Source organism: Diceros bicornis, chromosome 17 (assembly GCF_020826845.1).
Source record: "Diceros bicornis minor isolate mBicDic1 chromosome 17, mDicBic1.mat.cur, whole genome shotgun sequence".
NCBI lineage: Eukaryota > Metazoa > Chordata > Mammalia > Perissodactyla > Rhinocerotidae > Diceros > Diceros bicornis.
Genome location: NC_080756.1, coordinates 2,313,780 through 2,457,958, shown reverse-complemented (window position 1 = coordinate 2,457,958; position 144,179 = coordinate 2,313,780). Strand labels below are relative to the sequence as shown.

Below are 144,179 nucleotides of genomic sequence, written 5' to 3'. Positions count from 1 at the left end.
AGTCTGCAGGTCCTGCAGAGACCTTCAGCAGGAAGAGAGCTGAGGGGAGTCCTTTGGATGTGGCCATTGGAGGTGACCGTGCCCTTTGGGGAGCAGTTGCATTAGAGAGGTGGTGGGCAGAGGCCAGGCTGCACTGCAGGAAGGGACGGGCGAGGCCCGGAGAGCTGCCACCATTCCAGGCAGGTCTGAGGCAGAGATGCCCAGCTGCCTAGCAGGGCTGCGGGAAAGGAGGGGCGTGCATACACCCTCTGCGGTGCCCCAAGGAGCGGGCAGCAGCAGAATCAATGCTTTGTCCTTTGTGTTCACAGAAGGCTCTCAGCTGAGGCTGGCAGGAGTATGCTTCAGATTTCCTGCCCTTCTGTTTTTGTCTTGGTGAATTTCTATAGACTTAGAGTTTATGTAACAGGATACCAGACCTACGGGAAGAGGAATTGTGTAGGACAGTTATTCAAAAGCATGGCGCCTCTTGCCAGATCTTAATTCGGACAGTCCTATCAAGCTTCTGTTAAAGCCTCCTTTCCATTTCTGAAGCATTTTGGGCACTGATGGGATTTGCGGCTTTGAGGGGCTGGCTCTGCTGAATGATACAGTCTTCTAGGATTTGCGAATGTCTGCTTTACTGAGGTGTGCTGGTGAGGGATTACCCACAGAAACGTTCTCCATCAGGAGGAAAATTCCTTCTGTTATTGATTGGGTTTTCTGAAGTGAATGAAGGACCTCACACACCTTCTCAGCCACACACGTGGCAGGCCACTTGGAATAACTGAAATTCTCGTCCGTCTCTCATTAGCCTGCCCTGCCCCCGGTCTTCTTTTGGAAGACCATTGTTAGAGAGAAATGAAGTCTGCCCCTGCGTCTGTATTCCTACTTATTACCCACATTTCCATTCCTGCCTCGTTTCCCAACCTCTCTGGTGCTTGGGACCCCTGTGGGCAGTCACTTTCCCCATTTCCTAGGATCAGGAGAGAAGAGAGTGTTTTTTTTCTCCTTCTTTGTAAGTGAGAAGAAAATAAATTTTCAGACATTGAATTTATAAAGCTCCTTTCATCCAAGGTGCTTGAAGGATATTCGTATATATTATTGATCTTTGACATCTTGTAGAATAATTAGGCATTTCTTCTCCCCTAGTCCTGCCCCACGTTCCCATCTTTGTGGCTAGAGTTGCATCTTTCAATTATTAAGTGATGCTATTTTTTCTGCCTAACTTGTTCTGTCTCCTGACTCTCAGTGGGTGGGAGCCAAACAGCACGAGTTGCAGGTGAACTCGATGCAGCTGCTCTACTACCAGGCTCCCATGTCGTCTGCCATGCTGCTGGTGGCGGTGCCCTTCTTTGAGCCAGTGTTTGGAGAGGGAGGCATCTTTGGTCCCTGGTCGGTCTCTGCTTTGGTAAGTTCTCATTGTTTTAGTGCCTGAGAAACAAGGTAATAATCCCTCCATTATTAATGCCCTTTTTAGTCTTCAGAGCACTATCTTGGATCCATTCTCACATTTAGTCTTCATAATCACCCTTTAAGGGCGGCAAGGTAAGGATTATGTTTTAGATGAAGAAACTGAAGCGCAGAAAGACCAATGGACTTGCCTAGAGTTGGACAGCTTGTCGGTGGCAAAACCCGGGCTAGAATTCAGGTCTTCTGGTACCTGATTACTGTTCTGACCACACCAAGCTATTGCCAGAAATAATTTGGGCATTTGATTTTTATTTTATTTTTTTAAAATGAAAATACAGCTTTATTGATTTTGTTTTAATAATATAAATAGAACATGTTCATTGTATAGATTTTGAACACACATAAAGATATAAAGAAAGTGAAGGTACCCTTCAGTCCTACCACGCTAAGATAATCGCCTTTACCATTTTGATAATGATCGTGTCGTGGGTCTCTTTTTCATATACACATAGACGCATGCGTGCCTGTGCGTGGTTTTATACACATGGAACATCATATAGATGCTGCTGTTATCATGGATTCCTTTTACCCAGCCCTCCTACCCGTCCACACGTCAGCATCCCATTCTTCTATCCCTGCCCCTCGACGTGAGTCATGTTAACTTTCCAGTGTTTGTTCTTCTGCACTTCTCTCTGTGCTATACCTGCCCATATAAATAAACAGCACACACGTGTATTTATACATAAATCGAGCACTAGTTTCCTTTACAAAAGTGGGATCGTATCACACATGATTTTCTGTGTCTTGCTTTTCTCACTTAATATCTCATGAGAATTTCTCCAGCTACTATACAGATTCTTGTCAGTGTCTGTGTGGTGGTTCCAGTTCTTGACCACGGTGAACTGTGTTGCAGTAAACGTCCTTGTACCTGTGTCTGCCTGAACTGGCACTTTTTCCCTGTGGGATAGAGTCCTCAGAGTGGACTTGCCACATAAAGGGATGTGTGCTTTGGGGACATTTTAAGTTAGAGAGTGTAACCCCCCTACTTAGAGAAAGAACTTCTGCTTCCCCTAACTTTAACCTTTGGAGCAAAGTCGGTGGGAATGTCCTCTTTGTTGGTGGCGTTCACTTGTCAAATATCCATGCATGGCCCTTAGTCTGTCCCAGGCACTGTTCTAAGCCCTTTGCAAATATTAACTTATTGAATCCTCATAGCCACTTGGTTAGGTGGATACTATTATTATCACTATATTTACTAAGAGACAGAGAGTTAGTACCTGATTCAAGATCCTACAGCTAATAAGCAGAGCCAGAGTTTGAATCCATGCGTTCTGGGTCCAAAGTCCGTATTCTTTTTTTTTTTTTTTTTTTGTGAGGAGATCAGCCCTGAGCTAACATCCGCCAATCCTCCTCTTTTTTTGCTGAGGAAGACGGCCCTGGGCTAACATCTGTGCCTATCTTCCTCCACTTTATATGGGACGCCGCCACAGCATGGCTTACCAAGCAGTGCGTCGGTGCGCGCCCGGGATCCGAACCAGCGAACCCCGGGCTGCCGCAGCGGAGCGCGCGCACTTAACCGCTTGCGCCACCCGGCCGGCCCCCCAAAGTCCGTATTCTTAACCACCCTGCGGTGCTGCCTGTAAGCGGATCGACAGTTGTTCCATGTTCATATCCTTGGGTATACACCGTTTACCCCAAGTCACTGGTACCAAACTGTTTATGTACAGCAGCTCCACAGAGTAGATTCAAGTGTAATCTACTCTATGATTTATAAAAGAGAAAAAAACCTATATTAACCTAAACACTGCCTTAATTTACATAACATCTTAAAAAAAAAAAAGAAATCACTGGATCGTCTCAGATCCTTCCTCTTAATTTTACAAAAGTTCTAGCCATCTTGGTTATCTGGTCTTCAGACCATTGCAGCTTAGACACTTTAAATAGATGGAGAGAGGCGTTTTGCGACGGGCCTTCTAACAGATTTGAAAAAGAGGGAAGCAACAGAAAGGCTATAAAAAAAGTCAAAGAAACCAAAAGCACAGCAGGATGAGGCCATGTAGTAAAGGAAGGTCCCCTCCACTCCTTGCTGTCCCTGGAGGACATCCCTGCCTCAGAGTGGACCCTGTTTGTTGTGTTTTAATGACGTGCCAGGTCAGCGAGAAATAGGGAGGTAACGTTCTGTGAACTCAGTAAAGTTAACACTGACATATTTCTAGAAACAGTTTTAAAATCTTTAAGGATCAAGTTGCTCTTAGTTGGAAATTTAACCTCACTGTTATGAAACCAGTGAGATGTTCCTCTTTTTACCTAGTAGGACACAGGTCCCCTCCTCTAGTCCTCTGACTGCGTCTCAAATCCGATAAGCCCCGAGGGGACAGAAGGAATCTTCCAATATGACGTGAGAACTTCTTAATAATTCACACGGTAGCTGGTGTTTGGTCTCAGTTCTCTTATTTTAGAAACGGTAAGTGGTTGGTAACATTTTGAGTCAAATCGTGGGCAGGTGTGCCGCCCTTGGCCAGGCGGGCGTGCACACACCTTGGTTCACGCCTCCGTGCGCGTGCGCGTCAGTGCGCTGCTCCCACTGCTGGGGGTCTACTGCCCCATCTTTCCTTAATCTATACACACATTTGAGAGCCAAGGATTTTCCTCGCTACCCCAGCCCAAAATGACGTCTCCGCCCAGAGGTTCATGTGGAGCCTCTTGTCCGTCTGCCTGTGGAGCAGGTAGAGCTCAAGACTCATTTTCTGTTATTGCCTGAGCTGTAAATCTGGTATTGCCCTCTCTCGCAAGTGGTTAGGAGGTGACACAGCACAGTGCGTTCACAGCAGGGACTCCAGGAACAGATCGCCCTGGCTTTAGATCTCACCCTTCCACTTACTAGCTGTGTGTCTCAGGCAAATTGCTTTCCGTCTCTGTGCTCCATTTTCTGTAAAAAGGGATGATACTTTCCTGCCTGGTGGCTGTTGGTGAGGATTAAATGAGTTAACATGTGGCGACATTTAGAGCAGTTCTTGGCACATAGGAGCACTATGTAAGTGTAAACTACAGTTGTCATGGATTTCATTATGTCCCCAGGCAGTTTCTCAGATCTTTGAGGGCAAGAACCTATTGTGTTCCTCACAAGGCCTCACGTACGTTTGTAGATATCCAGTGAATGCTTATTGATTTAATTTAAATAACCAATGTGAGCAGTTCAGTGGAAAAAAGATCTGGAAGGATATGTGCCAAGGAATTAACAGTGGTGAGTGGTTGGGAGTATAAGAATTCCTTACAGGGGCCGACCCAGTGGCGTGGCAGTTAAGTTCTTGTGCTCTGCTTCGGCGGCCCAGGGTTTGTGGGTTTGGATCTCGGACACGGACCTACACACAGCACTTCAAGCTGTGCTGTGGCGGCGTCCTACGTATGAAGTAGAGGAAGATGGGCACAGATGTTAGCTCAGGGCCAATCTTGCTCACCAAAAAGAAAAATTCCTTACATCCATTTTACTTTACTTTCTGATTTTTCTGTAACTAACATGTATCACTTTTATAATAAGGAATTAGGGCCGGCCCCGTGGCTTAGCGGTTAAGTGCGTGCGCTCCGCTGCTGGCGGCGGGGGTCGGATCCCAGGCTCGCACCGACGCACCGCTTCTCTGGCCACGCTGAGGCCGCGTCCCACATACAACAACTAGAAGGATGTGCAACTATGACATACAACTATCTACTGGGGCTTTGGGGGGAAAATAAATAAATAAATAAATTTATAATAAGGAATTATTACAAAATAATTTTTCTTCAGATTGATAAGAAAAATGAAGCCTGAAATTCACATTCAGAGGCAGGATATTGTTTGAGAATTTTCCATTGAATTTTGTAGACAAAATTACATTTCAGAATATTAATGGTTCTTCTGTACCCTCAATTCTTGCTGTCTCCCAAATTGATTTACTTTTCTTTTAAATCTTGTTCTTAATGGTTGATATTTGAGTTTTTAGAAATGCCTAATGAAATGTGTTTTTACGTGATGATTGTAATGATTACAGCTGCTTTGCATTAATGTTTTTGGTTTATTTGTAGCTTATGGTGCTGCTGTCTGGAGTAATAGCTTTCATGGTGAACTTATCAATTTATTGGATCATTGGGAACACCTCACCAGTCACGTATCCTTTGCTGATAACTGACAAATGCATGGTCTTTTATATTTTCCCAAACTCTGTCACCTACATTTCCTTATTTGAATCTCACGCTTATATTGCATGGCCTGAATTGAGTAGGGAGAGAGTTATTTTTAACCTTTTACTGTCTCATTTCACATTAGAGTCTTTAGAAATTTAAAGAAACATGAACTGGGGAATGAGTTAGCTTCTGTATCATGAATGTTTTTGAATTTTCCTAAGTAATAGGTGGCCTTTTCCCTTATCAAAATTAACACAAAGTGCCATTGTTTGCACATGATGGGGTTAAATAAATATTTGTTGAGTGAATAATGGGGTAGACACTTGGGTTTTCTGTCAGTTTTTAGTTATCTATAGTAATAAAGTAGAGCTGTGGTTAATCCAGTTAACCAAAGATAATTTCAGACCATCAACATCTGACTTTAGAATATGTTTTTGTACTTATTTGGTTATGGGTGTGCCTGTGTTTCTCAATATTCCTTCAAATCAAGAAATGAAGTCATACCTTGGAGGTCTGATCAAACTCAACTGCCCATTTTTAATGTCCTGCTCATCATTCTGTTTCTCTGCTCCACTTTTAAGCAGATGCAAAGAATGGGTTTCCCCAGATCAGAGAGGTGGTTTGGTAATGGTGCATCTGAGTGTGCTGATTAATACATATGAGTGAGCGCTGAGATGTCACAACGTAAATCAGCAGTGCGTTTGCCGATAAATAACAACGGTGACAACAGTTTGTTAAAATGCCAACGCTGTTGGAAACACTGTGTGTATTGGGCCATTTAATTCTCATGGCAGCTCTGTGAGGCACGTTCTCTCGTTTTATGCTGTGGAGGAGGAAATGGGGTGCAGAGAGGGTAAATAACTCCCCTGAGATCATGTAGCTGCTCAGTGTGGCGTCCAGAGTTGAACCCACACGGTCCAGTCCCAGGACCTGCGTACCGGGCGCCCGACCACGGCATCCACGTCTGGGCCCTGATGAAGAGCACTCATTCGGTCACAAATTTCATCTCATTCAGTCAAAAAATATTGATCAAAAATATTGACTATAAACCATTCATTGACTCAATAAATATTTATATACTGAACGTCTGTCATACGTCAGGCAGTGGGGACACGTAGTGAACCAGACAGAAATCTTTGATCTCACAGGCTTAGATTCTGGTGAGGAAGACAGAAGTAAACAAGAAAAATAACAAGTATACAGTGTTAGATAGTGTTAAGTGCCAGGGAGAAAGGCGATGTGAAATGTTGGGGACGGGGTCGATGTTTTAGGGAGGGAGCCAGGAAGGCCTCTACAAGAAGGGGCTTTTGAGTAAAGACCTGAGGGAAGTGAGGTTGCTCCACGCAGGTTGGGATGAAGAACATTCCAGGCAGAGGGACAGCAGGTGGAGCCCCGGGATCAAGGGGTCCTGTGTGGTTGGAGCCGGAAGCGCAGGGGGTGGCGTGTGGCTGGGCTGCGAGAGGTGGCGGGAGGAGGAGAGGTTACGTAAGGCCTGTTACTCCGAGGAAGACGGGGGGGCCTCTGGAGTTTTGAGCAGAGAGGTGACGTGGTTTTGCTTGTGTCCTAAGAGGCTCGCCCTGGGCCGCCGTGTTGAGCATAGCCTAACTCCGGGTTGCCCGGCCCCAGTGCCATTGACCTTGTGGGCCAGATGGTGCTTGGTTGCAGAGGCCTGTCCTGTCCCCTGTGGGAAGTGTGGCGGCGTCCCTGGCGTCTGCCCACTAGATGCTAGTAGCACCCCTTTCCCCAATTAGGACAACGGAAAATGTGTCCAGACTTGGTGCGGTGGCACAGTCACCCCTGATTGAGAACTGCCGACTAAGAGAGGCAGAGGGAGAAGGGAAACCGCCAGGCGGCGCTGCAGGGTTCCCGTTTGGAGCAGCGCTGCTGCGTCCCAGCGTGGTAGCTGGCTATAGTGGGAAGTGATTGGATTCTGGGCACGTTTTCAAGTGGAGCCAACAGGTTTTGCTGCCGAATTGGACGTGGAGATGAAGAGGGGAAGCGAGCTTGCCTCGCGTGGTTTGGCCTGAGCGCCCGGTAGAGTGGAGGTGCCGTCGCCTGGGATCGCACGGCCCCTTGAAGGAATTTGGGGCGACGAGGAAGAGCAGGTGCTCGGGTTTGGTAAACGGGTCCGAGAGCAAGGGTCAGGGTCTCGGCTGGAGAGGGTCCAGGGTCAGTGGTGTGTGGACGTGGTTTAGAGCAGAGAGGCTGGTTGAGATGCCCAAGCCAACACGTGGAAGAAGTAAGGACGCCCAGAGGTGGAGTCCAGGGTCACTTCAGTGTTGAGAGTGCGGGGGGACGAGAGGAGCGGGCCGAGGAGGCGGAGGAGGAGCCATCGGGGCGGGTGGAAGGGGACATGCTGAGGAGGCAGGGACCCTGTGTGCAGTGCCGCTGACGGGCGGGTGACTGATGGAGGGGTGGGAGGGGGAGGGCCCTGATGCTCCTGACAGGGGCTTTCAGAGAGGTGGGGTGAAAACCTGACGGGCAGAGTGGAGAATTAGAGGAATCAGGAATATCCAGTGTACACTGCTCCTTTTTTTTTAATTGACAAAAGGATTCACTGAAGAATTTCTTTGAATTCGCCTTCTGTGGGGTATAAACATCTTCAACAGATCATGAACTACTTAGAAGAGAGGCTGAGGAGTGAAGAAGTGCTGAGGGTTAGAGCCAGTGTCCTTGAAGACGGCTCATAACTGAGAACAGCATGTTCTGTGAGGTTGTAGTGGACATCCTGGGAAGGCCCTCTCTCTCGGGATGTCCCGTCGGTTGGGTCAGGCAGGCCCAGCTCCCGGTGACGTGGCCATGCTCTCCTGCCCAGAAGGACCTTCCAGGCACTTAGTTGGGCCTAGAACAGACAGAGGAAGGAGCCTGGGATTGAGGTCAGACGGACCCGGTGTGCATGCCGGGCTCCGCCTCTCCTGTGGGCCTGAGCTAGTTGTGGGGCTCTCGGGTCGCACCCTCATCACTTAGGACGTGGGAGAAATAACATCTACGAGGCTGGGTTGTTGTGAGGGTTTGAGGGAATACGTGTCAAGCGCCTGGCAGAGGTTTATTACGCATAAATACTGCCATTGATGACTGTTGTTACAGCTAACACATACGTGCTTACAGTGTGCTAGAAGCTTTGCGTGTGTTGTTAGTTAGTCCTCACAGTAGCCCTGGGGGTAGCTTTCGTCTATCCCCATTTTATAGATGAGAACACTGAGGCACAGAGCAGTAGCTTCTTCTGGTGTTGTTCTTAGGAAGAGTAGATGGACACACATCAAACATCTGAAAAATAATAAAGTACTAATTTATATAGAAAAAACGTTTAAAATGTGGTAAGATAATTTTTAAAGAAACGGTGTGTGTGTGTTAGTTCTTTAAATGAGCAGTGATTTGGAAACCCCTCGATCAAGCAGCGAGTTAGTGGCAGTGTACGAGACCAAACCTGGAGTTGAGAGTTACACAGACCCGTCTGTGTTTGGACCCCAGCCCTGCTGCTTACTGACTCTGTGACCCAAGTTCCTTCAAGTCCTTGAGCCTCTGCAGTTGTAGAACGAGAAGGTGGCACCGCAGAGAAGGTAAACGTGGTGCTTCAGTAAAATGGTGTATGCGTGCCCCGCATGTGTGTCCCCGGCGTGTACGTGCCCGGTGTTGTATGCACGCCTGGCACAGTGCCTTGAGCATCATTAGTGACCAGTGTCACTCCCTCCCCTGCCCATTTCCCCCTAAACCTAACATAGTGGGTGTGTTTACCTTGAGTCAGCTCTCTGACACCTTACTCCTCTCACCTCAGTGGCCAAGGGGCGTTCGTTAGAAATGGCACTATAAAACATGACAATAAACTGCTGTACATACTGTCTCCTCTGCACCTTGTTCTGAATTCCTCTCCCAGCTTTGTAGTGTGGCCTTTTCCCTTCTTTGAGAGGTCGGTGGGGTAGCTGGGACAGTCTCCCGTCACCGATTAACTGCTGAAACCTGCCTGAAGAGACGAGGATTGACCCAGCACTTCCCTGAAGTTCCTGTGTTCTTCAGATGGGGCTGCTGTGCAGTCTGCTGCGTGCAGCTGTTCCAGCCACAGGAAGCCTTTGCTGCACGTGCGTGTGTGTGTCTGTGTGAGTGTGAGTGTAACGTCTAGCTTGTCACTGCTTTTTCTCCTTATCTGAAGCCTCAGCTATAACATGTTTGGACACTTCAAGTTCTGCATCACTCTCTTTGGAGGGTACGTCTTATTTAAGGACCCGTTGTCAGTTAATCAGGGTCTCGGCATGTTATGTACGTTATTTGGCATTCTCGCCTACACCCATTTTAAACTCAGTGAACAGGAAGTAAGTAAGAGTAAATTGATACAACGTCCTTAATCGTGTTTTTGTGGAGAAAAGAAAGTCGTCCAAGAAGATAAAAATGTTACCTGCACAAGTTACTTTCAAAGAAGGAAAAAAGTGCTGCAGAATCATTGAATGATGGTTTGCAAGAAGGAACACAAAGGAAACTATATTCATAAATATGACGTTCTCCTTTACAGTACCTTTTTAAAAAAAATTCTCTAAAACAGTGGCTCATGCTTCTTTTCAAAGATGCTTGTGTGAAGAATAGAGGACGGTGCGGTTGCACCAGTGTAGTCGTGGAGTTAAACTCAGTAGCAGTGACGGGGGAGTCCGGGTCACTGTCCTGCAGGCGTGTGGGGGTTGTCAGTGTTCACAGGCCTCTGAGGAAGGACACGTGGGGCCACTCCCCCTGCCGCTAGGTGGGCCCCAGCATGAGCTCGATTATCATTTCGGCCAGTGTTCAAGTCAGAATTTAAATCTAGCATTTCTGTTTTTGTTGGTTTAGTATAACTCCCTGCTTATTTACAGAAATGAAGTATCATTTATAGAAAGCGAAGTGTAGTAAAGAAGACCGTACGACAAAATCCAATTATAAAAGTTTCATTTTCTAGTAGAAAATTGATGTAAGAAGTTATACATTATCAAAAAGCTGCAGTTTCTGAAGGTATTCTTTGTTTTTGAGCTCTCAGTGAACTCTAGGAACTGTACGTGGAGTTAAAAACGACATGGCTCCCTGGAATGACCAGAAGAAGAGACTGTGGATGGAGGTGAACAGGTTTCTGCCTGTTCTGGGGGCTCTTCTCTGCCTCTGAGCAGTTCATGGTAGTGGTTTCTCAATACCCTCTCCCTGCCGGCGCTCCCCACCCCTGCATCGGAGGCGTCCTCGGAGCTGTGTCCTGCCCTGAAGGATCTGGAGTGCCTGTCCAGCCTTCCCAGGGTGGCTGAGTAGCACGCGGCAGATCAGGGCAGATGCTCTCCAGACACCGAGCAGAAGCCTGGTGAAAATATGAGGAAAGACGTGCAAGAGAAGTAGGAGAACAGCCAATATTTAACTAGTTTCATGAGTTTTTAAAGGGATAATTTTAAAAAATCAGGGTACAGGGGGAATCCATAATTTCCACTTAAAGATATATAGTGCCACGTATTTAACTGCAGAACGTATTTTCTGCCTTCCACCTTCTTGATATATGAGCATTAAAAGCGGTTGTTGATAACCTCTCAGGATAAATTGTGGCAGATAATCCTCTTGTAATAAATAATTCTTTTTCTAAATATTATTTATAAGCTTTAAATGAGAAAACAACTCTTAAGAGGACATGGAGCCATGTGTATAAAATAGACCTTTTAGGATTTTTTTCCTGGACTGTTTGAAATGAAAAGCCACTGAAAACCTATTTTGATGGAATTTCAGTGTTATCAGTCAGTCTGTTGTATGATTGGTACGCGTGATTTCTATTTTTGTTTTAAATATTCTTTGGTTCTTCTCAGTTTCCAAAGATGTATTTTATGGTGTTAAGAAGTACAAAGCAGTTTATCTCACCAGATGAGCCTCAGGCCTTACGTTTGTCTGAGAAACGTTCTCTCTGTATGTTTAACGTATAATTATTTCCCCAAAGCTGGAGAAAGTATGTCACACAGCAAGGGTTATATGACTTCTGTGCGCTAACAGCTGCGTTGATTTGTGCCATGTGCAAATTCTTCTTGACTGTAAATACAACAGGGGGCGTTATAATAAATGACTGATGTCAATAGGAATGCGGTAAGGGGTTAGAGCAAGGTAGGGTGGGAGTACGTCCATATAAGGGAATAAAATATGTGCTGTTGGAACTAGAGCCTGATAAACATTTTTTCCCTGAAGACGATCTTCCCTTTGAAAAGGAAATTCCTGGGGGAAAAATGCACCAGTTGACCGGGACCAACCACAGAGACAGACCGGAAGACAGTGCTGTGGAGGGACACTCTGTCCTTCTGGTACAGGTGGAACTGCTCTTGTTTTTTATCCTCTGTTAAGTGATCAAACTTCAGTTTTTACCTGTTCAAATAAAGAGGATCTGATGTTTTTACTTTCGTGTTTCCTTTTAGAACCAGCGGAAGAGGGATTGCGTCTATGTGTATGTGCAATGGTAACGCTGGCCTGTTCCAGCTCCCACATATGCAGAACCTAATGAACAAAATCCTCATTTCTCTTTTAAAATAACATAAAGGAGAAATCTTTCTCTGGGAAATGAAGCAGGCTTTCTCATGTTTCACTTTTAAAAATACTTTTTAGGGGCTGGCCTAGTGGTGTAGTGGTTAAGTTCGCGCTCTGCACTTCAGCGGCCCAGGGTTCGGAGGTTCGGATACCTGGCACAGACCTATGCACGGCTTATCAAGCCATGCTGTGGTGGCGTCCCATATAAAGTAGAGGAAGATGGGCACAGATATTAGCCCAGGGCCAATCTTCCTCAGGAAAAAAAGAGGAGGATTGGCAATAGATGTTAGCTCAGGGCTAATCTTCCTCACCAAAAAAAAAAAAAAGAAACGCTTTTTAAACCTTGCTATTTTTAAATTGTTAAACAATTATTAAGAGCAACAGCATTAATCAAACACTCCGCAGTGACTCCATCAGTAAATAGTTGTTGAGTGAATGAATATGCAGAATCGCCAATGGAGAAAGTCTGATTAAAAGAATGGAGACCAGATTTATTAGATGTATTCTGTTTTGCATTTCTGTTTCCAAACTTGAACTGGATTATACTTGCTAATGTCCAGGTTACACTGTTACTTGCATTCACTCAACAAATTGAGTTTATTGCTCGTATATTATGTGTCAGGGACTGTACAAAGATGGTCCTTTTTTTGCACAGAGTGTCCTATGTTCCTTATGATCTTAAGAAACATCTGTGTACCAGAAAAGATAGACGTTAATTAAATAAAGAGTTTATTATTACAAATCCAAATAAAGGCTAAAAGGTACACGGTTCTTTGAGAGCTCATAACAGAAGACCCTGGCCCAGGATTGGCTGTCAGTGAAGGTGTCCATGAGGAGACAATGACTGGGCTGAAATCTGATGGCTATTTAGAAGTTAGCTAAGCAAAGGGAGGGGATTGCATTCTGGAAAGAGGGAATAGCACATACAAAGGCCCATTGGTTGGAGGAATTATAATGAATTTAAAGAACTGCGAAAAGGATGGAGTATAGAGACTGCATGTAGGGGTGGGGAGAGAGTCTGATATGAGAGTGGAAAGGTGGGCAGGTCTCAGACCATACCCCTGCTGTGGGCTATGTTAAGAAGCTAGCAAGAGCGAGAGGGAGTGTTCTGAGCATTGTCACAGTCAAGAGACGAGGAGAACCTGAGTGATGCTAGGAGACCAGTCGGGACTCAACTAATGAGGTGCGATGGCAGCTTGGAGGGGTGGCGGTGGGGAGATGACAGTGGATAGATTCAAGAGAATTTAGTGGATGGAATCAACTGGACTTGAGGTGGATTGGAAATGGAGGGCCAGGGAGGGGGTGAAGTCAATCACACGTGTCTGATTTGCGCAGCTTGACGGAGAGTGGTGCCGTTCTCTGAGATAAGAGACACAGGAAGAGAGGTGGGGTGGGGAGGGGGAGATCAGGAGCTCATACATAGCCATCTGGATTTGAGGCATCCAATTAGAGGTGTTAATCCAATAATCAGATACACAGGTCTAGAAGTGGGAATTTTTTGAGGTGGAATGGAGATAAAACTTGAGTTATTGGACTGCCAGGATGAAAACAGACCAGGGTGAGCTTGCCTAGGAAGAGAGAACAAAGCAAAAACCCAGCCTACAACTGAGCCTTGAGGAACTCCAGCACATACTGGTAGAGGGAGATAATTCTGCAAAGGAAACAAAAGGAAGAGGTAGGAGGAAAACAAGGATGGTGATATAATGGGAGAGAGGGTGGACAAATGAGAGGTCAGGTTAGACGTAGAAAAATAACCGTTGTGTTTATTGACAGGCTTATTGTTGGCCTCAGGCTGTTTCTGTGGAGCGATGGAGGCAGAAAGCAGGTTGGAGTAGGCTGAGGAGTCCGTGTGAGAGGGAAGCATCTGGAATCAATACTGAATATTGCCTGACGCGGACTGGGGGCTCTTGTTGTGAGTCAAAGAATTTTTTTGTGTGTGAGGAAGATCGGCCCTGAGCTAACATCCAATGCCAGTCCTCCTTTTTTTTTTTTTTTTGCTGAGGAAGATTGGCCCTGAGCTAACATCCGTGCCCATCTTCCTCTACTTTATATGGGATGCCGCCACAGCATGGCTTGACAAGCAGTGCATTGGTGGGCACCTGGGATCGGAACGTGCGAACCCCGGGCTGCTGCCGTAGCGGAGCAAGCAAACTTAACTGCTGTGCCACCAGGCTGGCCCCTAAAGAGTTTTATTGTAATAGTAGTTGACTATTACAGAAATAAAATTATAAAGCACCAAATATCCTGTGTTTTCCTGGAAGAAGTGCACATAACTTGTGTAATTGGTAATCTTTTGCTCCGAAAAGGAGTTTGGTTTTTGCCTCCTGAAAATATTTTTGAAATAAGTGTTGCTATTAATAAAATCTACAGTGACTTTTGCCACCTGCCAGCCTACTTTGAAAAAACAATTTTGCGAGCCCACTAAGGGATGATCAGTTGGTTAAGCGTTTTCTTGTTCTATTACTGCTAAGGTTAAGAAGGAAAAACGTGCCGAGAAGAAGGCCCGCCTCAGCCTTCGAGCTCGCGTGGCACAGGGGGACAGGGCCGACCGGGACGTCAGGGTCCCGGCTTTCAGTCCAGACTGCATTAACTGGTGGTCCAGCCTCTAACTTTGGTCAAGTCTCTTGACTCTTAGTTTTCAGTTTCTTCATCTATAAAATGAGGGCGTGCATCCAGCTGATTTTCAAGGGACCCTCTGTCTCCAAAATCCCCTGATTCTGCTTTTTCAGACTAAAATTATAACTTTTCATTTGCTTATTTTGAGAGCAGACTTGAGTGAAGTAATGAGAAACATTTTGTTTGGCCCTTATAAGGACTGTGTTCTTGTTTGTGTGCATCTCTTTACTCAGATTCTGTTTTTAGAAAGTATATGCAAACCATTAAGCGTGATTTATTTTCATATTTGTTGCATTAGAACACATGAGCTGCTTTATACTTCATATGAAATCATTGGGAGGTGAATTCTTGCCATTTCAACTATTTATGGCTATTTGGGGGATATTTTTTGCTAAGCTGTTTGTAATTTGGAAAACAGCACATCACCCAAACCATAGAATTCACATTTTTTCTATTTAACTAAAAATATTTCATAAATACTGTGTGTGTCACAAGAATAAGCCTGCATATTTTTGTGTGTGTGTGAGATCAGCCCTGTGCTAACATCTGCCAATCCTTTTTTTTTTTTTTTTGCTGAGGAAGATTGGCCCTGGGTTAACATCCGTGCCCATCTTCCTCCACTTTATATGGGACGCCGCCACAGCATGGCTCGCCAAGCAGTGCATCAGTGCGCGCCCAGGATCCGAGCTGGCGAACCCTGGGCCACTGCAGCGGAGCGCGCGCACTTAACCGCTTGCGCCACCGGGCCGGCCCCAGCCTGCATATTTATATAACCATCCAGGATTATTGATTTTTTTTAAGGACTTTATTTTTTTATTTTTATTTATTTTTTATTTTTTAATTAATTAATTAATTTTTCCCCCCAAAGCCCCAGTAGACAGTTGTATGTCATAGCTGCACATCCTTCTAGTTGCTGTATGTGGGACACGGCCTCAGCATGGCCAGAGAAGCAGTGCGTCGGTGCGCGCCCGGGATCCGAACCCGGGCCGCCAGCAGCGGAGCGCGCGCACTTAACCGCTAAGCCATGGGGCCGGCCTAGGACTTTATTTTTTTAGAGCACTTTCAGGTTCATATGCATTCTAAATTTTGAATTTTTTTTTGTTACCTATAAGAGATTATTTTTTCTTTTGAAATCAAATGATCTGTATCAACCAAATGTCTTCATTTTGCTTTTCCTGTTTATTCTTAAACTCCCAAAAAAGTCAGTTTCCTGTTTTCTCAATTTAAAATTAGAACTGGCAGTGTGGTGCAAAAGAGGTATGGATGGGCCTTAACCCAGGAGTGGGCGGCTCAGAATCAGTTAGTCTGTTGAGGAGATCTGGGGTCTCCAGAACTGCAGTTTACTACAGGAACGAGCAAACTCTCCAGGTCTTTCCCTGCCTGGAGTTTAGAATCAAGACTAACCCCTTTGGACTGGAGTTCTTAGGAAATTATGGAGGAGTGACTCATTGACCATATTTGTCAGAATCAGAATGTTTTATACAGTTCAACAAAAAGTTATACAGGAAAAAAGGCAAAAATGCTATGGAAAACACGATTTCCTAACCAAACACCCATTCCTCTTTGTTCACCTCCACTCAGGCTAGGAATGCTAAACTCTCTTTACCATGTTGCCTGTAGCTAGGGTGGTCATATGAGATCTCACCAGTGAAAACACCATTGGAAGCCTGCTGAGGATTTCTGGAGAAGCCTTTGCTCTCCTGGTAAAGGGATGGCTGTGGCTGGTACTGCCCATTCCTGCCTTCCTCCACCTCGACTCTGGCTGTGGATGTCTGGAATTATGCTAACTGGGAAAGGAGAGGTGAAGAGAACCTATTCCAGAAGCTCTGAGTTGCTGAAACAATGCCATCAGCTGCCTGTCTCCAGGCTTGTTGTGGATGAAAAGTAAACCCTGATTTGTTTAAGTAGCTTTTAATTGCTCCTTCAGCTGAAAGCATGCCAGTGAGCACTTGAAGGTAAAAAGGGGCAAGAATAGAGGGCTTGACCTATCTGATAGACTTTAAAACCCAGGAAGCAGCAGGTAAATTTAAACAAACTAGACTAGTGGCAGCCTGACCCCAGCCATCCTTGCATTCCATGGAGCACCAAACCCCAGAGGGAGAGGTCGATGGACATGAGGACTCACAGATGGGGTCTGAACCTGGAGCTGTTGCTGGCTCGGGGTGAGTGAACCAGCTCCAACCAGGAGCTAACTTTCCAGTCAAGCGGGGGACGGCCTGCCTGGCCCTCCACCATCGTCTTTGTGCTCTCTGACTTTGGTCGTCCCCAGTTACCCTATACACCCTTGCCCCAGCCACAGTCTTGCACCTATTCAGCGGCTACCTCATCCCCAGTACCTCTCCCAGTTCTTCATGTGGAGTCAGTAGATGAAGAAAGCACTGTCACCAGTGCCTGCAAGGTCATGCCTAGGTCCTGGAACCGGGCATCGGTGTGAAGGTTCTACAGATATTCATTAAGGAGACCTAGGAAAAACACAGCAATAATGCTCCAGGACCTCCATAAAACCGTAGGAGGATAGAGCTTCACTAGAGGGCCTCCCAGTGCCCCCACACACATGACTGGACACTGGTGAGAACCTGTGTGCTGGGAGGAAATGTCTGCTTATTGCCATGGAATTGTTGCCATGGAGAATTCAGCCAAATACAGGACTGTCCTCCTGAAATCAACATCATGAGGACGTCCAGTGTTTGTACTCAAATAGCGCTTCTCACAGTTGTCCAGCCTGTGAATCTCTTACATCCCCAGAAAGCTTGAATGCTGTTATGAAACTCAGGGATTTTGGCCAGGAAACTATGAGCTACAACTTCTGTCCACTCCTCCCCTGACAGCCCTTCCCGGGAGAAGTGTGGCCTGTCTTCATGGGTTCTTGAATGTTGTCATGTTTATCTCCATTCTAACCCAAGCTTGGTCTCACCTTCTCTACCGGTGTGAAGATGTGCTTCCAAGTGGGACAGTCTGAATTTCCCTGTGCTAAGGGGCCAGAGAAATCAGGACGTCAAGATGAGCACTTGGAACCTGCTAGAGATGCTATTCCCTCAGAATGACAATTGCAGGGTTTACGAACCACCCCTGGATCATGCAGCTGATGAAAGTTCTCTACAGTGCCCTCAAGGTGTGGTCTGTGGACCAGTGCCAGTCCCCCAACAGTGTGTTATCTGTTCAAACAAAGTAAGTACAGAAACTGAGGGTAAGTGTTGCGAAACTTCTAGGCAGTTTGTTATTGCTATGACAACCAGGCGTTTGATTTTGTATTTGACGAAAGTATCACTGCAGTGGGTTGAAAGTAAAAACCTGGTCTCAAAGAGTTGGAGAAGGCCTGTCACCACCCCTGTGGGGAGAATATGAAGGAGTGGCCAGAGTCTGGACCATGAGGTGAGTTGATTATGAGGAGGTTTGTGGTTGACTTAGCCTGGCCTCTTGGTTTCTTGGCTCAAGGCAGGTCTTGTGTGAGGGGCTTTGAATTCCCAGACCTCCCCAGCCCACTAGAGCCTTGGAGTTTAGTGGAGGGACAAGAGTGCTTGGTGCAGTAACATTGGGCATCTCATGTACAACCCATTAATCCGATGGCCTACTCAACGTCTAATAGATATTTCAAACTGAACACGCCCCAGACCGAACTGATCTTCCCCCAACCCCCAAACCCACTCCTCAACATTATCGTATCATTTGCTCAGGTGAAAAATCCTTGAGTCATTATTGACATTTCTTTTTCTCACCTTCTTATCCTACCTGGCAGGCTGGTTGGCCCCACCTTCCACGCATACCCAGAATGCAGACTCCATACCATTTCTGCTGCTATTGCAAAGGCCTCCTCAAGGATCGCCCCACTTTTACCCTTGCTCCCCACAGTCTGTTCTCAATGCAGCAGCCAGAGTGGTCCTGTCGTGTTACCCCTCTGCCTTGGAACCCTGCAGTGGCACCTCCATTTTACTTAAAAAGCCAAACCTCATGGCGGCCTCGGGGCCATGTAGTATGTGACCCTCGTCTCCTCTCACCCTCTACCTCCTCCTCTGCCCCTGCCCCTGGCCTTCATGCTGCCTGTCCCCGAACATCCAGGCATGACCCCCCCCCCCCCCGGGGCGTCTGCTCAGCTCTGCCTGGAAAGCCCTTCCCGCATTGTCTGTCTCTCACTTCCTGCTAGTCTTTCCTCAGAACCTCACATTTTCAGTGAGGCCCGGCCTGATCTTACCAGCACAGCCTGCCTCACCCTCTCTCCTGGCACTCTGCAATCTCCTCACCCTGCCCTACTTTTTCTTCTCTCCGTAGAACTTGTAACTTGTTGGTACCGTTCTAATGTACTCGTCTGTTCATCGTTTACTGCCCGTCTCCCCCACCGGAACGTAAGCTTCACAAAGGCAGGGTCTCTTTCGTTCGTGGGTATGTACAAAGCCGGCGCTTAGTAAAGACTTGACAGGTGAGGGAGTGCGTCTCCCCACGGCAGTGAGTTCCCTTAAAGAATCACCCTGGCGCTCGCTGTCGCCTGAGGAAGGAGGCAGAGGGAGACAAGGAGGAATGGAAGAGCCAGCAGGAAAGCCCAGGGCCGGCTTACCCACTGACAACTGCACGAGCGCCTCCCGGTCGCCCTGTCTTTCCGTCCTCCTGTCTTTCATCCTTCCGTCCTGGATGGGCCAGAAACACAGAGGTGAGAGATGAAGGGTCAGAGCTCATATGCTGACAAACTTCTGGACTTCTCGCGGGCAAAGCAGGACGGTGCGTGAGTGGCTGAATCTATTTCTCCACTTTTAAAACGTGCATTGTGCCTGGAGTTCCTGGTGCTTTTCCATCAGAGCAGATGTTCGGAGCACAGCATCCAGATCCTCTCTCCAATCTCTTCAACGGAAGGTTGGAAAGGAGGAAAAAATAAGCAAAGAAAAAGTTTAGCAGAGAGAAAACACAAAATAAGATGGTATAATTACATTCACATATGTCAGTAATCATGCCGGCATTCATATTATGTTCATGTTAAGTTAACCTATTTAAAGACAAGGACTTTAGATAAACAAAGTCTAACTCTATGCTTTTTGTAAGACACTTTCCTAAAAGAAGTAAAAAGAAATCTAGGGTAATAATATCAATATCAAACACATTGGAATTTAAGGCAAAAAGTATTAACAGGATCAAAGAGAGTTTTTTTTAAAAGGACAGTACACCAAGAACATAACCAATCATGAACAACGTAAGAAACAGTAATAAAATGAAAATTGAGATTGGTTTTTTTTGTGTGTGTGAGGAAGATCGGCCCTGATCTTCTCACATCTGCCAATCCTCCTCTTTTTGCTGAGGAAGACTGGCCCTGGGCTAACATCCGTGCCCGTCTTCCTCCACTTTATGTGGGACGCCGCCACAGTGCGTCGGTGTGCGCCGGGGATCCGAACCTGCGTCGCTAGCAGCAGAGTGTGAGCACTTAACCGCTACGCCACGGGGCCGGCCCCCGAAAATTGAGATATTTAACACACCTCTGTCAGAAATTGCTAGAGCAAGCCCCGGAAGTTAGTAAACTTGCCTAGTAGGTTTCTTGAGGACCCTGCCCTCGCCAAGCAGGGAGCACACATTCTTTTTAAGTATTTGTGGAACCTTTTCAGCAGTAAAGATTAGCAGAGATGATATTGTAAATAATTGGTAGGCTTAAGTGAGGAGTTTTTTTCTGTACATTTATTAAAACATAAAAACTTCTGTAAACCATGTTTTATTATTTTAAGATACTTAATGCTGAGGATGTACTAGAATATGGAATGATTAGATTTCAGGATACAGGTATTGGACCAGGTGATCTTGTGGCTTGAAGGAAACTTCAGAAGTTGCTACAGGTGAGATTAGAAGTATTAGGACCAGGGGCCGGCCCCGTGGCCTAGTTGTTAAGTTCAGCGCGCTCTGCTTCAGTGGCTGGGGTTCTGTTCCCGGGTGCGGTCCTACGTCACTTGTAGGCGGCCATGCTGTGGCGGCGACCCACATATAAAGTAGAGGAAGATTGGCACAGATGCTAGCTCAGGGCGAATCTTCCTCAGGAAAAAAAAAAGTATTAGAACTGGACTCTGACCTGGGCGTGGGGCTGGCACCAGAAAGGACATAAGCACAGTATGAGGAGAACTGTGCAGGAGGAGGGAATTTATTTATTTATTCCCCCCCCCAAAGCCCCAGTAGATAGTTGTATGTCACAGCTGCACATCCTTCTAGTTGCTGTATGTGGGACGCGGCCTCAGCATGGCCAGAGAAGCGATGCGTCAGTGCGCGCCCGGGATCCGAACCTGGGCCGCCAGGTGCGGAGCACGCACACTTAACCGCTAAGCCACAGAGCCGGCCCTGGGAGGAGGGAATTGATGAAGCCATTTGCAAAACTTCCCAGGGAAGTTAAAAGAATAAATCAATAGACGTGATTAATGAATAAATATGGGTTGCTGCTAGGCATAGAGGGAGTGACCACGAGGGACGTTTTGGGCCACTTCTGTGGTCCTGATTTCTAATTTCTAATACTGTTCCTAATGCAGGCTATCTGGTTATCCTAGATCAGTTACTCTTTTTATTTAAATTAGTTCTAGAATTTTCTTTTAAAATCTCAATGCATAATTTCTTTTTTTTTTTTTGAGGAAGATTTGCCCTCAGCTAACATCTGTTGCCAATCTTCCTCCTTTTTTCTCCCCAAAGCCCCAGCACATAGTTGCATGTCCTAGTTGTACATCCTTCTAGTTGCTGTATGTGGGACACAGCCTCAGCATGGCTTGATGAGCGTTGAGTAGGTCCGCGCGTGGGATCCGAATCGGCGAACCCGGAGCTGCTGGGGCAGAGCACGAGAACTTAACCGCTACGCCACCAGGCCAGCCCCTCTCAATGCATAATTTCTAAAGTCACACTTTTTATTAACATTTTAAAGATTTCTTGTAGCGGCTCACATAGAAAAAGAGGAAGGTGGGCAGCAGATATTAGCTCAGGACAAATCTTCCTCAGCAGAAAGAGAATTAAAGATTTCTGTATGCTATTCTGAGAGCCTTGCTTCTTCTCTAATTTGGAGAACTTGCTCCATCAGACCTAAGGCTGAAGGAATGCAGTTTGCTGCCCTCAGCCTATGAAAAGGAGGCTTGTCTCGTCCAGCCTCTCCTCAGACAGACCGCTGATTCAGAAGGAACAGACTTGGACTCTGGGCCAAGCTGGCGTGAACGCGCAGGCTCGACCCGGAGGGGGAGAGCAGGGAAGGCTGGCGAAGCTGTGGTTGCAGTGAATGTCTTTGGGGGAAGAAAAATTCAGGTTGAGTTTCTTACGAGCATTATTTTTGAAAGTATAAGATTTGTGGTTGCAATAGAAACCCAAGTCACTCTGGGAATGAACACAACACTGTATGTGACACAGGGATGAAAAATTAATCGTCATTCTCATTGTAAATTTGGCAGAGTCTTTGTAATCGGGGATATTGGTGATATAGCCACTGCCAATTCATTCTGAATGTTCTCATGCTGAAAATTCTCTGGGTGAGCGAGGATGTTCTGTAAAAGGAAACAAGATCCTTTAAAGTATTCGTGTGAGTAGCATCTCGTTTTGCTAGATAAAACCATCACAGTACAGTTGTAAGAGGATTACATTTTGGCTCATAGCCCATAACCCACTCTGCTTTACTAATAAGAAACAATACTGCTTTGAAGAGTGATTTCTTTAATTAATGCGTTTCCTGAGTGGTTTCCTTGTGACCTTTTCTCCTGGCTTCTGGCTTCGGATATTCGGCAAACCTCCATCCCGACCTCTGCTCTTTCTTGATTTTCTTAGAGGCTCCTCGAGAGCAGAAAACGTGTCTGTTGCTGGTGGGTCATACAATGTCAGGCACATACTAGGGATCATCTTTCACTGTCAGCTCTACGCTGGTAATTCTCTCAGCCACATTTTTAGTTCTGTGCTCCTGTCCATAGTTTATCGTCGTTCCTCTGAGTAAGAAGAGTGCCCTGTGAAACAAGCAGCCTCCTGCAGCCCCCTCGGGCAGCCTTCCCTGAGATAACCAGTGTGTGGACTCCGTGCAGCACGAGAGCTTTCCGACTGTCCCCGCAGTGAAAAGTCGTGTACTCAATGGCCAGGACTAAATGAAATGAGTAATTTGCTTCTTCAGGGACGTCCTTAAGCGGCTTTTAAGTGAAACGGGCATTTTTTTCCTGTGAGTACCTGGTGGTGTATAATAATGCAGTGACCGCTAGTACAGCCGGTGCCATGGCCTCAGTTCACGCCCAGGTGTCGACAGTTCTACCCACCATCACCTTTGATCAGTGCAAAAGTCAGCACGGTGAAAAAAGCAAATAAAGTCTTAGTATTACTATGAAAAGAGTTTTGACCTTACGAGACCCTTGCAGGGTTCCGGGGACCACACTTTGAGGACCCACACTCTGGGGGCCGCTGCCCTAAGCTTTCAGGATGTCCTGGGAAACAAGACGGCACAGTTGCTGCCCCTGTGGAGCTCAAGTTCGGGGAAGGAAGACAGTCAGCAAACACAGAAGTAAACAAGGTGATTTCAGAGCGGGCACAATTCCGGGGAGGGAATAAACAAGGGATGTGAACAGTAACTAGGGAGGGGGGAGAGGCTGCTTTTGAGAAGGCCCCTCTGAGGAGGTGACAACTGAGCCGAGAGCTCAAGGGAGCAAGGGGGTCTCCATGCACAAGACTGGGGAAGAGGTTTCTAGAAAGATGGTACAGCAAGGCTAGAGCCCCGAGGAAGAGAGGAGCTTGGCATTCAAGAGAGACGAGGAGGAGGGCAGTCAGGTCTAGTGACAGCGGCTTTGTTATGGTCTTTAAAATTCCTTTAGGTGGGATTCCATGTATTATCATTAAAAATGGTAGCAGTATATGTATTGACTTGTTTAATCCTTGCAACAATCGTGTTATCCCCACTTTACAGATGAGGAAATTAAGGTAAGTGGCAAGTAGGAAAGTTGGTGTCAGAGCTAGAACACCAAGGCAGCTTGGCCACAGAACCTACGCTCATCATCTGTAGACCACCTTTTTTTTTTAATTCATGTCACGTTGGTTTATAACATTATGTAAATTTCAGGTGTACATCATATTTCAACTTCTGTACAGACTGCATCGTGTTCACCACCAAGAGTCTAGTTTCCATCCATCACCATACACATGTGCCCCTTTATCCCTTTCAGCCTGTGCGCTCCCTTCTCCTTTGGTAACCTGCAATCTGTTCTGTTTGTTATGTTCCACATATGAGTGAAATCATTTTATAGCTGAGTAGGACCTGTTATATATATACCACATCTTCTTTACCCACTCATCCATTGATGGGCACTTAGGTTGTTGCCGAGTCTTGGCTATTGTATATAAGGCTGCAATGAACATGGGGGTGCAGATATCTTTTTGAATTAGTGTTTTCATGTTCTTTGGATAAATACCCAAAAGTGGAATAGCTGGATCATACGGTAGTTCTATTTTTAATTTTTTGAGGAATTAGAGCCTCTTTTTGAGGAAACAGTCACTGAATAGATAAAAACTTCCTTGTTAGGGGTTGGCCCGGTGGCGTATCAGTTAGGTTCCAGTGCTCTGCTTCAGTGGCCTGGGGTTCGCTGGTTCGGCTCCTGGACGTGGACCTACATGCCACTCATCAAGCCATGCTGAGGCGGCTTCCCACATAGAAGAGCTACAACTCTACAACTATGATACACAACTGTGTACTGGGGTTTTGGAGAAAAAAAAGGAAGATTGGCAACAGATGTTAACGTAGGGCCAATCTTCCTCAAAAAAAACAAAGGTGTTCTTTATAAAAAAGAAACAGACTTCCTTGTTGGTGTGTATAAAAGCATTTATTCTTTTTGGTGTGTAATATATCTAATTTATCCTCTACTTTGGGTCTGGAGAACTGGAAGCTATGAAAGCCACTGACTTGAGGAGGGAACTGTAGCCACAAGCTCGGTGGCAAGGAGTTCTGAATATTCCTCTGAAAAGTTGCTCTCTCACCTGAGCAGTCACAGCTGCACTGACTGTTTATGAAGCTTTTGTCTCATTCTAAGTGAGAGAAACAGAGAGCAATGAGCTGTGAGGCTGAACAGTCTGCTCTGACATGTTCCTCGGTGCAGGTTGGTCGTTGAGTGACTTGTCTGACTTCCCTGGTGGTCCCATAAGGAGGTTACAGAGGTACAGTGCCCCACTGCCAAATCTATGCAGAGAGGCGGGAAGGTTGTAATTGGCTCTCCAGGAACAAACCTCACCCGAGACCCCATTGGTCAGGGGACCTAACTGTCAGCTCGGGTAGGATAGGGCAACCTTCCCCAGACAGAGCAGAGAGACCACCCATGTCACATTCTTGAGATGTTTGTGTGGACCCAGCAGCGTCTCTTTCATCTTCTCTTTGTGGAATCTTCTCTGCTTTGCTTCCTCTCAGCCCACCCCACCCCCACCCACAGACACCCCGTGAAGGATTGACCCGGCTCAGAAAGATGCCATCGCTTGAGGTCACCCTTACTGCCGGCTGTGGGCATTCTGTCATCTGGGTCGCAGGAGAGCCCTGGTCCTTACTGAGAGACTCACTCCAGCCCAGGGATTTGCCATCTGGACCTTAGCCCTGATCGTGGACTCTGGCTTCTGCTCAGCAAGGAGCCCTGCTCTGAGCTTCCGGAAATTATGTGGTTGGATCAAGGCATGGACCTGTGCCCTTTCTCTCCTGACAGTAAAGAACATACAGTATATGCTTGATGGATTTTCTACTCCACCTTTAGTAATACTTAATAGACTGTCAGCACCACAGGGCAGGCTCTTGTCTGTTTCTGCCCCCCTTTGTACCCCAGCACTGGCACAGTGCCCAGCACACCACATGTGTTCAACCATTATCTGTTGAATGACTGAACGATTAAATGAGTGGTTTGACAGGACACATGGACATAGACATACGACTGTAGTGAAAATTTTATTCATTCACTTGGTCTCTTATTGACTTTTCCACAAATATTCTACAAATAGTGCTCAAATATGAGCACTGACTATGGCAGACACTGTTAGATGCTAGGAATACAAAATACCTGGGTAAAGCAATATAACCAAGCAATATAACTACGTGGCCTCAAGGAAGGGTCCTTTATTCAGTTGGTGGCATGAGTTACATCCTCTGCATGCAGCAGCCTGTATAAACCCAGAAAAGTGGGAAGGAGTGAGAGGCATTGTCTTCATCTCAGAGCCCTCGATCTAAAGGCCAAAGGACACGGCCGTGTGTAAAACACTGAACTGTCGTGCAGTGACACATCTATGAACAAGGAAGTAGGAACATACTGCTAACTGTACCAGAGGCCACAGCTGTCTGAGTCACTGAGCGGTCATTAGTCACGGCATCTGTCAGAGTTTCCATGGGCCTCTCCGTCCCCACCCTCTGCCTCGGTCACTGCCCACATGCAGACCTCGGCAGTCTGTGTCTGCCTCTATGTCTAGATGCCCCTGGTAGTCTCTCTTTCAAGAACCCAGTTCTTTTCCTTCTGAAGTTCCATCCCAATTAGCAATTACATATTTACTTGTTTGTTTCTAGTCTTTTTCTCCTTTACTGCACTGCAAGCTCCCAAAAGGCGAGGACTTCCTAGTTTTAATCAGGCTCTCGTTCAGATGACTTGCATTGTGTCAATAAATATTTGTTAAATGTATGAATTAAGGATCACAGCCAAACCCTGCTTAAAATATTTTGATACCTGGCTGAGAGGACTGCAGTGGTAATTAGAAAAACCTCTGATGCAACTGGTGGCACGAGATTTATCTTTCCACATTGAGCTGAATGACTGTTTTCACCTGTGCTGGGCAAAGTTCTGGTCTAGATCCTGGTTTACATTTTTTTTTAACCTTATTTATTTGTTTATTTTTAATTGTGATAAAGACTCTACTTTATTTTTTTAAGTTGGTATTTAAATTTTAAGTGATTTACTTCCACAATTTAAGTGATGTTGGTTTTACTGAAATTTTAGAAATAAATATTTTTAAACATCCACTGATTTGGAGAACATATCACAAATCAAGTAAATTGATGCTCTGTTAAATAAACGTCCATTGGTCTATCTTGTATTTTATGTTTTGGCATTTGTTTTTTTTTTTTTTTTTACGTGCTTGCTTTTATTTTTTATTTTTTGGAGCTATAATTGACAGATAACATTGTGTAAGTTTAAGGTGTACAACGTGTTGATTTGACACACTTATATATCTCGCTACGATTACTGCTGTAGTGTTAGCGAACTCCTCATCACCTCACGCACTTATTTCTTTTTCGTGGTGAGAACAGTTAAGATCCAGTCTCTTAGCAACGTTGGAGTAAATACTACAGTATTGTTAACTATAATCACAGTGCTGTGCATTGGCGCTCCAGAACTTATTCATCTTCTAACTCCAGTTTTTACCCTTTGACCAACATCTGCTCATTTCCCCTACCTCTCAGCCCTACTTTTAAAAATAGACAGTAATTTACTTTTAAAAATTACTCTATCAATTCTCGTTCCTATTTTTATGTGTCGTATTTGGATTTATGTCTTTAAATACCTGAAAAGCGATGAGGACACTTTTAAGTGAGGTGATGAGAGAGAGGAGACATTTAGCCTTACTGAGGTCTTTAAGACCGACCACAGCCTCTCAGCTTGAAAACAAAACCACAGTCAGATTGTGGTGTTTTCTCGACGTTAGAGGGAGCCGCTGCACCCTCGGCTTTCTAAATCTTAAATAGTTGTAGAGAAACTTCCTCTTCTGTCATCTGAAAACCAAAGCGTCTTGAAAGTACTTAAATTAATTTTAGCTCAGGGAATTCCCTTAAATGGGAAAGATCCTGAGAGGTAGAAAGAAATAAAATACGTAGTCAAATGATTTACATTTTAACATTCAGAAATGCTGCCTATTAGAACTTGAATTCATTTTCAGATTTTTCAGAGAGGTTTGAAGGGCCCTGCTGTGTTTATAAACACAATGACCAGTTAGAAACTAGGAAGGGAACCGTTGCAAAGGAAGGAACGATGAACGTCTGAGGGTCAGAGCCCTAAAATCGTAGTGACTTGGCAAGTTGCAACACACAAATTTTCCTTTTAAAAGACCATCCTGTGCTGATTTCTCATGTTGGCCCTGGTAATGACTCCTCAGCCTGTAATTGTGTGTGCTCTTTCATTTCCTCCTCTGATGACAGAGGAAGCTGCAGTTGCTAAATGTTTGCACAGCAAACATCAGACAGGGCCACTGCACGAAAGGGACCAGCACAGGCAGAGCAGGACGCAGGAATTGGCGCTCTCGCGCCTCCGCCGTTTTCCTCACTCAGTCTGTTGTTTTTATCTTCATTTCCTATCCTATTACGTTTTTTTCTTTTAAAAAAAAATTTTTTTTTTTTGTGAGGAAGATCAGCCCTGAGCTGACATCCAATGCCAATCCTCCTCTTTTTGCTGAGGAAGACTGGCCTTGGGCTAACATCTGTGCGGATCTTCCTCCACTTTATACGGGACGCCACCACAGCGTGACAAGCGGTGTGTCAGTGCGCGCCCGGGATCCGAACCCGTGAACCCCAGGCTGTCACAGCAGAGCTCACAAACTTAACTGCTCCACCACCGAGCTGGCCTCATATTATGTTTTTTCATTAACCTTTTCCACCACCGTTTTTCCTTCTATCACACCTCGACCTTAAACCCACCAGTTAATGCACTGGAGGGCACTTCTACTCCACTTAGGAATATTCCCGAACAAACGAGACCCAGTGGTCCCTGCGATGTGATGTAAAGAGAGTTCCTTTTTCTATCAACGTAACTTACACATTTTTCTGACTAAAATAGTTCTGAAATGAAAAGGTAAATGGAAATTTTTTAACACATAAAATTGGCAAACAATTAGTTTTAATTTTCATAGAGAGCTGTATTTTCCTAGAGACCTGTACATCCGTGTCTTTCCCAGTCACCCTCGCACATCAATCTGGGTTCATCGGAGATCGTAGGTTGAGCGAGATCATGAGTCGGCACAGCCTTTTCTCGACCCGGAGAATCCCCTTGCCACGGTGGATCCTGAGGAAGTTGAGACGTGCACGAGGATTTTTGTCTGGGGACATTCATCACAGCAATATTGGTAACAGCAACAAATTGGAAAGCACCTAAATGTTCCTGGTCCGCTAGTCTGTGTGATTCCCCAGCCTTCCGGAAAGGCCTGGGGTTTTTACTTTGTACTTGACCCCTGACCCTCAGTCGGATGGGGGGCCCCTGGAAATCCATGGACCTCTCCAGTTAATGCCTGCTGGTCTTCCCTCGCTTCTGAGTACAAACAGCTTGGTTTCCCCACTGCTTTCGACCTGCTGCTTAGAACCTCCAACTTCCTGGAATTGCAACCCCCTCTGCCCTCCACTCTGGTTAAATACAAGAACTGTGGTCTTTAAAGAAAAAAAAAAAAAAAAATATATATATATATATAATTACTGTATTCCCCAGAACTTAGCACTATGGTTAATAGGTACTTAGCAAATTTTTATTGAATGAGTGAATGAATGAATGAGATATTTGTGGTCTGCCTTAAACATGATTGGCTCTACTTCACGCTATAGGCCTGTATCTCTTTATAGAAAGAAATCATTTACGAAGTAATACCATGGGGAAAAAAATGACTGTGATTCAGGGGCCAGCCCAGTGGTGTAGTAGTTGAGTTCATGCCCTCCACTTCGGCGGTCCGGGGTTTGCAGGTTCGGATCCCGGTCATGGACCTACGTGCCGATCATCAAGCCGTGCTGTGGTGGGCATCCCACATATAAAACAGATGAAGATGGGCATGGATGTTAGCCCAGGGCCAATCTTCCTCAGCAAAAAGAGGAGGATTGGCAATGGATGTTAGCTCAGGGCTCATCTTCCTCACAAAAAATAAATAAATAAAAAATAAAAACAAAAAAATAAAAAAAAATGACTATGATTCACAGCATCAAACATGTTAACCTAACAGAACGGCAGTGATGGTTCGGCCATCTGCTCATTCAACAAGTGTACTGAATACTTTCTGTGTACCAGGCACAGTGCAGGCACTCGAGATAAAACCACAGAATTAGACATTCAGAAACTGTATGGCTTGAGCTATTTAAACTACACAATTAAAGTCTCTTAAAGGACTGATTTGTACACCAGAATAGCAATTTCTCAACTCAGAAATGCAGATATTCCTGCAATACTCATTTCCTCTCTATGGGCATCTTCTCCTGTTCTATCAAGGTACCTGTGAGACTGGATAGGCTAGCAGAAAGTTTTTAATGGGCACATAATCAGAGGAAAGGGAGTAGACCAATGTAGAAAGCTATTCCTTTCAAGCCTTGGAAAGCCCTGGAAAATGTTATTTATTTCTCTAGTGAATCGATTGTTCCTGTGCCGGACAGTCAAGATCCAATTCTTACTGTTTAATTCCCCTTTTTATATACTCCTGTATATCTCTTATTCCAGACAGGCTCTAAAATAACCAAGTCTTCATTTTAAGGACACATCCTGCTCACTTACATAAGTCCGGAGTATTCACCTCACTTCAGCAGCTTAGCCGTTTCTTGATGTGGGTTATTTCTGCAGAAGACTCATTCACCCCGGTTAGGGTGAGACATGCAATCAAGATGGATCCCCTCTTGGTGGGGAAGTACTAACAATTCAGTAAATGTTACTGGGACAATGGATCATTTGTTTTGATAAAAATACAGTTAGATTCTCTACCTAACACCATTCACGAAAATAAATTCTGAAGGGATTAAAGACCCGAACATACAAAACAGAACCCTAAATGTATCAGAAGAAAATATCAGAGAATGTGTTTATGAATTTGGGAAACTAGAAGTCTTTCTAAACCAGACCCTAAATGCAAAAGGTGTAAACAAATACATTGATAAGTTTGCCTCCATCGAGACTGCTAAATTTGAACAGCATGTAGTTCTCTACTATGAAAGGCATCATAAACAAAGTTACAAGACTGACGTGTTTGAATAACATGTACAACGTGTTTAACTGAAATGAAAAGACCACAGACAGATTGGGAGACCACATCGGCCACACGTGCAACACAGAAAGGAGTAGCATTTAGATCTGTAAAGCACCCTACAAAAAATAAAAGCTCAGATAAACCAATGGGACCGTGGAGAAATAATAGAATAAGTTGTTGATAGAAAAATAGGTACAATTGGCCAGTGAACACATGAATAGAAGCTGAACTTCACCGCTGATCAAGAACAATGGATTATGTTTAGAACATTGAGATCACAATTTTCAACCATTATATTTGCAAAAATTAAACACATTAATAAAGTATATTGATGCGGGTACGGCAAAACATACACCCTGCTGAGGGGAATATAAAACTGATACAGCCATGTTGAAGGGCAGTTTGGCAATGTTGAGTAAAATAGAAATATGCATATGCTATGGGCCAGCCATTCCACGTATTAGTGTCTACTTTTGAAAAACACTGGCACTTGTGCACAAGAAAACACGTACAAGCATGTCGTCGCAGAGTTCCTCACAGGGAAGGACTGGAAACACTGAATCAGGAATAGAAGAACAGCTAAGAAAGTGCGCGCTCCAGCTGCGGATGCAGCGGCGTGAGGCTGTTACCGGAATGCGGTCTGTCCATGCCAGCTGGGTTAGCTCTCCACGGCGTCCAACTGGGTAAAAAGCAAGTTACGGATATATTACTATGGTACCTTTTTATGGGAAAAGAGAAGAAATGACACCACAGAATGAAATTACATATTTCCTAAGGGACACATGTCAATGTGTGTAAATGTAAAGGAAGCTAACCTATTGATAACCGGGTTGCCTCTGGGGTGATGAGGGACAGGGACGTGGGTGCAGGTTGGAGGGGATTTGTCTTCATCTATAATGTTGCTGCCTGTGTGTGTGTGTGTGGAGGGGGGGAAGATCAGCCCTGAGCTAACATCCGTGCTAATCTTCCTCTTTTTGCTGAGGAAGACCGGCTCTGAGCTAACATCTATTGCCAATCCCCCCCACCCCCCCCCACCCCCCCCACCCCCCACCCCCCCCCCCCCCGCCTCAAAGCCCCAGTAGATAGTTGTACGTCATAGCTGCACATCCTTCTAGTTGCTGTATGTGGGACGCGGCCTCAGCATGGCCGGAGAAGCGGTGCGTCGGTGCACGCCCGGGATCTGAACCCCGGGCCGCCAGTAGCGGAGCGCGCACTTAACCGCTAAGCCATGGGGCCGGCCCTGTTGCTGCCTTTTTGAACAAGGAGAATTTATGTATTACTTATTTAAATTTTATTTTTAAAAATTAAGTCAGTTTTCTGGTTAATTGACAGATGAAATGTGTATACTCCTTTTAAACATATAGAGATACTGCATAAAATATCAAATAAAATTTAAATACATATAAACTTATAAATATAAATTCAAATACACACACGTACATATATAGCATAACTTGAAATCAAGAAAGAGATATTTTCTTTCGTACCAGAAATAACAAGGGGGGGCCGGCCCCTTGGCTTGGCGGTTAAGTGTGCGCACTCCGCTACTGGCGGCCCGGGTTCGGATCCCGGGCGCGCACCAACGCACTGCTTCTCTGGCCATGCTGAGGCCGCATCCCACGTACAGCAACTAGAAGGATGTGCAACTATGACATACAACTATCTAGTGGGGCTTTGGGGGAAAAAAGGGGGGAGGATTGGCAATAGATGTTAGCTCAGAGCTGGTCTTCCTCAGCAAAAAGAGGAGGATTAGCACGGATGTTAGCTCAGGGCTGATCTTCCTCACAAAAAAATAAATAATAAATAAAACTGTTAAAAAAAAAATAACAAGGGGGCCCCCGTGTGTAAGCATGAATACTACTAGGATACAACTTAGAGAGAAAAGCAGGCAGGCAGGGAATCTAGAGGAAAGACTAAACATTTCTGTTTGTTTACTCATTCATTCATTCATTTAGCTAGCTATTTATTTTTTAGAACCAGAATTATTGCATGACTGATTGTTGAAATTCTTAAGATAAACTTAAACACCAGAAGCACCTGTGAACATTTCTATTTAAAAGAGAGTGGGGGGCCGGCCAGTGGCGTGGTGGTTAAGTTTACACGCTCTGCTTCAGCAGCCCGGGGTTCCCGGGTTTGGATCCCTGGTGTGGACCTACGCACCACTTATCAAGCGATGCTGTGGCGGTGTCCCACATAAAGTGGAGGAAGATGGGCATGGATGTTAGCCCAGGACCAGTCTTCTTCACAAAAAATAAAATAATATTGGATGTTTAATTTCTTTTCTTTTCTTTTTTTTTTTTTTGAGGAAGATTAGCCCTGAGCTAACATCTATTGCCAATCCTCCTCTTTTTTTTTTTTTTTTTTTTTTTTTTTTTGTGAGGAGATCAGTCCTGAGCTAACATCCGCCAATCCTCCTCTTTTTTCGCTGAGGAAGACGGCCCTGGGCTAACATCGGTGCCTATCTTCCTCCACTTTATATGGGACGCCGCCACAGCATGGCCCACCAAGCAGTGCGTCGGTGCGCGCCCGGGATCCGAACCAGCGAACCCCGGGCCGCCGCAGCGGAGCGCACGCACTTAACCGCTTGCGCCATCGGGCCGGCCCCCAATCCTCCTCTTTTTTGCTGAGGAAGACCAGCCCTCGGCTAATATCCATGCCCATCTTCCTCTACCTTTTATGGGATGCCACCACAGCATGGCTTGACAAGCAGTGTGTCAGTCTGTGCCCAGGATCCAAACCTGCGAACCCCTGGTTGCTGAAGCGGAGCAGGCAAACTTAACTGCTATGCTACCAGGCCAGCCCCTAATTGATTTCCTATTAAACTCCAGGTACAGCCTTAGAAAGGATTGCAGGCAAAGTTACAGTATTCTTTTTTTTGTGTGTGTGAGGAAGATCAGCCCTGTGCTAACATCTGCCAATCCTCCTCTTTTATTTTATTTTATTTTTGCTGAGGAAGACTGGCCCTGGGCTAACATCTGTGCCCATCTTCCTCCACTTTATATGGGATGCTGCCACAGCATGGCTTGACAAGCAGTGCGTTGGTGCACGCCTGGGATCCGAATCCGGGAACCCCAGGCCGACGCAGTGTGTGCACTTAACTGCTTGCGCCGCCGGGCCAGCCCTGTTACAGTGTTCTTGTTTATTTGCCTGTCTGAGTTGTAGTGAGTTAAACGTGAAACCTCACTACTTCTGTAACAATCCACTCCAATATTGTTTATAGATCTATTTCCCCGCACGTGTGCAGAGCCCTCTGTGGTCACAGCCATGGGAGCTGGGAAGGCAGCTGTCCTGTCTGCTGCAACCGACGACAGTGAGTGTGCCGTGCTGCCAGACTCTGCACCACGAGAGTGTCCTGAGCTGTCCGCTCTTGAGCGTGTGCTGCAAGGTCAGTCACTGGTGCTTCTTTGGCTTAACTTTCTGCTGTTTATTTTGGGTCCTAGGGAACAGATTGACCCAAAATGTCTGACATAACCTGTGTAAGTGAGAGTGTTGGCTCACAATAAAGAAACAGAGACTATCATGGCATTTTTTAAAAAGCAAGTGTCACAGCGACCTGAAGTAGGGGACTGACGAATAGGAGCTGGCTGTCCCCTCCTAGATCTAGCCACGTTAGAAAAAATTTGAAGATCCAGATGCCCAGGAGGCAGCTCCTCGTCATGGAGAAGGCTGTGTCTTTTTACCCACACTGAAGACCACCGTCGGGCACATCTGGAGCCAGCTGTGGTGGTTAGACAGTTCCAGATGCCTCGGCAACCAGCAACCGGGTAGCACTGAGTGGTCGGGTGGAGGCTGCTGACCTTCAGGGCGGGCATTCTCTGACCCACTAGAGGCTTCTACTGAGCAAGGCAACAACCATGCCCACTCGCCTCGGGAGGGAGACTTTAATGCCACCAAAGCCTGCTCCAGAGTCCTGCCAGGTGGTCCTCCTTTGCGAGATTTTCATGTGAAGCCCATGCCGACCTGCCGTTCAGACACCCATCTCTGCCTAAGCTGTCGGAGTTGCCAGTTCTGGGCTGTACCGTAATTATTCACTCAACACAAAATTACATCAGCCAGGATTCTCAGTGCTAAATAATGAAAACCAACTGTTTCAGCTTGCTAGGGCTGCCTCAACGAAGGGCCAGAGCAACAGAAATGTATTGTCGCACAGTGCTGGAGGCCAGAAGTCTGAAATCAAGGGCTCAGCAGGGCCGTGCTCCCTCTAAAGATGCTGAGGAAGGATCTGTCCAGGTGTGTCTCCCAGCTCCTGGTAGCTCCTTGGTTTGGGCAGCCCAAGTCCAGTCTCCACATGGTGCTCTCCCTGTGGGTCTCTGTGTCCAAGTCCCCCCCCCCGCCTTTATTTTGTGAGGAAGATCAGCCCTGAGCTAACATCTGTTGCCAATCCTCCTCTTTTTGCTGAGCAAGACTGGCCCTGAGCTAACATCCGTGCCCATCTTCCTCTATTTTGTATGTGGGACGCCGCCACAGCATGGCTTGATGAGCGGTGCGTAGGTCCGCACCTGGGATCAGAACCTGCGAACCCTGGGCCACCAAAGCGGAGTACAAGAACTTAACCACTATGCCACCAGGCAGGCCCCCAAAATTCCCCTTTTTATAAGGACACCAGTCCTATTGGATTAGAGGCCCAGCCTACTCCAACATGACTTCATCTTAATTAATTATATCTGCAACAACCCAAATAACGTCACATTCTGAGATAATGGGGGTTAGGACTTCAACAGACGAATATTTGGGGACACAGTTCAACCCATAACACCAACCTTGTGTGATTTATGGAAGAAAAAAAAAAAACGATTAACCGTGTATTGGTTCCCAGAATCACTGGAAAGGCTGACGAACCGGCTTGGAAAGTGGGCACGTACAGAGCAGGCTGGGAAGCAGCCAAAATCATGCCCCGACCAGCCTGGTGAGGACACCCTGGCCTCTGCAGGACACCGGCAGCACCGCGCGCTGCCCCAGGATCTCGGACTTGCCGTGCTGCAGCTCCCAAATACCTTCAGCCTCCCAATCCAAGAATGGATTTCCCAAGATCTTGGCTTTTGTATCACTAGTTCCAAATTCTCAGTCCAGGTCAGGAGCTCACACCCAGCTGCAGGGGAGCTGGGGAGGGCAGGCATCTGCAGTTTGCCGTAGTGGAGGGAGGGGGCGGGGCTGGCCTTCACCGGCTCACACCTTGGAGAGTTCCTCAGACACAGGAAGGAGCTCAGAGGCCGAGCAGTCCCGAGAAGGAACAAATGTCCACTCCAAAGCAGGTTTATATCTCTGCTGTTGTTCAGGCAAGTGGCCACTACAATCCTAATGTTTGAGCCATAAGTAATTCCTCATATTGCAGGGGCGAGGCCTCCATTAGGACTGTGGTGATGACTTTTAATTTGCACTCACTCTAGTTTTTTATAACACATCCCTAATATTAAATAATGTATTATATATTAGGATTGAAAAGGGCAACATAATTACAGATACAGTAGAGACTCATATGTCAGAAGATCATAATATACAGCATCATACCCAAAAAATGGAAAACTGTGATAGAATGGATAATTTTCTAGAAAAAATATAAATTAACAAAATTGACTTCAGGAGAAACAAGAAATCTAAACAATAATCATTGAGAAATTGAAATTTCTTTAGTAGTCAAAAGTCTCCAACAACAAAAGACATCTCCCAGCCTGGGTTGTTTCATAGACCAGTTTTATCAAGCCCTTAATGAACAGGTAATTCCAGTTTTCTATGAACTGTTTCAGAGAACAGAAAAAACTACTCGTAAGACCATTAAAACTATGATTTCAAAACTAGACAAGAGTCTATAAGGAAAGAACAATATAAACCCATCTCAAAAACCTAGACAAAAAACTCCTAATTAAAAATATCAGTATAAGGAGTTTCTTACTGGGGCTTTACTGTAATCACGTGTGCTTTGTTGAATGCACCACATAATCCCCTTTTTCACTGGGAAGCAGTCTCCCTCAATGACACCTCAATCCAAATCCATCGTTTTTCAGTTCTTTAAGTGTTTTGCAAGTTTCATTTCAATTATTAAGACTGACTCCTTCATTTTGAAACTTCAATTCATATTTGATTCAAAGCTTTCCTCCCTCATCCACAGAGCAGGCTGAACTTGTGGCTCTGGAGACCTGGCACTGGGGATGTGGATGTGGGATGTGGGGCCTGGATCTGCTTGCCACATCCCCCTCCCCCTTCCCCGCTCTTACTTGTGGTATGCAGAGTTCCAAAAATGACCCTCAATGACCTTGCCCTTGTATAATCCTTTCCCCTTGGAATGCGTGTAGAGCCTATGGATATGATGAGATATTATGCCCATGATTATGTTCCATTACATGGCAAAAAGGAGACTGTCTGGGTTGGCCAATCTTAATCACAAGAGTCTTTAAACTCAGAGTTTTCTCTGGCTGGTAGCGCAGGAGTAAGTCAGAGATTCGAAGTATAAGGGAGACTCAACACACTGTTGCCGGCTGGAAGATGAAGGGGCCGTGTGCCAAGGAATGCAGGCAGCCTTGGGGAACTGAGAACAGCTCCTGCTGAGAGTCAGCAAGGAAAAGGGGGCACAGTTCTATAATCAGTAGGGACTGAATTTGGACAACATCTCAACGAGCTAGAAAGCAGGTTCTTTCCTAGAGCCTCCAGATAAGAGCCCAAGGTGTCCCATCTTGAGTTTGGCTTTGTGAGACCTGGAGCAGAGAAACACAGTTGAGCAGTTAACTCTGCTGCTGGCGGCCCGGGTTCGGATCCCGGGCGCGCACCGACGCACCGCTTGTCAGGCCATGCTGTGGCTGCATCCCATATAAAGTGGAGGAAGATGGGCATGGATGTTAGCCCAGGGCCAGTCTTCCTCAGCGAAAAGAGGAGGATTGGCATGGATGTTAGCTCAGGGCTGATCTTCCTCACAAAAAAAAAAAAAAAAAGAAACGTCAAAATAGACAAAAAATTAGTAAATTCTCAAAATAGAAACAAAAAGCTTGTATCACCGTTTGTCGGGATTTTGCTTTTTAAATAACGCTATTCATCTCCAGACGTTTGGAAAGATAGATGGAATTTGAACTGCTTCTGTAATTTTAGACGGTCTCATAAATATTGTGAAACTTTCAGCATTCTAAACACTGTTTCTGAGATAAATCTTGTTTACTTTTCACCACTCTTCAAACATTAGTTAGTTGTCATTAATAAATGCAAGTATGAAGTGGCCGTTGGACCAGGATAAAAGTCTATTGTGGGGCTGGCGTGGTGGTGCAGCGGTTAAGTGCGCGAGCTCTGCTGTGGCAGCCCGGGGTTTACAGGTCTGGATCCCGGGCTCGCACTGACGCATCGCTCATCAAACCATGCTGTGGTGGCGTGCCATATAAAGTAGAGGAGGATGGGCATGGATGTTAGCCCAGGGCCAATATTCCTCAGCAAAAAGAGGAGGATTGGCATCAGATGTTAGCTCAGGGCTAATCTTCCTCACACACACACACACAAAGTCTATTGTGGATGTGTTTACAGAGTTTAGGTCCCAAGGAATACAAAGATGCTCAAGGTATCTCCATCTCTTGGAAAGGAGAATGTCAAAAGCAATACTGCTACACGGGGCCGTCCCGGTGGCGTAGCGGTTAAGTTCTCGAGCTCCGCTTTGGCAGCCCGGGGTTTGCAGGTTCGGATCCCGAGCACGGGCTGACGCACCACTTGTCAGGCCATGCTGTGGCGCCTTCCATGTCAAGTAGAGGAAGATGGGTGCAGATGTTAGCCCAGGGACAATCTTCTTCAGCAAAAAGAGGAGGATTGGCAACAGATGTTCACTCAGAGCAAGTCTTCTTCACAAAAAAAAACACAAAAAGCAAAAAAGCCCCCACAATACTGCTACAAATTAAGCAGAAGTTTGCCCCCAGGGAAGCCTCGCGAAGGCACAAGGGCAGGGTGACACAGGAAAACAACAGCAGCTGGTCTGCTTTTTTTCTTCATGGTAAAGTCACAAACAGCAGGAACTGTTTTTAGAGTGAGCAGATCCAGTATGTTTTCTTGTTCCTCATTCTCGCTGACTTCTGCAGGATTCAGTATCCTTACCTGAGTCCTCTGGTTTTCGAGACACCATTATATGGCCCTGTGCTGCTTGGCCTTCTGGACATTCCTCATTCTTTGCGGTTTCCATCCCTGCTGCCTTATCCCAGTCCAGTCTCCTCTCCTTTCAGGAACTCCTCGGCTCTTAAGCATTGAGCCAATATCACCTCACAAGCTCTGTCTCCAGCCTGAGCCTCGGTTTCACATTTCCTACCACTGAACTCGGTTCTGTGTTGCATCATTCAAAGTTCAACCACCACCCAACTTTTCATTTCCTCCAAACTTTCTGTCAGCAGTATCATCAGTCTCTTTCGGTGGAAATTCAGTCATCCTGCTAGGTTCTGTGACAGCAGGGAGTATTGACTGCCTTGTTCACCACTGGGGGTCTCAGGCAGTGCCTGGTACACAGAGTAAGTTTTCAATACAAACCAATTTCCTGAAAGACAGAATACCTGCCACATCCATCTCTCTCCCCAACACTCCAAATCCTCTCAGCTCTTCCTCTTGGCTGGTTCCATTAGAGAAGGATGAATCCTATCAGTTCTGCCCTTTGTTTCTGCACTCCTAATACTGCCAAGAGAATTTTTTCAAAACATAGGGCCAGTGGGAAGGGGGATAGTTGGTCCAGAGGAGGCTGCCCAGACTGTTCAGAGCTTGAATCTGCTCATGGTGGTGCTCCTGTAAAAATGCAATTCACCAGCACATCCTCCCGTCTGTCCGCTGCCTACCCTGTCCAAAGCTCAAATTCCTTGGCTTCTCATTTTAAGGAGCCTCCAAGTTCTGAACACGTTTTCTCTTGGCTTTTATGCAAGTCAAACTGATTTATTTATTGTTTCTCAAACAGCCCTTTACATTTTCACTTCTGGACTTTTTTGATAATATTTTTCTTGTGCCTGGAGTATTCTTGTTTTAAGTCTTATCATCTTTCAAGGCACAAAATATGTCTGATTGTCTCCAGGGCCTTTGTGAACTGCCGCAGTGCTCACTGAGCAATCCTGTCTTTCAACTCGCAGAGCACACACCTGTTTCTTACTTGGCGTTAATTCCAATTTGTGGAATTTATCTTTTTATGTTTGTATTTTCTCCATCTCTTGAGATTTTCTTTTATCCTGTGTCAAGCACATGATCTCATCAGAAACCTCACTATATTTGATCTGATAAAGATGAGGTTTTTTTCCCAAGCCGAACCAAATCCCCGAAAATAATGTTAGCAATTAAATTAAATCACTTGAGTGACCAGTATGTCTAAGTAAGAGTCCTTTCTAGTAGGCTAGGGAGTGGGAGAAGGGACAGATAGCACTTTATAAAACGGGTCCTTGTTGACAAGAAACTAACCTCTTCGCGGCCAAAGGAGAACCCGTTCTTTGCAATGCTGGTGCTTTTCGTGTTAAGTCAACTCAGTTATGTCCTCGTTCGCTTTTTGAGACGGCCACACCTACGTGCCCAAAGGGGGAAGTAGGCGAGTCTTCCAGTACTGAGTGGCTAACACGTAAATAAATATTTTTAATGCGAGTGAATGCGTACATGAGACACACAAAGAACCCAAACATCCTAAAGGGTAAAGCGAACAGCACCGCTCTTCTTTACGCCCTCCCCCCTCTCACGGAGACCCCCAGGGGACTTCTGTTTCTCCACCTGGAACATCTGTAGGCACACACTGTGCTATTTTTAATCACGCTATTTAAAAAACAAGTCTTGAAATAACTCGTTCTGCGTACAACTCGGAGGGCGGGCGGCGAGGGCTCAACAGACCGCACAGCTGTTAACTTTGGTTTCTTTTTCGGAGGCCGCGCTCGGACGCGCCTCGGCCCGCAGTTTCCACCGCGGTCGGGGCGGGGACGGGGGGCGAGCAGAGCGCGGCGCGAGGGGCCCCGCCCGCCGGGCCGGGGCGGGGGCGGCGGGGCAGGGGACGCGGCGCTCCGGGGCCGCCCCGCCCCGCCCCCGGCCCGCCCCGCGCCCCCATTGGCCGGGGCGGCTTCCGGCGCGCTCGCGGGAGGGGGCGGGCGGACGGCGGGGCGGGCGGAGGCCCGCGCGGCGGCGGGAGCGGAAGGCGATGGCGCCCCGGGGGCCGCCGCGCCGCTGACCGGGCCGCGTGCCCGCAGGACCCCTCCCGACCGCCCGCCGAGCGAGCGGCGCCCGCGGCCCGGGGCGATGGCGGCCGAGGCCCCGCGCGTCGGGGGCCCGCGCGCCCCGTGAGGACGCCGCGGCCCGGTGAGGGGCGGCCCGGCCCGCTCCCGGCCCCCTTTGTGCGGCTCCGCGGCGGGCACGTGGGGGGCTCTGTCCCGAGGAGGCGGGCGCGCGGGCGGGGCTTCGGGCCGCGGGGCGAGGGGCGCGGGGCGGGGGCTGGCGGCCGGGCGGCCGGGCCCCGTGACAGGTGCCTGTGGCGCCCGCGTGGCCGCGCGCCGGGCCGGGCCGGGCCGGGCGGGGCGGGGCGGGGCGGCCGGCGGTTGACTCAGCGCTGCGGCGCCGGTCAAGTTCGGACACGTTCCGCGGGAGCTAAGCCCCGACTTGTCTCCAGCGGGACCCTTTAACCCGCGCCGCCCGTGGCCGCGCCGGCCGTGCGCCGGAGGTGCCCGCGCCCCGGGAGAGCGTGCGCCCGGCCAGGTGAGCCCCCGCGGGCGGCCTCGGGTCTCCCGGGGACGCGCGTCTCCTTTCTGCGCGGTTTGTCGTCTGTCACAGATGTTGCGTTATGCGAGTTTTTATCGTGTGGTTTCTCTCCCTGCTCTTAGGCAGATGTGCAATACCAACATGTCTGTGTCCACTGATGGTGCAGTAAGCACCGCGCAGATCCCAGCTGCGGAGCAGGAGACCCTGGTTGGTATTTCTGTCTCAGGTGGAACGTTCGCAGATAGTGTGTGTGCTGAGCTGATCGACTGACTCCGTAGACCTCAGTTGTGGCGTGACTCTAAGTGAGACTGTGTGGATATAGCTTAAATTCTGCCACTCCGTGGGGAGTAGAAGTTAACTGTGAGAATCAGTATTTATTTTCTTTGCGCTTTACCGCCCTGGATTTAAAAGTAAGTTCCGTGACATTCTCAAGCTGAGTGCGGAAGTTGATTATGTGACCGCTTGTTTGTTTCTATTTTGACCTGTCAGTATTGAACTTCTTAAATAGTTTCTGAAAGTCGCAGAAGTAATTCATGCTTGTAAATATTTTAGGGGTTACAGAAATGTATAAAGTAAAAGCTGAAAATTCCAGTCTTCTCTTTCCACCGTGTCTCCTTGTAGATCTCTCTCTGTGTACATGCTACATATGTGACGAGTCAATTTTAGTCTGTCATCTCCTGTTCTACTAAAACAGGACTAAACTAGAGATGTTCTGCAGATAGCATCCATGTCAATATAAAATCTACAGAATTCTTTTTAATGGCTGCATAGTACTTCATAGCATTAGTATACCATTTTTTAAATTTATGCTTTTACTGATAGGTGTTTTAATTGCCTTCAGTTTTTGAGTATTACAAATAGTGCTGCTCTGTACATGTATCCTAACAGGCGTTATGTGAATATTTCTGTAAGAAGGATTTTATAGAAGTAGAACTCCTGGGGCCTAAACTATACACATATTTGATTGCTGCTGCTAACTTGCTCACTAAAAGATTGTACTAACGTTGAATATTATCAATTTTTTTTATTATTTTGCCATTTTATCTGTAAAAGGTACTCTGTCGTCGTTTGCATTTGTATTTCCCTAATCTCTGGTGAGGTTGGGCATCTTGTAATTGGTTAAATCATTTGTTCTGAGATTTGCCTGGTCTTATCTGTCCACTTTTCTTTAAGATTTATTGTATTTTTCTTAATAATTTGTAGTAGTCTCTGTGTTTCAAGTTATATTTAACTTTGATCATTTACAAATGTTGCATTTAACTTTGCTTATGTTGTCTTTTTGCTGTTGAGAATGTTTTTATGAAGTCAGATTTGTTGGCTTTTGAATTTCATAGCATGAATTTCATGCTTTGGAAGAACTCTGCCATCCCAATATTATGCAAATATATTCCTGTATTTTCTTCTAATTTTCAAAAATTTTTGCATCTAGGTCTTTTTTCATCTGGAATTTATCTTTTTGTTCTTAAATGTAAGATTAAGAATGATATTGTCTTTTATGGTAGTTTTATTATTAATGCATGTCTTTTAAGTGTTAATAAAAAACTGATGTCTTTCCATTGCAGACTTTTACTTTGAGTTGTTTCATGTAGTTTGAAGTTAATATAGCATATATAAAATTTTAGGAGAAAAAAGTCATTATCTTTTCTGAGAGAGTTCATACTTTAAATAGTCTGAAAGTAGAGTGCAGATGTGAGCACATAAACATGTGTGATCAGAACAATTGATGATTCAGTACTACATCTATTGTGTATTTTAAACTTTTCAGTTATTAGATATTATTCTGTTCATTAGTTGGAAATAGGCCATTTTTCTTAGATCTAATTTTGAGAGTTAGATCCAAACTGAAATGCTGTCAGATTTCAGTTAGAGGACAGGAGTGTATCGAGAAGGGCAGAGGCGTCAGTCTGGGAGGGGTGGCAGGCTGTGAAGGTCCTTGAGTTTTGAAGATTTCGATACAGCAACAGACAGCAGAAAGAGCGTAAGCAGTTAAGTCCCCGCCCTCTTGCAGGTTATTTCTCAATACCACTTGCAGAGCCTCTAGATCAGTGTCAGGCAAACTACAGCCTGTGGGCCAGATTTGGCCTGCTGCCTATTTTTGTAAATAAAGTTTTATTGAAATGCAGCCACGCCCATTGGTCTGCATATCATCTATGCTTCTGAGTCAGATCATCTGGCAGGAAAAGCTTAAAATATTTACTCTGGCTCTTTTCAGAAAAAATTGATGCCCGATCTACTTGGCTGGCTCCTTGAATAGAGGTCATGAATCACACTTGTTGTTGTTTTTGGAATATCTAGCACTGTCTGGTGCATGGTAGAAGCTTGATAAATGTTTGTCAAGTAGATACTTGACATGTAGACCAACGAAGGCAGCATGACACAGTAGGAAGAAAATGCTGGCTTGTCGTTCCGGGATGTGAGTTGCAGCCTCAGATCTGCTCTTAATTATCCTTGTCAGCTTGGGTTAGTTATTTAAGTTCTCCATCTTCAGGAACCTAATCTTTAGAAAGAAAAGATTGGTAAAAGAACCCACCCTAAAGATTTATTCTTTTCCCTTGGATTTTGAACTTTAGCTTACACTAAGCTCATTGGAGTATTCCTTTTATGGCTGATTTTGTAGGGTAGTAAGCAGATGATAGAAATAGCTGCAGGAAAGAGAATTCTCACTGTGTTGGCTTGGGTACCGTTTTTGATTGCAGCTGATGATGCTTGAGGATTCTTTGCAAAGTAATTAGATCCTAGCATTTGTGTGTGTGTGTGTGTGTGTGTGTGTGTGTGTGTGTGTGTGTAAGGAGGACCAGCCCTGAGCCAACATCCAGTGCCAATCCTCCTCTTCCTTGCCAAGGAAGACTGGCCCTGGGCCAACATCCGTGCCCATCTTCCTCCACTTTATATGGGACGCCGCCACAGCATGGCCCAACAAGCGGTGCGTCGGTGCGCACCGGGGATCCGCACCGGCGAACCCCGGGCCGCCGCAGCAGAGTGCGCACATCCAACTGCTGTGCCACCGGGCCGGTCCCTAGATCCTACCATTTTTTCCCAAACCCCCTTGACAGTCCTTGGTGTTCAGTTTATATAGTCTATTACATTTAGGGAAAACATGATGACTTATTTTTTGAGATTGTTAAACATAGTGCCTGCTACCTTTTTTGAAATTCTTTATGAACGTGTTTGTTACGGGGCTTATGGTTCTGGAATAATTTTGGAAGTATAATAGCAACTCTTTGTTCTTTGTAGGTTAGACCAAAGCCATTGCTTTTGAAGTTGTTGAAGTCTGTTGGTGCACAAAAAGACACTTATACTATGAAAGAGGTAAGCTGAACTAAGAGTGAATGAAATAAGTAATGTCTTACTAGTTATTTATAGCCATGGGGAGAAATTGGCTGTACAAAGAATTGTCAGTAAGTGACAATATTAAGTACTGTGGTCATTGGACTATAATTTGAAGCTGAAAATTCTAATTATACTTGAATGTCACTTCTTAGCTAGGAACTGAGAGAAAAAGGGAAGATCTCTGGGGGTTCTTAACCTTTTTGTGCTGTGGACCTCCTTGGCAGAGTGGTAATTCCTTCTCAGAGTCATGTTTTTAAATTCATGAAATGAAATATATAGCATTACAAAGGAAACAAATTACATTAAAATAGTTACCAAAATAGTAAACAAGCTTGTAATATGTGCTTTTTTATTAACACATTAAATAATAAGATTTAGCAGTTGATGTAATCAGTATGATTTTGAAGTAGTGGGGAGTATAATTGATATTTTGAGATGTTAACTCCAAGCATAGTTTGATGTGAGAACACTGGTGGTTTTTATTGGTGACAAAATCACAGATATTGCTAATACTTTGTGGTTTGTTGCCTATATTCACAATTGAAGGAAAAGCTAAATTTCAGTTAGTCAGTGAAAATAAAGATAGAAGTTTTTTTTCCATCCAAATTAATGGACCCCCTGAATTCTATTCAAGGACTTCTGGGCATACACGATCCCAGGTTAAGAACTTGTGCACTAGAGGTGCATGGGTTCAGTACACTGATCTTTCTGGGATAGAGGTGAGCTGATTTCATGAATGTACATTCTATTTAATGGGTACATTTCTCTAGCTTTAAATTTGTGCAAGGAAGCATGGTTTTCAGTGAGGGATTGGGCCATCATAGGCGACATTTCAGTGTGATTGAAATGCGCCTCTTCCTGATCTCTCTTACGTAGTTGATGGGGCTCAGATTGCTTAAAATGCTAAAGCACCTTCCCTACATCAGGATAGTGGGCAGAAAGAGATTCCAGACCCTTTTCCTTTTCAGGCACATTTTTATAAACTTCCCTATGGGGTGTTTGGTAGGAGTGTAGATCCTCTTCCTTCCTCTGTCTGCCAGCCATCTCCATTCCATAGTCATGGAGGAATAGTCCCTTAAGTCTGAAGCGTGCTTAGCCAGTGAGGTCTACAGACAGTGCTTGCAGTGAAGTGTCAAGGTAAATCATGTTAACCTGGGTTTGACCTTACTATCATTATATATGCAATTAAGGAAACAAGCAAGTTTGGATTTAGTAGCAGCTAGAAATAAGGAGAAAACTGATCAAGGCCATTGTAAAGACTTAGGATGCTTAACGCTGACCCAGGTAGCAGTAACGTAGGTACTGTCTGATGCAGTTTTCAGTTGTGGGATCTCTGTTCTGAGGCATTGGGAGACTGATGAAAGCTCGTATGAGGTAGTAGATAGAACTTTGGAGAAGACTGGGTCAGTTCCCTTATTCCTAAGGCGGTGATAACAATTCAATGAAATATCAGAAGAATGAGACAGTACTGGTGAAAGTGTCCCATACATATTTAGGTGGTGGTTAATGGGTGTGTATGTGGATGTCTTGCTTACATCTTTGTCTCCATGGGGCGCACAGAGTATAGTTTAACTGTATATGCATGATTCAGGGTCATTATTTTGATTGTTCATTGTTGTATGATTGTATTGATATCTTTGAGGGCTTATTTCATTTACTGAATTCTCCCAAAATGTTAGGTAAATGTAATTGGTCGTTTTCCTGTCTTCCTCGTCTGTGATGACCTCAAAGGCTGTATGGTGTCCAGGACTTTACTAAAGGACTCTGGTCACTGCTCTCTTCTAGTTGGTGTTTTTGATTCTGTAACTTTTTATCGCTATCAATGGTTTTGCATTTTCCTGCTTTCTCCCTTCTTTCTGACGTGTTGCACCTAGAGAGTATCTGGGCAGAGTTAAAGTCTGCCAAAAAAAGAGATGCATTTTAAGGTTTGTTTAAGTAAATCTGAGAAGCAGTGTCTCTACTTCCATCAAACTGAAAAGAAAAGACTTAAGGACTTAAGAGCAGCTTTTCTGGCACGTAAAATGGTGATTATTCTGGGTGGTTGTGGACGGTTGCCGGTTTAACCCTCTTCAGATAAATGAGATATTATTGAATGTATTTGAAACTAACATTTAGTTTTCTTTAATGCTCAGAAATCATGTTTCTGTCTCAGGTTATCTTCTACCTTGGCCAGTATATCATGACGAAACGGCTCTATGATGAGAAGCAGCAGCACATCGTGTATTGTTCCAATGATCTCCTGGGGGATTTGTTTGGGGTGCCAAGCTTCTCTGTGAAAGAACACAGGTACATTCTCCAGTTCAGTCCGTTGTGAAAAGCCAGCCAGGCAGACAGTTCAGGTCACCTCTACCCTCACTCCCTTTTGTCAGAGAAAAATTGTTACTATATACATAAAAGATGCTGAAATTTAATTTCTTAGCAGTATAGCATTATTGCTTGAGAATCTGGGTTCTGGAGTCTTGTGAACCGGTCTCTGGGTTTGAGACCTAGCTCAGTTTAGTCACTAGCTGTCTGATGAGGTGAACTGATTCACCCTGTCTACACCTCAGTCCCCCGATTTGTAAAGTAGGGGTAATAGAAATACCTCGTGTGGAGGTCATGAAGAGGTGTTGTGTAGAAAGCATAATGTCTGGCACATAGAAAGCATTCACATATTAGTTACTGCATATTAAAAATATTATTATTGCAGTCGCTTCCAAAGACAGTCTTTTTACCACCCTGTGGGAGAGGCTTCAGTTTGCGCCTCAGTGCCTTTGGAAATGGTTTTCTTTGTCATATACCATTATGGCACTCAGCTGAACTTTTCTGCTGGGAACTGAAGACTGTTTTTTCCCTCATTCTTACCTTATATTTGGGATTCCTTGTCCCATTCAGTTTAGCACAGTCAGTCTGTATGGAACCTTAACAGGTATCTTAATAAATGGGAGGAATACTTTTCACCTCAAACAATTAACTAGATTCTACTAGTATTTAATGCTCAGTAATGTTATAGCTAAAAAAGATGGTAATTAAATGGGATATTTATAACTTTAAAACAACTTAATTATATAAGCATATATATATGCGTATATAAGAATATATAAGCATAATATATGTTCATTATTGAGCATTAGGAAAAGACTGAAAGCTAAGAAGAACAGGAAAAAAAATGACCCTAGTTTGTCATTGAAAGGTATTTTTACCTGTCATTTTTATATTATGTGCAGATGTGTTTTAACATAGTTGTTAATGCACTAGATTTAATTTCGTCTTGTCTTGTTTCTTAATTTAACATTATATAAGCATCTTTCCATTTATAAACCACTTCTGTTTAATATTTAGTTAGCATTTTGCACTGGCCTTAGGATATAAGCTTTAACTTTATAAATTTAAGGAATAATTATATCAGTGATTTTACACCATTTGAGTATTGAACCTTCTGATATGTTTGGAGGTGTAGTTTCTGATACTGAAAAACTAGTATTATTTTTTTTTTATTTTTATTTTTTGTGAGGAAGATCAGCCCTGAGCTAACATCCATGCCAATCCTCCTCTTTGCTGAGGAAGATGTTAGGCCCTGAGCTAACATCTGTGCCCATCTTCCTCCACTTTATATGGGATGCCGCCACAGCATGGCCTGACAAGCGGTGTGTCAGTGCGCGCCCGGGATCCGAACCCGGGCCACCAGCAGTGGAGTGCGCGCAGTTAACCGCTGCGCCACAGGGCCGGCCCCGAAAGCCTACTATTAAAATTACCTTTGACTTGAGTTCTGACGTGTTGAGAGGTGGGACGCTGCAGAGTCACTGGCATGGACAGAGGATCTGAAGAGGAGCGTCGCTCTGTGTGCGTTCGAGGAGCTGCATCTTCAGTCCTGAGGGCGAGAAGAAATAGCGGGGGTTGGCGCTTTCCCCTTAACCTTGGCAATTAGAGATCTTGTGACCAGTAAACGTTCTCTAAAATCGTTAGTTTGAAAAAGAAAGAAAGAAAGAAGAATGTGCTCTGGCGTCAGCAGCACCCGAGTGAGAGCTGTCTCCTGTGAGGCTGCAGCCCCGTGAGGGCGGGGGTTTCTGTCTCGTTCTGTTTTCCTCAGTTTCTAGAACAGTGACTGGTCCATAGTAAGTTCTCCGTCTGTGTTTATTAAATGAACGGATACTGCTTTATCTGTTAATAAATTTTAAGGTCAAGAAAGAAAATCCATTCCATGATTGGTCCAGGGTTAGTGCAAGTCAGAATTATAGTCAAGTTCCTAATAGTGGGTCTTGCATAACCCACTACTTTTTTAGGCAGTCTGCTTCTAAGCACAGAGCTAGAAAATTTCTGTTCTGTTTGAAAATAAGTATATTAACCTGCCTCCTGTGTTCACACGCATTTTCTGGGGTCTTTTGGTCAAGTCCAAACAAGGCACATTTTGAGAAATGAAGATGTGAAATCTTTCAGCTGGAGAGACTTAGTGATACATAACAGCTGTATGTAATCATCGTGCAACTAACTGGTGCTTTCTAGGGCCTTGAAGCTTGCCAGTGATACAATTTTAATAGAGTGATTTAAAATTTGGTTTGTGTGCAATAGTTCGTACTAATAGGCATTTAAAAATCGGGTTAAGTTCAGTTTAATACATTTTTATTTTAAAATGTACATCTCTTGTTTTCTTTTCCTCCCTAAAGGAAAATATATACAATGATCTACAGAAACTTGGTGGTAGTGAATCAGCAGGGTAAGTTAATTTTGAATACCATAAACATATAAACATATTTTAAAGATGTGATTTTATATTTTTATATAAACTGTGATTGTCTTTTATAATTGTGATTCTCTTTAAAAGTTGCTTTGATTAGGTATTTAATTAAAGTATGATAAATTTAACAGGAAGAACTATGAACGAACTAAAACAATATAATAATTATTAAGGTTCTAATGCAGGTTTGCAGTATGTAAAGTTAAGTATCCTGTTACATCAGTTTAAGTCTTGGGATATCAGAGTTGAAATTTGTTTTGAAAGGTAGATAATTTCAAAAGCTTCAAAGTCAAGATGTGATCAGGGGCCGGCCCGGTGGCGTGGTGTTGAAGTTCGCACCGGTTCGGCTCCTGGGCGCAGACCTACTCCCTGCTCATCAAGCCATGCTGAGGCGGCGTCCTACAAAGAAGAGCTAGAACTCTACAATTATGATGCACAGCTATGTACTGGGGCTTTGGGGAGAAAAAAGAAAAAAAGGAAGATTGGCAACAGATGTTAGCACAGGGCCAATCTTCTTCCAAAAATAAAATGCAATGTAAATACATTAAAAAAAAAAGATGTGATCAAACCTTGAAACATGTATTGAAAGGCTCTGGGAAGTAATATGGATACTAGGTAGGACCATGTGAAAGGATGGGTCCTTTCTGTTTGTTTGTTTTTTATAATGCACAAAACTTGGTTACCAATTTGGTTAGGAGAGTGGCATTTTACTTCCCTATCTTTACACCTGTGGTTCTTAACTGGTTATTTTTGGGTCATATATCCCTTTGATAGTCTTATGAAAGCAATGGATTCTCATTCTGGAAAGATAGACGTAAGTAAATACAGTGGTGTGCTGGTAAATGTTAACAAGCCACTCTCCGGGGTGAAGCCCTGACGTGTGGTGGTTGCTGATTTCCGTGGTGCAAATACTCCCGCCGTGGCCATTTTCAGGCTGTACACGTGGAGTTGGGAAGAGGTGTGCACAGGCTGCCTGCGGGTGTCAGTGGGAGCCGGCTCCAACACACCACAGGCTTCTGAACCACAATGAGAACTGTTCTCAGAAGCTCGTTTACTTCCCAGAATGCTCCTGCTATTCCTTCCTTAGATTTCGTTGTCATGTTGCTCGTTTACATTTCTAATCGTGCATCACACAGGACAGTGTTCTGTTAATATGGTGTTTAGTAAATGTGTTGAACTGAACACTTATTCTTCCAAGTTAGGGTTTAAGACCCAGAAAAGAGCATCACTACCTTATCCCAGAATAGAAGTAATTACTAGGCTGGTGACTTGACATTTTATTGTTTGACAAAGCTCTTTATGAAACCAAATGAAGGTAAGTAAAATAGTATCTGTGGTAGTATTTTCAGTTTTCTGAAGTATTATCCCTGATATTCATTCATTCATTCATTTAAATTTTGGTAGATTACTAGGAAAATGATATTAATGGGATGGTAACCTCTAGATTACTTACGTTGTCTCCCTTCTGAGTTTGTTTCAGGTTTCAGGTAAGTAGATGAACTTGAGAATTCATGTGTCCGTGTTCTCAGCCTGTCGTACCTCGTGCTTCCTTTCTATCATGTCTCCTTTCTAATACTAAAGCAAAATATAACCTACCTAGATGTGCAACTGAAAGTCAGTGTAATACCTCACCCATAATATAAAGAAGAAATAAACTGTGATGATAATGTATATAATTGCAAAATGTTAATACCCAAGCCTGACTTCACTATTGAGATGAAGATGTTTCCAAGGGAGTAGCAAAGGATATTTGATTAGGATCTTTGGTAATCGTATACACCCTGTATCTCAAGCCTTGATTTTGGAGCTTCAGGTCTCTACATCCAACTACCAACTACAGCTGCCTACCTGAATGAGTTTCATCCACTCTAGTCATTCTCTTCCCACTTGCATCTCTTGACCTTCTGGAGTTTCTCTCTTGATGGATGCTGCCACCCGTCTGTCCTCCCCAGGGAGAGTCTTGGAGTCCTTCTTGACTGCCTTCTCCCTCGCCATGCATCTCAGACACCGGGTCTTGTGGGTTTCACCTTGTCAGCTCTCTGGACTTGATCTGCTCTCCACGCCTGCGTTAGGCTTCGTTCCTGTTTGTCTCACTGCAGTCACTGTCTGATACGGGTTTCCCTGGCCCTGCTCTCTTTCCTGTTTTGCCAGAGTGATTGTCACTCTTCTGCTTAAAATGACCAGTTAGGGGTTCCTTATTGCTCCCTGGAGGAAGTACTTGCTGTGAATCGGCAAGTCCGTTTTCTCTCTTGGATTAAACCTGTTTAATGGTGAGCAGCTGCGACGATGCCTTGGGGAAGATTCTGAAGTACTGTTCGGCTGGGAAGAATGCAGTGATGCGGGATTGATGGCTTGAGTGCTTCGTCTTGACATCTTTGTGATGTTTAGCAAGACACAAGGGATCCTCAATGGTCCTGCTTACGTTCCAGTAACAACGAACTACCTGTGGGTCACGTCTGGGTGCCATTTTGACACGGCATCCCCTCAGTCTGGAATGGCCTTTCCTGGTCCTGCTGCATCTTCTACCATGAAACCTGCCCAACTCCTCGTTCCTCAGACCTGTCCCTGCCCAGTAATCATTGCTCTGTGTTCACTAAGTTATCTTATGATATTTCTTCCATTGTGTTTATCACACTTTATAATGACTCTTGTGTGTCTTCTCTGTGAACATTGAACTGTCTTGTTGGGGTCTCCAGGATCTGGCAGGGATGGCACCAGGGAGACACACGTCTGCTGTCTGGAGAGGTCAGGTTGTGTAAGGACTGTGTCCTGGGCCGATGTCTGCTGAGCAGCCCTTTCTTTCTTAGTTCGTGATTCTTTGTTTTTGTTTTCTATCAGAACCGTCAGATTCAGGCACATCTGTGAGTGAAAACAGGTGTCCCCTTGAAGATGGGAGTGATCTAAAGGTAATCTTGAACTCATTCAGCTATGATGTTTCTTGAAAATTGGAAAGGTTATTTAAAACAAAGAATTTTCAGCTTCCTGGTGTTAGAAGTTAAGTTGTGTTTTTTTTCCCCTTGAATGCTTAGGAGCCTGTACAGGAGCTACAGGAAGAGAAACCTTCATCTTCAGGTTTGGTTTCTCGACCATCTACCTCATCTAGAAGGAGAGCAGTTAGTGAGACAGGTATATACGAATATTGGCACTTTCAGTGTTCATTCTCTCTTGAAATTAGTGCATTTTGGCTTAATGAAATTGTTATGCTTTTTTGGTTTAGATGAATCAATTTCTGAGTTTCATTCTTATTTTTATGTGGTTTATTTGGTTTAAAAACTGCTTTCTTAGCAGCATTTTCTGGATGACTACAGCGGGCACGGGTTACTGTGCCCCTGGAGTTTGTAGTTGGCCAGCTCTCTGTTATTCGAGATGATAGAGGACAAAGATATAAACTCTGTTCTAGTCATTGTTCTTAGTCACCTTAGCAATTAAAATAGTTCCTTGTTGTTTCTAATAAATGATAAAACATACCAATGAGTTTAGAACCAGAGAAAGTAGATAGTGTCTTAGAAATGAAGACAAGGTAAAGAAACTAGCTGAGGGCATTTTTGCAGAGAAGAGACAGTGGAGGAGGCTGTTGCCTGATCAAAAGTCGTAATAACCAAGATGGTGTGATTCGAGTGAAGGAGGAATGCAGCAGATCTGTGAAACAGAATCGATAAACCCCAGCTGGAGTCCACACATGAGGCTGGAGGGCTGTGAGAGCAGAGCGTGTCGTAGTAAATACGTGGGACTAGAACAAATGATTATTTGGGGGAAAAAATCAAGTTATATCTGTACCTTATGCCAAAATGAATTCCAAATGAGTTTAAAAGATAAATGAAAAAAATTACAACAAATTTGAAAGGTATTCACTTTAAATTTGACAGTGTTAATATCTTTATTACTTAAAAAGTTCCCAAAAATCACTAAGAAAAATATTAAAAATTTGAAAAGGTAAAAAAACAAACCCAGACATATTTCATAGTAAATACAAATGAGTAATAAATAGGAGGGTGGATTTTTTAGCTTTACAGATAATAAAAAAATGCAGAAAAGTGTCTTTTCTGGTCTATCAAATTAGCAAAGATAAATTTGTATACTTATCCTTGCTGACTTGTGTGTGGCACTGACACACTGCTAGTGTATCACTTGGTATAAATTGGTTAAACCTTTTGGATTTTAAAAAGGCTTGGCGTTCTTACCATTATCCTAGTACCTCCACTCTCAGAATCTGTCCTAGAGATATAATCAGAAATGCAGAGATTCTATGTGGTGATGTTAATTATGGCATTGTTGATCATTGACAACACCTGTGCTGATGAGGATGTCATCTCCCCTGGTCCAGGCTGGCCCACTGCAGCCACATCTGCTCCTCTCTTCCTTCACACAGTCCCCGAAGAGACAGTGAAGGGTAAATGGGACTGTGTCCCTTCTCCACGTGGCTGCTGTGGTCACTTACTACTGACTGTCGTTAAAACCCACCCTTTTCACCTGGGCCTGCGAGGCCCTGATCTACCTTCGGCCTGGTTTGGGCGTTTTTTCCACCTTCACTGTGTCTCAGCCACACTGATTGTTTGGTTCCTCAAACAAGTCTTCCTGCTTTCAGGCTGTTTGCACATAGTTTTTTTCTGCTAGGAGCTCTTTTTTTTTTTTTTTTTTTGTGAGGAAGATCAGCTCTGAGCTAACATCCATGCTAATCCTCCTCTTTTTGCTGAGGAAGACTGGCTCTGAGCTAACATCTATTGCCAATCCTCCTCCTTTTTTCCCCAAAGCCCCAGTAGATAGTTGTATGTCATATCTGCACATCCTTCTAGTTGCTGTATGTGGGATGTGGCCTCAGCATGGCCGGAGAAGCGGTGCGTCTGTGGGCGCCCGGGATCCGAACCCCGGGCAGCCAGTAGCGGAGCGCGCACTTAACCGCTAAGCCACGGGGCCGGCCCATGCTAGGAGCTCTTCTACCTCAACCTTGCAAGACCAGCTCCTCATTTTTCTGTTTTTGCTTAAATATGACCTTTTTGGAGAAGCTGTTTTTGACCACCCAGAAAAGCAATCCCTTCTTCTTATTCTTTTCCTTAGCACCCTGCTGTTTCCTTCCTAGTCCTCATAGCTTGTGAATAACTGTGCTTCGGTTGCCTTGACGGTTGACTGTAAGCTTCCTCTGGTGGCGGGATGACGCTGACTTCACTTCTGCAGCCCCGTGGCCTGGTGCCGTGCCAGCAGGAAGCAGGTGCTCAGATGTGTGGACTAGGCGGTTCAGTTAGGATCAACAACACAGGGACCTGCGTCGTGGACACCATATTCCGCAGCCATTAAAAATAGTGTAGAAGAATAAGAGAAGACAGTCCAAAAACTGTATATGTATATAGTGTGTGATTCAAATATGTTTTTAAAAAAAGGAAATAAATTAAAAAACACTGGAAGATTATTACACTAAAATGTTTATGGTAGTTCTCTCGGTGGTAGCATTACAAATGTTTACCTTTTGGGGTTTTTTAATTATATTTTTTTCACATTTCTACAGTGAGTAATATAATTTCTTAATAATCAGGAAAAGCCCTCAAATGTTATTATTTTTTTGTGTGTGAGGAAGATCGGCCCTGAGCTAACATCTGCCAATCCTCCTCTTTTTGCTGAGGAAGACTGGCCCTGGGCTAACATCCATGCCCATCTTCCTCTACCTTATATGGGATGCCACCACAGCATGGCCTGACAAGTGGTGTGTTGGTGCGCACCTGGGATCCGAACCGGCGAACCCCGGGCCGCCGCAGCGGAGTGTGCGCACTTAACCACTTGTGCCACTGGGCTAGCCCCTCAAATGTTATTTTTAATGGAGGTGAAACACATGGGTCAGTAGCATGGTTTAGGTTTCTGTCTGATATCAGTCAGCCCAGACCCCCTTTTCCCACAGGGAACACAGACATGCTGAGGGACTTCCGTCAGGGACTTGGGTCTAGCTGTGGAGAGTGACATAAAGTTATGCAGAGTGTAGGATACACCAGTGTTTTGGGAATTCAGAGGAAGGAGAGGGGACCTCTGACCAGGAGAGGGGAGGGAGGGAGCAGAGGGGGGAGGGTGGTTCTGTTTCAGCCTCTGGATTATGTTTCGTTTAATCCCAGTACCCTGTTAGATCCTCACATGTAGGGTTGCCAGGAACAGCCCCTAGTAATTATTTAGGCGTTTGTCGAGGATAAGGAAATTGCCCACAAAATGTCCACTATTGTACATTTCTACCAACAGTGTGTGAAAATGTCCTCTCTCTCAAATCTCTTGAGTCTGTCTTCCGTTTTAGTTTTTGTCATTCTCATGGGTGGAAAATGCTATCTCCTTTCAATTTGCATTTCCTTGATCCCTAGGAGGTAGGAGATTTTTCCGTGTTTCTTAGTCATTTGTATTCTATGAGTTGCTTTTTGGTATGTTTGACATTGTTAAATCAAGTTTGTCTTTTACTTGATTGGTAGGAGGACTTTGTATAAAATGGGTATTAACCATTTTCTGTTATATATGTTGCAAGTGTTCTCTTCTATTCTGACATTTGCCTTTTTAACTTTTGTTTATGGTGTTTATTTTGCCGTGTAAACTTTACTTGGCATAGTCTAATCTTGATAGTCTTTCTTGAGGGCTTTGCAGTATTATGTCATCCTTCCCCATTCCAGTATTATAAGAATATTCTCCTATAAGTACTTGGATGGTTTTGTTCTTTGTGTTGGGCTCTTTAATTCACTTGGAATTTATTTTTATGTCTGGTATAAGGTAGGACTCGCATTTATGTGCCTGACAGATTTGGTAACATTCTGACTTTAGGTCAGAAATAATTTATTATTTAAAATAAAATGGACAGTTTTCACTGGTTTTGATTCTTGTTGAAAATACAGACTAGGTACTGAGGAAATTGAAACATTAAGAATACCTTCTAAGTAAATTAAACATTTTTAGTTCTTCTCAGGGGAAAAAAAAAAAAGGAAATCTTATATCCTAACGTTTGATTTTGACAGGCAAATCCTAGATCATTTAGTTAATAAAAGCTCTAGATGAAGTAAACTAATTGTGACTTAATGGAGATAAAGTTCTGGAAGAAGCTTGAAAAGCCTTTGGAAATAGAGTGTTCTTCTATAACTCGCCGTCAGAGAGATGCAGTGAAATAGCGTTGACTTTTGAAACAGTAGTAATTCACTATTCTCTGTTTATTTCATTGAAACTAAATTTCAGTAGAAATAGGTACTCAAGACAGCTCAATTTCTAAATAAATCACAGTATAGCAATTGAACTGACTTGTTTTTCCTTACATATGCAGAAGAAAATGCTGATGAATTACTTGGTGAACGACAGAGAAAGCGCCACAAATCCGACAGCATCTCTCTTTCCTTTGATGAAAGCCTCGCTCTGTGTGTCATCAGGGAGATCTGCTGTGAGAGGAGCAGTAGCAGCGAATCGGCAGGGACCCCATCCGATCCGGTAATCCTCTTGTTTTAAGTGAAACAAGACTCTCTGGTTTTTAGGTCTAGCTCTGGCAGTCCTAATAAGCATTCAGATAGAATGCACATCTGTGATTCGCAGTTGCTGCTATACACACTGGTAAACTTGTCTTTCAGATAAATCTACTGTATAGATATGCCCCACCCCAACCCCAGGCTGGGGGAGAAGGGTAAGGTGGAAGAGAGTGGAGTTGCACTGGGGTGTGTTGGCAAAATCAGGACCAATATTAATAGTTATTAACGTCACCCCCCATGTTGGAGAGCCTTTGTGGGCCACTGCACCAATAGTAAATTTAAATAAATTGGAGTATAGAGTAGTCTAAGAATTTAGAAGTTTTACTTTTTAAAAAATAAAGGAACAAAAGGGAAAATTTGGTTTAGTTAGGTATCTTAGGATTCTAAGGCAAATTTGTCTTGAATATTTAGAGTAAAAGTATCTTTTTTATTACAGCTATCAGCTAATAAGTTAGCATGGGTGTATTAGTGCATGGATGGCGAGAGAGGATCAGTAGCTTTTGATTATTGATACAAAATTCCAGAGTATTAGCCAGGAGTAAATTCTTAAGAAATATCACTGAAGTTTGGTAAAACAGCTTTTGCTAGCAAGAATGCTTGACAAATGGAATATTTTGTTTCTTGTCATTAAAAATTTGTCTTTAAAATGTTAAATTGGGAACCTTTATTTGAGATGTGGCCATGTCTCACGGTCATTACTGGGGATATTAGTGATCATTGTATAGTTCCCTGGGAGGTGGAAAGGACTGAAGCAGCTGGGACGGTGCCCCTGCTCTCACTTTTCCTTCCTCCCTCTACCTCTTATGTTACATGCTTCTCTGCCCGAACAGGGATTTTATGGAGACAGATGTGCCCTCGGGGTCAGGGTTTGGTAGAGCTGGCGCTTGGGTTGGCCACTAGATGGCATGACGGGCTCTGAGAGCAAGTTCTTCCTTCAGGAGACGCTTCCGTGTCTTCTCTGAGCCAGGCTCCACGTGTCCCTGGAGATGGAGTGGTCGTCAGGGTAGATACAGTCCCTGCCCTCGTGGGGAGGTAGATCATCAACAGTTAAACAAGTCATTAAAACATTTAATACATGCTATGAAAAAAATTCAGGTTGTTGAGAGCAAATATGTGTGATCTGAAAATTGAATCCAGTTAAAGGAAACTTGATGTGTATACAAACTTCATGTTTGGATATTTTTATTCCTTACAGATGGTTTAAATAGAACTGCTATGCCCATTAAACTTACAGTCTCTGTCCAAGTTGTTTCAGAATTCTAGCTGAATAATATTTGAAGTCCCTGTCTTGCTTTCCACTGCTGTGTTATCAAAGCAACGTAGAGGGTATTTCTTTTTTCTTTTTATTAGTCCTCTCCTACACTGTCTTCTAAAAATCTTATCTATTAAAAATCTGTTGTTTTTCAGGCTAAGTCCCTAGTCGTGAAAGCTTTTGTAGCCTACCTCATGTAAGAATCTTCTGGTCGTCACTCCCTTCACTGATTTGTGAAGAGAGCTAAAGGAAAGTGCATTTTCCCTCCATCTTTTCTTTGTTTTGGGTTCATTAAATTGGGGAACTAAGTCTATCTTCTAGGCCCTAACTGGACAGTTTTCATGATTTCTTACTTTTATCATCTCAGCAGCCTCAAACTCCATTTACAGATGGGAAAACTAAAACTTGTGAGTTTCAAATAACTTAAGACCCCAAAACTAATAGTTGTCACACTTGGAATTCAGACAAAACAAGGAATGTCTGACTTCAAAATTTAAGATCTTTCCAGATCAGGCCTGTCTGATGCTTGATAAATACTAAATATACAGTATTTAAAAGTTTCTGAGTCATTCTTTTTTGAACAATAGGCAAAACTTTTTAAAAACAACTTTTAATATTGTTTTCTTCATAGTACCCTAGCCCAGGGATGGGCAGACTCTCTGAAAGGGCCGAGTGGTAACTGTTTTGGGCTTTGCAGGCCCGTGGTCTCTGCTGCAGCTTCTCAGCTCTGCTTTGTGAGCCAGCGCAGCCTGGACGGCAGGTGCACAGGGGGGTGGCCGTGGCCGTAAACCTGTACTCGTGAAATAGACGGGTGGTGGGCTGCTCTTCGCCCACCCTGCCATAGAAGATGCTTTCTGAGACTTAACTTCTGTTGTGATTTACCTCTTTATTTTAAACTTAGTGCACTGAAGCCTAGTCAATTGAAGTACCCAGTGTGTTCAGTTACGCTATCAGAGATGTTTCTAGCTAGACTTGTGACTGTGCCCTGACTGCTGACAGAGCCCGTGTGAGGAGTCAGAGCTGCAGCTGCTGCCCCCACTGCTGCTTCGCTGACCTCGCTGCAAAACAGCCTTTTCATCTCAGGGGTTACAAAATAATATACTTTTTTTTTTTTTTTAATAAATGATGGAAATATTAGAGATAATTCAATCCAGACTCCTTTCATATGGGAGGCAGCTGTGGCCTTTACGGGTTAAAGATGTCCAGGGTTAACAGCTACTCAGCGGAAATCTAGAGTGAGAAGGTGTGTATCCTGACCCCAGACCCGTGTCCTTTCTCTGCTTCCAGCTTTCTGCTTTGTCGCGTGTTCCCACCCCAGCCACTGATGGCAACTGTCCTGGGACCGAAGGTCTTATTAGGTTCTCATACTGTTAACTCAAGTCCTAAATTGAGGACTCACAGGAGCAGTTACAGAGCTTTAAAAATAAATTTTAAAAAATTACGTCTAGGGGCTGGCCTGGTGGCATAGTGGTTAAGTTTGCGCATTCCACTGTGGTGGCCTGGGGTTCGCGGGTTCGGATTCCAGGCGTGGACCTACACACTACTCATCAAGCCATGGTGTGGTGGTATGCCACATACAAAATAGAGGGAGATTGGCACAGATGTTAGCTCAGGGACAATATTCCTCAAGCAAAAAGAGGCACATTGGCAACAGGTGTTAGCTCAGGGGTGATCTTCCTCACCAAAAAGAAAAAAAAACAATAAAAAGTTAAGTCTAAAAGCTCTTCCGGAGAAATTGTTCTCCAAGTTCATTAAAAAACAAATCTCATAATTATTGTGCAGGTTGTAGCTACTAGCATTCTACCAATCTGAAGATAGAAAGATGATTAAGACATGGTCTTAATTCTTAAAAGTGGTTATAGTTCAGATAAGAAACATGCATCAAACTTACGTCTTGCGTAATTTGTGTGAAAATGTATAGTATTCAATAATGCCGTGTAAGTGGTACAGATAATTGACTCTGGAAGAGCCGTTGCAGTTACGGTCTTGACCGAGGCTCCAGCAGTAACGGGTGAGCAAGACTGAAAACCGTCAGGCTGTTCCGTTAGAGTGGGATAGCGTGCAGATCGAGGGGCCAGGTCTGCTGTAGGAAGCGATCTAGCTCTGGCTGCTGTTGACATGTAGTGGAGGGGAGATGAGAGGAAGATGTTTGTGCAGTCACGCTCTGTGTGCCTTGACTGCTGGGGCATCTGACTCTTTCCTGTGTGGAGTGGGGTTTTGGAAGGGACGGTATAGTACCCCCGGATCTTGATCTGAGTCAGTGTGAGGACGGATCTGAGGAGGAAGTTGAGGCGCAGGGATGGGTTGGGGGCTGTTACAGAGGCCAGCAGGTAATGTGTGTTGTCACTGTTCCCTGATTTCAGGATCTTGATGCTGGTGTGAGCGAGCGTTCGGGGGATTGGTTGGATCAGGATTCGGTTTCAGACCAATTCAGTGTGGAGTTTGAAGTGGAGTCTCTCGACTCGGAAGACTACAGCCTCAGTGAAGAGGGGCAGGAGCTCTCCGACGAGGACGATGAGGTGGTTCTTCCTCTAATCATGTTCCGAAGTTGTTAAATAGTTTTCATATTCATTGACTGATGAGACTGAGATAATATATTCAGATTTCACTTGAAATCTTTGACTCTTGATTTGTTCAAACTAGAATATTGTTTTGTGGGCGTGAGGCTTTTGTGCTTCCTTGTTGTCTGATTTATGTTCTTACAACTACTAATGCCAAGCAGTCAGTAGGCCTTAATGAGCATTCTTATAATAGTCTACTCGTTTTTTAAAATATTTAATTCAGTTCTCCTCTTTTAATATTAATTTACTTTTTATAAAAGTAAAGCATGTGCCCGGGTAAAGTCACACAGCACCTCCAGATCTGTTTCCGGAAGGCAGCACCTTCAACATTTCTAGCTGCTTCACTGTTACTCAGTGCCTCTGTGTTTAGAGAACACAAATACTTGTACTGAACTTTTTCCTCGTTCATTCTACACATCCTGTCTGCCACCTTGTCCCCTGTGGGTGAGGATGTCACTGTGTCCTCTGCACTTACGCCTCCCACTGGACCTTCGTCCCAGAATTTCTCACGTACAGTACACGCGAGGTTGGTTTAGGACTTGCCACGAGGCAGCTTTCTGGTTGAAGAACAGAGGTGATGCATTGATGCTAACGGGTTTATTTTATTAGGTGTATCGAGTTACCGTGTATCAGGCAGGGGAGAGCGATACAGATTCATTTGAAGAAGATCCTGAAATTTCCTTAGCTGTAAGTATACATCTGCTTTTTTAAGGAATCAAAAAATAACGTTGAGGTCAAGGTTGGGAAAATATGTGTAGTCTACTTTCTGACATGAGGTCATTTTTATAAAGTTAAAATCTTTTTAAAGTTTCAATGATTTAAAGCATTTTTGTTCTTTGATTTGTTGTGTTGGGATCTGTTGTTACATGTTTTAGTTGTTTTTATGTTGGAATTTGAACTTTTAAAGAACTTGCATGGAGAAAGTCCTACATGAACAGCAGAGAGGATAGAATGATGCTTCTCCAGGGTCTCATCACCCAGCTCTGGCACTCACCGGCATTTTGCCAATCTTGTCAAATATAAACATTTGTCACACTGATTTGTATTAGAGAATGTGGTAGGATTTGCTATTAAATAAATCAGGAATTAAACATTTATATTTCATGCTTTATTGTGTTCCTGAGGTTTTGGAAGTTTTTTTTAACTGAATATTATTGCTTTAATTTTTGTTCTTAATATTGCCTTGTATTACATTTGAATACGAAATCTCATTTTTCTTTCCCGAGTTGGAAACAATTATTAATTATCCAAATACAAAAAAGGTGAAAATGTAAAATTTTTGAAAATTTTTTTGCTGTAGTAGAAAATAATTCAAGTAACTAGTTGACTCATTTGATGTCAGCTTGAGTGAAATGTTTCAGACTTGGATCTTGCAATTTATTGGACTCTTTAATGCACCCTCCCTGCCGTATTTCAAGACCTTTGTCTTCGATTTTATCAGTTAGTAGAAACCTCCTTTGAGAACTTGAAAGAACCAAGTAGGAGAGTGAACAGTCTCCACCCTGATTGCTGATGTCTTATGTCATTTGTCACGCAGTGTAGAAAGGGTGATGGTATTCATGGCAAGATGAGAAGGGTCTCTTGTGGCGTGTTTTGCATGTACAGTGTTCTCAGACAAGAGCCAAGCCTCAGTTAAAGCAGAAGAGGACGTGTTCAGAAAAGAGGCTGGGGATGTGAGGGGTTGTCCTGATTGCACGGTGGGAAGGTTTGGGAGTAAGCAGTGGGGTAAGGAAGAAGCAGGGAGCAGTGACAGAGATGGGGACATGAGAAAGGACAGACCGTGAAGGACATGCATTTTGGAAAGTGACGGGGATGACAGATTTTAGCTGGCAGTGATGGCTGAGAAGAATGTCTTAGCGCTTCCTTTGTGGATGAAGTTTGGGAGCATTGGGTAAGCCCTGGTTTAGAGCACTTCTTAAGGAGTCTTAGTCGCTGGCAGATTGGGTGGACTCTCTGCGCAGTACCCAGGGGAGCCTTTCAGGGTGGAGTGGGTCCAGGCCTCATTACAGAGGAGAACATCCCACAGCACTTGCTTCAACTAAATGAACCAGCCCTGTCTGTGTCCTCAACAGATCACGTCACAGGTAACATGGCTAAGATCGCGGTGAGTACATGTTTTGTTTTAGGATTTTTCAGCATGGTTTGGCTGAAAAAAAATTACAACCTCATACTTGAGGAAAGGCGGTTTTATATAAAACATGAAATGCTGAAAATTGAGCTGTGTGATACATTGTACCTTAGACTTATTGAAGTTGCCAGCGTTGCTGTGACTAGTTCTTTGAGGGTCACAGAGACTCACTCTGTCTTATTTCCTTGAAGGACTATTGGAAGTGTACTGCATGCAATGAAATGAATCCTCCCCTTCCACCACATTGCAACAGATGCTGGGCCCTTCGAGAGAACTGGCTTCCTGAAGATAAAGGGAAAGTGCCCGAGAGTACCAAACTAGACAGCTCCACACCAGGAGAAGAGGGCTTTGATGTCCCCGATTGTAAGAAAACCACAGGGAATGATTCCAGAGAACCGTATGCTGAGGACAATGACGACACGGTCACACAAGCCTCCCAGGCCCAAGAGAGTGAGGACTATTCTCAGCCGTCAACTTCCAACAGCGTCGTTTATAGCAACCAAGAAGGTGTCAATGAGTTTGAGAGGGAAGAAACACACGACAAAGAAGAAAGCGTGGAGTCTAGCCTTCCCCTGAACGCCATTGAACCCTGCGTGATTTGCCAAGGACGACCTAAGAACGGTTGCATCGTCCATGGCAAAACAGGGCATCTCATGGCGTGCTTTACATGCGCGAAGAAGCTAAAGAAAAGGAATAAGCCCTGCCCAGTATGTAGACAACCAATTCAAATGATTGTGCTAACTTATTTCCCCTAGTTGACTTGTCTATAAAAGTAGAGTCATGTATTTCTAACTATATAACCCTAAAAATTTAGCATGAAATTTATTTTTATTTTTTTACATATATCAAAGTGAGAAAGGTGTATGTAGATTTCTTCTCTAGTGTAATTTACCTGTTTTGGGGGGGAAATCAATATTTACTTCCTTTTAGGAAATTTCACTTCTGTTTATATATTTGGATTGTTATGTAATTTGAATTGGATATGTAGCTCATCCTTTACCCCACCCCTTGTGTTTTAAATAATTTCCACTTTCTCTTAAATGAGAAGTAGCCGATCTTCAAAAAATATAAGTGGGACATTTAAATGTAGCTTATTTAGTACCTTTCATATAAGGAGAAAAAATGTGTGAAAGATACGATCTTTAAATTTTAGATACTCTTAAGCATTCTGACTGTACTTACTCTTTCAGAGCCTCTTAAAATGCTCTGGCCTGATAAAAAAGAAATCAGTAGTTATATTTGGTGCTATGTAAGTAAAAATGTACTTCTCATCCTCCAGCCTCTTGGACAGTAAGGGATAGGTGGTAATGATGTGGAGACGTCTTGGAGAATAGTTCCCCTTTACCTAAGACAGCCTTTGTGAGGTCCCTGGTACAATGTGGGCCTGGCTTCGGGCCCTCACCTGTGTAACAGGCCCCTGTCCACCCTCTTCAGAATGTGGTGCAATCTGTTGTGTCCCCTGTGTTGAAGAACAATTCTGACATTTTGAAGGACCTTCTTGGGCCAGGTTCCATGGTCCTAGGAGTTAGCTGGGTTTCAAACCTTTGCATAAGGCCAGTTTTAGAAACCAGTGAATTCACAAAGACTCATTCAGATATTTAATAAGCAGAATGACTGCTTGTTTTTAAACTAGCTGGAAATGTCATAACTTCTCTCTAAATTGTCCAGAAATCATGCCTTACTTGCCTTCAAGAATGTCAGGGTCACAACATAGGCTTCTAAAATGTCTCTCAAACTCATAGATTAACATCTTGATTTATATTTAAATATGAATCTTCAGCAAAATAGTAAAATAACCCCTTTGACTTCTGGTCCCAGTGTTTTGCTCTTGTGTGTGACAGTTGTCCATACTCAGGTGAGGACAGGACCATCGCCTGAGCTCTAAGTTTAGAATAGACGGAGGGGCGAGGCTGCACAGCGCCTGCGTGTGCCGGGTACTAACAGTGCAAGACCGCACACACAGGACCCCCATGTGTGCGTGTGTGAGCGAGAGGCAGATGGCTGGGGGGTCAGTGCCCGAGCAGGTGGTCCGCACATGCAGGGAAGCTTTGTTAATTTGGCGTTTATGATACTTGAGTGAGAACTAAGGGGAATCTATCCTTTCTGAGGAAAGTTGTTAGTAAAAATGAGATGATAGACACCTACATTCAGGACATGTTATGCAGTGGTTTTGCTATTTACAGAACATTCAAATCTGCAGATGTTTCATTCAGCATGTCTATGCCAATATAGTCTTGATTGTCTGAATTTTTGGGTTTAGCATACAAGGATATTTATTAATTTACAAATAAAGGATTTATTAAATGTTTGATTAAGAATTGTTTCAAGAATGTGATTATTGGATCTTATAAACACTTAATTTTTTCATAATAATAAGTTTTGAGTATCATCTCTTTGGGTAATCAGAGGTACACGTCTGAATGGGCTGCCTTTTTGGGACGGTCACGTTGCCCAATGTGGAGCACACGTCTTGGTGGGCGGCGTGGTGCGGCTGGGAGCCTCCACGGCACTGAGTGGACCAGCTGGAGAGACGGATGTTACTGTATGGCAGGGCTTTCTCCCTGTCCTCTGCACCTGTGTCACCGTGCGGCAGGCTGGCTTACGCGGTTTCTCAACAAGTGATAGTGAACTTTCTGGAGGGATGTTGGTGGGGCAGGGAGAGGAGTGAGGGCTGGGCACCCTGCCAATTGTCAGCATGGAAGCCCTGTTGTAATACCTGTCACTTCTCTGTGTCATCTGTGATGCTGAAGGCTGTGAGGCCAAGAACCTCTTCCTGACTGTGATACACGGTGCCGAGAGGTTACTGGATGAGGCAGAGCGCTGGGACTCCAGTGTGGAAGCTGGCTGTAAAGGCAGGACTTGTGGGCACCAGAGCCAGACCAGGGTTAGCTGCTGGGTCAGTTAGTTCAGATTTTTATTTTTAGAAGGAGTTTAAAGGTACTGATTGGTGTGTAGGTCTGTTGGCTCCTGACAGAAACGGCAGGCTGTCATGCCTTGTGATGTGAGAAGCCTCTAGTTCTTACTGGTCGTTTTGACGCTGAATTGGGTTTTGACTTACTATTTACAAAAAAAAGTATTTCTTCAGCTTAAAAAAATATACCAGTTTAAAAGTTTGTGGCCTTATTGGCTGTCATATAGCCAGCTTGAAATTATTTATGATAGGGAATTTTTTACATTTACAAACAGTGCTTGAAAAAGATAGATTTGAAAGCGCTAGCACGTGAGAAGGTGCTCAGAAGTGCTGAGTGTGTTAACACATGGTCAAGTGGACTGTTAGCAGGAATAAAAAGCAGCAGAAAGCAGGAGAGCATGTGAAGTGACAGGGAGACGGAGCGTCCCCGGTGCTCAGTAATTCATTAATCGGCCGTGCACACACGGTCCCCGGAGTCAGAATGCCCTGGATGGCACTAACCACCACCATGCATTTGGAATGGTATGGTAAAATACCGCTAGAATCTCCTCGCTTGGGCTGTGCCCTGCGGGTGTGTTTGTGGTCGGGACGCTGTCTTCCCAGGCAGCGCTTCCTGGGTTTGGACCCTCGCCATCGCCCAGGTGCAGGCTCGCGGCCTGTGCCCTGCGTCCGCGGGCGGCTCTGCACGAGGCCGGGGCTCACCCGCGCTCCTCGGGGGGCCCAGCGGGCCCTCGCGCCCGCAGCGGTGCTGGCCTCCCTATCCGCGTCGGGGCCCCTGGGCGGGAAGCTCCGTGGGGTGGATCGGGGCCCCGCCTCCGCGGTCAGGGGCCCCGCTGCTGCCCGCCACGTTCTCGGGATCGGGGGTCGGGGTCGCCGCTGCCCCGCTGTCCCCTCTCCAAGCCCCGCGTTCCGCGGACCACGTGCGCATTGCGCCACCCCCGTGCAGCGGGCAGTGTGGCCTTCCACGGCTTAGAGCTGTCCCCCTCTCTGGAAGTTGCAGGGACACAGGGACACTCTCGTCTTAGAGTGATAGTCCTCTGGACAGGGGAACCCTAACTGTCTGGAGGAGAGGGGAGATCCTGACCCACCCTGGACTGCTTACTGCGCCTTGAGAGTGCTCCCCTCTCCCTCTCCTGCGTGTTGGCCCCCGTCTGCCTTCAGAATACAACTATTTACATGTTTTCCCAACAACTTAAGTCAACTTAGCAAAATAGCTCACGTTCCAAATTCCAAAATTTCAACCTTTTCTGTTTTTTACGTTACTGTCATGTTAGATGGATTTCATTTATTTCTCGGTTAAATTTTAGCACATTTGGTTCACACCTTCCCAGGCCACACCATGTATCCATCCTTTCTTCAAGATCACGGTACATCTGCCTAAATTCACTGCCTTTGGTCTCCCCCAGTTTTGGTTCATTTATAGATTATTTTACAGTTATCTTCATGCTGCTTCCCTGATTTAAATATTGGGAAAAACTTTCAATAATTCTGCCTGTTGGATATTAGCTCAAATGTTCTGTCCGATCATTTTAGACTTTAGAGCTCTCTCGGAAATGCGTGCTTTCTTTTCACCATTGTCTTCTCACCCTTTTAGGGGAAACAGAGTTCATTTACCTCCTGACTCTTCTGTGACTTTATGTTCATCCTGTTGGAGTGGGAAGAGCTTACTTCAAAGAGCAGATCTGGGCCTCCCTGCTTCATAACTCAGACTGGAGGCCATAAACAGAGAGAGGGGGCCGGCCCCACCGCACAGGGGTTGAGTTCCACGTGCGCTGCTTCAGCAGTCTGGGTTTGTGGGTTCGGATCCTGGGCACGGACCTACACTGCTCGTCAGCCATGCTGTGGTGGCGTCCCACATGCAAAATAGAGGAAGATGGGCACAGATGTTAGCTCAGAGCTAGTCTTCCTCAAGCCAAAAAAGAGGAAGATTGGCAATAGATGTTAGCTGAAGGTGAAGCTTCCTCAGCAAAAAAAATAAAAAAATAAATAAATGTATAGAGCCTGGATGGGGTCTGGCAGGTAGTGCGAACTTCTAATAAATGGCAGTTGTTGAACATTGTCCTTGCCTCCATGCATGACCATGACCACTTCCAAAACCCAGCTGAGGTGGCCTTGAGTTAACCCTGTCTTTTTGTTTCTACATTGTCTCAACTCTGAGGCACTGTTCACCTTATGTTCACTGACTGTTGCTTCGTATCTTCTCTCCACAGCAGATTGTAGCATCCTTTTATCTCCTTCTTCCCCGAGGTGCCTGATTGATAGAATGCACTGTGTGCACAGTAAAGGGTGTGGATTGGAAGGAAAGCAGCTAAGCATTTTCTCTAATTTACGAGAGGAAAAGGTATTTTAAAAAACATCCCGAAAAAATGTTGTCTTTGCGTTAAATTACTTAAATGGCAAAAGAGAAACATTCTAAGGAAACGGTGGTCTTTAAAGGTTGATATGGTGTCAGAATTGTAACAGAACTGGGAAATCTTTTCTTTTTAAATTTATGTTTATTTTTACTTTTCTTTTTTTTTTTTTTTTTTGGTGAGGAAGATTGACCCTGAGGTAACATCCGTGCCCATCTTCCTCTATCTTGTATGTGGGACGCCACCACAGCATGGCTGGATGAGTGGTGTCTAGGTCCGCGCCCAGGGTCTAAACCTGCAAACCCAGGGCCGCTGAAGCGAAGTGCCTGAACTTAACCACTATGCCACCGGGCTGGCCCCTGGGAGAGCTTTTCTTATAAAACAAAACATCCCTCTGTATAAAAAAATACTTTCTCACCATCATTTAGTTGAATTTTGTTTTTTTATTATTAATTTTGTTATTTTGAATTTGTTTCTTCTGCAAGAGGCATGTGAGAAGACCAGACCTCGAGTTGAGCCCTTTTCTCCCCCAAGGTGGAAGCACCCCTTGGGCAGTTCTCTGGAGGCACCCACTAACTGCAGGGGGAACTCCAACGTTGTGGGCAGAACTCGGAGGAGAGGCTGCCCGGCTAGACGGCAAAGCCGTGGCGGGAGCTCTGCTCTCTGTTGTTAGAGAGAACATAGCCCTCCCGTTTCGGTTCTGAGCTCCTTCACGGTTCCTCCCTCGCAGCTTCCAGACAGGCACTGCATCAAGATACCACATTTTAGTGCTGAAGGACCGACGTCCTCCATCAATTAGGAGAAACACGTTTTCAGTAACTTGGACCTCAGTTAATCAACATTGTTTTAGTAGAAACTCCGGAAATGTGTAATGAATATGTAAGAATGGGTGTAGAAATGACTTGTGTAAATGAGAGCTGCTAAAATTGGCGGGTCCATTCTTTAAATCAGTTGCTTTTCTTTCATTGTAAAAGTCGTAAATAGAAAGTTTCAAAAACGAAGCAGGAGAAACAAAAACATCCCACCATCCACAAAATGGGCTCGTCACGTGTTTATGCTCTTCTTCACTTCTCCTCCGTGTCTAATATTTTAAAATTTAGTTCATGTAAAAATCGTACCTTGCTTTTTTGGGGGTTGCGGGTGGGGAGTAATGGATGCTCTAAGGAGCTGCAAACTGAAACATCGAAGTCTAGCTAAAATACACCAAGGGGTTCGTTCCTATGTAATGAATTCTCTTTTGAAAATAGAAAAACTGTTCCCAATTTATTTTCTAAATTGAGGTATTTATCACTTTTTAGAAATTGGTACCTGTAAGTTAGCCATTTCCTACTCAGCCTTGTCTCCTTTAAACTGTTGTTGAGCATTTTTCAGAGGGCAAACATAAACTTGAGCCCAACCTCTGTCCTAGGACTAGAAATTCAACATGATCAGGGCTGCATGGATGAGGGTTAGGGCCGTCAGTTTTCCAGTTCCTACAGGAGGCAGAGTCTTTGTTTATAACTGTGCTCTGCATTTCAAAAGCACTTTGAAATCAATGAAATTTATTATTCAGGACAAAAGACTTCTCCCTCCATCAGCATTTCCTCACATGTGTTTGAATTCTAGGACATAAGTTCAAAGGGATGGTCCTAGGCTAAATTATTTAAGAAAATGGTTCCATGGCTAACTATGTTTGGGAAATCCATTTCTTTCCTTCATGGTTTCTCACGCCCTTTACTACAGCAATGTGCATTGTGAATTTTCCCAAGTTTGCTTTTGTTTTTACCAGAAGGCCCACCTCTCATCCGTCATCTGCCCCATGGTACAAGTTAATTTGGAATATAACATGTATATTAGGATGGGTATATATCATATAAACTGTTCTGGAAAGACTGGGCTTTCAAGAGTTATTGCGATAGTATTGCATCATAAAAGGTCATTACATTTGGTCTTTCTCGGGCTTTATTTGGTGGTAATCAGTTCTCTCTAGTCTGTGGACTTTTGTTGCACCTATGTAAGTACTTGTTTTCAAGGGAATGTCATGGAAGAAACAGCATTCATTGTTTACATGAATATTAATTCTTTATTGAGAATCAGAAATATTATAAATTTAGTGAATTCAGAGGTAGTCATGGCCCCTACCCAATAAAACTCTACAGTCATAGTTTGTGCATTTTAAGTTCTTAATTATAGTACAAAACAAAGTCACTGAGAAAACCTGTAAAATCAGCTGTGGAGCAGCCGTGGGGCTGCAGAGTCGTTCACGTGCTCGAGGATGAGAAAACGGTTTGTGGGCAGCCAGGACAGTATCTGCTGCTTAGTGACGTGAGGAAGTTAGACTCTGTCCCAAACTTCTGTGAGGTGTTGTGAACTTTCTTTCACTCTTTACCCATCATCTTCTCCCCGTCCCCCATCTAAAGTCATGAGGAAGATATACAGGATCTGTCATAAAACAGACATCAGCTGTACAGAGTAAGACCCACGCTTCTCAGTGAGCAGCTGATCCCGCTGCAGTGAGACAGTATGCCGTGCTCATTTTTCTGGATTCCCTAGGAAAAGATACTTCCAATCCAGTGTCAGATAAAATCAGTTTCTAAAAGTAGGGCTAACTTCTTACACCATTTTAAGAAACATTACAAGAGCACATTTGCTTCTGAAACGAAACACAACGGTGGTTTCTTAGACTTTCAGAAATGTTAAGAAGCTTTACCATTTCTGATCCATCCAATAGCTCACGTCTGAGTGTGATAAACTAAGCACCCAAATCAACACTGACACTCACCTGCAGGGACTCAACGTTTCTCTAAAATACTCCCCACCGTTTAGATTCATTCATGTGAAGATTGATCATAATTGGATTAGGTGCATGAGAAAAAGCTGTGTTACTTCATGAACGTTTCCTTAAATGTTATGCAATGATCATTTTAGCTAACCAATGTTTCAGGTTTCAGGCCAATTCTGTTTATATCTGAGGCAAAGATTTGGTCTTTAATAAGTTATACTGCCTTCAAAATATTTATGCCACCTGAGTGTTTATTATCCTTCCTCCACCTGGGCAAGCCCCCAAAATGGCGCTGAAGTGTGGCGTCTTACCCCGCAGCGTCCGACAGCCCCAGGATCACAGTCAGCAGAGGTCTTCCTTTCACAGGTAAGGGAACCAGATGCGGGGTGGGTCTGAACCCAGGGCTCCTGCCTCCACACATCATCGTCCTCTCTCCTATCTTAAGGACCTTTACTGTGTGGGTTTTTCTACAAAAGGAATTAACCTGAGCCTGGAACCCAAGGCCCATAGGCCCAGCCTAGGAGGGTGGGGACAGTGGGAGGGGCGTTACGCAGGGAGTTTGGGGTCTCGTCTGACTCTAGTCAGCATTTGCCGCTGGTTTCTCCTCTCTGACACCTCGCTTGATGAGCGGAGGAGAAGCTGGGATTCTGCATAATAAACCCTGGCTAAACTTGACTTTGGAGCACAGGGCCATCACTGCAAAACAGGTGCCCCAAACCTGCTCTGAATTAAGTTCAGCTTTGGTTTCGGTTTGGTTTGGAGATTATTCTAATTGTTTTGCTTGCCTCTAAATGATTTTAGGTTTGATTCAGATAAAATTTCTGATTTTAAAAGCATTATTTCCCTAAGAAATTTACCTTAAGGCTCATGAACCAATTCAGATTTTGGTTCATGTCCCTTCAAAAATTGCTTTCTTGGAAAAGGAAGTTAGAACTCAGAATGCCTGATTGGAAAGTTGTTTAGGGCTTGATAAATCAAGTTGAATTTTACATACTTCTATATGTAATATACCAAAATCATTCTCTGCAATATTATATTAATATATACTTTCAAGTATATAATAAATTACTAGTTATTTAAATAAAAATGATCAAGATATTCAGGTTATTACCAAATTTAAAAGAAGTGATTAAAAGACTACCAATTCTGTTTACATTAACATATCTGACTTTGTGCATGTATAATAGGCTTGGCACAGGAGTAGCTCCTATATGCCCATTTATCTTCCATTCATTTGTGGTTCTCAAGCATTCACCACGCCCAGTACAGTTTTGTGTTCAGATCCTATAAACTTTCAATTTAAAATAAGAGCCAACGAAACTCACTTCCCATGAGCAATACACAGCACTTAGAAATCTGCTTACCAGAGTGGTTATTTTTTCTGTTTGATGCTCCGCCCTACCCCTGCCGCCCTTAATTCTTACAGATAATGTTTTATGATAGGTTAACTCTCCTTACAGTGGAGAACCGTTGCTTCAAATTGAGTACTAATGTAAAAATTTTGTTTTCTGTTAAAAAAGGCGGCTTACAGTGTTGTTGCCAGGTAACGTAATACCTTTACTATGAACCTGGGGATAAATGCAAAGTCTGGTAAAAGCACCCTATTTGAATTAATTTCTTGATACAGAGATGAAAATACTCTCTGTCAGTGTTACTAGTGAGCCAGAGTGCCAAAGCACAGGGCCTAGATTCATAAAATGACCTTTCACGGCTTTATAGTTTCTGGAGAGACTAGGGGGAGCAGGTTGCTGGAACCCTTTGTTCATTCATTCATTCATTCATTTATTCATTCATTCATTAAGTTCCTACTCTGTGCTAGGCTCAGGATATAAAAACGAAGTTTTCAAACAAATTAAACATTCTAGGCCTCAAAGAGTTCACACTGTACTAGAGAAAATCACACATGTGCACCATAATACAGCGTGCAAATCCAATACTAGATGTGACCCCTGTAATCTGGGGAGTGAAGAGGAAGGGCCCTCAGACTGAGAGGATGGAATGGAATGGAATGGGGCGATGGTCAGCAGAGGCTTCCTGGAGGGGTTGGTCAGAACAGCATTCCTGGGGCTTGCCCCATGGCCGAGTGGTTCAAGTTTCGTGCGCTCTGCTTCAGCGGCCCAGGTTCTTGGGTTCGGATCTCAGGCGTGGACCTACATCACTCACCAGCTATGCTGTGGCAGCGACCCACATACAAAATAGAGGAAGTTGGACAGATGTTAGCTCAGGGCGAATCTTCCTCAAGGGAAGAAAGAGGAAGATTGGCAGCAGATGTTAGCTCAGGACGAATCTTCCTCAGCAAAAAAAGAAAAGCGTGCCAGACACGGGACACAGACGCATGGTGTGTGTGTAGCAACTACCAGCAGTTGGCTGTTGACTGCTGTTTTAGATAGACCCCTCCCCCAGTGCTGGGTGGAGGACGGGTCTGAAGTGCAGAAGCCTGGGTCAGGAGACCCGTCACGCTGGTGCAGGGGCACAGGTGAGCTGTGATGGCCTGCACGTGGCCGTGTCAGTAGCCATGGAGAGAGAGATCGATCGACGTTTGTAGTGAGCATCAGTCTCTAGCGATGGACTGAATCTGTGGGATGGAGAGGGAGGGGGAGCATCAGGGGCGACTCCCCGCTCTCTAGCTGGGGGTTCTAGGAACCGAGACAGAACACAGGAGGAAGAGCGGCTCGAGGGGGAGAGTGTGTTCAGTTTTCCACACGATGAGTCTGAGGTGCCTGTGGGTCACACCCAGGCGATATGTCCAGTGGGCAGTCGACATGAGTCTGCAGCTCCGGCTAGAGGCGAGTCACACATCCGGGGGTCACCAGCATGACAGGACTGTGGCACCCAAGTCAGAAGGCAGGGACACCTACTTAACCGACCTGCTGTTTTGGGGCTCTGCAGACACAACTGTGTCATCGCATCAGGCCCATATCTTCTTGGGCCACTGAGACCTGGTTGAACTATTCTCTCTCATATTTCCTTAGAACATTTGCAAACTAAACGTTCTCAGTCCCATCATGATGTCTCCCTGTGCTGAGAACTAATTATACATGGCACTCTCCCTTCACAGGGGGCACTCTCCCTTCACAGGGGGCACTCATGGCAGGGTCTTGAGTACAGCAGGTGATCAGTGAACGTTCATCTTCATTGCCTATATTCATTTGGCTCCCTGACGACAGAATTTGCTCCTTTTTTCCTTGCAGGGGTTTCTTTTTTGCTTCTCAAGTCTAACTTCTTACAAGTTTCTGAGAAACTGGAAGGCGAGGTGTGAGCGGGCAGTGCTGAGAGGTAGGTGTCTTCCTTCACCATCGTCACACTGCTTGTTGCAGGGTTTCTCTCCTCAGGGAGGGACCGTGGAGTTTATCCGGTCTTGGTCCCACAGGAGTGAGAGTTGCCGTCACCTGCGTGAGTGATCCCCGATTCCAGGTGGCGAGGGGGGTTGAGTTTCACGTTTTGCTTTACTTGAACAATATGTAAAAAAGAATCATCAAAAATAAGAACAGACTGGGCTTTGATGCAGCCGAGTGGCTTGGCACATCACCGTACAGAGGAGCCACAGGACACGAAGGACTGGATTCTGGGATAGAATCCAACTGCCCTCTGAATGGAAGTAAAATATCCTTTTTCAGAGCACTGAAGTTCTGGGATTTTCCTGGAATAACCACCTTCGTGAGGTGTGGGTCGTGTCCAGGGACCGTGACCTGAGAGGAAAGAAGAAACAACTGAGTGATCCCAGATGTTTGTGTCGCCAACACTGAAGACACTGATACCCCCACGACAATGCGGCCTTTCTGAAAATGTAACCGTCGCCAGGCCTCCCGGCTAGTCACGCTTCAGTCCCAGTGCCTGCTGGTAAGGACCACGGTTGTTAATGCCATGGCCAAGAATTACAGTGTGAAATAAGGACAGGTCCCCTCTCCGGAGACGTAAGTCAGGAGAAGGAAGCAGGAGACCGAGTCTTCCCCGTCATTTCATGGAGAGCAGAGGTCAAGGGATGGGCTGTCCCCTTGTCCTCAGGCTGTACTTAATATTCTTTTCTCAATTTATTCCATTTTCCTTGCAGCTCATCTAAGTGTCCAAGTTTCTTGCTTCCTTAAAAAGCTTGGATTTTATCTCGTTTTGTTCATGAGTCTGAATCTTCAGCTAGACTTGTTTTTGGGTGGAGGAAATGATCAGGAAAAACAGGACAAATGTTAAACTAACTATAGACCATGTGCACTGAGAAACGCTTTTATTACATATGGGGGAGAGGAAATAACGTTTACATAGCGATTTCCGCCATCACTTTGGCTTCCCAAGTCTTGCCTTCCAGTCTTATCCTAGAACTAATAGCTAAAGCTAACAGGTACTGTGTTAGTCTAACTAATTGGAAATGAAAATTCATAACTTTATTCTATAAAGGTGTGGCCTATATGAGATTGCATAAAAACAATTTAGATTCACTACAAGGAAAGCTCTTTTTCTCATAGAATAGAAATGTCACAGTAAATAACAGGAAAATAAAGGGCCTTTTTAGGCAGAGATTCACACTGAGTTGAGGTCTTTCTGACTCTATCCGTCTTCTCAGTAGGAGGAGAGATTCTCAAGAAGAGGATGCCCCACCATGGGCACTGCAGGGATGAGCTATGAGCAGGGAGGCTCTGAATCCCACAGTTTATAAGCTGAAAACCGTGCCTTTATTATGTCCTAAAGATGCAATCGTGAAATACAAAGCCAGTTTTTACTACAGAATAGATGACGACCTTCTCCCAGGAGTAGCTCTGTACAGAACAGAACAGCTGCTGTGGTTGGCATCAGACCCTCCAAGCAAAGTAGAAGATTCTTGAATTTCTTAGAGAAAGTCATATCAAAGAGGAGAGGCACAATCTGGCCAACTAAATCAGGTACTTACTCGTTTAGTTCATTCACATAAACCTGCTCCAGCTCAGACTAGCCCATGCCTCCTTCTAGGAAGAAATGACTCAGAGACCCGCATCTTAACTGGAATTTTACTTACATGATTGGAAAACTCACCGTCATCTGTTATGAAAGGGCTGGAAAATCTATCACTTGCTTAATACAGTGGTAACATTTGTGGATCAAATTTTACTTACAATGAATTCTAAGGAACTTGTGTCCCAATCTATTTTTTAATAGAAATTATGTTTCATGGAATGAGTGTTAAAATGGTATTCCATGAAGCTTGGAAGTACTTTGAGCACGTTGCTTAATTCTTCTCATTATTAATAAGGTTTGTCTCATTTTTTTTTTTAATCACAAAAGGTACCACAAGAAATAGGATTTGGCTTCTATTAAAAAAATTAATTGCCAGTTGGGGAAAGACGTGATTTTTTTTGTTTGTTCCCTTCATTGCCACCTCTCCCACTCCCGCCAAATGCAGGTCTGTCGTCGTCCTTTCCTTCTGTCCTCATGAATCTACTTTGGGACTTTCCAGGCTGATCTAGATTCCTTCTGAGTAACTATTGTGAGTTCTTTAATACTTTAATAACAATAAGTAGGATTGTATACTCACATTTATTATATAGGACCCAGGCAAGAGAAGGAGATAATATTCTCCAAATTTGTTAGTTCTGTAGGGGCAGATATGCTTTCTGTCTTGGACTTCCACAATTGCATTGGGTAACGGATTTCCATTCTGATCAAAAACTTGACCCTTTACACCTGCAAGACAAAAATAATCAAATGTTAATACCATGTATTATCGCACATGAAAAAAATTCTTATAATTAAGAAAAATATGCCCAATACTTATTAGCTGTTTTATTTTTTTAATTTTTTTAAAATTTTATTTATTTTTTCCCCCAAAGCCCCAGTAGATCTAGTTGTACGTCATAGTTGCACATCCTTCTAGTTGCTGTATGTGGGACGTGGCCTCAGCATGGCCGGAGAAGCGGTGCATCGGTGCGCGTCTGGGATCCGAACCCAGGCCGCCAGTAGTGGAGCGCGCGCACTTAACCGCTAAGCCACGGGGCCGGCCCACTTATTAGCTGTTTTAATAAAAGTGTTTGAGAAGGGAAGGTAAACTTCTTTCTTTATTTTTTTTTTGTGAGGAAGATCAGCCCTGAGCTAACATCTATTGCCAATCCTCCTCCTTTTTTTTTTCCCCTTTTCTCCCCAAAGCCCCAGTAGATAGTTGTATGTCACAGTTGCACATCCCTCTAGTTGCTGTATGTGGGACTCAGCCTCAGCATGGCCAGACAAGCAGTGTGTTGGTGCGCACCCGGGATCGGAACCCGGGCCGCCAGTAGCTGAGTGAGAGCACTTAACCGCTAAGCCATGGGGCCAGCCCCTAAACTTCTTTAAAAAATTGAGATATAATTGACATATAACATCACATTAATTTCAGGTGTACAACATAATGATTTGATATATGCATATACTGTGAAATGATCACAATATGTCGTTAACATAGTTATGAATTTTTTCTTGTGATGAGAACTTTTAAGATTTACTCTCTTCGCAAACTTCAAATATGCAATACAGTATTATTAACTATAATCACCATGCTGTACATTATGTCCCCAGGATTTATTTATTTTATAACTGGAAGTTTGTACCTTTTGCCCACCTTCACTTAATTCACCATCCTGCACCCCCCGCCTCTAGCAACCACCAATCTGTTCTCTGTATCTATGAGTTATTTTTTTAGATTCCACATATAAATGAGATCATATGGTATTTGTTTTTCTCTGACTTATTTCACTCAGCATAATGCCCTCAAGGTCCATTCATGTTGTTGCAAATGGCAGGATTTCCTTTTTTTTACGGCTGAATAATATTCCATTGTGTGTATGTGTATCACGTTTTCTTTATTTATTATCCATCAGTGGACACTTAGGTTGCTTCTATGTCTTGGCTATTGCAAAGAATGCTGCAATGAACGTGTGGGTGCACATATCTTTTCAAGTTAGTGTTTTTGTTTCTTTTGGATAAATACTCAGAAGTAGAATTGCTAGATCATATGGTAGTTCTATTTTTTATTTTTATTTATTTTTTTGTGAGGAAGGCTGGCTCTGAGCTAACATCCATTGCCAATCCTCCTCTTTTTGCTGAGGAAGATTAGCTCTGAGCTAACATCTGTGCCCATCTTCCTCTATTCTGTATATGGGATGCCACCACAGCATGGCTTGATGAGTGGCGTGTCGGTCTGCACCCGGGATCCGAACCTGTGAACTCCGGGCCGCTGAAGTGGAGCACGTGAACTTAACCACTATACCACCAGGCCGGCCCCTCTCCCCACTTTTTAATTGGATTGTTTGTTTTTGTTGTTGAGTTGTATGAGTCCTTTATATATTTTGGATATTAACCTCTTTTCAGATATATCATTTGCAAATATTTTGTCCCATTTGCAAGGTTACCTTTTCATTTTGTTGATGGTTTCCTTTGCTGTGCAGAAGCTTTTTAGTTTGATGTAGTCCCACTTGTTTATTTTTGCTTTTATTGCCTTTGCTTTTGGTGTCAGATCCAAAAAATCGTCACCACAACCGATGTCAGGGAGCTTACTGCCTGTGTTTTCTTCTAGGAATATTATGGTTTCAGGTCTTACATTCAAGTCTTTAATCCATTCTGAGTTAATTTGGTGTGTGGCGTAAGACAGTGGTCCAGTGTCATTCTTTTGCCTATGGCCGTCCAGCTTTCCCAGAACCATTTATTAAAGAGATAATTTTCCTTTCCCCATTGTATCTTCTTGGCTCCTTGTCCTAAATTAATGGACCATATACGCTTGGGTTTACTTTTGGGCTCTCTATTCTGTTCCACTGATCTACGTGTCTCTTTTTGGCTAATACCATACTGTTTTGATTACTATAGCTTTGTCATATAGTTTGAAATCAGGAAGCGTGATGCGTCCTGCTTTGTTCTTCTTTCTCAGATTGCTTTGGCTATTTGGGGTTTTTTGTGGTTCCATATAAATTTTAGGCTTTTTGTTCTATTTCTATGAAAAATACCATTGGAATTTTGATAGAGATTGCATTGAATCTGTAGATTGCTTTGGGTAGTATGGAAATTTAAAAAATATCAATTGTTCCAATACATGGGCACAAAATAACTTTCCATTGATTTGTGTTCTTCAATTTCTTTCATCAATGTCTTATAGTTTTCAGTGTACAGGTCTTGCACGTCTTTGATGTTTCATTCTTTTTGATGTAGTTGCAAATGGGACTGTTAATTTTTCTTCTGATAGTTTGTTATTTAAAGATTTTTTATTTATTTATTTTCCCCCCCAAAGCCCCAGTAGATAGTTGTGTGTCATAGCTGCACATCCTTCTAGTTGCTGTATGTGGGACGCAGCCTCAGCATGGCCGGAGAAGCAGCGCGTCGGTGCGAGCCCGGGATCCGAACCCGGGTCGCCAGCAGTGGAGCGTGCTCACTTAACCACCAAGCCACGGGGCCGGCCCTGATAGTTTGTTATTAGTGTATGGAAATGCAAAAGATTTTTTTACATTGATTTTGTATCCTGCAACTTTACTAAATTTGTTTACTAGTTCTAACAGTTTTTGGTGGAGTCTTTAGAGTTTTCTATATATAATATCATGTCATCTGCAAATAGTGACAGTTTTACTTCTTCCTTTCTGATTTGTATACCTTTTATTTCTTTTTCTTGCCTAATTGCTCTGGCTGGGACTTCCAGTACTATGTAGAATAAAAGTGGTGAGAGTGGGGATCTTTGTCTTCTTCCTGATCTTAGAGGAAAAGCTTTCACTTTCAGATCTAAGCTGTGGGCTTGTCACATATGGCCTTTATTATATTGAGGTACGTTCCCTCTATTCCCACTTTGTTGAGCGTTTTTATCATAAATGTATGTTGAAATTTGCCAAATGCCTTTTCTGCATCTATTGGGATAATCTTATGATTTTAATCTTTCATTTTGTTGATGTATCACATTGATTGATTTGCAGATGTTGAACCATCCTTGAATCCCTGGAATAAACCCCACTTGATCATGGTGTATGATCCTTTTAATGCATTGTTCAATTTGGTTTGCTAATATTTTGTTGAGGATTTTTGCATCTATGTTCTCAGGGATATTGGCTTGTAATTTTCTTTTCTTGTAGTGTCCTTGTTTGGTTTTGGTATCAGGGTAATGCTGGCCTTGTGAAATGAGTTTGAGAGTGTTCCTTCCTGTTCTATTTTTTGGAAGAGTTTGAGAAGGATTGGTATTAATTCTTCTTTTATTTTTTGGTAGAATCACCAGTGAAGCCATCTGGTCCTGGGCTTTTGTTTGTTGGGAGCTTTTTTTTGTTTACTGATTCAATCTCCTTACTGGTTATCGGTCTGTTCAGATTTTCTATTTCTTCATGATTCCATCTTGGTAGGTTGTATGTGTCTAGGAATTTATCCATTTCTTCTAGGTTGTCCAATTTGTTGGTGTATAATTGTTCATAGTAGTGTCTTATAATCCTTTATATTTCTGTGGTGTCAGTTGTAATGTCTCTTCTTTCATTTCTGATTTTATTTGCGTTCTCTCTTTTTCTTGGTGAGTGTAGCTAAAGGTTTGCCTATTTTGTTTATCTTTTCAAAAAACCAGCTCTTAGTTTCATTGATCTTTTCTATTATCTTTTTAGTCTCTATTTCATTTATTTCTGCTCTGATCTTTGTTATTCCCTTCCTTCTACTGATTCTGGGCTTAGTTTGTTCTTCTTTTTCTAGTTCCTTGAGGTGTAAAGTTAGGCAGTTTGAGATCTTTGTTTCTTAATATGGGCATTTATTGCTGTGATGTTCCCTCTTAGAACTGCTTTTGCTGCATCCCATAAGTTTTGGTATGTAGTGGTTCCATTTTCATTTGTTTCAGGTATTTTTTGATTTTTTCTTTGATCCATTGGTTGTTCAGTAGCAGGTTGTTTCGTCTCCACTTATTTGTGTTTTTTCAAGTTTTCTCTTGTAATTGATTTTTAGTTTTACACCATTGTGGTCAAGAAAGATGCTTGATATGATTTCAATTTTCTTAAATTTATTAAGATTTGCTTTGTGCCCTACCATATGATTTATCCTGGAGAATGTCCTAAGTGCACTTAAGAAGAATGTGTATTCTCTTTTGGGTGGAATGTTCTATATATGTTTGTTAACACCATCTGGTCTTATGTGTCATTTAAGGCCAATGTTTCTGTATTGATTTTCTGTCAGAATGATCTATCTGTTGATGAAAGTGGAGTACTGAAGTCCCCTATTATTACACTGCTATGTATTTCTCCCTTTAGGTCTGTTAATATTTGTTTTATACATTTAAGTGCTCCTATGTTGGGTGTATAAATATTTAAAATGTTATATCTTCTTGTTGGATTGACCCCTTTATCATTATATAATGATCTCTTATTACAGTCTTTGTCTTTGTCTACAGTCTATTTTGTCTGATATAAGTATAGCTACCCCCGTCTTCTTTTGGTTTCCATTTGCATGGAGTCTCTTTTTTCCATCCCTTCATTTCAGTCTGTGTGTGTCTTTACATCTGAAGTGAGTCTCCTGTAGACAGCATATAGATGGGTCTTGTTTTTTAATCCATTCAGCCACTCTCTGTCTTTTGATTGGAGAATTTAGTCCATTTACATTTAAAGTAATTATTGATAGGTATGTACTTATTGCCATTTTGGTAATTGTTTTCTAGCTGTTTTGTAATTCCTTTGTTCCTTTCTTCTTCTCTTGCTCTCTTTGATTTGATGATTTTCTGTAGTAGTATGCTTACATTCCTTTCTCTTTATCTTTTGTAAAAACCTGCTCTAGGTTTTTGCTTTGTGTTACCACGAGACTTACATAAAACTACTTATAACAGTCTGTTTTATGTTGATAATAACTTAAGCTCAAATGCATTCTAAAGCTCTACAATTTTACTCCCCTGCCCATGTTTTATGTTTTTGATGTCACAATTTATATCTTTTTTCTTGTGTATCCATTAACTAATTTATTGTAGGTATAGTTATTTTTACTACTTTCTTGTCTTTTAACCTCATACTAGCTTTATAAGTGATTAACCCACTACCTTTACAACATTAAATTACTCGGAATTTTACTATATATTTACCTTTACCAGTGAGATTTATACCTTCATATGTTTTCCTGTTACTAATTAGTGCCCTTTCATTTTAGCTTAAAGAAGTTCCTTTAACATTTCTTGTAAGGCTGGTTTAGTGGTAATGAACTCCTTTAGCTTTTGCTTGTCTGGAAAACTCTCTTTCCTTCAATTCTGAAGGAGAACTTTACCAGTATTCTTGGTTGAAAGTTTTTTTCTTTCAGCACTTTGAATATATCATGCCACTCCCTGTAGGCCTGCAAAGTTTCTGCTGAAAAATCAGCTGATAGTCTTACGGGGGTTTCCTGTATATTAGCAGTTATTTTTCTCTTTCTGCTTTTAAGATTCTCTCCTTGTTTTTAACTTTCACACTTAAATTATAATGTGTCTTGTTGTGGGTCTCTTTGGGTTCATCTTTTTGGAACTCTCTGGGCTTCCTGGATCTGGATGTCTGTCTCCTTCTCCAGGCTAGGGAAATTTTCAGCCATTATTTCTCCAAAAAAGGTTTTTCCCCTTTCTATCTCTCTTCTCCTTCTGAGACCCTATACTGTGAATATTGGTCCACTTGATGTTGTCCCATAAGTCCCTTAAGCTATCTCACTCTTTTTCCTTCTTTTTTCTTTTTGCTGCTCTGATTGTGTGAGTTCCACTTTCCTGTCTTCAAGTTCATCAATCCTTTTTTCTGCTTCACCTAGTCGGCTGTTGAGCCCCTGTAATGTATTTTTCAGTTCAGTTATTGGATTCTTCAGCTCTGTCACTTCTATTTGGTGCTGTCTTACAATTTCTATCTCTGTTGAAATTCTCACTTTGTTCATGCATTCTTCTCCTGAGCTCAGTATCTTTTTTTTTTATAATTTTATTTATTTATTTACTTTTCCCCCAAAGCCCCAGTAGATAGCTGTATGTCATAGCTGCACGTCCTTCTAGTTGCTGTATGTGGGACACGGCCTCAGCATGGCCAGGGAAGCAGTGCGTCGGTGAGTGCCCAGGATCCGAACCCGGGCTGCCAGCAGTGGAGCGTGCACACTTAACCACTAAGCCATGGGGCCGGGCCTCAGTATCTTTTTTTTTTTTAATTTTTTAAGATTATTTATTTATTTTTTTCCCCCAGAGCCCCAGTAGATAGTTGTATGTCATAGTTGCACAGCCTTCTAGTTGCTGTATGTGGGATGCGACCTCAGCATGGCCGGAGAAGCAGTGTGTCGGTGTGCACCCAGGATCTGAACCCGGGCCACCAGCAGCAAAGTGCATGCACCTAACCGCTAAGCCACGGGGCCGGCCCCTGAGCTCCGTATCTTTATGGCCTTTATTTTGAACTCTTTATTGGGTAAATCATTTACCTCCATTTCATTAAAGTCTTGTTCTGAGGTTTTACCTTCTTCTTTTGTTTGGAACATATTACAGCTTCTTCATTTTCTTTGACTCTCTATATTGGTTTTAATGCGTTAGATAAAAGAGCCACCCTTCCCAGTCTTGAAGGCATGGCCTTGTGTAGGAGATGAACCTTATCCTTCAACCTTTCTCTGGCTCTTGGTTGTCTCTCAAATCTTTGTGACTGGCCACGCAGCCTCCTTTATTCTTAGTGGCTCCCAGTAGTTGAGGGTGTGCCAAGCCCTGTCACTGTCTCAAAGGGGAGGATCTCAGTCAGGACCTAGATTCAGGCCGATGGGAAGCCAGATCCACAGGCAGCAGCTGTTAAGGTGTATTATGCAAATATACCTCTTTCAGGGGAAGACTGGGAGATGGGCATTTTCTGTCTGCTCCCTATGCACTGAGCCCTGGGGTGATAGCCAGGTAAGAACTGTTTCTTTGTTTGCTAATGTCCTGTTGAACCCGTGAACACAAGCCCTATTGGCCAACAGAGCCAGGCAATCAAGGGATGTGTACACAAGCTCCTTTCTTGGAGACACTGGGGACCTGGGGTGGGGCAGAGGGAGAGCGTGCAGATGGCACCTGCCAGCCTCCCTGGTCTTGAGAGGATTGTAGTTGGCCCCTAGATGTGTGTTTAATTAGAAGCCTGCCCCTCAGGCCACAGCTATGAAGATAAGCTAATAGGTCTCTTTCACAAGAAGACTGGGCATTTCAGTCTGCTGCCTCTCCACTGTGAAGAACTCCTTCTCTATTTGTTACAGTCCTGTGGGACCTGAGGACATAGCCCTGCTGGCCACCAGAGCCAGGCACTCAAGGGGTATCCCTTGGGTGGTAGCCGCAAAACCTGGCGCTCCAGACGAGTGAACAAGCTCCTTTCTGGGAGATGCCAGCTGCCTGGAGGGAGGCAGAGAGAGCACAGAGATGGCGTCCTGCAGCCTCCATCTTTGGAGCGTATGTCAGTGGCCCCTAGATGTGTGTTACATTAGATGTCTGCCCTCAGGTGAAGCTTTAAGACAAGCAAATAGGCCTCTTTCAAAGAAGGAGTGGGCACTTGTTGGTCGGCTGCCTTCCTGGTGAGTAGCCAGGTGAGTCTGTGGGCACAAGCCTTTTAAGAACTGTTTCTCAGTTTGCTGTAGCCTCGTGGGTCTCGTGGATGCAAGTGCCACAGCTTTCAAAGCTAGATGTTTTGGAGGCTTGTCTCTCGGGTGCAGGTCTTAACAGTTGGGGTGCCAGCTGTGGGGTTCACACCCTTTGCTCCTCAGGGAGAAGCTTGGAGGTGAGTCCTTCCTGATTGTAGGTTGCCATGCTGGGGATGGGGTTTATGGCGAGACTGTGTCTCTGCCTCTCCTACTTATGTCAATGTGAGTTTTTCCTTGTTTGCCTGATGTGTAGGAGTCGCTCAGGGAGTTTTTGGGTTTCTTTCAGAGGAAATTGTTCCGTATGCAGCTGTAGATTTGCTGTGTCCACGGGAGGAGGTGATTTCAGGATACTCCTACATCCCCATCTTGAACTGGAACTCAGTAAACTTATTTTTGATGTAACTTAAAATACAGTCAAGCAGCCAATCTGATTTAAGTTAATTTGTTTGTTGTGGTTGTATATTCCATTTGTGGCACATATGATCAAAATGAAAGAATGCAGACGACAGTCCAAATCCATTCCTTCACTCCCAAGTTGTTCACTCAGGCGCCAGCTGTACTGCAACAGAGCCACGGCTGGGTTCCACGAAATCCGAAACACAACTCAGAAACGCCCACGTATTAATTTACAATAAGATGCTTATCTACGCAAGGAAATCAACAGTTCTGTCTCATGGTCTGGCAAACTACATGGGAACAAAATTATAGTCACAAGCTTGCTTGGAAGCAGGGAATCTATCGTTGGGGTCTTATTACTGATAACAAGAGTGAATGTTTACTGAGCAGTTAGTATATTTCAGGCTCTCTGCTAAGTGCCTAAGGTGCGTTTTCTCACTGAATCCTCACATCCACTCCACGAGGCAGGCAGTGTTATCACACAATTTTACAGATGCAGAAACTGAGGCTCTGGGTTGTTAAAACCTTCTCCAGCTCACCTAACCAACAGTGCGCAGCCTTGCTGTAAGTCCACATGAGTCTCCAGAGCCCACGCTGAACCCGACACCACTCCCCTCACCTCAGAATTTCAGGAGTACAGTTAGTAAAAGGCCACATATTTTAAGGCTCTCTCATTTTAAATCTTACGTTTCACATTCCAATTTGTTCACTCCAGTGACAAATTATGTTGTCTTAAATGAGGGTGAAGAGGCCACAAGGAGAAAACGACCCTGAACTACCCCCACACAGTTATACCTGGTAATTATTCACTGGGACAGAAGAATGTGAGGCACACATTAAATAGCTTCCCTCAGAAAAGGCTCAAATGAAATGTACAAGTTTTGACATTTAGCAACAAAACCTTTATCTCAAACATTAAGCAAACTTCTCTCTGACCCAAGTGGCCTTTTACTTTCTTCCCTAATTCTTGACTCTTCTTTTTTTCCTCCAGAAAAGGAATTATTAAGTGCCATATTTCCTTTACTTTTTCAACCCAGGTCAACTATATAAACCTCTACTTTCATGTAATTTGTTCCTCTTTTGCCTCTTTCAAAAAATGTTCCATTTATATTTATTCTTGTACTTGGTATGTATCCCTTTCATCTTTAGGAATTACTCAACCACAAACATCAGTCATAACTTAGTAACCTGATTATGCATTTATTCGTTGGATTTCAGTGGCATTATTCTGTGAAGAGACATTTCCACTGTGCTCCTTTTCGGAGGTCCTTTGATACATTAGATAAACAGCACGTCCCAATCATCATCACTTGGTATGACAGAAAGAATTTAGTCAGGTCTCAATCTGAATCTCAGCTCCCAAGTCACCAACATTCCCAAGCCTCAGTTTCATCACCTGTAAAATGGGATGACAGGTACCAACCATCTTCCCGGATGGTCGTGAGGATTAAATGCAAATAGCACAGAATAGCAAATAGCTGAAGAGGAGGCTCAACCAATATTAATCCTTTTCTTCTTATTTGGATAAGAAAAACTATACAAAGAAAGAGACACTGTAGCTGTGTCAATTTGGAGTTGAGACAGAATTTCTGGACAAGTTTCTAGAATCTCAATTCAGCTTTGTTCCAAGGGCAGGAACGTGTGACGGGAGAAGCTTTGCATATTTCCTCCTCCTCCAGGTCTCTGAGCTCACTTACAGTCTTCCTGCCACTTAGAGAATCTGTGCCTTTGAGCAAGACCACGTGTGGTACTGGTGGTTTGTATGTTGGCATTGTTTGTATTTTTCATTGATTTTCCCAAAACCAAACAAATCAAACAAAACAAAACCCAAACTCATAAAAAATAAAACAAAACTGTTTGAAACTGACTTTGCACCATTCTTTAACATCTAAGATAATGCTGGAATAGGATTCAGGATGCTAATAATGAGTAGTTGGCAGAAGACACTAAGAAAAAAATGTCCTGATACGTTAGAAGGAGGCAGCAAATTCCTTCTTGGCTAGAAGCGGTTCCACTTGAACAGAACAGACTTGAATTCTTTTGATAGTAGCACAAACAGAGTTTTGAGATGGCCTGAGGTACCCACACAACACCCTCTACCAGTATGTGTCACGAGGAACAAAGACCTCAAGTGGCCTGTGGTCGGCCTGCCCTCAAATATGGGAAAAGGAGGAATAACTTGGACTTAGGGGAACCACTGGAAGTCTTCATATCCAGTTTGACCCTCACTATCCTCTATAAACCCAAAGATTTGTTCCCATATTACCCTTCCCCAAACCTAGTGATGGTTCTTCAAGTTGAGGAAGGCTGGGATATCTGAACATCACTCTATTCCTGAACAAACGCAGACCACGCTTAAATGTGGAATTTCTATTAGAGGAAAACCCCAGGCCACCAGCCCAATGAAGGCTGCCTTCAGATCTCATATATCTTTACAATACTCTGTCCAGGCACCACCAGACCTTTCAGTTAGAGGGAAGTAATTGTTTTACCAGAAGATATGATTTATCTCTATATGCTGAAATTGAAACACTGAAAACAGACCATAGATCCACAGAGATGCAGAGAGAGCCAGCACCATCCCATCAGGGGAACGGAAAGTAAAATCTTGAAAAAAAGCTCAGAAAGATAATAAACAAAGGAGAACAGAAACTGAGACTTACGTTCCGTGGCCACAGCTGGAAATGAGGGGGAGAAAGGTAAAGCTGTCCTCCCCCGGGAATGTTCAAGCCTCATGAATGAACGCCCGGGCCGGGCGAGAGCTGGCATCCTGCGTCTGTCGGCCACAACCCAGGCAGAGCTGGGTGGCACTCGGGAGACAGCTCGTCTACTCCCAAGTCCCCACCTAAGAGCACAGGTGCCACCTCTTTGGGATCTGATGACAGACATGTGTCTGTCCCATGGGCTTCTGGAACTCAGCACACACCAGATTCTCTCAGACCCAGGTCGCTCAGGTTTCTGAGTGCTGTGGGGCAGCCCCCAAATCCTAGGTTCAGATCTGCTTCAAGTTCAGGGGAGAGAGGACAGCAGCAGGTGACAGTGTCTGCTCATCTTTGCTTATCCTCAGAGAGGGGACACACAGGACATTCCAGGCCCCTAGGATCCAGACTCACCCTCCTTTGCTGCCTTGGCCTGAGTCTGCATCACCCTCATCCCAGCCCCAGCCGAGTAAATCCTCTAAGTGTGACTCCACGGCACCAAGAGGTCTGAGTTCAGACTGAGTCAGCAGTGAGATTCAGTGGAAAGAATAACCCCACCGGAGCCTGAGAACAAGCTGGGGGGAGGCAAGGCACGTGCTCTTACTCCCAACTTCCAGTTGACTAAAACCTCAGTCAGACGAGGGGCTCGCTCAAGGTTTCACAGGAGGACAGGCTCCTGTGCTCTGGGCCAGGCCCTCCCACTAGAGCAGTAGACAAGGTGGGCCAGAGACTTCCAGATGGTCAAAATCTCAGAGACTCAGAGGCATCTTAGCAAGAGGTGAAACAACCAGTGATTGTGACGCAGCTCAACAAAATATCCATAATTTCCTTACACCAGAGCAATGCTGATAAAGAGGGGTTTGCTCCCATCGTCCACAAACAAAGAGATTCTCTGGCTTCCTATTGGGCACCAATCTGGCGAGAACCTTTCTATCAAGTAACAATAACCACACTGTTTCTGATATGGTTTCACTATTAAACTAGACAAAAATATCTCTGTCTTAAACTACAAGGGGGCAGGGTCAATGTGCTCTTACATATGAGTTGTGCATGTCTGATCACAAGGACAGGCAGATAGATACATATTCTCTATAAAACCCAGTGTAAATGGACTTAGAAGCCCTCCAAGTTAATAACAATAGCTATGCTGTAATTGATATGCTGTTTAACAGCTTACAAAACTCCTTCACTGGCACTGTTACGTCAGCCTGATACTTCAGAGCCCACCTTAATTTAGTGCTTGGCCAATAACCTTTACAGCTGGGTTGAAATTCCAGAAACAGTGGTGCAGGCACGTGGAGCATGTCTCCTGTTCAGATGCACTCCCATGTTGATGCTGGTGGAGGAGGAATTTTAGAACAGAACAGGCAGAGTAACACACTCAAGATCGATCCAGGCAGAAATACGGCAGAAATGAGCGCATGCCTCATGAAGACAATCTACTGGAGAAGCACCAGAATACTAAGCAAGACAGGACCCAAAACAAAATTTGATGACATAATGTGAAAGGAGAGAGACGAGAGACCCAGTAACAAGCTTAACCAATGCTGTCAAGATGCCAGAGGAAAAGAAAGACGACAATTTGTGACATCCCTATCACAGAGTCAACCTACCCCACAAACGTCTCAGCTGGGTAGACCCAGCCCTGTGAGTCCATCAATCGTCCCTGTGTTGAGGGTGGGGGAGCCTGGGCTTGGGGACGTGGGTATGAAGGGCAGAGGGGCACCCATTTTAAGGATGTGTGGCCAAGGCAAGCTCCTAACTGCCCTTGTACTCAGCCCTGGACCCCTGTGCTTCTGACTTTTCTCTCCCTCAACCGTCTCCATCTCTTTTTAGCAGGTGGAAAGCTTTGGTGCGAAGCATGCAGAAAATTCCAGGAATTATGCAGCTGTGCAGCAGACCCATGATGCAATATGCATCAACACAAACACACACTCTCCCTTTTGGCTTGATTTGGTAGCACAACTATTGTGCCAGTTCCTGAGATGTTTCTCTCCCCAAGCCATCTGAATGGCGAAAAACAACTTTAACTCTGGCAATGCAAAAGAGCCTTCCACACCCTGCCCAAAGAGACACAGACTGTTAAGTGAACTTGGACCGTGTGTGATTCTATCCTCATCACAGGCAGTGTGTTTCGCTAGTGCGGTGGTTCTCAAAGCGTGGTCCCCGGACCGGCAGCATCAGCATCCCCCAGGCAGATGTTAACCATTCGAGACAACTCAGGCGGGGACTCAGGGCCGGCGCATGGCACCGTGTGTTCAACAAACTCTCCCAGTGGGTCCACCACGCGTGTCTGAGAACTACACTCTGCCACATTTAGTCTGTCCATCGTGAGAAAGGCCAGACAGCCACCAAAAGACGAGCTGAGGAGATTCCCAGTGCCAGGCCATTTGGCAGAGTTGAGGGTGCGAGGGGCGGAAGCTAACGCTGCTAGCTCACCACCCCAGTTCCAGAAAAAAATGCAAAATCCACGTCCAGTGTTCTCTGGGTCTCGATAGTGTGTGGTCAGTGACCAGCACACTTGGCTTTGTCTAAATCAGTGATGATGTTAACATAGTAACAACCTCTTTTCCTATCTTTTGCCAGATTTCCAGGTCATTCAACGTGTACTCTGGATTTTATCCCCCATATTAAAGTAACATACATCATGCTTTCTCTTCTACGAACCGAGGGCACTGCATTTCCCACACGCTGCAGATATTCATGCAGACAGAATTCTTAATCGTTAGTTCTGGTGCTAAAAGTGAAGCTTTACCTAGAAAACATAATAGGGGCTTGCATTTTCTCAACCCAAAGGTTTTGCCAGATGCTATATTTTGCATTGACAGGAATTAATAAGAAAATCTTACAAACCTAGGTGCACCTGTTTTATATATTCAATCAGTGAGGCTTTGTTAAAATTCCAGAAGACTGGAAGCTTCTCCTCGGGAGGATATTTACAGCATGACAGCTCCAACGTAATTTCAAAACACTGGGCCCAGATGTAGTTGTAATCTTGCATTCCACCTAAAACACAAGCATATTCAATTTTTTTTAAGGTCTAAAATTGGAATGTACCCAGTATCATGTACCTTGGAGACAAGTGAATCAGACAGTTGCAAGGAAAGTGCATAAAAACAGGAAAAAATGAGTTTGCCACGTACAGTCAGGGCTCAATATTTCATTCCCAGGCTTGACCAGGCCATCCTGAGTGTTCCCACCTGGGGAGCCAGACCGGAGCTGACTCAAGTTCAACTGTGCATCAAAATTAAGGGGGGTTGGGGAGGCGCTGGCCCCGTGGCGTAATGGCTGAGTTCAGTGCGCTCTGCTTCGGCAGCCCAGGTTCGGTTCCCAAGCTCAGACCTACACCGCTCGTTGGCAGCCATGCTGTGGCAGCAACCCACATACAAAATAGAGGAAGACTGGCACAGATGTTAGCTCAGGGTAAATCTTCCCCAGCGGGAAAAAAAAAAAAATTAAGGGGGGTAAGTGTCCTTTTTTTAATCACACATTACAAAAAGGATTCTTCGAACTACATTTCTTCCCTAAATTACATTTTAAACAGATATAGAGTGAGATTTCTTTAAAAATATTTCTACAAACGATTTATAAATACATTTATTATGTAAGGCTAAGTATGCTAATTTGAAGGATAATGATGGCCGTTGACCAAGTGTCCACTGTTGCCAGGTGCCGTTGGAGGAGTTCCGTATCAACGTACTCCATCCTCACAGCAAGTACTGCCCATGTTTCATAGGTGAGGAGCCTAATCACAGATGGTGAGCACCGTGCCCAGGGTGTGGGCTGGGACACCGAGCTGCTTCTGAGGACAGAAACAGGGCGCCGGGCTCTCTCGGGAGGGAAAGAGCCGACCCCTGCTGCTCCTGGGGTCGCCACTGCCCGTGCTCACTTTGCAGACCTTACCTCCAAGACACAATTTTCAAAGGGTTATAATCACATTTTGTATTTTCTAAGATGCAAAACTTTTCATATTTTAAAATCTCTGAGCTGGGATGTGTCTTAATTTGATGGCTGAAAAACCTCATTGGGTCATGAGTTTGGCTGGAGATATTTTTTCTTTCTTGGTGGTACACTGTATTTTACAACTGATGGCATCATGGATTTGATGAAATATAGTAAATTTGAAGGTAGTAGTTTCTGCCAGATTTCAGTTTGTTACACTTGATACTGCCCAGTAAAATATGTATTCTCACTTCCATCAGGGTATTTGGGAAATATTGAAGTAGAAAAAAATTTTATTCTAAGAAAATAATCAAAATATTATTTAAATATTATGTAGGTCCAGATTCCAGCCAGGAAGAATTTCTCTGTCCTTCTATTTCCTTTACTTACCTTGTAAGTTTTTTCTCTCTCTCTGACCTCATTTTCACTAAGAAATAGAAGGGGGGAAAACGGAAGAGAGAAAGGACACGAAACAAAAGCCCTTGGCTGGATGGCTGTGTCTCAAGCAGAAAGAGTTTAAGCGGGAGAGCAGATGTGCAAAGCCGCAGGATGGAGAACGCCAGGCATGGAGAGCGCGTGTGGCTCCAGACAGGGCCGGTCAGGCCCAGCACACAGAACCGCCAGGCTGAGCCGGATGCTTTGTTCTCAGCTCCTCAAAGTCACTGGCTCTGCTGTTTTTCTCAGAAGGATACACAGCCTAGACACGGGCACACTTGGGAACAGTTCCCAACAGCAAGTCTAGGTTCCTAGCTCATTGCCCACACGCCTGGATCTGTCTGGAAAGTCACAGACAGTGCACATGGAGGAAGCTCTGCCTGTGGGCAGGAGGGCCCTTTCCCCGCTATGAGGAGTGACGAGCAGGGACTGGCTGGGGCCCTGACATGGGGTGGGGAGACTGTCTCAGACAGCAGAGAGAAGTTTGGATGCTGTGGTGTCTAGCTGGCCCCCTGCCTTTCAGTCACGGTCTATGCTTATTTGTGTAACCTGGAAAGCTGGCAGAGAGTCACCCAGACACGGAACTCCCAGTCTGTGCAAGACTGCTTGATGGCCTTTGCCATCAAAGCGGCGACTGGGGAAGCGCGGGGATGCAGAGACGCAGCCTGCAGCCTGCTGTTAGTAGGGCCAGGCTGGCCAGGCTCGAAGGGGCACTTTCCACTGAGGCAATGGAAACCCGCTTGCAGCCCACTGTCGCCCCGCTCGCCCTTCCATCCTAGGTCCCTCCTATCGTCTCTCAGCTCCCAGACCAGGACGAGTTCTCTGACACCCCTGGGCTTCTGCTCACACCATCCCTTCTGAGAACATCCTCCTCCCATGTCCCCACAGGCAGTCTCCCCCCTCCCCCGCCCCCAGCCATCCTGGTCTGAGAGGAAAGCTGGAGGCTCCCTCGCGCTGTGTCGGCCCGAGGAGCTCTTTTGTGTAGCCCGCAGAGCGGCTTTAACATCATGAGACCTCCTGTACAAATCCTGCTTGTTTTACAAACCAGAAGACGTGGCAATATTGGGGCTGCACTGTTGCACAGCAATAATTAACCGGCTCCGAGCAGCAGCTGCCCCATCAGATGAGACATAAGCATTAAATTGCTCCAAGGTCTTTACTACTCCCTGCTGTATTTTGGCTTTACACCCCCGTGGTACACTGTACCTTTTCTAAATCTCTATTTTTATTCCAATTACACTGCCATTACAATGACTTATTGCGTGTCACTCTTCCCTATTAAACTGGTGAGTAAGATCTGCGTCCTATTTTTTTTTTTTTTTTTTTTGTGAGGAGATCAGCCCTGTGCTAACATCTGCCAATCCTCCTCTTTTTTCGCCGAGGAAGACTGGCCCTGGGCTAACATCTGTGCCCATTTTCCTCCACTTACATGGGACGCCGCCACAGCATGGCTTGACAAACAGTGCGTCAGTGCGCGCCCGGAATCCGAACTGGCGAACCCCGGGCCGCCGCAGCGGAGCGCGCGCACTTAACCGCTTGCGCCACCGGGCCAGCCCAAGATCTGCATCCTGTTCACCTTTCTTGGCACAGTTCCTGGATCATTGTAGGTAAATGCTGAACAAGCATCTGAAAGGATGGAGGAGGCGGTGGTGGTGATGGACATGTCTGAGCATCTCTCAAACCACCGGTCCACTCCCCTGCTCTCGTGACATGAGCTGACAGAGACGCTGGAAGGGACTGTACTGTGCCTAACGAACTTTGACATCTGCTGGGGTCAACAAAAACCAGCTGGCCCCTGTGGGTGACGGTGATGGAAGAATGAAGAGAAACTCACCTTTGAGTGGATACCAAGAGTATCCATTTATAATCCCGTTAGGAGAGTTCATTTTATTTTTACACTGATCTCCCTTCTTCATGTCGGGATTTTTTGAAGCATAGGTATGAGCGAGGTATTGAAAAACGTCATCGTCGGGGGTCAAGCTCCGGAAGTGTAACGTCCCAGTTGCTGTATGGGAAAGACAAGCCAAGAACCTTCACTTGACGTTGGAGGACAAGCAAGCTCACGCAACACCATGTGGGCAAATATATCACCACGTCGCACACCAAGACTTCCCAGAGAAATCCTCTGCCCATTTCCACCGGTGCCCCTCCACTCTTCTTCCTAGTTTCTAATGAACATACACACGGTGACATCACACAAAATAAGCCATATACATATCCAAGCTCCTCCTACATCAGCCTAAAAGCTAAATATCCTCTTAGTCACTCTGGCGAATTTCTGGAGGTCAGCAACATTTCCTTAGGTACTGTAGGGGTTAAATGAAGCCACCGTAATATTTTAAGTCCCTGGTACATACCTTGTCCCACAGAGTTTTAAGAGGAGTAAGCAATTATTACTCATATGATTAGCAAAGAAAGTGGGGTTGTTGTGGTTTTACTTTCTTTTTACCATGTTGCCTCTTGTGAGAGAATCTAAATCCCCATTTCACTGTTTCAGGATGAATGTCAAATAATCCTGTTGCTGGTTGTCAGTTCAGCCACAGTGTCATCTACTGTTTATAAGTTGTAGGAAGGACGGGTCAGGGTTGGGAAAAGGAGGCTTTCCACCCCTGCCTGAGAAGCTACGTGGGGAGAGGAAGTGGTGTATCCCCACTCCCAGGCAGAGTCTGCGGTTCCGCTCTGGACTGAGCAAGCCCGAGCTGGCCGTGTCTGCTTACCTGGAACACCATTATCAAACGGGTAACTGGCCACCAGGGCGCCACCGTGCAGGTTTGCAGAGAGGACAAAGGTCTCTGTTTTCAGCCACTCCATGACGGCCACCGTTTCAGGCTGCCTTGATACATTATTCAATTCAAAAGCATCGGGGAAATTTCTATTCAGGTCATAGTCGTTACTATTTTCCCTTTAAAAGAAAGAATGTTTTAGGGTTTACTGATGGTGAGGGAGCGGATTCGTGCAGTGGGCACACCTTGGGTTTGGCTCTGGGTGTTTTTACAAACACAAACATGGGGGTGGTGGATGGTAGCCTTGGCAGCCTCCCACGAACCCCCTTGGTGTCCATGCAGTGTGTGGTCCCCTCCCATGTGACTTGCTCTCACCAGTGGGACAGGAGCTATTGTGATGTAAGAAGAGGGTTGGTTAAGTGTGTGCATTTTGGGGCTTTTGCTCTTGAAACACTCCCTTTTGGAGCCATGAGACCCCAAGGCTGGGCACGGGGCAAGTCCACATGGGGAAATGAGAGCCCAGGTGACAGCCAGAAAGGAGGCTCCAGATGCATGGTCCGGGCTGGTTGTCTCAGCCAGCCCCCAGCTGGGCCCCAGGCCTCACAGCGCAGAGACCAGCCGTCCCTGCTCTGCCCTGCCCAAATTCCTAACTTAAAGAATTGAGACTAAATAAAAAGGTTGTTGTTTTAAGTCCTTAAAATTTGGGGGTGGTTTGTTACATAGCAACTGATAACAGACACAACAGGAACGTGCTACTTTATACAAATGTATTTTTGAAAAGTTGACTGGCCGTGTTTAAATATGCTAGAAAAACTGGAAGGGAATCAAGTGGTGAGATTTTATTTATTTTTGGTAAAAGCAAACAAATTTTTAATTCCACAAATATAAATGTATGTTAGACATAGAAATTCCAAACTTCCCGAGGCAGCTTGAAACAAAATTAACTGCTTAAACCAGAAATCCGACAAGACTCACTCTTCTTTGTGGTTAGTTCTTATACTGGCTTAAAAAATCAACCAGTAATGACTAAGGGCCTAGGAATCATGCTAGGCCCTGGGGATTTCCCCACGATGAACACAAGGACAGGATTCCTGCCCTCGGGTAGCTTACAGTGTAGCTGGAAGAGAGACATTCAACAGGAAATTAGATGTTAAAAACTCCTGTGAAGGTAAAGCGCCAGGTGGCAGGCCAGCGTAACTGGGACCTAACACACGACAGGCTAGGGAGGAGTCTCTGAGGAGATGCTGTTTAAGCAGAGGGAGGGCTGAGGAGTGGGAAATGGGTGTGCAAAACGCCAGAGGGGAGAGAGAACCTGGCAGTTCCAGGAGGCGGAGGAGGAGGAACAGAGCAGCTGAAGCAGAGGGGCATGGGGGCAAGGGGGCGAGGGGGCGTGGGGAGAAGGGGGACAAATGAGGCCGGAGCAGTGACTCGGAAGCCTCAGTCGGGATTGCACTTCTCACCTTAATGGCAACGGGCAGCCCTGAGGAGTTCTCAGCCCGGCAATGACGTGACATGGACTCTCGGGATGGGTCACCGGCTCCTCTGGACAGGGCCGAGGGGCGAGATCTGATGGGGGCCTCTCTGCTGCTGTCTGTTCTTACATAGAGACAGGCTAGCCCCCCTTACCTCCCATTACTGTGAAAGCAATCGGGCTTTCTGACAGCTTCAAACCCATCGGGGTTCATTGAAGGCATGATGTGTACGCGGGTGCTGTTGATCAGATGCGTGACTTCAGGGTCTCTTCCATCGCTGGTTACCAGATACTCGATCAAATGGAGCAGCATTTCCCGCCCCACAGTCTGAATGTGTTAACGAGAAAACGGGGTATCATGAGGTCAGAGGAACACGGTCCCCAAAGCACAAATCCCCAACAAGAGACTCCGCACATGATGTGTGAGACCAAACCCAGTTGTGAGACCACTGTTTCTCACGCATACTGATACTCTGGCAAGTGGCAGTCAACACTGGAGTGCTGAAAATTGTTAGGAAAAATCATTTTTTAAAAAATAAATAAGCTCATTTTTAAAAAAAAGTATCCATCTGTAAATAATTTACTTTTAGAAAATGAAGTAGAGTGGAGTTAAGGTTATTCTTATCATAATGTTTCCCATTTGCTTGCCTTCCAAACACCTTCTGGGGTTCCAGAGAAGGCATGGGAGTTGTGTCTCTGTGAGCAAGTATGATGCATATAAAGCCACCATGTACATCTCAGTGGATAGTAGATTGAAAACCACTGCATTTGACATAGATTTTAATAGAGAAACATCCAAGTTTGTAATAAGCATAATTTAAATAGGTTTCAGATTTCCAAATTCCCCTATTTCCAAATTCCCCTACTGCACATTTGTGTGATTTTTGCCATAACTGTGTGTTTCTGATTTCCACATTCTCATGTTTCTGAAACTTTAGTCATCTGCACATCATTCTGACAATTTTTTTGCCATATCTGCATATTATCTATGGTATTGTTTAGTTTATATTTTCTTTAAATTGGCTCATTTTTTACTTACATTAAAAATTAAAACTTTTGTGTCACTACCATTTTGTTAGATATATGTTTTTAATGTACATTAAAATGAAACCATGACCATGAAAATAAAAATGGTCACATCTACCAAAATTGTCTCATGTACCACCACTACCTGGGAAACTGAGGACCTGTGAGAAAGACTGATTACTATATAATCCCCAAGGGAAAGATTTACTATTTTTCTTATTAAAAAAAAAAGTAATTCACATTTCAGCCTTATTTTAGAAAGGTGTGATTAGGCTATGTCAATTTCTCCCTGTAATCCTGGGTTCAAGTAATCTGCTTCTGAGTAACGAGTGTTTACCTCCTACATAGGATCAGGGGCTGCCGAGGGTCAGTGAACGGGGACCCAGGGGCAGCAGGTGACAAGATGAGGACAGTGCTGCAGGGGCGTTCATGCAGGCAGAGGACAGCAAGAGGACTTTCAGTCCAGCTCCGCTGTAGGAATTCACTGTTGCGACAAAGGACGAGCAATTCCTCACTCTGTGACCCTCATTGGCAAACACCGAGACCGCATTTTAGGAATTCGTTATCCTAACAAACTCAGAATAATTGAAGCTGTGACTAAGAAAACTTGGGATATGTGAATTACAGATTCAAAGATAGTCCTAAAATTCACAGTGGAAATATATTCAATTCTGATTTCAATTTTTTCCTCCTCATTTCTATCTCCTTCCACTACCTTGATTTTTGTTTTTACAGTCAAAATTCTCACTTGAAAAAAATCCTTGCAGACTAATAACCAAAAAAATCAAGCAAGCCACACACTGGGTTTCCAAGCCTGTGTTTTGGAAGCTCAAGCTCTTTTGGAAGCAACCTCTATGAGTACTTACTAGTTCCCCTAAAACCAGTGGAGAAGGGGCTGTGACTTTAATCTGTGAAAGGTGACTTTAAATGTGGCAAGTGTGGTTGATTCAAGGAGCTTTTCTGCCAAAGGGCTGGGGAAGAGAAAGAGGCTGTGGAAAGAGAGGAGGAATGACCAGGAATCACTCGTAGCTCCTGAGATTTCCAAATGCTGGTTGGAGACTGTAGGGGGGTCAATTAGAGGGAGGAACCAGGAAGAACCAGAGGCCTATCTGAGTTCCCAGTCCAGTCCAGAGGGGAGCCATCAGCATCCCCACGTGGTTCCAATGTGTCTTTCCCTCACAACTGTCTGAACCATCATTCTCAAGCACACCAGAACTCAAGACACGAGCTGACAATGAAATTCATCCAACCAAAAGCAAATGAAAACAGAGAGTAGAGAAGCGACGAGTAAACTACAGAACCAGATCAAGCCACTGTGGCAGGATTGTACAGAATAGAACATAACAGTTAAGGTTTATAATTAACAGAGAGGGTGGGGGCTGGGGGAGAAGACAGAGGTGATTTCAAAGTGCTAATTTCTTCACTTTTCATAGCGAAAGGTCATAAGATACTATAAAAGTTAAAAAATATATATATTTGAAATGACTACCATTTCAAAGTTTTTCCTAATTTTTTTCATGACTTTAGAAGACTCTTCTGATAATTAATTTCTTTTTTTGAGAAAATATTTATCAAGTTCACCAATTATTTTAGTTTCATTTCAGTTTTATTCTGTTAAATTCAAGTAAAATTAAACCTCGTTACTTCTTAAAGATAACATATACAATATGACACACATTTTATTTTATACCCTTTTACTTCCCCTCATCCTTTTACTACAGAAATAAGTATACAGATGTCTAGGATGAAGTCTGGCAAGTATTAATGATGGTTATTTCTGAGTGATAGTACTCTGGAAGATTTTTATTTCCTCTTATTTTTCTAGTGTCACTTTTTCAATAAAAGAAAACCTATGTTATTTTTACAAAAACAATAAAATCATGATTCTTTCAAGGAAACAAATGTGTAACCAAGGTATTTTGTTTATCTCCACATTCCAAAACGAATCATAAGTTCTTCACTGCAGAGGGTAAGTAAAAATCTTGGAAATGTGATAAAGAACCAACTAAGAGTCAGATAATTTAGAAAATGCTGAGGTAAACAGATGAAATTTCAGAGGAAGTTAAACAAAGTCGTCTTTTTTGGTTGAGCCACATTTTGCTGCCTCTGTAACGGCAGATTTATGCCAAGTATTATTCAGATTCATTCTTCCCAACCTTAATATAAATGTCTCAAACACTCATTCATGTTTTATGTATAAACCTCCCTTCGTTTAAAATTAAGTCTTTGAGGGCCGGCCCCATGGCTTAGCGGTTAAGTGCGTGCGCTCCGATGCTGGTGGCCCGGGTTCGGATCCCGGGCGCGCACCGACGCACCGCTTCTCCGGCCATGCTGAGGCCTCGTCCCGCATACAGCAGCTAGAAGGATGTGCAACTATGACATACAACTATCTACTGGGGCTTTGGGGGAAAAAAAATAAAATAAAATAAATAAAAAAAAATTATTAAAATTAAGTCTTTGAATATGAAACCTTAGAGAATTCAAATTTTATAAAAGAATGTGGTCAAAACAGTTTCCACTGGCTGCAGCGGCCCCTCACTCGGTGTGCTCACTTCCTTGCTGGGCGAGTGGACGTGATGAAGGAATCCCTGAGAGGCTGCGGCTGGAGGAATACGCCGGCTCTGGAGCCCTTCACCAATAACTCATCCTGTAGTTAAAATGGTAATGACCCAGAAAGCAGAAAACAAATTCTGTATCAGTTTTAGTTCAATTCACGTTGAACTAAATCATGTTGGAATTTGCTAGAGAGATAAAAATGAGTGTTCTAGCTCTTCAAAGAATGTTTACAAAAAACGGAAAACATTTTTTGAAGAAACAATCCACAACACAGGTCGTGTGCTGTGAGAGCGAGGCGCACCACTGCAGCTGTCCTGATGACGGACTGTCTCTTAAATGCTGCCCTGTGACGAGGCTTCTGGGGGAGAAGCAGCCTCTCTGCGCTGGGGCTCCACAATGGTGGGTTACAGATTTGGTTCATTTATCGGATCGCCTGGCTAAATCCTTCCTCGAATATCAGCCTGAATATTACATTCTCTAGCACACTCTTCCTGCCTCCCAACGTTGGGGTCCCTGGCCTGCCTATGCGGTCATAACCCTCCACACCATGCTGTCCTGACACTGGGCACACACATTACCAAGCCCGACTGACCCCCCCACCCCCACTGCACCGTCTCAGCCTTGAGAGCAAGGCCTAACCAGCTCTCTGTGGCCCTGGAATCTGGCGCAGCTCCTGGCACATCATGTACTCAGTCAACAATTGTGGATTACTGTTGACAAGTCCACGACAAGGTCAAGATGGTTCAGAGGAAGCTTCTGACAACATGAGGACTGATACTCAGGGGAGATGTACAAACCATCAAGTTATTTCATTTGAAGGATTTTTAACATTCAACAAATTTTATGCAGGGTGAGGGGCTGACAATTCTGATCATGGCAAGGACTCAGGATATGTGGTCACCCTGGCCCAGCCTCACCAAAAAGAGAGAAGAAGAGAAAAAGGATAATTATATGAGGAATTTAATACATGCTTAAAATGAATTAGACAATTCACCTGGAATAAAGACTAGTCTTATCTAAATCCAAAAAGAAAGAATTCATTGTCCAAAGCCCCACTATGTAACTGAGGACATTTTCCTATCATCTGGGGCAGTGGTGGGAAAAGAGCTTGGGAAGTGATATTTGGAAGGACAAACTTTTTTGTGTGTGTGTGTATGTGAGGAAGACTGGCCCTGAGCTAACATCTGTGCCTATCTTCCTCTGTTTTGTATGTGGGACACCGCCACAGCATGGCTTGATGAGCACTGCGTTGGTCTGTGCCCAGGATTCAAACCTGCGAACCCCAGTCCACCAAAGCAGAGCGCACAAACTTAACCACTACACCACCAGGCCGGCCCCTGGAAGGACAAGCTTTAATGTCTTGCTTTGTCCTAGTGAGTCTGGAACCTCTGCATGTTGACTACATGTCCCAGATTTTCCCAGACAGGCACAATTTCAGATATCAGGTCCTACCGATCATGTAAACCATTAAAATACTCTCTAAATACGAACATGTAGACATACAGACTACATCTCATCAACTGTCTCTCATACCTAGAAGGTGTGTGAAGATCATTTATCCTTTGTCCTTTGTTTTTAGGTTGAAAAGTATGGTCAGTATTATCCAGGGAATGTTTTTCCTTTCAACCTATATCTGCAATACAATAAACTATAAATCACTGCCACCAAATGTGAAATTCTAAGTGTGACGTGGATATTTCAAAAGTCTACACCTGGGGGCCGGCCCAGTGGCGCAAGCGGTTAAGTGCGCGCGGTCCGCTGCAGCGGCCCAGGGTTTGCCGGTTTGGATCCCGGGACGCGCATCGAGGCACCACTTGTCAAGCCATGCTGTGGCGGCGTCCCATATAAAGTGGAGGAAGATGGGCATGGATGTTAGCCCAGGGCCAGTCTTCCTCAGCAAAAAGAGGAGGATTGGCAGATGTTAGCTCAGGGCTGATCCTCCTAAAAAAAAAAAAAAAAAAAGCCTACACCTGAATAAACCATCACAGTAAAAATAACTCATTGATATCCAAGAAACAGAGCTTCCCTCCTCCCGTCTACTTAAGACCATGGGCCCTGGGGTCAGAGAACCCTGGGAACCTGGCTCTGAGCTGCACTTCGCCTGACTGGGTTAGCTTAACAGTGTGAGCACCCAACCTTTTAAGCACACAGTCATGCCTCACTTCAGTATTTCCATTAGGGGGAATGAGGAATGTCTTAACAATCGAGAGATTCCCAAGTATAAGATTTTTTTTCTATAAAGTTTTAAAAACATTTGATACGAGACAGGCACAAAACAAGGAGCAGTTTCCCAGGCTTCTCTCCGCACCCACATTCAGGCTGAGGATACGAGATGGTCTAGTTTCGGTGAAGCTCTGGCTGCAGATCACGGGTTACAGTTGACGACAAAGCCAGCCAGGAGCAGAAGGAGGGGGAGGGGAGGGCGAGGGGGACACAGACCTCACTCCCAGGCACATGAATATTCGTGGAGTGAGGGGACGGTAGCAAACCCCACTCTGTGGGCTGGCATCATCCCTCCCCATTAAGACAATTGGGCTTCAGGCGGGTCCACAGTGCCAGTCAGGAGCCTGCACAGATCAAACCTAGAATCGTTTCTACAAGGAAACATGCCAACGTGTGTGCAGACAAGGGCCTGGATGAACCAGAACACCTGCTAGTCTTATTGAAACGAGAAAGGTGGAACTGTAGAAATATTTCTCCGTTGTTCTGAAACAGCATGAACATCAGGGGACACAGGCTTATCATGAACTACCCGGTGTGATTCCACAGCAATCCAGGAGGGGGCAGCAGGGAGTGGGAAGAAGGAAGGAACAGAGAGGCCCTGGAAGTTATTCCAGTGTAAGAGCTGGCTCCTCCTTTACTCCACGAACGAGCCCAAACCCTCCCATCAGATGGCACTGGCACAACCAGGTATCCACCCAGACAAGATCACTTTGAGACAGATCACAGACCTGCACGTAAAACGTCAGCAATAAAAACAGAACATTTCAAAGGCAGCGGAGAGAGGGGAGGAGGCAGACTCACAGCCGGGGAAGGCTTGGTGCCCAGGCTCTGGATTCTGACAGCTGACAACGAAACGCAAACCTGGATCCCCTTCCTGGTAAACGGGACTAACAAACGTGGTCAGAAGAAACAACGCCCACGAAGCTCAGCAGGGTCCGTGCTCAGCGAACGCTGGCTGTTGCTGGCATTTTGCTGTAAAGCACGGTACAGAAGGTGACCTGCCAGCCTGCTCAACGCAGCAGAGCGAGCCAGTGTGACACCTAGAACAACATCCACAACGTGGCCCTACCTTTCAAAGAATGACACTGATTTTCCTAAGAATGAGAGAATAAGGGAAATTCATACGAAACAAGAGTAGGGTTAACTGCACTTCTTTTGCAACAATACTTATCTGCAAATGGACCATTTTCAGCTGATTTTGCTACCCCAGTTTGCTTTTTTGCATTCCTCAATCAGCCAGGCTAATTAGCCGGAACTCTCAGCATCAGTCAAATGAGCCCATCTTCACAATTCCTAAGCTGTATATTAGCCAAAAATGTTTCACCTAAATCCAATACACCTTTATATCTAACATCGGTTTTAAGTCAGTAGAGGGATGACAGGCCCAGGTTCAATGATGGAAACAGAAAACCCAGGATGTGGGACACGCTGCAGGTTGGAGAACTGAGCAGGTCTCTTTATTAAGTCTGGTGTCATGAAAAGACGCTTTAAAAGCTAGGTTAAGAGAGATTCAGGGATATATCAACCAAATGCTATGTATGGTTCTAGACTGGATCCTGATTCGGACAATTCTGGGGACGTATAGAGGACAGCTGGAGAAACGAGAGTGGGGTGTAAGATGAAAATGGGATAAACATTTACTGACACGAAAGAGTAGCTAGTATTTAAAAAATGTTACAAATAGCAAATCAGCACAGCTCACTGGTAAAAGTGCGCACGCACACACACACACACGGAAATATCTGGAAGGATAAATAAGAATGAATTACCAGTCCTAATTTTTGGAAGGTCAGTATACAAGGGTTTTTTTGTTTGTTTATCTATATTTTTTCTAAGATGTACATATGTTGCTTTTGTAATAATAACAGATTATTTTCAATTTAAAAAAGACTTGATTCTAAAACAAGGCATAATGAGGTAAAAATTCATGGGGGAAAACAGCAGGTATGACCAACAGAACTGGGTCTTCCTGCTGCTGCTGTTCACTGTCTTCTAGCCACGGTATTAAATGTGGGACACGAGCGCACACACGCGCGCGCGCACACACACACTCTCTGCGGTGAGGCTCAGGGAAAAGAGGAAACATTTTTAAACCAGCATGGTCAGTTCTGTCCACTGTCCTCCTCAAAGCACACATGCCCCCTGCTGAGATTCTCCACGTGAGGTCCACAAATTCCTAGAAGATCTGTGGACCCAAGGTCAGCACTCGAAGTTTGTGCCAGAACAGCCAGGAATCCACCCAAAGGAGGTCATGAACCACTGCTCTAAAATGTTAGCTGTGTTGCTTCTTAATAGTGGGTTCTTGAAAATGCTCTTTCAATTCCAAAAGATCTGAGAGTAAAAGGATGAGTAAGGTGAGACCCCCTGCTCCTGGGTTAAGTTATCACTTTCCCCAGCTCCTAGTGGCAGCCCGAGGGAAGAATATACAAGACCTCCAATTCAGGATAGTAAGTTTCTCAATGGCCCGTGGAGCCCCACACACTGCTGTCAGTGGGACACACAGAGTAACAGGACTTCGGGTCCCCAACCCAAAATACACCGGGACTTTTCCTTGCCTAATCCAATGCTTAGCGCTCCTGCGAGAAGCATGTGATCTAGAGCCCTGAACTGATGGGATACCCGAAAGGGGCAGCAAGATGCCAGACATTTGGGAAAGGATGTGGAAGGAATACACAAATTCAGGGGGGAGTGAGGGAAAGGACTCGTGCTTATCTTTGGAAGTTTCAGTTCAGAGGATTAATTTCTTTCTTTTTTTTAATTTTTATTTATTTATTTTTTTCCCCCAAAGCCCCAGTAGACAGTTGTATGTCATAGTTGCACATCCTTCTAGTTGCTGTATGTGGGACACGTTCTCAGCATGGCTGGAGAAGCAGTGCGTCGGTGCCCGCCCGGGATCCGAACCCGGGCCACCAGTAGCAGAGCGCGTGCACTTAACCGCTAAGCTACAGGGCCGGCCCTCAGAGGATTAATTTCTGAGCAGCAGGCTGCAACCTCTAAAATGCTAGGAATTCAATAAATAAACTACTCATGTCAACGAGGGCCGTATGTCTCTTATTAAAAATGGATTCCATGGGACTTTAATCAATAGACTGGGAAGTCTGGACCGCTGTCTGTAATGAACAGTTGTTTTATTAAAAACAGCCCTGCTCAGACCCCCAGCAACATAAAATCTCTTAAAGCAGAGCCCATTATGCTCCAGAAAGTCACGGGGGCCTGAACCTCCACCCACCCACAAATCAGGTTCAAGGACCAACCCCTTTCTTAGAGGCAAGTGTTTGCACCTTAGCTCCAGCTGCAAGACGGCCCCTCTCCGGGCAGGATGGGTTGGGCGGCATGCCTGGAAAGGGCAGGCTGTGTGTGTCACAAGGGGGGCCCTGTTTCTACAGAGCCTGGGTTTGGGGAGGGTTATGCCAGGGCGGGAGCTCAGCATTCGACAGAGCAGCCACCCACATGCTGCAAATGCAGAAGTGTTTTCACAAGTTAGCAGGTCGCACTCATCGGGATACGCATTTACTCTGACGCTCCTTGAAGCTGAGTGGGTCTTGTAGGGTGTTGTGCACATTCCTATGTGCACTTCCTTTACTGTCATGACTGGGAACTAGCTTCCCTTCCACTCGATTTCCCAGCTGTATGGGGTCCTAGTGAACAGGAAATACTGCAGTTGTCATGTTCTTAAAACACTGAGGAAGTTGGGTGAGAAACAGAGGTGAGCACCTTCAAATGCCTGGCAAGAACGGCGGGCAGGCAGGAGAGATAAAGAGGGTATTTTGCAAAACACAAAATAAATAACATAAAACAAAACAGAGTTTATCCCTGCTACATTGGAAAAGAGGCATGACATTATTACAAAATTCAAGGGTGTCTGTTGAATGGTGGGTATGAGAGAAGTCTAACTTTGATTGTCTAAACTGAGCACTGAAAACATTGAGTATTAGGTTAAGAGAACACAACAAAAGCATTCAAAACGCCAGATAGTAGGAGTTGGGTCAGCTATTCGGGATCTCCTGATTGTTTGGAGTTGACGTATAACTTAGCCCCTCTGCTGGGTTCACCTGGATGCTGACCAGGTGGGAAAATCAACCAGGAAGGAGCTAAGGGACGTGGCCGCAGTCCAGAGTTGGCCCGGTTGTTCTTCCAGCCCCAACACAAAGAAGCTCAAGGGACCCTCACAGGCACTGGGCAAACAACCAAACGGCCGCGACGGTCGCTGGACCCCTGTTCCTTACGTTTCCCCAGAAGGCCTAACATGAAGACTTTTCCAGAGTCTCTGCTACAATTTAAGCTGCTTCCTTAGCACTTACGTGGAGCTCCAGAGACCTGAGGGGAAATTTCTCTGGTGACATTTCCGATATCCAAGACGCATACATACCTCATCTCCATGCATATTGGCCACGTATTTGAACTCCGGAATCCCAATTCTGTGCTCCTTCGGGAAGCGCCCCACAACAAGAACCCACAGGTTTCTGCCTTCACAGGGAAGAAAAAGATAGAAAAATAAGTTGTCTTTTAAAATGACAAGAGAACTCTGAGAGAACGAGAACAGGAAACAAACGATGCAGCCTCTCCTCCCCAGGAACGTTTCACGAGGACTGAAGTTCGTACGACTGACACCTCTGCGCTTAAAATGCTCTTAGTTCACTGCCAGCCAAAACCCTTTGAATTTAGCACAGTTAACTTATTTTAGAATGTGATTTTTAAAAATTGAAGACTTACTAGGCTAGGCAGATCTTACTTTTCCAAAATGTTTATATACTTTGCTCTGAGTTCCCAGTGCTTTATAGAAACAATCTTGCTAATTCACACAATTACACAAACTTAAATTCTAGTTGCTGGTTGACTGAGAGGGTGCCAGAACTCTCATTGGAAGGAAAGTGAAAAAAGAACAGCAATAAAACATGTGAGTCAGAAGGGAGACTGTTCTTAAAGGGAGAAATCCCGAATCTTGTACTGACGTAACACGGCTCCTTTGCAGTGGGCGTCCCTGACTTGTGTGAGTCCTGTCAGGGACACCCTAATAAGGCCTCAGGGAAAACTTCCGAGTCCTACCTCTGCCATAGATGCTGTGACCTCGGCGAGAAAGGGCAGAGACTACAGATCACTGAGGATTTGCTCTGTGCAGACATTGCAGCTGGCACTCTGGGTCACCCTTGCCACGACCCTCTGAGATGGATGGATTTTTAACCAAACTTTACAAACGAGAAAATTGAGCTCCAAAAAATATTAAGGAAACTGCTTATGATCCCACAGCCAGTAGGAGGCTGTGATTTCAGCCCCAGGGTCAATACCTGAGTCCTGGCCTCTTGGACTTCAATTCTGGTGCTCCTTCCACCAACGAAAACTGCCCGTTTCTCAAGAGGCTTGGTTTCCTAATCAGTAAAAGGAAGAAGTCCCTTCCAATTCTAAAATCATCTGGCCCTTTAAATACTCTTTAAAATTAGAGATTGGGGATGTGTGTTTCTAACAGCAGCTAATCGAGCAGGTTTCTGCAGAATCTCAGATCTAGTTCCTTAAATCAGGGGTCCCACAGGCTGGGGACCACTCAGTTGCCATGAGGAATCCAGGAGAAGCAGATATGGGACTTGCCTTTTCACCATTTATTCTTAATTTATTATAACAATATTTTAGGGAAATTCATTATGACAGGGTGATGCTTTAAATTTAGTAACTGCAGGAATTCTCCAAAACCACCCCCAAAATGCAGTTAATCTGACCAATGCCACCTGTTCAGTGCAGAATCCTCATTCATTCATTCACCCATCCATTCATTGAGTACTACTGAATCCAGGCATTTAACCAGTGATGAGACTGGACAGGTAAGTCACACTCTATGGGCCCAGTGAGGTTCTGATCTAGTGGAGAATAGCAACATGCAAACATATCATTACACTAGACTGTGACATGTACGATCATAGACGTGTGTATAAGGTAGCACTGTGGATATGGAATAAAAGAAGAAATGGTTAACAATTTCCAAGGAGGGGGATCATGTAAAGCTTTGCAGATGTAGGGTCTTATAGCTGACTTGTGAACAAGGTTCTGAAGAATGATTCCGAGTTTGCCACGTGGACAGTACAATCCATCCTGTGATTTCCCACCAGAACCATTTCATTAACCAGAACCTTCCATTCCCCAACAGTCCCAGTTCTCAGATCATCTGGAGCTTCAATTCTACAAAGTCAACATTTTCGTGTGAAGCAAGGAAGAGCTTTTTCTAAGCGAGCTGTTGAACTGGCTCTTGAGCTTCCTTCTGGGGGATTCTTTTCTGTAGCTATTAATGCTTTTAAAGCTAGAATAACCACAGATTTGCACAGAATATGGTGTAGTCCCCTCACAGGCAAGGGAAAAAATTCAATGTCATCTCAACATAATCTTTACCAATTGTTATACTTAAAACCCTGCGCCTGCCACAGCTGGTGTTACACAAAGCACAGTGTGACACAACGAGAACCTGACTCACCATGGACACCCAACACGATTTAGTTTAAGGAAGGAGGGAAATCAAACCAACAAACCCTGAGTGAAGAAGTACTTTGGTGGGTAACTCAACCTCATTTTTGGCACGAATGGCCCCTAAGTGAACTCCAAGATGAGACAGTCACCTTGAATAAGCCAAATGGCACAAAGTCTAAGAATGAGAAACAACCCATGAACCTAGAAGATGCTCACGCAATACTTCTGGAACGACAAGCCTCTTGAAGGGTTTTAACCACTCTCTCCAACAACCGCGGGCTATCTCTGGCTTAGACCAGAGCACATGCACAAAGGGAAAGGTATTTACTTTTCACAGCCCGCCTGCCAAGGTAAGGGTAATTGAAACAAGATTTTTGTTTTTCTATCAAGGTTAGAAAGGTTACCTTTATTCCCAGAAGTTCTTGGGAACACCAGGTATGCTAAAGAGTTCTGAAATGCTCAGCCTCTTTCTCTTCACTACCAAGTAAATGAAACTTGGATTCCAAATACTTCAGTATCTATGTTCAGGAACTCACTTGGGGCTTGACACAAGTCCCAGTGGTGTGACGTGGGTGCCCATGTGGGTTTGCTGCGAGGATCAAGAAAAGCTTTACAATTCAGAAGGATTCACAAAGATCCACAAGATGAGAAAGCACTAGAGGAGTTCAGGAGAATAGAAGCTTGGAGAATCAGGTATGGCTTCGCCGGTAGAAACGGGAGGAGTGGCATTCCCACATCAGAGTCACCTGGACCCTTGTGAAAATGCCAGTCCCCCGAGCCCGGCTCCTAAGCCACACTCCAGGGGTGAACCTGAAACCCGCATCTACAGGCTTCCTGGCTGCCTCTGAGGCCCACTCAAGTTTGAAAGCTGCGGAGCCTGAGGCACTGACGGCCCAGACAGAGATGCGGGGCAGTCGACCTCTAGGTAAAATCGTCTCATTTTGCATATAATCACGAACATGTAGTAGAAGTATATTTGTTAATATAGAAACATCGTTTTAAACGGCTGCTTAATATCTTGTTATATGAATGCACTACCATTTATTCAACCAAGGCTCTATTGTTAGGCATCCAACAATAAATAATTTTATGTCAATTACAGCATGTCTGCTAAAATGATGTACAGAATTTAAGGTAAAAAATATTTTATCATGTGAAAGAATGCAAAATTATATAACTACAACCACACGAAACAAACCAGGGACGGAAATAGCTCCACAGCATATAAAGCTTTCAATTAAATAACAGACAAGTCCCTACAAGAACTGAAAACAGCGCAGTCAGTGGTAAGGGGCTAGGTGTTAGGGTGATAGAACCAAGTCATTTTTTTTCACTTTTCCATCTTTCCAGTTTTTTTAAGTAAAATACCAAGCCCATCATTCATCAAGTGCAGACGCTGTGGGCCAGGCGTGACACTAAGCATTGTCACTGTCTTCACAAGCCCTCTGTGTGGTGGGCGACAGCCACGATCTATTGTGGAGGGAACTGACTTTAGTGGCAGAACCACGCTGAACCCCAGGTCTGTCTGCGTCCACACTCTGTGCTCCCCTGAGGACTCCAGCCGCCTCAGTCTCCCGGAAGGGACAGACAGGCCGGAGCGCCCCCGCGCTGGGGTGAGGTTCCCAGGCCGTTCTTTCAGCACCGTGTTGCTGGTCTGCACCTGGAGCAGGACCCAGGCTGCTACCTGGCTGTGACGGCTAAGCCAGGGCCAGACACCTGAGAGCCACCCTATGGGAACAAGCCATACTGAGCGTTGTTGTAACAACCCTGTCAGACTGTCTCTACTCTGAGAGCTTCAGGAGGACACGCCCAGAGACAAGCGGAGACCTGGCTGGGGGGCCCGGTCCCGGGAGCAGAGCTGCAGTGACGACGGGCACGTTCCAGTTTTTCACGAGGCTTGTTGCATGTGTGGTCTGATCCACGAGGTGCTGGTGCCCAGAGTGACGGAGCAGCTGCTGGTTTCCCAGGCTTGCACATCTCTCTGTGTATCCTTACAACTACCCTTTGACCTAAGTCAAAGCGTGAGCGAGCTTGCCCGCTTCGCGGAGTTGCAGCATCCTCAGACGTAAGCAGGAAGAGTAGCTCTGCTGGCAGGGCTGTCGTAAGGCCGGCGAGCTCCTCCCGCCTTTCCTGAGAAGCAGCCAAATATCTGACAGCAAACCTTCAGCTTCGCCCACGCACGCTCCCACTACCACACACAGAGAGCTCATCACACGAGGCCCCGCACGAACCCTGGAGACCCCGGAGGAGCTGAAACGAGCACACCACCTGAGTCACGTGAAACACTCAGCCTCCAGGGTCACGCTTCCTCTGGCTCTGAAGTGGAGGCAGAGGTTCCTGCTAAGCGGCTCATTACAAAAACGCCACACACAAACAAGAGCACGCAAAACAGGGAGAAAAAGCAGGGGCAAAGGTTCCAGGTTGGCTACGCCTGCACCGCAGACTCACTCAGCCCGAAGCACTGGACGTATCTTCACCTAACCCTGACCACTGTCCTCTCACACAGGCGGACACGACCTGCAGTGACCTCACGAGGCAGCGGTTCTGCAAGTGTGGTCCCAGGACCAGCATCACCAGCGTCACCTGAACCCGTTAGAAACGCACACTCTCGGGCTCCACCCTTCCGCCCCGAGTCAGAAACTCTGCGGTGAGGACAGGCAGGATGTTTCAACATGCTCTCCAGCGGATGCTCACACCCACTGAAGCATAGGAACCAGGTACCAGGGACGGAGCGGGGTCGTCCACCCACTGGGCCTGCTCTGTGCTCCACCTCCACGCTGCACTGCTCTCGTCACCTAAGAGATGGAAACTATCAAAGAAAAGTCAAAGAAACGTGAACCTGGGCCCCAAGCTTGCTGTGTACCATCTCTGGTATGGAGATTTCTTTCTTTCCCCCTCTGCAGACTTGGAAACGGCAGGAGGAGGTTAACAGGACACTCTGAGGATGGTCTGGGAAGTTAAAGCTGTTGTTTGCTCCCTCTGGTCTGCAAACCCAAAGCTGGTTTGCAAACTGGTACAGTCTGTCCCCGGACTGCTCTCCACCCCAGGACCACAGGCAGGCTTTGCCCCACGTCGTGGAATCTGCAGTTGGTTGTACTTCAGGGATCTGATTGACAGGTGTTTTCCCTGCTATAAGTCTGGCTACTAGTCAACAAAAGTACGATGGGTGAAGTAGCAGCAACAGCAAGAAAGATGCGGAAAGACCACCTGCTCCGTATGCGTCCTGCCTCTGGGACACGAGTTCACACACACGCTTTGCCTCGTGCAAACCCCATCGTTCACTGGGGCTTCTGTGCTGAATTGAGGGGTTCTGGCTGGACTACGTGAACACTCACTCTATCTGCTTCTGTACTTGCAAAGCCAAGACCCCATCCTCGGACAGATGCGATGACCCCTAAGTCAGCCACGTGATCTCGGTGAAGCTTACCTGCCGTTTCCTGTGTACTGGGCGGGAATTCTGACCTTGTTTATGAACGGAAGAACTTGTCAGGAAGGGCTCAGGGGTTCAAAAGGAATCGGGGGTCCCAGGGTCCTGCTGCTAGTGCGGTCAGAGCAGGTGCTCTGCTTGGTCTGGAAGCAACAATGGACTGGGCTGTTTCTTTTGCCTGGGGCCATTCTAAATTCTACTTAGCACCGTGAGTTCGGTGGCTCAGTTTAATGTAGGGGTGAGGAGGCACAAGAGGTATCCGGAACTCAGAGGCAGGTGTTGAACCCCAACATCTGCTGCCCTGGAGATGCACAGAGACCTTGGTGTGGGGTCCAAGGTGGGGCACCTGCTATGAGTGTGGCCTGGGCCCAAAGGAGGTCACCAGGGCTCCTGCATGGGGGTCAAGCTGAGTGCTTTTCCAACTGGTCCAGCAGCTGTAGACGCCAACGGCCACCTTCTCTAGACCCAGCATTCCTGGCTTATACACTGATGGGCCAGGCCAGGACCAGGAGGCTTCAACCCGCTGAGGGCGCCAACCCTGCTCCTGAACACAGCTACACAAAAGCTACCCCCCGGCATCAGGCCCCTTTCTGTACTGCAGGCCCAGCCTCATCTTCGCTATGTTGCCCTCAGCCTGAAATGCATCACCGGATTTTCTGCCTTTTCAAATCCTAGGCATCCCATAAAACCTAACTCCAAGAAGTTTCCCCAGGCTACTCAGACTCACCCTGAGTTCTCCTTCTATAGCATATTTCTACACAATGACATCACAGGCTTTGCCATTGAAAACATTCTGGTCAATAAAACAATCAAACACCATCCTGCCTTTCAGTTTGTGTTCTACGGGTTTCACGTGGACAAGTCTGACTTTCTTAATGACCTCGTCAGCACTGACAGAGCCGCCACAGCCTTCTCCTCCCTACTGTCTATGTCTGCCACGGTGAATCATGGCCATCCACAGGGCTCAGGACACTCTCAGCAAAGGCTGCTGTATCACTGGTGTCCAACACGCAGCACTCTGCTGAACTCAGGTGTGGTCATTTGTTCAGCCAATGAACTGTGGGCAGAAATGACACGCGTCACTTCCAGAAAGGAGCTTTAAGAGCCAAGGCATGGTTCGCTATCTCACTTCCCTCAATCACAAGACAGGCCATATTTCACAAGAGAGGCTGCTCTGTCAGCTGGGGTCCTGGAGGGAGGAGGACAGAGAGCAGAGTCGCCGCTGAGCAGTGATGGACACGTCATGTGAGCGGATAGAAACGTTTATCTGGCCGTTATGAACCACTGAGACTGGGGGCCTTCTATTTCTGCAGTGTAGTCTAGCCTATCCTGTCTGACATGCCCTCTGTAACCACCCTAACCCCAGATTAGCTTTCCCTCCACTGAGTGTTCATTATTCTTACTGCTGATACCGTGTTTTTTCAGACAGGCACTCGCAGAACCCTAAGATTTTGTGAAGTGACCCAGACGTGAGGAAACTTTAGAAACTATGCTTTAAAACTACTCATCTGGCACAAATCATTCATAAGCCTCTGCTAATAATGTTGTCATGTGTATATGTTACTTTTCAATCCCAATGATCAACTGCTAAACACGTGGTGCAGCTTTGTGTTTACAGTACCAGAAGGTGTCGTGCACATTCACAGGATCTACTGACTGACAGTAGACAGAGAATAAATCACTATTCAAATGCCCTGGAAACCTGGGATTAAAAAGGAATACAGTAGCAAGACATCACTGGCAAAGCAATCCCTTGGAACTTTTTCGTGGGTAATTCATCTTCTCTGCACGCACCACCCAACAGCACCTGCGCGTGCACAGGTGTGACTCCAGAGCTGAAGGGCTGCCTTGAATTCTTGTGTGTGAAGTGGGGCATGAATAGAGAAGAAAGAACAACAAAAGGACCTAACTCCACACATGGTAAGTAAAGTGGGGCAACCTCCAGCAGGGCGAACAGAGGAGGCACTTTCAGATTGCGCTGAAACACAGCCAGAGACAAAGGGTAGTCCAGGAACCCACTGGAACCCAGCCTGCCTGACACCAGGAACCGGGAACGGGACAGCAGAGACCTTGGCTACACCACGGCAAGGAGAGCATGCTGAGAGCAGCAGCCAGCACCATGGCCTGTAACTGCAACCTTGTGGACCAAATGCAGCTTCCCCAGGTGACCAGGCCCGTTGGCAAAGCCTGGTATGAACGGGTGAGAAAAAAGCCTGGTAAGAAAGTGCCTCTTCACTGTAGAAGCCACCATCCTGCACAAAGGCTCAACCCTCGTTTTCTCATTTATTCCTTCAACAGACATGCACTGAGTGCCTCTCCTGAGCCTGGCCTTCATCAGCTGAAACAGACGTAAACCACTCAGTGATTATATTGCCCTGAAAAACATGAATTTTCTATTTCTGACAGCACTTCCATCATCTGAAAAAACGAAGTCCCAAAGAAGCCCAATATTGGTAAACTTCTCGTTACCTGGGGGTTAATCGAACGTGGATCGGATCACACGGCTCCACTGCTTATCCTGCAGCGTCTCCCAGGGCACCGAGGTGGAGCCCAGGCCCCTCGGCATGGCACCCAGACTCCACGGTCCGTCCCTGGCCGCCGGAGCCTCCCACCACAGTCCCAACCCCCAGGCTCCAGCCGGTCTCAAGTTCTGGACACCATTAACACACGCTCTCCCTTCTGAGTGGACGTCCCCTGTTCACCTGACCAGAGCGGCCACTGCCACTTGCCTTTTCTAGGCTTAACCAAAAGCCCCTCCCATCCAACACCTTTCTTCCCCTTCTCCTCCCTTGGGCCTGTCCCGTACCCGCCACAGTTACTCTCCCTTTTGAACTCCGAGTACTCCTGTGCCTCTCTCCTAACACTTAGAACCACAGGTTTCCTGCAGGTCAGGGCTGCGTATCCCTGTGTTTGCAGCACGTAGTGTGGTGCCTGGCACAGGCGCAGTAGGTGACTGACAAATGACAACTAAATTAACAACGAAGGAAGTCCGGCTGGAGACGAGGTTACCCCTGGCCCAGAGATTCGATGGAGCTGTTTTCCAGGATTGACGGAAAAGTCTGTAGTCTACAAAGTGGCATCCTGGGTGGGCTCTGAAAAGGATCCAAACTTCTAGATCGGTTCCGGAATGGATTGACCCTCTTGGAGTATTTTCCTACAAGAGTGCACAGAGATCCCAACCAAATATCTGCTTCGAGTTAGACTCTCCGGACATCGTGGGGACATGGGAATTCATTTGCTTACACATTTGCCCCAATGGCACTAATGCTGTGAAATGATACCCGGGGAATGCAGAGGTTACATTCCGTTTCATTTCTTCCTGAACAGGTGAATGGGGAGGTTTGGGGATTTCAAATTCTAAATCAGGGATTCTTCTGATTGCTCAGGAACATTTCCTTTTTCAACTGAAAAAAGGAAAGGAAAAATATGAAGATGCATTGAGTTGGAATAAATTTTCTTTTCTTGTTCTTTTTTGATTTCACGAATGGTCAGGACTCCCAGAGAAGCGGAGCGGCTTCTCTCGTTAATCACCAACCATCAACCCAACAGGAAGATCGCAGGAAACTCCTCTGGCTTCCTCCTCCTGCAACCCCACCTTCTCCACTCCTCCTACTCCATTCCCAGGCCAGAGGCCGATGAACCTGTTCCCCTTCCTCTACAATTTTTAAATTTTAACCTATAAAATTATAAGAAGTTGTAAAAATTGAGTTTTTTACAACTACAACAATTACTAGCCATAATTCTCATGTCTCAACCATCCTAATTTCTCTCTGTTCCCTTCCAGTCTTTTTTTTATACAGAGACAGGAAACTTGTTTTTAAGTACCCAAAGTGAAAAGCTCTAGAGGCCTCATACTATAAAAAGCTGAGAACTTCCCTTTTGGGGCCCTTGGGAGAGAGGTCAAACGAAATCTGATCATCTTTTTGAAGACAGTTCAGCAGTAATAGCTAAGTTGAATGTTATCTTAAAGTACAAACAAGGACTTGCGTTTCTTTTTTTTTTTTTTTTTTTTTTTTTTTTAGATTTTATTTATTTCATTTTTTCCCCCCAAAGCCCCAGTAGATAGTTGTATGTCACAGCTGCACATCCTTCTAGTTGCTGTATGTGGGACTCAGCCCCAGGATGGACAGAGAAGTGGTGCCTCGATGCGCAACCGGGATCCGAACCGGGGCCACCAGCATCGCAGCGCGCGCACTTAACCACCAAGCCACAGGGCTGGCCCAGGACTTGCGTTTCTTAAACGCTCTTTTCCAAGACGCACGACTTAAGCCAGCACTGTCCGTTTGAGGGCTCTCTTTTACGGTCTGTGAGGGGCATTCTGGCTCAGTGCTGCTGCTTTGTTTTTCTCCCCAGGGGTGTTCTTTTTTCTTGCGAGTTCCTGTATGTGTCACACAGCTGTAACTGATGATGAGGTCAATTCAGATCCATTTGACCCAAAAAACCCAGTCTGTTGGAGGCCTGCTCATCCTCATTGCCTCTTCATTGCTACCATAAGATACCTCATCTTTCGGTGGCAGGGAACAATGGCAATTACTTTGCTAGCTTCCTCATGAGCCACTTTGGAGAATGAAGACTTTTCCTTTCCATCATGGTACTCCCTGAGTCTGTGCCTAAAAGGCTTTCGTTTGAAAGTGAAGCAAGCAGAGTCCAGACAGAAGGATGCTGGGCTGCCAAGGGCGGGAGAAGCCCTGACGTTACCAACACGAGGCTCCTTGAGGACTATACGTGACCCAAAACTAGGACGTCTACTGATCTGTGGGATTAACAAGGGTGGACTTCTCACTAGAATCACTGTTCTGAGGTTTACATCTCACAAATGGATCAACAGTTTAGTAAGGACAGCAAACCAGTGTTTCAGCGGCACACCATCTGCCTCAAAACAGCACCCAAGATTTCTCAAAAGAGATGCAGTACCCCTTAGTGCACCATATATAACAATGACGTGTGCAGGTTTGAGAATCTAACTGCCCGGTCTAAACCCCAGCTCTGCCACTTACTAGCCAGGTGGTATCAGGCAAGTTGCTTAATCTCTGACGGAATCAGTTTTCTCATCTGTGTTGTGGGATTGATGGTGTCCACACCTCATGGGTTTGCTATCTCACTTAACCCGCACATGCTTTACAAACTGTACCAGAAACTGGGTAAGCACACGTCTGTTTGAGGGCCTCGCATGCACAGAACTGGTTGACGACAACTACAGGCCCAGCAGAAGATGCAACATCAGAGCAATTAAATAAAAATTTCAAATATAAAGTGTCCATAAGACATGGATAGAGACTTATGCCAACAGTCAGCAGAAACCTATGCTCCAGAAGATCTGCAGACCAGTTCAGACAGACCCATACCCACTGAAGTTTTGAAAAAATTGGAGAGTGAATTCAGACAGCAGAAAGGGCTATCTTGTGAGCACAAGTCCTTCAAAAGCTACGAGCACAAAATCTGTCACAAACATTCACACCACCAGACGCCAGGTGAGTTTACTTTGTACGTCTGAGGACTGAATCCCACTCAGAAGTCCCAGGACAAAAGGCCTGAGGAGGGTGCCGAGCCTGGAAGCAGCTCGCATGGCGCCCCGAGGGTGGGGCAGGAAGCGGGGCACCCCTTGAATTGTGCTGAACCGTTAACCACGAACAAGCCTCTCACAACATTTTCTTATGTGGCCTGTTGCCAAAGTGACCGTAGCTGTCACTCAGATCTTAACTATGTCCAGGCTAACGAGGCTGGAAACCACGGAAAGAATTTCCAGTCTGGCCCTGCCGAGGACAGACTCCCACTCTCCATGGTAAGAGGGCGACCCGAGAGCTTGCATGCAGATAAGGGAATCAGTCAGAGACACAAAACTGGTTCAGTGTGAACCGGTCACTGTCAACAAAGGCAGGAAGACTGGGCCGGGTTACGTGACTGAAGAGACACAACACTGTACACAGCGTGTGAGCTTGATGGGGCTCAAGAAGATAAGTTATAAAGGGCATTCTTGGGGAACTGTAAAAATGGAATATATTGTTCACTGAGTGGTTATTATTTTTCTTAGTTTAACAGTGTGTGCTGTGGTTGGGTAGGAAGAAGTCATTTTTAGACAATGCACGCTGAAGTGTTTAGTAAAGAAGCCTGCTATTCACCATTTCTAATAGTTCAGCAAAATCTACAGAGCTCAGGAGAGAGAAAGTAGATGTGGCTGAATATTCACAATGGGTGGGTCTGCATGAAGACTGTATATTTATTTTATTACTTTTGCAATTTCTGTATAGCTTTGAAAATTTTCAGAATAAAAAGGTTTAAAAAAGGTAAAGTTAAAAAGTCCTGGCGTGATCCCCTGACCTCTGCAGCTTGTAAAGGGGAGATGGAGGGTCCAGAGAGGCCACTGCTCCTCACCTGGAAGGTGAAGCCATGAGGATGGGGAATGGGGCCCTATGCTGGGAAATTCACAGGCTGCCTCTTCCAGATGAAAACACAGCACTAACTGGGAAAAGGGGTTAAGGACGATCACGTAAACTGTCCAAACCAAGGCCCACGAGCTTATTAAAGCTCTACATTTATTGAGAAAGAAAAATCATCTCGATGCAAATGTGAAGGTTAACTAAAGGACAGCCATTTTTTATTACAACCAGGAAGAAAACCTACAGAAATATTTTTAAATAATACTATTTTTGTGACCATTGACTCTCTGGTCACCAAGTCATTAATCTAGCAAAGGCCAAGTAATTAACATAATATAAGAATAAGGGGTATTGGCAGCTTTAATCATGACTTCCGTGTCTTCCTCAAGACTGGGCTCTGGATCGGGGAAAGAAAGGAATGTAATGGAACTGTTCTCTCTGCCTTGATTTATCACCACTCCCCTTTGGGCTCTGGGTGGAACAGAGCAGCAAGACTGTTACAGGACAGGAAGGGGGTGGGCAGGGCGGGGCAGGCTGCTGAGGAGGAGAGTTCAAGAAAGAAAGGCCTGAATGTCTCCCAGCCTTGAAAATGACCCAGGAGAAGCCCGACTTCACCCAACGACCTCAGTGCTTGACTGTATGTTTGTGGCTTTCAAGGATCCTCCCAATTTATCCTTCAACAAAATCCCAGCATGTATTTATTGTCAACAGACTTAAGAAGCCACATGATAATCACTCCTCCTCTTGCAAAGGAGTGTGAACAGGAGATTTATTTACATTCTGTGTCTGTTCATTTCTAATACAGCCAAGAAGAATGTGAGCATACCTTTAACACTCTAGTTCTAGAGCATTTAAACCATGCGCTGGTGCTAATTAAGTTCTGTCACAAAGTGCATGTGAAATTTGCTGTACCAACTGTTGCAAAGTCAATACAAATATAAATATTTACTTTTAAAAAAACAAAACAAGAACCAGGGCCCAGGCATTCACATCACCACAACGCCTACCTTCAGGAATGGTGAACGCATCTCTCAAGCCTGCAGAGGAGACCCCTCAACCATGACCACTCAGTGAGGGGTGTTATGGAGTGAGCTGCTTTCGCAGGAATTTCTACTGATTTGGGCTTTTCCAGTGCATCCCTGAGAATCTGACGATTAGGATTACAGAGGGGGTAGTATATTTAAATGAGGTCATAATCATGGAATCTAGGAAGAACTCAAAGATTTCAGGAAACCATTTCTCTTAAAATACTTATATTTTACATAATTCTCCAGTGTTTTCACACACTCCCTCTTATCATTTAATCCTCCACAGAAACCCCAGGAGATGGGGGAGGTGGGTATTCCATCCTCATTGTACAGATAAGGGAAGAGGCTCAGACAGCGGGGCTTTGAACTGGTTTTTTGTTTATTTTACCCTGAGACTAAAGTTTGTTCCACATCACTTCTTCACCATGAAACAGAACTTCCTCTGTTACCACCCAGATGCAACAGATATTCACCTTTCTGAGAACAAAGAACTTGAGGCTTCTAACAACTCCCCAGACAAAGCAAGAACTTCATCTCCCACGTCCCTCTCCCCACCCAACAAAAAGCAGCCATCAATAAGGCACTTCTCCAGTGGAGGCATTAGACTCATCGACGAGAAGATGCTTTCTGGAATGCGTGTGTTTGTTTTCTTTTGAGTCTCTAAGAGCTTTGACATGCCAACTGCTTATCATTCAAAGCCAATGTTATCTGCCTAGCAGGGCCTATGCACACACAGACAAAGACACCAGCGTTTATTCTGGAAGTCGCTAAGTTCCCACCTGTTTCTCTGGCTGTGCATGTACAATTCACTGATCCCAAGTCTTTCCTAAGCTGAAGGCCACAGCTGTAACAACGCCATCCCGCACCCGTAAATGCAGCTTTTGCTCCACATGTCTAAAGGGCAACACAGAATGTTCAGGCTCTGGACCGACTGCCAGGGCAGACCCCAGCTTACATGGGCCACCTGTGCTGAACACTTTGAGGTCGGAAAAACTCCCAGGCACAACTCCTCAGCTACATCAAACTGTGTAATCAGCTCGCATCTCAGGCCAGCTCCTGTCAGAAACCGTGGGTTACGAAACGCCTGTTTCTGAAGAAGCATGAGGAAATGCAGCTGTTCATCAGCCACCTGAGTTTGCTCACCCATTAAAGCACATCTTATCTTGATCTTTGTTCGTTTGTGTGTATCCAATTAACAATTTATGCCCCGCCAATTTCACAAGGATAGGCAGCTTGCTGGCACCGCACTCTGCTCACTGGCAAACTATTCTCAGGAAAGAGTGGACCAGACACCACATCCGAAGGCCGAGAATAGACTTCATGCCCACAAATGAAAGATGCAAGTGAGGCTCCTGAAAGGCGCTGACTTTTCCGTGGGCTATGACACAGGAACCTTGGTGAAAAGTCCAAATAATTATAAGGAGCCATCCCAGAGACACCTTCTCACGACGGGTCAGTGTAGCCCTGGCGCACCTCCCATCTGCTGGGCCAATCACAGCTCTGCACCCCTCGCGTGCAGGACACGGCGGCCAGCCTTTATGCTGCCCAATAGTGTCCCTCTATTTACCTCAGGTGAGTTTAAGAAATTTGCAACAGGGACTTTATTCAGGCTGTCCCCTACTTCAGTTGACCACACTTGGTCAAATGGTTGGGCTGAAACAATGAGGCAGATTCTTAAGGGAGGATGGGCCACGGGATTTGCTAGGGTTTTCTCATTGCTCGACAAGTCAGCAATGCTCAGCCACAGAATTACTAAGAGGGCAATACCTGAGACATGCCCAGCCCTCACCCAGAATTAGACCAACGATAATGTCTGTTCAAGCTGCCCTCTCCACTTACCACACAGGTGAGCGGGCCTGAGGGGGATGACAAAGGCCCCGTGGGAGACGTGGGGAGCAGCAGGCTTAACCACGGCTTTTGCATTTGGGTGGAAGGGGAAGAAAAGGAGTGGAGGATGTGGTCGGTGTCATATATGGACAGTCATATATGGACGACCTCTACCTAATGGAGATAAACTGTGGTAGAAGAGAGCCAGGCCTGGAATTTATCCTCTTTCCATTAAAATGCAGGAAGATTTTTAAACATTTCTCCTATAGGCATGAGAGGGATTCAGAGAAATCTTGTTGCAGGCATTTTATACAGTGTTTCTGCCTTTTTGTGGATTTTTTTTTTTTAATCATGTAAGATGTAACCCACAGTGTGAGTTTACTCATTCCCAAATAATTCTTTTGCTCAGCTTATACAGTCCTGATGAGGGCCCCCCAGAGTTAAGCAGAACAACAGCAGACTAGGTCGGCAGCATCACTGTGTTTCTTATAAGCATCTCTCTGGCTGACCTGAAGCAGAATTATCCAGGGTAATCTGTTAAAATTGCAAACTCTTGAGCCCCAGCCAGAATGGGTATCTCTAGGTGTGAGTTCAGGTGTCTGCATTTCCCACAATACCGCAGCCAACTCTGACGCACACCATGAAAAACAAAACCTCTTCAGTGAAATACAACGTACCTAAAGGAGACTGCACCTCCTATAGCTCACTGCATTAACAAACTGAACAGAGTTGTGCCCCCGTCCATGCCTCCTCCCCTATCGTGGATTCCCTCACACAGTCGTGTGTAAACATAAATCATTCATGATCAGGGCTGTGTAGTATTCCCTCGTGTGAGGCAAACCAGACTGAGAGCCACTGCGGCCCAGCATGAAGCATAAACAGAGCTTATCCCCCCTTGGATATGCCACATCTTATATCTGAAGTCACCTGCTCAGTTTTTTACCAGGAGGCTAAACTTTGCCAGGAACTACAGACTCCTACTGTGGCTGAAGTCAGAGGCTGGTCTGGAGTGCAGATGGGCCAGCACGGGAGCTCAGCTTTCAACTTGAAAGAGGCTCCTCCAGGGTGGTCTGATAACCGAGAGGCATTGCGAGCATCTGACGCAGGTTTTTCAGCTCTGCCTCCTGCGAGTTCAGAGTCTAATCCTTTCCCAACCGCTGCCTTTGCCAAGAGTCGATTTGGAGGCAGCATCAGCACTGAGGTTATGCTTCCCTGGGGCCAGACCACTGAGGTCAAACTGTGGTCCCGTCACTCCCTACGTGACCCTGGGCACCCTGGTTAACTCTTTGGAGCCTCCGTTTCCTCACGTGTAAAATAAGGCTTGTAACTGCACCTCAGGGTTGTCATAAGGAGTAAATGAGCTAACATCCAAGAGCGCTTAGAACGAGGTTGGCACAAAGCAAGCAGATGTACGTGCCTGATGGATGAACCGATGTTTCTAAATCCATCGGTGTCACCAGACACCAAAGGACCACCCGCGTCTAACGTCAAAGAAGACAGGAACTCAGGGGCTTCTGGGTGGATTCGCCCCGACTGGCTCCCACTCCACCCCCTTTAAAGAATCACCTACTGAGGCTCGTCCATGTGCTGCCCATGCTTCTCCACACGGCACTCTCTCTCAAGTGCTGAGGACGGAGACCTGCTTCACGAGGCGGCTGGGGTGGGCTGGGCTGGGGAGAACATTCCACAACATGGGGACCGTCGGGGGACCCCTTATTTCGGTTTTGCCTACGAGGAGCCCTGGAGCAGCCAACTGAGGCCCTCTGCTTTAGTAAAAGTCAGGGAGGGAGTCGTAGGCAGACTCTTCGTAAGTGTTAACAGGGATTTTATCAGCTTATTTTGGTTGCAGTTCCCAATTTTTACAAATCTCTAGGTAAGCATCTCTACCTTCCCCAAATCCTAATTCTTGTAGACCCATTAGTGTTGAACCAATGCTTTCCCATGTCTCAGCTCTTTGTATCTGCGTTCTTCTCAGGTGTACTAACAAGCAAAAAACCCTTAAAAAAAAAAAGAAATTCTCTGAAGAAACTCTTTTTTAAACCTAAAAGGTGTTAATTAACACACGGACATACTTTAATCGTCCACATTTAGTCACCTCTGGTAGCCAGAGTTAGTGGTAATGAAGCCAATCATTAATCCAGAGTTGGATTATTTTTAAATAGGGTATTATCACAAACTCATTTTTGACCCAGATGATGGATTAACAATTCTATTACATGACAACTAGAAATACCAAAGAACCCAGCCTCTGATTCACTCTGGCTTAGTTTCTGGTTCTTGCTCGGAAGCTGTGCCATGCCGTGCATTTGCGAAGTTTCACATATTTCCTAAGGTGCCACAGCACCCAGGATACCAGGGCAGCCGGGGGCTTATCTTTGTGCCTCTGTCCTCAGCTAGACCCACCACGACCCAAGTTACTCCACAGACCACAGGCTTCCTTCCCCATCACTTTACCTTTTCCCCTCTGGGCGTCCACTCCTAAGTGTCTTTTCATGGCTCTCTCTGCTTACAAAAGTCATACATGCTTTTAAAAAATCTGAACATTCAAAAATATATACTGTAGGATGTGGACTCTATCCACACACTACTTCATTCACAAAAATAGATTCCAGATGGATGCAGGTGCTAAATGTAAAAACTAAAACTATAAAAATATCGAAAAAAGTTTAGACTATATTTATGACCTTGGGGTAAAGAAGGGCCTTTTTAAATGAGACATAAAACATAAAAGCACAAAGACAAAGATTGATGAATACGACCTCATAAAAATTAAAAACTTCTGTAAGGCAAAAGATATTGAAAACAAAGTGTAAAAGCCAAGCCACAGAATGGGTGAAAATATTTGCCACGTATATAACAAAGAATATCTAAGAAGACGTACAAATAAGTGGAAAAATAGAGAAAGGGCATGAGGAAACATAAATGGCCAACGACACCTGACATAAGTGCCCTGGGGCAGCATTCCCATCTGCTCACTGCCATCTCCAGCATCTGGAGTGGCACCTCAATGTCTACTGTGAAACATGAAAACATGCTCATTCCGCTTTTCAATCATGAAAATGCAGTTTAAAATGGAGATTTTTTTTTTTTACCCATTGGATTGGAAAACATTCCAAGTATTGGTTAGGAAGTGGGGAAATGTACACACTCACGTGATGTCGGGATTGTAAATAATACATCTTCTTGTAGGGCAATTTGTCATATCTACCAAGCACAAAAATGCACGTTCCTTTAGACTTAGCAATGCCTATCTCGGGCAATTATTGAGCTCACATGCTGGTTCAAGGGTATCGATCGCAGCATTGTTTGAAATATCTGAAGTTGTAAATGAGCTAAATACTCATCAATATGGAAACAATTAAATAAACTGTGATAAAATCAGACCAGGAATAGTATGAGGCAGTTTACAACAATAAGGTATGTCTACATGTACCAACACCCAACACACAAAAGTGAAAAAGGCAACCTGCATAAGAATGCTTAGAGTGAGGCCCATAAAACAAACTATAGACATGTGTATATACATAATGCATAGAAAAGTTTAGATATGAAATTTTTTTCCTTCACAACATATTGTGAACATCTTCTGATGTGAAAACATAAAAATCTACCTCATTCTTTTATCAAGGTTGTATAATATTCCACTGACTGGGCATGGCACAATCTAATTAACTCCATGTTGATGAACGTTTGGGGTTTTTTTGGAACAGCTTTAATGAGCTACAATTCAAGTACCATACAATTTACCCATTTAAAGCGTACAATTCAATGGTTTTGGTATATTACATTATTAACTTTTAAAAGTTGTGTTAAAACATATATAACATAAAATTTGTCATTTTAACCATTTTAAGTATACAATTCAATGGCCTTAATTAGATGACTATATCATTTTCATTTTTTACTATTACAAATAATGCTGTAAATCTACATCCTAATACATACTTTGTGCAAATGAGTTTCTCTACAGGATAGAAAGCTCTCCTCTGCTGAGGGCCAATGATCAAGAGTGATACAGAGGAATATAGGTTGGTCTTCTCCTAAGATTCCTACAATATTGTTAAACATGAGTTTAAATTTCTTAAAGAGATAGGAGATTTTCCAAAGCAAATGCAAGAGTGGAAAAAGAAAAACCACTTATTTTTCTATGTTCATTCACATTATCAAGTATATAAATACAAGCCAACTAAAGCAAAGCATATTTGTTACCCAGTATCTGAGCACACATATGCTCGATCCCAATGGAATCGGTTATCTGGTGTCTGACAGCCTATCCTGAGTCTTTTTTGCCAAACATACCACAAGCAGTTGTACCCTGCAGAGAGAGACAGAGCCTTAATATTAGAGGAGTTCCTAATCTGGACTTCACAGTCTAATCAGAGGCTCACCTTGGGCAACTCACTTAATCCAACGGCCTCACGGATTCCTCTGTGAAACGGAGGGTCTGGCCTGGACGCTGTGACTCGGATGGCCCAGGTCACAAGGGGTGCTGGCAGGAGCGAGGTCATGGGGAACTCTGGTCTGTCTGCCAGCTACTTGCTCTGTGGCCTTGGGCGAGTCACTTCTCCACTGGCACGTCGGTCTCTAAAGCTGTCAACTGGCATTTACCTCATAGGGCGTTGTGAAGATTCAACAGAACAAGTACAAATACTGCCCCTCCTGTGCCTGACACCAAAGACGCCCGCAATGAACGGCAGCTTCAAGTGTTTTAAACCCCAAAACATGTATCAGTGCCACACTTCAGAGTTGCCAAATATCGCAGTGTGTATAACAGCAATAACAGCAGCATATCCTTCTATCGCATTATACGTGCCAATCACATTCTGAGGACTTAACACCATTAACTTATTTAACCCTCTCAACTGCCTCTGAGGTAGATACCATTATTTCCATTTCACCGAAGAGGAACTCGGCCCACAGAGGGGAAGAAATGTGTACAAGATGACAATTACTGAGGAGCAGAACCAGGATTTGAATAGGCAATCTGCACTCTTTAGGGTCTGTGATCTTAACCACTATCCAAGGGTCTTATCACTGTTTAGAAATGTCTGTGTAGTTACGAGTGTGGGTCTAAACATGGTATCTGCCCCTATTCTGACAGCTCCCCACTTTCAATACCCAATACCAAGATCTCTTCCTTACCAAGATTTTAAAAATTATGATTATTTTGCTAAACACTCAATTTTCACCCTATTGCCTAATTTAAAAACCTATTATTTAAATGACTGCCAGATGATAACTTGCTTTAAAGGGTGAATATTTATATATAAAGAGTGAATATAGGCAAAGGCATTATTAAACTCTCATTGGTCACTCACGACCTCTAAGATCATGCCGTGACACCTGTGAGTCTGAGACGTTTTGGAACTCCAATGCAGAGAGGTACCTTCCCATCGTGGGCAGCACTCATTCCACTAGGTTCCCCTATTTCCCCAGAGCTGCCACCTCAAAACTGAATGCTTTCTCATAGGACCACAGCTCATATGTCCCTCAGAGGAAATATAGTCCAGCCTCAGTGTCTGGCAGCCTGGGATTCTGTTAACGCAGCCAATGGAAAAGGTCATTTTGTTTTCCTTCCCTAATTTACTTCTATCTCCACCTCTAACACACAGGGAAAAGCTTTCCCCCTCTAGCGAGAGGGATCCGAGTGGCAAGGAATGACACAGTGACTTGCCTGACTCACCCAGCTCGTTCCCGGGACGCCCAGGAGGAGCTGAGACTGGTCAGAGCAGCTCAAGCGTCCCCATCTTGCACTGCCATCTTCCCCTCCCTGACATGAAGGATGCAGAGTGGGCTCTGTCCCACCCATTGCGTGGCTTGATGTCTTATGGATAGTCTTCCCCAGGGGTCCTGCAGCCTTAGCATCTAAGGCATCTCAGTCTGTGCTCACTGGGAAACCCAAAGCTCTTGATGGCCAGATTCTGCCCCTACGCTCCCCACCCTCCTGTTCCACCCTGTCCATCAATGGAGTCTGTCTAAGACTGAATCTCAGGTGTGAGGACGGAGCCCAGGCAAATCAGTAGAGGTGGGTAAGTGTTTCTGAGCATTTTGAGATATTTAGGGAGACTGATATGCCCAGAGCATAGCAAGGATGTAGGCGTGGGGAGGGTCAAGAGCAAGATCTTTTGGGGCCGGCCCGGTGGCGTAGCGGTTAAGTTCGCGTGCTCTGCTTTGGGCGCCTGGGGTTCACGGGTTCAGATCCCAGGTGTGGACTTATGCACTGCTCATCAAGCCATGCTGTGGCGGCGTGCCATATAAACTAGAGGAAGATGGGCATGGATGTTAGCTCAGGGCCAATCTTCCTCACACACTCAAAAAGAGGGAGATCTTTTGCTAACCTGACACACAGATGGTCAGCCAGGATATACAGAATATATTCAATGTTTTCCAACAGATATAATCTTGTTTTGACCTGTTTCAGAGGGCTCTGAACCTCTGTAAAGCGTCATGAATGCAGGTCCCACTAGAACACCACGTTCCAAAGGGCAGGGACCAATACCTCCGGGCACCCGCCCGCGAGTCCAGCACCCTGCCCTGCCTGTGGCACATCCTCAGTCTCCTCTTGCAAAGGTACCACAGACAGCGCAGTGCTTTCCACACTGCCCACCCGGTCGCGGAACCTTTGTTCCAACAAAATCTTCTGTGAGAATCCAATGTAAAAAGTTAAAGCCGAGTGGCTCTGGTTTATGGAAGAGGACCCCAACCTGTCTCTATCTCCATACCCACTGAAGCACCCCAAGTCACCTCGACAGAAGCCTCCAAGCCCTCGAGACCATCTGAAAACTGGAAGCACTGGGGCTTTGAATCCTGACAGACCTGGGTTTGAATCCCCAGCTCTGCCACCAACTAGCTGAGTTGATTCGGGCAAGTCACCTTCTCCCCAAGCCTCGGTGTCCCGTCTGTGAAAGAGAGAGGATGCTACCTCGTTCCCAGACTGATGTCAGGACTTAATGCATGAAAGCAGCGAGTTAGTCAGCATCCAATAAAGTATGCAACTTTATCACTAACCCTCAAATACCCGTCTTATTCCTTTTTTAACATATTTTCCCAGGGATGGAGAACAGAATGTCCTGAGGACACACAGTTCCCTTGGGACTACAAATACCGCAATTTCAGTGAAGAGTTACGTGAGTCAAAATATTTTCCCTATTCATCACTGTTCTTTGAACAATCTGCTTCCAGACAGAAAAACAAACTCCATAATGACGAAATACTTCTAAAACTTTGTATTTTCCAGTGAGCACAAACTAAGACACTCAGAAACATGAGAAATCACCATGAAATCTCTATCTTTGGCTGTATGTACAGGGTGGTCCGGTGTCCTCAGCACACAGGGCTCCGCCCTTCCCGTAGCATGACCCCACCACGACCCCACCATGACCCCCCCACGACCCCACCATGCCCCTCGGGGTCCGGTCTGCTTTCCATTCACTTTACCTGCATTCCTCTCCTCACCATCAGCCTGTAACATTCAAACTTCGTTCAGTATCGACCCCCCGATGAGCCTTCCTGGACTGTACCAAGCACCCGGGGGCCAGGCCTTTGGAAGTTCGCAGCCCCTGCCATGCTTTCCCACCAAGGTGCCGGTGCAAGGCCCCCAGGCCCAGTCCCTGAAGAGGAAGGCCCAGGTCTTGCTCTTCCTCGTGTCCTCCCACACAGGCTCTGGTCAACAACAGGAGCTCAATCAATACTCACTAAACCAACATACAAATGAATTAGTAAAAGACAAATCTGGGTCAAGGACCCAAATCTATCAGTTACCAACATATAATTCTGGACCACCAATTTCTTCATCTATGAAATTTGTTCTCAGCTCTAAAATGGAAGGTAAATAACTCATCACGGAGTTTCTATACGGCTCAGATGAGGGACACGTTGAAGGGCCCAGCACAGAACAGCTTCCTGACAGACAGCAGTCCATTTCCTTCACGTGCCCGTCCCCGCTGCTTCCAGTGAACAGCCTACTAGAGAATGAGACCAAGATTAAGTTCCCTCTCATTCCACCTGAAAATACAGATGGTTGTATTTCATAACAACAACATCCCCAAATTATTTTAAAATAGAAAGTATCTGTTTCTATCTTGTGCACTGTTGGTGGGGACATAAACTGGTGCAGCCACTATGGAAAACAGTATGGAGGCTCCTCAAAAAATTAAAAATAGAAATACCATATGATCCAGCAACCCCACTTCTGGGTATTTATCTGAGGAAAATGAAATTACTATCTCCAAGAGATATCTGCACCCCCATGTTCATTGCAGGGTTATTTACATTAGCCAAGATGGAAACAACCTGAGTGTCCATAGGTGGATGAATGGATGAAGAAAACATGATATATACATATATATACATATGTATATAGACATATATACATGTCTATATACATATGTATATATATGTATATAGACATATATACATATATATACATATGTATATAGACACACACACACAGTCATGCGTCACTTAATGATGGGGACACGTTCTGAGAAATGCATCCTTAGGCAATGTTGTCATTGTGCGAACATCATAGAGTGCACTTACACAAACCTAGATGGTACAGCCTACTACGTACCTAGGCTGTATGGTACTAATCTTATGGGACCACCATCATATATGTGGTCCATTGTTGACCAACACATTGTTATGTTGCATATGACGGTATATATAATGGACTATCATTATTCAGCCATAAAAAAGAAGGAAATCCTGCCATTTACAACATGGATGGACGTTGAGGGCATTAGGCTAAGTGAAATAAGTCAGACAGAGAAAGACAAATACTGTATGATCTCACTTACATATGGAATCTAAAAAAGCTGAACTCATAGAAACAGAGTAGATGGTGGTCGCCAGGAACTGAGGGATGGGGGAAATGGGAAGACGTTGGTCAGAGCGTACAAACTCCCAGTTATAAGATGAATAAGTTCTGAGGATCTAATGTATAGCAGAGTGGCTACAGTTAACAATACTGTATTACACACTGAAAGTTGCTAAAAGAGATCTTTTTTCCCCTTCTCCCCAAAGCCCCAGTGCATGGTTGTATACCCTAGTTGTAAGCTGTTCTAGTTCTTCTATGTGAGCCACCACCATAGCATGGCAACTGACAGACGGGTGGTGTGGTTCCACGACCGGGAAACAAACTCGGGCCGCTGAAGCCGTGAAAGCGCCGAACTTTAACCACTAGACCATCAGGGCTGGCTCAAAAGAGCAGATCTTAAGTGTTACCACCACCACCACCACCACAACAAAATAGTAATCATGTGAGGTGAAGGACGTTAACTAATCTTATTACAGTAATCATTGTACAATGTGCATGTGCATGAAATCATCACGTTGCACACTTGAAACTTACACAATGTTAATATGCCAGTTATACCTCAATACAGCCGGAAAAAAAGTAAAATTTCTGTTCCTAAATAACTCTGGCATTTCTCTTTGAATTCTAGATTTAATTAATATTTATCAGTTTCTGTATAAGTTTGGCATACACAGAATTTGTCTCCAAAACTGCTGGTTAAAAAATCTATGCTCTGTGAGGGCAAAAAGAAAAGACACTATGTGTAATACACTATTGAAATGTTTCTAATACATTCTATTGGTAAAAATAAATTATCTTTAAGGTTTAAGCGAACAATCTGATCCAATTACAGTATTTAAATTAGAATTCTACACATTGGTAGTTCTTAGGAACTGTTATTATTTTTACAGATTTAATATCACATTTTCTTGGTGCTCTGGTTTACTCACCCTGGTGTTTGTATTTTCCGTTTTTTTTTCATTCCAGAAATGGGTGTTCCACCATATTTCTTAAAGGGAATCGTTATTGTAATACAAAATGACTTGTAAAACTATCAGAAACTTTCCAATCAAGAGCACACATCTGTCATTTTCCTATCGGGCATGAATCCCTAGGATGATTACGACTCCCCTTGGATGAAGTAAGAGGTGTCTAATGAGGTGTACAAGGTCTCCCACGACCTGCCCACCCTGCCTCCTCTCTCCCCTTCTCTCTCTCCAGCCACAAGGAACTTCTGTGGTTTCTCAAGGTCACTATGCTCCTTCACTACCAGGCCTCTGAATGCGCTGTTTACTGCCTTCCTTCCCCCTTCCACCCGGCTGACTTCTCTTGATCCTTCAGGTCTCGGCCACGGTGAGTCCCCCGCTGCATGCTCCCACAGGGCTGATTACATTTGTATTTACTGATGTCTCTTCCATCCCACCTATCCCTCAGACTGTCGCCTTCATCAGGGCAGGACCACGTCTAACTTCTTTACCTCTATATTCCTGTGCTAGCACATGCCACAAACTATATTAGGCATTCCATAAATGTTTGCTGAACAAATTGAATGAACCGTCTGGAGAACAATGGAATTTAACTAACCAGACTTGAGGACACATCACTTTACAGCTCTTAGTTTTCACTTACAGCAGCAATTCAGTGTGGTCAACCATGACCTCAGCCAAGAAAGAGTTAACACAGCTGGTCTGTTTTACTCACTTCTTGTTTATCTCTGAGAACACCTGCAGTCACGGTACTGACCCTGAACCAAACTCTGAGCGCTAAACTTCTGAAATGTTCACTAATTGATGATGTTATTTTGTACCTCCCAGTCAGTGGGTCAGGACATACCAAGCTGAAAGCAATGTTTAAAGTAAACATGAAGACTCACGACGTGCTCCTGGTACCCAGTGTGGGTCTGCACCCACAGAGCTCTGTGCCCAGCTCCCTGGAAGAAGTCTGGACCGCCAGGACTCCAGCCGGCTTCCCTGGGCAGAGGTACAGTTCACAGCGGAGAGAAGCACGCACCTGTGGGATCCTCAGAGCGGGAGGACAAGCCTGCACTGACCTCTAGTTGGCCTGTGTCTATTGTTATCCTGCCGTTCCCGCACTGCATCCTTTGCTAATAAGTCCTAGCTGTGAGCACGACTTTATGTTGAGTCATGAGTCCTGCCAGCAATTCCCTAGGTGGTCCTGGGACCCCGGAACAGCCTCCTTCTGGAAGTGCCGTTCTTCCTTGATGTCTGTGACACCATTCTTTGCTCTCCTCCCACCTCATGGCTGATTTTCTGCCCATCTCTTTTGCTGGCTTCTCTCTCTACCAGACTCCACATGTTGGAGGGTCCTACGGCTCTGTGCTGGCCTCTTCTTCACCTCCTCTCTCATTCGATTATTTTATTAGTCCCATGGGTTTCAATACCATCTGTACGTTGATGGCTCTCAAGTTTCTTTCCATAGTCAAACCTCTTCCCTGAACTCCACATACACACCCAGCTGTCGACTGGATATCTCACTGGATGTCCACCAAGGATTTCAAACTTATACAAAACTGCCTAAATCAGAGCTCTTGATTTCACCCCAAACTTGTCCTCTTCTAGGTTCTCCCATCTTGGTAAATAACTCCTCATACACTCAGTTGCCCAAGCATAAAATCTAAAGGTCATCTTGGATTTTTAATTTCTTCCTGACCTCTGCCCACTCTCCTTCCAATCCACTAGTAAATACTGTCAGTTTTATTTCCAAAACAAATCTCTAATCCCTCCACTTCTCCCCATTTCTAATATAGTCCTGCGCGGCATAACGATGTTTCAGTCAACAATGGACCACATATGCGATGGAGGTCCCATCAGATTAGTACCATATGGCCAAGGTGTGTAGTAGGCTGTACCATCTAGGTCTGTGTAAGTGCACTCTATGATGTTAACACAACTATGAAATCACCTGACGATGCATTTCTCAAAATGTGTCCCCATTGTTAAGCAATGCAGGACTGTACAGCATCTTAATCCAAATCACCATTGGCAACATCTGCCTGGATTATCATAGTTGGATTATTTTCCCTGCTTCCATACTTGCCCCTTTTGAATTAATTCATTATTCAGTAGCCAAAGTTATCTTTTTTCAAACCTACATCAGATTACATCATTCTTCTTAACACCTTTCAATGGTTTCCCATTATTCTCAGAACAGAATTCAAATTATCCATGTTTGAATTGTCCTATGAGGCCTCTGTGCACTGTCCCCTGCACATATCTCTACCTTCATCCAGTACCACTCTCCCCTTGCCCCTGTGCTCCTGCTCACTAGTCTTGTTTCTATTCTTAGAATACAATAGAACCCTTTCTGCCTCAGGGCCTTTGCACCTGCCACCTACCTCTGCACTCTGAACTAGTGTATGCTGTAGAGTCTGAAAACACATTTTGTACATTTAGAAGCACAGGTTCTTGAAACTCAAAAGATGACCAAGTCCAACTAAACGTTTGTTAAGGCTAGAATGTGGTATTTCCACATTGAGAAAGGAACTCACCAGTAACAAACGACAGACCAGGTAGGCCTGTCTCTAGGTTATCACTAGTACAGTAATACTATTCATCTGAGTGCCTAAGAGGAACAGAAAAAACCAAAATGTGTTCCCCAATTGAGCAACCTTTGTCTGAAATTTAACTCCACGTTCATCTGGTATTATTGTTAAGGTGTCAATAAATCTTTATAATTAAAAAATAATGGGAAAACTCCTGTGAAATTGCCACATGTTAAATGACCTGTGCTCCCCACTTGTCCCCAGGAGTCTACACTTCACGAGAGTACCCCCCGTAAAAGAATGTTAATGGGTGGGCTCCACTGAGTTACCAACAATGGGCAAAGGAATGGATATTTAATAGGGACTAAAAATTAAAGTGAAGACACCTTCAACAGTCCATCCACCTGGGTATTTCCCAAACCGGTGCCTTTCTGAGCCACTCACAGAAAGAATAATTACACATGTCGGCTGCCTTCACCTTAAATCTGTACGACATTCCTGAGCACAGAGGGAAAAAAGACACTTAAAGTTGAGGGGTTTCAAATCTCTGCTTAACTTTTTTGGGAGGATGGGGGAAGGCTTCACCACATGATCCTTTTCTCTCACTTTTCACCTTCTCCAACAGACACTTGAGTTATTCTTGCACTGTTCAAATAAAACTGGGGATATTTACTTAAACTCTTCATGGAGGGGTGTGTAGCTCCCATATTTACTCTCCTCTTAATACGTGTTTAGGTATTGTTGGGGGGGGCACGGGGAGGGGGGACAGAACCACTTTACGCGCCTCAGTGAATAATTCAACTACGCTCTTTACCGCCTGAAGGACACTAACTTCCCCCTGCCTCCTCCCACACTCCAGGGACTTACCCTGAGCTGGGGCATCATGAGGCCCTGCAACTCCGCCTCTCCGAGTCATCACCCTACTTACCATACAATAGTTTTAGCAAAAAAGGTTATATTGTAAGAAAACAATTTCATTTTCTTGAGAGACTGAAGTACTTACTATATACAATGTAAGTAACTATATAACGTTATATACATAGTTACATATATGTGACTATATAAAAGTATATACAAAATATACACCCTGTATACTTATACAACACACTAACATACTCTACAGTATACTGTACACAAGTGTATTCACACTCCTGTTTCATCTACTGTGCATGGAAAAACTCCCGCTTTGACCCTAGAGCGCCTATCGCAGAAAAGAAGCACAGCACATGTTCGAGCCCAGGACACAAAGATGAGCAAAGCCTCTCCCTGCCCTCCAGCTGTAACACAGATAGAGCTACTGCATGCTCTGGAAGAGGAGCACAGGGAGATTCTAACTCTGCCCAGGGGACTAGAAAAAGCTTCCAGGAGGAGGTAACATTTTGAACTAAGCCTCAATTAACTGAATAAACGATCAAATGGTCTCTAACATCCATTCCTGCTCTACAAATGTGACATTGTGCTCAATTTCACCTGAGTGTCCTCATAATACACCTATGCACTTTGTCGGAAAGGCATTAGGCACGCATTTGGATAACCGTCAGTTCACGTGACTTCAGCTGTGCTCCCTAAGTATGGTTCTCGTTTCCTCAGAGAGGTTCCTCTCAGAGAAATTAAAAAACTGGGAAAGCAATTAATTGAAAGCTCTTTATTTAAAACAATGGAAGGGTTACTGAGCTGGTTCCTACTACTGAACTCTGAGAGGGCAAACCCTCCCAATACGTAAGCACTATCGTTAATGCCTGTTACCCCACCAGGAAGGCCGTTATCTTCAGCTCCGGGTAAGTTCATAATAAGTCTGCGGGGCAGTCTGAAGCTGACTTGTTTGAAGTTGGTGGCACTTTCTGACGCAGAGGACACTAAGCCCTCTAGTTGACCTTGACGACGCTATGTACGTGAAAGGGCACAGACCAGAAAATCTGTACTTTAATTTAAACATCTGACATGCAGCAACGCTCACAAAACAGAGGTGACAAACATTTTTAATGGGCAACTCGTGTCTGTCTTATTTTAACACAAACTCAAATTAGGACTTCCTGATCTCTCAGCAAACTACTAACTGCATGACACTGAGCCGCCGCGGAGCTGGGAAGAATACCAGTGGTTTTCAGTCACTAGATAGGAAGATCTGACTTAATCTCCCTTCCCTAACCCAAACGCATATTGGTATTCGATACAATCTTTTTAAAACCTTTTACTTTAAGATTCTTTTTATCTTACTTTCTTACTCTGTGCTCTCAGAGAAAGGGACATGCTAAGTACACAAACTGACAGGAGGAAACAGGGCTAATGGCAGTTATCGCCTCTCAACTCCAGATTCTGCTGTCACCAGTGTTACCTCCAGACACACTTGTTCACTGATTAAGAACAGAAACCAAACACCTTTTGGCTGCTGGCTACATAAACTTGAAGCCGGTCCTTATCAGCGCCATGTCTGTGATTTTAGACCAGTTGTTCCTAACTCTCTCAGTCCATGCCTCTTGTCTCATATCCAGTATTTTGCAACCCCTCCTTTACCACGCTGTCATAAAATTCACAGAAAATATAACATATTTACATACACAATTTCAAAAAGATCAATGTAACGTTCAAACTGCATATAAAAGAGAAAAAAGGAAAGTGATTTATAATAAAATCCACTATCGGTTTGTAAATACTTGGGCACGCTCCTCTAGAAGACATACTGAGAATTCAGCTGCTCGTACTCACCCTTGAGAGATAGCACAAAAGCAGGCTGATTCAGCTGTGTGGGAACGGGGGCCAGGATTTTATGAACACGAAACTTCTCTCAATCAAGTTCAGAGAAAGACAAAACAGAATTTTGCCTCAATTTACCTATAGTTGCATTCCTGGAAAGTTCAGTATATATTAAAATTGTGGGAAAAGGTATTTTGCGTTTGTACATAAAACAGTCTGATTTTAGGCTCAGATCACCGTGACGTGGCCTTTCACCTATGGAGGGCCTGGGAAGTGCGGGGACAACTTTTCACTATGTGTGACGATTCTGTGCATCACTGATGAGATCAGGAGGAGGCATCAGGAGGGCCCCCCCAGGACTTAGGAGTTATGGCCTAAATCTCCCCTCAATTTCCAAAACTCCCCCGAGGGGGCGGTACTGCTCTGAACGAGAACCACTGTTCTGACTCCTGAGTGGGCAGGTGGGTGTGCCCTAAGTGTGCAAACCAGCATCTCAGCCTTCTCCTTCTGCCTCATCATCAGAGTTCTGGCATACAGAAAAAAAAATTTAGGTCTATTCCAAAAGATGGAATTCAAGCTGCTTTGGATGAAACTGTGAATACCAAAAAGGAATCAAGGAATTCCACAGATCACTCAGCACATAAAAACACTTAATACAGACCTTTTCTGGAATGACAGAGGATGCCGGTCAACTTTTTCAGAATCACAGGGGTCAGGGGCAGGAGGGGTGGGCGAAGGGGGAAGGGACGAGAACAGAAAGGTAACTGGAGAAACTTCTCTACAGCAAAGAGGTGTGTAGGTCCACTATTCGACACAAGACAGACTGGTTCCAGTCACCCCTCTGTCATTCACTAACCAGGGACAGCTCACTTAATCTCAACTCTTCACATGTACATTCGGGGATGATAATGGTATTTCATACCATTGTTAGAATGATGAAGTGAAATGTATATGTAAAGTGCCAGGCAAATAGTAAAACTCACATGATGTTGCCGGTCATTATTATTTTTTAAAAGTTTCACATGCCACTTGCTCCTAGAGTATTGCTGTTTACACATATTTGAGATTTGGAATAAAATTGGTTACTAGATATAAGAAGCAGAGTAAAATTCTGTGTCACTTCTTGGGTATTCTCTGTCTCAATTTCCTCTTTTAAAATATTACACTACAAACATAGGGGAAATCTAAATCGTTTCCTTACAAGAAACAAAAGGCAGTGTCGTGAAGAAACTCGGAATGGTTATAAAACAAGGCTGATATCTGCAAGATGTTCCAGAAAAGGACTTGGCATTTCAAGTTAAAGAAGGAGAAAGGCTTCCTAAACCGATGTACTAACTTTAAATCACAAATGTGTATTATGGCCAAAATTCCTAGATTTTAGGGGTTTTATTGATATTTAGGCCTCGTTATGTCGATGTTTACATCACAAAGAACATTTTATTCAGGCAAACTGGCTTTACAATCACACTTGAGAAATAAACAGAGTGTGACAGAAAAGCAAATGTCGTGGCAAAATTTTATTCACAATGTTCTTTTCTGAGGGCAAATCCCAGCCCAAATCTGCCCAGTCAAGGGCAGTAGACAGTGAGAGATCTGTCTCTCTCTTTGGGGCAGGAATCTAAGCCAATTCCAGGGGGATTTTTGCGCATCTGAAATGGTATGAAGATTCCTGGCAGAATTCAATAAATCTGTTGAATGAATATGTGAAGGTGAGAGTACTTGGGGAAAAAGCAGAAGAAAGAAATTCTCCCTTATACTTTAAACACAACAATGAAAAATTGATACTACAGTAATCTTTCATTATTATTATTAGAACACAAGATAAGATCTACCCTCCTAACAAATTTTTAAGTATACAATACAGTACTGTCAACTGCAGGCACTATGCTATACAGCTGGTCTCTAGGATGTATTCATCTTGTATAACTGAAACTTTGTACCCTTTGACAAATACCGCAGTAATCTTTCAAACGACTAATGCCAGTACTGATTGATGACTCGTATAAGATTTAGAAGGGTTGTTTTTTTCTTAGCATACATTTCTCGTGAAATTATAAATCAATACAATCTTTCCGGAAGGCAACTTGGTTATATGTATCAAATACGTAAAACTGCTTAAGACTCAGTAATTCCCTTTTTGTTTTATGTAGCACTTACTATGTGCCAGGAATTATTCTAACAACCCAGGGTCACACTGCTACAAAGTAGGGGATCTAGAATTTGGACTTGGGCACTGCGGTTCCAAAGCCTGTGCTGACAACTTTTGCTGTCTTAGCTACGAAGATGTTCACTACAGCATTGTTTATAACAGGAAAAGTTCAGAAACAAACTAAATGTCCATCAACGGGGTGTAAGTTACACAAACAATAGTACATCCACTGACAAGATACAAAGCAGGCATTAAAAATCAAGTTTTAGAAATAACGTGTTTGCACAGACAAACAAGATATTTGGCTCAGTGGGAGGAGGGCAATGCACAAAACAGGGCACACAGTGATTCCAGTCTACTGAATGTTTCCTTTGGATGGTAAGATTTTAACTTTCTTCTTGGTGCTTTGTTTTATCCTCCAGATTTTCTAAATAAACTTGAATTCCTTTTGTGCTCAGAAAAAAATTACTAATGACAAATTTCTCTCTAGATCAGCACAGCCCAAACAAAATACAATGCAAGTCATATATGTCATTTAAAATGTTTTAGTAACCATAACCACATTAACAAAAGTAAAAAGAAATAGGTGAAATTAATTTAATGTATTTCTTATTTAACCTATATTGCTAAAATATTACCATTTCAACATGTAATCAATAGAAAAATACTATTAATGGAATATTTTACTTTTTTTGCATTAAGTCTTCCAAGGCATTTTTAGCACATCTCAGTTTGGTCTAGCCACATTTCAACTGCTCAGTGGCCAAGTGGCTAATGGCTACTCTACTGGACAACACAGCTACAGATCCCTGACAGATGCCATACTTTTAGATCAAATGTGCCCAAACCATGACTCTGAAACCCTCCACCAACAACCTCCCTCTCCATGTAATCAACCACATCTGTGTCCAGCTGCTTCCTTAAAGAGATGTGCTTGGCAGATATGTGGATCTGGGTTTGAATCCTCCAAGATTTCTCAGCTGTGTGATCTTCAGCAAGTTAATTAACTCCTCTGTGTCTCCTTTGACCTGTTCTTTAACAAGGATAATGCCTACTTTGAGTTGCTGAGATTGAAATAATGTATTGGAACACCTAATACATGGAATGCACTTGATAACAGAGATTTTTATTATCTATCCCTTCCCTTTGCAAGGTTCCTTATTCAGATAAAGTAAAGGTTAGACTTAGCAGGAGGCAAGACAAGATTCTTACAATAGAGATGGTAGGAAATCTCATTTAAAATGGTCTGAGAACTAATTTTTTGGGGTGTGGAGAGCCTAGCTGGGGAAATCCACAATAAATAAATTTTTATTTTAAAGGGGGCTCCTGAGGGCAGGGAACAAATGGCACACATCTTTGCTTGCTTCTCACGGCTTTTGCTCAGCAAATTTTCAATCCATTAAACAAACATAGAGATTACTGACTATGTGCCAGCCATCCTGCTTGACAAAGGAGGTTAGGAGGAAAAAGGAAAAGGGAGCTGCTCCCTTAACTGAATGGAGGAGTGAATGAACAAACCAATGAACATTGAACCTTTTCTGGTTTTTCTCAACTCAGGTGTCAGTTCTTTTTTTGAGTGGTTTCTCTTGTTTCACCTAAGATTTTCTTACTACGTCATTGGATAGTGGGGTTTCCTCCAAAATGCTCAACTGCATATGGTCAGTCTACACTGGCTGAATCTACGTGAAGGGCATGTGTATGCTCAACTTTTGTGTGTTTCAAACATTTCAAAATAAAAAGCTGAAAAGAATCACCAATTATAATAGAAGGTAATTATCATGACATGTATCAATGGGTTTACAGCATCACTGTTTCTAACAGAAATCATCAGAAACTATACAGGGGCCGGCCCGGTGGTGTACTGGTTAAGTTCTTGTGCTCTGCTTCAGTGGCCAGGGATTCACATGTTTGGATCCCGGGTGCGGATCTAGGCACTGCTCATCAAGCCATGCTGTGGCAGTGTCCCACATATAAAATAGAGGAAGATGGGCACAGGTGTTAGCTCAGGGCCAATCTTCCTCAGGAAAAAGAGGAGGATTAGCCACAGAGGTTAGCTCAGGGCTGATCTTCCTCACCAAAAAAAAGAAGAAAGAAACTATACAGATGCCCCAAAGAGGTGAATGACTATGAAAATTCACATCATCAAGGTGGTAAAATACCATATAGTAACCAATCCACATCTGCAGACTTGGTCAATGAATGGAAATAAGGAATGAAATAATGCGAATTGGGGAAAAACGCAGAATAGAATCCATGTTTACAGCAATGTAAATATATATGTGATATGCATTTACAAAAACTGAAAATACATTTGGTGAGGTAGGAATATTACTTTCCCTTCTGGGTAGGCTGCCCACGTTCACAATAAAAAAAGAAAAATAAATAACACATGGTAAACCCTGTTTGCCAGGGAAGCTTACCTTATACCAGAGGGCAGGTCGGCGAGGCCTGTCTGGTGAAAAGAGCGCCATCAGAGGAGCACCGTCTTCCATGCCTATGCTAGCCTGCAGGGATGGTGTGTAACCAACGCCTCGTCACTAGTGCACAGTTGAACCTAACACTTGGAACCTAGTAGCAGATTTGGGATTTTTTTCCTAGTCTGAGTAATTATTCAGAACATACTCAACACAAACATTTGACCACTAGTGTCAGATTTTATTTTTACATGATAACTCCTCAGTTCTTTAACTAACCACAAGAGTGCATACAAGGTAAAAAAATGAAGCCTGCTGGCTTTATTATTGTGGTCTGATATCATGCAGGAGAGATCAAAATACCTGGCTCACATTAAGAAAGAGAGTGCCCAACTTCCTTTCACAAGCGCTTTGTGCTTGAAAAAAATAAAAACTTACCAAATCACTTAGTACTTAAAATTAACAACATCCTCCTCATCTTGTGGTTTAAGTGATGACTGAACAACTCAAGCTAGTTGTGTTCTATGTTTCCTTTATTAATATAATTAGTTTCTTAGATCTTTTTAAATTGCTCTTCTCTAGCCCTACAGGGAAATGATTTCAAAAGGCTGAATCCAAATGCTGATTCAAGATATGATTTCTCCTACATCCAACCTCTATAATTTTGGATTATAGAGCAATATAGAGTAATTCTGGCATCAACTCTTTGGCAATGTTGCCTAAACACAAAGGTACCATTACACACACAGGCCAGGATTTTTATTTTGCACTGCACATAAGCAAATTCATGTAATACTACTTTTTTAATATAAAAACCATAACCTTAATCTTGTCGGGAAAATGATTAAGAATATGGTAATTAAGAGACTCCTGATTGGCTCAAAAGTTCAGAGCTAAAATCCAGGTAGAGTTTGAACACACCTTATAAGGAGTTGAGATCCAAATTGCATAAACTTGACAAAACTTTTGATTTAAGCATTAAGTTTTCTGGTAAGCTCTTTGGGGGTAACAATATAATAAAAGAGGACTGAAAAATAATACTATCTGATAAAATTATCTGTCTTGTCCCCAAAATGTCTAAGCCTTGAAGTAGAGTGATCTGAGTCACAATCCTGGTGATAAAACTCACTATCTGGGTGATCCTGGGCAAAATTACTTAATTTCTCTACGATTCCCCATTTAGAAAAATAAGAATTACATAATATACAGTTATATATTTAAACTTAATATATAGTTTCTAAATTAAAACAATAAAGCAATTAAACGATAAATGTGAAAATGCTAGGAGCAGTAGCAATCACTGCTAACATATGTATCTTCCAGCAACTGTCTTATTCAAATAGATAATTTTAAAACCCGCCTTTAATTAGTATCAGAGCCACTTTTTTGCCTAACTTTAAGCTGCAGGGCTAATTATACATGACACAAATCTTACCAACAGGACTGTACTGTTTAAGATTAAAAGAAACTTGTAGGAATGATAGTTTTGCATAACGAAGCCTTATGGCTAATTATACATGACATAGAAATCTCACCATCAGAACAGCACTGTTTTAGTTTAAAAGAGACTTGAAATGATACTAACATTCCGAGTCGTATTTAAAGAAGCCAACGAGAAGGGAAACCTGAGATGGATAAACGGACTTCCTTGGCAGAAGTTCATCCAGAAAAGGAACTGAAACACACATCCCGGGCAAGCCAGGTCTGCAAGACGCAAAATGACAGGACGGCACGAAGGCGCAGGACTCAGCGACGCCGGGCGACCGCGGAGACGGCAGCAGAACTGGGTGTCCCGGCCGCTCCCGGCCCAGAGGGAACAACTCGAGGACCGCCCGGCTCGGAGCCCGCGCAGCCCACCGCGGCGCCAGGGCGCGAGGGCGCGCGACGAGGGGGACGCGGACGCGGACGGGGACGGGGGGGGCCGCGCTCGCGCCGGCCCTACCTCTCACTGACTTCCCGATGCTGTGCAGGTGGGTGATGGAACTGTAGTTTCGGGCGACAGCCTTCAGAAACGCCTCCATCTCTGCCTGGTGGTGGTACCTGAAGTCCAGCGCGGCCACCAAGGGCAGCAGCAGCCCCAGCCAGAGGCGGGCGCGGTCCATGTTCCGGGACGGACGAGGTAAGAGCAGGCTGCGCGCAGGTCGGAGGGGCCGCCCCCGGCTCGGCCCCCGCCCCGGTCCCAGGTCTCCGGGACTGACCTCCCTGCCTCCCCGGAGGGAGAGCCGGCAGCGACACCTTCGGGAGCCGGCGCCCCGCTCCCCGCCGCCCAGCAGCTGTGCAGCGCCCCGCGCCCCGCAGCCTCACCCCGCCCGCCCCGCGCACCTCGCCGCCCGCGGGCCCGACCTTATATCCCGGCCAGGGGAGGCCCCGCCCCCGGCCCCGCCTCCGCCTGACTGACGTCCCGCCGGCCCACTCCGGCGCCGGGTCCCCTGGCGGGGCGGGCCGGGCGCGTCTGCCTCCCTCGCACCTGGGCCGGCGGGCGCCGCGCGGGGCAGGTGGGCGCGGGGGGGGGCGGGGAACGCGGGCGCCCGGCCTGCAAGTGCGTCCTCGCGGGGCCCGGGCTCCGGCCGCTGACCCGTAGGGGGCGCTCCGCGCGGGGCGCTCGTGTCTCCCGCCGCAGCAGCTGCGGGGGCCGCGGGGTCTCCGGCCGCAGCGAGCTCGCACCGGGCTGGACCCCGGAGCCTGGGATGCTCTTCCCGCCCTGCGGCCGGGGCCCGGGGCCGCAGCTCCCAGCCCTGCTCTGCATCGCGAGGGGCTTAGGAAAGAAGGACATGTGTCTACACGTTTTAATTGCCGTCAAGTGGGGAGTCTAGGAAAATTTCCAACAAATTTATATGGTGTATGAGATTTGACTAAATCAGAGTTAAATTTAAAAGTGGAAATCTCTCGGAAGAAAGCAGAGCCACTAGTGTAAATCCAACGCTCCAGCATTGTTTCTGGAAGGAGGGGGTGGTCTGTGTTTGCACCGGGGATAACAAGGACTTCACCGAAACCGGAGAGGCGGTTCGTGGTGCGGCAAAGACCGCGCGCACCTGTCACACATTACCTGTCACACATTGCCTGTCACACATTACCTGTCACACCTTACTTGTCACACATTGCCTGTGAGGGTAACTGGGAGACTCCTGCCGAGGGTCCAGTGACTATAAAAATACTGAAAACCACTGATTTGGGATCACCTTTCTCTTTAACAGTTTAAAAACAGTGGTGCCAGGGCCCCACCTAGACTGACTGAAGAAAATTTCTCTCAATGAGGCCCAAGAAAGAATATTGCTTAAAAGGTACCTTAAGTGAATGGAACCTGCCTTTGAGAGTTGAGAACCGCTGGTAATTGCGGGCCCTTCTTTGTTACAGAAACGGATGCTACTGTAGAACTGAGCTCTTTGGAGCCCTGAGGCCGGCTGTGATTCCCAGGCAGCAGAGTGGGAGGGTCAAGAGCTCAGACTATAGTGTCACATGATCTGGATCCCAATCCTTGCTCTGACTCTGGTTGTGTCATCCCTCTGTGCCTTAGTTTCCTGGTCTGTAAAGTGGAAGTCATTGAACCTACCTGAATAATGTTGGCAGGCACATTACAAGAACTGTGCAAGGTGTTTATTACATAAATAATCTAGTTTAACTCATAAATCTTTAAGCAGAATTTTCTAAGAGTTGGAAAATCTTAATATGATACTGTTGGGTTTTCTGAGTGGATTCTTTAAAAAGGTATGCAGCAGTTCCTATGCATAATGTGACTGCTACTAGATGGGTTGAAGAGGTTCTCCTTTCATTGTTGTTCACTGACTGAGGCCTGAAAGGAGGGTGAATGGGGCTTAGGAGCTTACCTGAATTTAGGCAAAGTCACTATAAGGAATG

General features: G+C 44.7%; 3 protein-coding genes across 8 annotated transcripts in view; 2 read left to right on the top strand and 1 right to left on the bottom strand.

Moving 5' to 3' along the window:
• SLC35E3 (solute carrier family 35 member E3) overlaps positions 1 to 11,917 on the top strand; it is a 15,674-nt gene extending 3,757 nt beyond the window's left edge. For 2 of the 3 annotated variants that reach the window (XM_058557671.1, XM_058557670.1), the window contains 3 exons: positions 1,229 to 1,387; positions 5,449 to 5,531; positions 9,701 to 11,917. In XM_058557671.1, the coding sequence (XP_058413654.1) occupies positions 1,229 to 1,387; positions 5,449 to 5,531; positions 9,701 to 9,887 (429 nt within the window). In that variant the 3' untranslated portion in view covers positions 9,888 to 11,917. The remainder of the gene's footprint in view (positions 1 to 1,228; positions 1,388 to 5,448; positions 5,532 to 9,700) is intronic. The other variant, XM_058557672.1, reaches the window with a different exon arrangement.
• Positions 11,918 to 40,715: 28,798 nt separating this feature from the next.
• On the top strand, positions 40,716 to 64,983 carry MDM2 (MDM2 proto-oncogene). Of its 3 annotated transcripts, none has more exons than XM_058557665.1 (11): positions 40,716 to 40,818; positions 41,337 to 41,421; positions 44,449 to 44,523; positions 46,697 to 46,830; positions 49,188 to 49,237; positions 52,097 to 52,164; positions 52,288 to 52,384; positions 56,529 to 56,689; positions 60,340 to 60,495; positions 61,147 to 61,224; positions 62,857 to 64,983. In XM_058557665.1, exons 2-11 carry the CDS (start codon positions 41,341 to 41,343, stop codon positions 63,418 to 63,420), a joined length of 1,464 nt encoding a protein of 487 aa, XP_058413648.1. In that variant the 5' UTR covers positions 40,716 to 40,818; positions 41,337 to 41,340; the 3' UTR covers positions 63,421 to 64,983. The 3 variants fall into 3 exon arrangements, with proteins under 3 accessions (XP_058413648.1, XP_058413647.1, XP_058413649.1); XM_058557664.1 differs by lacking the exon at positions 40,716 to 40,818 and adding an exon at positions 41,086 to 41,211; XM_058557666.1 differs by lacking the exons at positions 40,716 to 40,818; positions 41,337 to 41,421 and adding an exon at positions 41,428 to 41,624.
• An 8,759-nt stretch (positions 64,984 to 73,742) lies between these two features.
• CPM (carboxypeptidase M) lies at positions 73,743 to 142,567 on the bottom strand. 2 transcript variants are annotated; one of them, XM_058557667.1, is made up of 8 exons: positions 142,267 to 142,567; positions 106,029 to 106,126; positions 96,010 to 96,182; positions 94,378 to 94,562; positions 93,495 to 93,665; positions 90,137 to 90,289; positions 76,189 to 76,337; positions 73,743 to 74,377 (listed from the first exon to the last, which is right to left on the bottom strand). In XM_058557667.1, exons 1-8 carry the CDS (start codon positions 142,424 to 142,426, stop codon positions 74,135 to 74,137), a joined length of 1,332 nt encoding a protein of 443 aa, XP_058413650.1. In that variant the 5' UTR covers positions 142,427 to 142,567; the 3' UTR covers positions 73,743 to 74,134. The 2 variants fall into 2 exon arrangements, with proteins under 2 accessions (XP_058413650.1, XP_058413651.1); XM_058557668.1 differs by lacking the exons at positions 96,010 to 96,182; positions 106,029 to 106,126; positions 142,267 to 142,567 and adding an exon at positions 95,844 to 96,001.
• Between the last annotated feature and the right edge of the window lie 1,612 nt (positions 142,568 to 144,179).

Coding starts and splice junctions, on each gene's coding strand:
- MDM2 (XM_058557665.1), top strand. CDS start 41,341: ATGTGCAATACCAACATGTCTGTGTCCACTGATGGTGCAGTAAGCACC. Junction 49,238..52,096: donor GGTGGTAGTGAATCAGCAGG/GTAAGTTAATTT, acceptor GTTTTCTATCAG/AACCGTCAGATTCAGGCACA. Junction 52,165..52,287: donor AAGATGGGAGTGATCTAAAG/GTAATCTTGAAC, acceptor TTGAATGCTTAG/GAGCCTGTACAGGAGCTACA.
- CPM (XM_058557667.1), bottom strand. CDS start 142,426: ATGGACCGCGCCCGCCTCTGGCTGGGGCTGCTGCTGCCCTTGGTGGCC. Junction 94,563..96,009: donor TGCTTTCACAGTAATGGGAG/GTAAGGGGGGCT, acceptor TTTCTTTTAAAG/GGAAAATAGTAACGACTATG. Junction 74,378..76,188: donor CTGGGTCCTATATAATAAAT/GTGAGTATACAA, acceptor CTTTCCTCTCAG/GTCACGGTCCCTGGACACGA.